The sequence below is a fragment of the Oryzias latipes genome, chromosome 14, assembly GCF_053564925.1.
Source record: "Oryzias latipes strain Hd-rR chromosome 14, Olatipes_Hd-rR_3.1".
NCBI classification, from domain to species: domain Eukaryota; kingdom Metazoa; phylum Chordata; class Actinopteri; order Beloniformes; family Adrianichthyidae; genus Oryzias; species Oryzias latipes.
This window is the reverse complement of record NC_136250.1, coordinates 3,926,764-4,033,607: the sequence shown is the minus strand read 5'-3', so window position 1 is coordinate 4,033,607 and position 106,844 is coordinate 3,926,764. Positions and strand designations below refer to the sequence as shown.

The window sequence follows — 106,844 nt, the reverse complement described above, 5'->3', positions numbered from 1 at the left end:
AACAGACTCAAATGTTGTTCAGCGGCAGCAGCCCATTCACCGTGTCTGGTGAGGCTGGTGAAATGTAAAGCTCTCTGGCATTGTCCAGCACAGCGGTGCTTTTTAGCAAGGCGATCGCCAGTGAAACGGCAACGAGCCACCGGGATGAAAACACGGATCAGCAGCTGGTCAGCAAATCACAGCTGAAAGCCTTTAAATGGTGGATTTGCCTTGTAAGCAAGATGAGTCTGGGGGGCTTTTGTGCAGCCGATTTGTGGAGTCAGAGTGAGATTTTCAGAACTATTTAAAGCGGTCCAGCTAATGGTTTCTCACTGTTTTCTGACCTTTAATTTAACTTTGACTCAAACTGCCAAAATGACAAAAACTCTTTTTTTTTCCAGACACAACGTTATGAATAGAAACAAATATAAAACAGGAAATTATCCAAAAAATGAACATTCAGGATCGTCTTAATAGCTGATTTTTTTTATTAGTCATTGAGTTATAATTAAAAAAAAAACTTTGATGTTTCAGAATTTCATTAGATGCAGAGTTTATCTCTGTTTCTTTGAGTCAGGGGAGGGGGTCTTTCCTGGACTAAATAACCAGCCTGTTCCTTTGTGATTCAAAGTCAAGTGGATTTACATTTATTTTGAAAATCACAATCGCAAAGTCTGGAGAAAAGCACGAGACATGATCCCATGTTTCAGCCCTGATATCTGCAGTAGTTCTTCATGATTGATTTCTTCAGCTGTCTAATGCTCCATGCAGCAAACATGCTTGGATTTGCACATATTTTGCACTAAACAGACACGTTTGTATTATATTTTGTTAAATTGTTATTTGATTTTTACGCTGAGATTGAGAGTGCTTCAATTTTTTTGTAGACACTGACAATAAAGGGAAATCTATCCATCTATCCATCCATCTATCCATCCATCCATCTTTCCATCCGTCCCTCCGTCCATCCATGCATCCGTCCATCCATCCATCTAACCATCTATCCGTCCGTCCATCCATCCATCCATCTATCCATCCATCCATCCATCCATCTAACCATCCATCCGTCCCTCCGTCCATCCATGCATCCATCCATCCATCTAACCATCTATCCGTCCGTCCATCCATCCATCCATCTATCCATCCATCCATCCATCCATCTAACCATCCATCCGTCCCTCCGTCCATCCATCCATCCATCCATCCATCCATCCGTCCATCCATCCATCCATCCATCCATCCATCCATCCATCTTTCCATCCGTCCCTCCGTCCATCCATGCATCCGTCCATCCATCCATCTAACCATCTATCCGTCCGTCCATCCATCCATCCATCTATCCATCCATCCATCCATCCATCTAACCATCCATCCGTCCCTCCGTCCATCCATGCATCCATCCATCCATCTAACCATCTATCCGTCCGTCCATCCATCCATCCATCTATCCATCCATCCATCCATCCATCTAACCATCCATCCGTCCCTCCGTCCATCCATGCATCCATCCATCCATCTAACCATCTATCCGTCCGTCCATCCATCCATCCATCTATCCATCCATCCATCCATCCATCTAACCATCCATCCGTCCCTCCGTCCATCCATCCATCCATCCATCCATCCATCCGTCCATCCATCCATCCATCCATCCATCCATCCATCCATCTTTCCATCCGTCCCTCCGTCCATCCATGCATCCGTCCATCCATCCATCTAACCATCTATCCGTCCGTCCATCCATCCATCCATCTATCCATCCATCCATCCATCCATCTAACCATCCATCCGTCCCTCCGTCCATCCATCCATCCATCCATCCATCCATCCATCCGTCCATCCATCCATCCATCCATCCATCCATCCATCTTTCCATCCGTCCCTCCGTCCATCCATGCATCCGTCCATCCATCCATCTAACCATCTATCCGTCCATCCATCCATCCATCCATCCATCCATCCATCCATCCATCTAACCATCCATCCGTCCCTCCGTCCATCCATCCATCCATCCATCCATCCATCCATCCATCCATCCATCCATCCATCCATCCATCCATCCATCCATCCATCCATCCATCCATCCATCTAACCATCTATCCGTCCGTCCATCCATCCATCCATCTTTCCATCCATCCATCCATCCGTCCATCCATCCATCCATCCATCCATCTAACCATCTATCCGTCCGTCCATCCATCCATCCATCCATCTTTCCATCCATCCATCCATCCGTCCATCCATCCATCCATCCATCCATCCGTCCATCCATCCATCCATCCATCCATCCATCCATCCATCCGTCCGTCCATCCATCCATCCATCCATCCATCTTTCCATCCATCCATCCATCCATCCATCTTTCCATCCATCCGTCCCTCCGTCCATTTTTGTTTAGTATTTCATTTTCATTTCTTTAAAAGTGTCCAAATCATCTTTTTAAAAAATTTTCTTGGCTCAGACTTAATTAAAGTGCCAAAAAGATGTCTTTTGACTTATTTATTGTTATTATTTGAAGTAATAAAAACATGCCTTGTAGAAATCAGTTAAAAGGTGTCTAATAAAAACTTTCCTGTCAGAGTCACAATACTTATTCTTTTAAATCTTTAATAAGTCACTTCTAAAGTTCCCGTCCTTCAATATTAATCAAAGTAAAAGGATCTATGCTGTTTGTCCTTTAGTTAATTGAAATATTACAGCATTTAAAGTGTCAATCAAAGGTTTCTACAGTCTGTTTGCTGCTGATTGGACTGCAGGAAACCCCAGAACAATGAGAACCTTCAAAGAGCCCCACAGTTCCAGCAACATGCACTATCATGCCAAGTATTTGCACGTTTGAGGCAATAGGTGTCCTGAACCATCACACACACACACACACACACGCACACACACACACAGAAAACTGTGTACTAAGATTGCTTACAGTGACGTGAGACACAATGAAGGTGTGATTAACTCCTGTCTCTGAATGAGAGCCACTGTTTCTGAACATGCGTGAGGCTGCAGTTCATTTACATCTGTTTGCTAAAGCAGGCGCTGAATGAGTGAATTGACTCTATTGTTCGATGCTTTACAACACCATCAGAATGCCAGAGTGCTTCACAGCAATGAAAACATTAATGAAAATCCAGTAAAATGATCAAGAAAATCAAATTAAGCAACATAATCAGAGCAGCAAGGAGTGAAATTCACAAGATACACACTAATAAGTGAACACAAATAAAAAAGAATTCCACTAACTACTGACTTTAAAAGGCAGTCTAAAGAAGTTTGTTGTTTTTTTTACTAAAAATTGCTCAGGTTGTCATCTTTGGTGGAGACGGTTCAAGGTTTTTAGAGTAAGAGGCTACTCAGGATAAAAGGAGGGCTAATAAAGAAGCCGAATTTAGCTCAAACATTTGCAAACATTTGATGTTTTATTCATCAAACAGTTACAAGTGTTAGTTCTGGACCTATGCACACACTGATTAGTTACTCTGCTGTATTGAAAATGTTGTTCTTCATCGGCCTGTGGACAACTCAGATTATAACAATTCAAAGTTCTGTGTTTTGAAATGGGGTTTTTGGTGTTTTAACACGTTCTTCTGGAATATTTCTGATGATGGAGGACATTTATTAAGAAAATTAAGCTTTCAATTCAGTTTCAGAGTATTTCTTTATTCAAATTGTTGTGAATTAGAAGCAGATGAAATTTTTTTTAAAAGATTACATTTGTGACGTAGAAAAAACGCTGGGTGGGCCATAAGCTCTCTGCTCTGCTCCATTCTGATGAATCCGTTCGCAGACAAACAGATCCATGTGGATCCATCTTTGTTTCCTCGTCTGAGCTGGTCTCTTGCTCAAAAATGCACGGCTCCAACGATACTTGCCGTTTTTGTTGAACTGGAAATGTCAGGTAGGGGGTGTGAGGGGCTGTACGTTAGAGGGGAGAGCGTAACAGATAGCTCAGTTACAGGTAACGGGAAGGGGGGTGGGGTTGCTTACTGCCAACAATTCTGCCCACAACTCATAAACTACATCATTTTTTTTGTTTGTTTTTAATTTTGGCTAAAAATGGCGTAATCATATTTCATATAATCATATACGTTTACATTTTATTAAAAGAAGATTGGAATGGGACTGTAATTGTGCTATCCTAGGCACTTTAACGTTGGGAGTTGGGTCATCTAGACCAGTGTTTTTCAACCTTTTTTGAGCCACGGCACACTTTAACCTTGACAAAAATCCCGCGGCACACCAGCATCAAAAAAAAAATAAAGCAGAAATTCATGGTCTGTATTGATCGACAGCACCCCCCCCCACCCCCCACCCCCCACCCCCGGCCGCAATCTCACTTGGATTTTTGTGATAATTGTGGCAGAAAAAGCAGGAAGTTGCGGATGTTTTTTCTATGAGATGAAATAAAAGTTAAATTAGAAAATTTAGAGACTGTTTGTTGTGGTTTCATGGGAGATGTAGTGTGAAAAGGGCAGAAAAAGGGCAGAAAGACTCCCGTCTCTGAGCTTCATTGTTTTGTTCACTTGTTCCACGGTCTGGTACCGGATTATGTGGAAAGCTACACCGCTAAAGACGAGCTTTAGCTGGTATTTTTGTTAGAACTGAGCGACTTTATCAGCAGAATTAAGAACAAGGAAGTGAAAACTTTAAGCACTTCTGATTGGTCAGACTGATGACATGTGATTAAGCCTCCAAGAATGATTGGCGGAGACAGGTAAAGGGGCGGGGACTGCAGGTAAATCGCAGTACCGTCATAATTATCAAAATGTCTTTAATAGAATTAAATAAACATAAAGAAAAAGTAATTTTAAGATCTTTTATATTCCTAATTACTCAGTGTTTTATCAGGGCCTGTTTGGATGAACAAAGAGCTGAAATCCTGGAGATGGGAAATCTTAGTGCAGTTAATGAGGGCAATTTCCCACGGCACACTTGACCATCTCCCACGGCACACTAGTGTGCCGCGGCACACTGGTTGAAAAACACTGATCTAGACCCACTAGACAGTGCTCTGAACCTTTTTTCTTCAATGATTTGTGATCTTCACTGGTGTCCATGGATTACATGAAATCTTTCCACCTTTATCCACCTTTGTCATGGTAGGGAGAACACGTCAATGTAAGGGGGGGGTCATCTAAGATAGCACAAGGGGTGTTCATGAATTTAACGACAAGGCAGCCGCTTCGTGCAGCTCTTTGTCTCCATCTAGTGGCAGCCAAATGCCACTGCAGTTTGTCAGAGGGACCCTGGTCTAAAGGATTCTTTTCTGGAGCCCCTGTAAAAACGACGGAACGGTTTAAGGCTACGTTCACACTGCAGGGCTTAATGCTCAATTCGGATTTTTTGAAAAAATCCGAATTGTTTGCTAGACCGTTCACATTTCCAAGTAAATCCGAACTTTTGTGATCTCCAGTGTGACCGTGACACGACCCAAACGAAAACCGCATGATGCGCAGAAGCCAGAAGAATACTCAACGGTGAACGACGTCACTAGTTGTTTGCGGAGCCAACGTTAACAATGGATGTCAACAACAGTGTTGTCAAAAGCGGAGCTCTTTTTGTAATATTAAATTTATTTTCACGAAGGAGCAGCACAATTACAATCTTCTCATTTTAAGAAGGCAATGGAGTCGGGATCGTCTGTACCCACTGTAGTGGAAGAGGAATGTGTATGTGTTGGAGCCGCTCGCCCGCGTGTGTGCAAGCGCGTGCCGCGATAGAGAATGGGGGGGGGGGGGGCAGTGTGTGCGCGCATTCATGTTGTGTGTTACGGAGGACGGTAATAAAAGAAGGTTTCCCCCAGAATAAATGCTATGGACTCTTTATTAACCCGTTCTGGAGAATCTAAGGATCAGAACAGGGAGGAGGAGGAGGATCGCCCGGGACCCCCGCGCTTGAGCACGGTCAAAGGGGAGAAAGAAAAAAAAGTTATCGCGGTAAAGGTTCAACACCACGCTCTGCCATTTAGCTGGAATTTTTTTCAAAAACCGCCCAGTTGCGATAAGAACCCTGGAGTTTGGCCTGAAAAGAGCGATCAGCCCAAATATTAATCCAATCAGTGACCTCCCTTCCCTTCCACTGACTGATCTCAGCAGCATCGTCCACCATGGTTGATGTTTACGTTCTCGTTCCCGCCTACTTTAACGCAAAATGATGACGTTTGTTGCGTGTCGATGACGTACAGTTCGGAATCAAGTCGCCTGGCCGGTCAGACGGCGGTCGCAATAGAAAAGAAAGGCTACAATTCGGAATCAGGACGGCAAACCCACGGGGCCTGGGTCGCAATTGAAAAGATCGGATCTGTGTCATTCAGACTGTCATGAAAAGATCGGAATTGGGCCGCTTAGGGGCAAAAAATTCGGAATTGGGTCGTTTCAGCCTGCAGTGTGAACGTAGCCTAAGATTCAACAAATACGCGAACGACTGAATGAATCCGACATCACAAGTCTCATTTGACGTTCATACATGTTTGTTGCATAGTAAGCAATGGATAATTAAACTTTGACAAATATATGTCCCAAAGTGACATATAGTTTTTATTTAGTTTTTATTTTGAGAAACCATTTTTCCTTTTTAGGATTAGTTTCTTTTCTTGCTCTTCCCCTTATATATACATATTTGTTTTTACTGTAATTTCCTCTTATCTGCTGACCCTGATAAACAATCAGTACAGTGAGGGACAAACATACTTTGCCCTCTTTTCCCTCATGAACTTGAACGCACACAAAAACAAGTGTTTGCTGTGTGGCTCCTCAGATCCGGCATGCTGGGACCCGCACTGCAGGGTGTGACCGGGTGGTGACAAACGTCTCTCCGTGAAACTTTCACTTCCTGCAGAATCTGACGGGACCTCGTCGGCTTCTGGAAATGGCTCTGACCGGCAAAAGCGCGGTGGTGACCGGGGCGGCGATGGGCATCGGTAAAGCGCTCAGCGAGCTTCTCCTGGAGAACGGCGCCAAGGTAACCGTCTGCGGCTGCAGCAGTTTGTTCTGGACACGGAAAGAAAGATGAAGAGAGAAAAGAAAGACAAAGATGCGGACTGTAGTGTACTTTCTATTTGATTCATTCTTGTAAGTAAAAGTCAAAAGGAGCACGCGCAAATTACGCACTCAAGGTTTTCCTTTTTTCCACAATATAATTAACCTGAAATTGACTTTAACATTTCTGTAAGATGCGTTTTTTAAGCTAAACTTGAAACTTGAAACCTGAAAGCAGAACACATTGAACACAAAACAGATGGCCTTTATTCTCATTGGTGGAATATTTCCACTCTGTTTATTTTGCTGCTTTCTTTTTCAGAAACCATTTTAAACCAAATTTTACAGAAACAACAAACCTTTGTTCCTAAATAAGACAATTAAAAATCATCTTTGTCCAACTTTGAGACCAACATTTATGTGGAAAATTATCATGGGGTGTGGTTTTTGCAGCTTCCTGCAGAAATTATTGTTTTTATATATGAAATTGTTTTTAAGCTTTTCTTTTAAAGGTTATCACAAGTTTAAGATCAAATGAAAACGAAAACTGTCATTCATTCAAAGTCATTCCATCAAAGTAGAAGATAAAAAAACCGGAATTGGTTTATCCTGTTCTGGGGGGGATGGGGGGGGGGGGGGTAGGTTTCTAAACTATGGAACAAACTGCCACCAGCAATTAGAGAAGCCGCCCTCTTGAAGAGTTTTCACGGCAAACTGTTAATTCATCTCTGTATCTGCCTATAGCTGACCTTTATTAGGATTTCAAATCATTAATTTTGATCCTATTTATGTTTTATTTGTATTATTTATTGGTTGGACTTTATGTACAGCACTTTGGTCCTCCAGATGGTGGTGGAAGGTGCTTTAGAAATGAATAAAGTGAATAAACGAATGAAAGGAATTTTTTGTTATAGAAGACATTTCTCCTCTTTATCATCTGGAATATAGCCACTTAGACCAGATTCAAGTCGCTAAACATTCACAGCTGTCTTTCTTTTACTATCCTGTGGATCTACGTCTCAGGTTTCAGTTCTTCATTATCCAGTCATCTGCACTGTCACCCTTCTTGTTTCTTCCTCTCTCTCTTGGTTTTGTCACAGTTTGAGTTTATTTATGCTCAGTTTCCTGCATTTTGAGTTCTTCACCAGCGGTCCCTGACATAAGAGAGCTGATTACTGATCAACTATAGTTAACATAAACTTACAGTAGATCATCTGTCTGAGACCAATTCCTCTACACTTTACTCTTTAACTTAAAAGATGTAAATACACTTGGCTAATGAGGAAAAATACAGGAAAGTAATTGTTAAATCAGCTGTGGGCCCCAGGTAGAGCCTTGAAGTACGCCAACCAACCACCCAACCAACCAACCAACCAACCAACCGACTCTCTGGGATTAACGATGTTAGTTATTAAAAGGAAATACATTTGATATGATTTTTGATTATTTTCATTTATTTTAGTGTCAAGCACCAAAGGTGCCCAGCCCCCAGCCAAAGGAATTGCCTCCTCCACCTGCTGTTTTCAATACGGGTTTTGGAGATTTTAATATCTGACTGTAGAATTTTTTTTAATCTTATTGGTTTATCAGGACACATTGAATGATTTCCCCACAATTCATAGCCAGAATCCAGGCTTTGACTGGGGCTCATCCTCTTTCTTTCAGTGTGTTTGTTGCTGAGTTTGAACACTGAGTGGGTCTGGAGGTTTATGATGGAGGAAATTCTCCTTCAGCATTCTTTTGATGGGAGCAGATTCCTTATTTGCCCATTTCCAGACCGTCACACTACTAGCACCACGTTTGACTGTGACTTGTGTTTTTTAATGCCATTACTTTGACTTTAAAAATAAAAAAGAATTATAATCTAGGTTTCATCTCTGAACTCCCTATTTAACGCATTTTGTTTCTTTTTTAACCCTTGTGCTATCTTAGATGACCCCCCCCCTTACATTGACGTGTTCTCCCTACCATGACAAAGGTGGATAAAGGTGGAAAGATTTCATGTAATCCATGGACACCAGTGAAGATCACAAATCATTGAAGAAAAAAGGTTCAGAGCACTGTCTAGTGGGTCTAGATGACCCAACTCCCAATTGGTAAAGTGCCTAGGATAGCACAAGGGTTACATTATATTTCTGAGTCATTGAATCAACTTCACCGAGTCCTTGTTTGGTTCTTGGGGTAATTGGTGTACCTGGAGTACAATGTAGTCCTAAAGTATTTGTTACTTGATCTAGATAGATGTTGGTTTGGGATCTTTTTTCACATATATCTTATCTTTCTTTTTGTCCACAACAGAGAGGGTGTTTTCTTTATCTTTTACTGGATTTTATTCTTATACACAAACATTGAAACGAGCTGTATGAATTACACTCTTAACAGAAATTATGGTTGTACTAATTTCAATATTTTGATCAATACAAACGAAAGTCAAACACATGAACACATATTTTCCAAATTCCCCCAAACAAAATAAAAAGTCTTCTTATTCTTTTTAGGCTCTTTAGTCCCTCTTCCAGTGTTCAAATAGGAATCGCAATGTCCAAAAAAGGGTCCCCCTTGGCCCCGTAGGGTCCCTTGTAACCCCGCAGGGTCCCTTGTAACCCCGCAGGGTCCCTTGTAGCACCGCAGGGTCCTCGTAGCTCCGATCTTTTTCCTTTTTGTCTCCTCTCACAGCGGCCGACACCCCAAACTTTTCTCTTTTGATTCCTTTGCTGGTGACTCCACCCACTTCTTCCAGAATTGACACGATCCAACATCAGCAACATTTATACAAACAAAGAAACAGTTTTGTCTTTTCAATCAAATCTGTAGTTCAGTTACGTTTTTGTTTTGTTTTGTACACTGGATACCTTTGTGGTGAAGCTACAACCTTCTTTTTTTCAACAGGTCTGAAAGTGTTCAGGTCTTAAGGCCTGTTCACACCGGGACGAATTTCGCCGGCGATTTTCGCCGACGTTTAACGCCTCGTGACTAAACAAAGGGCACCAATGTGAGTGTGCACACCGAGGCGAAAAAACGCCAAGCGCCAAAGCGTCAAAAAAAAAACCCGCCTCGGGTTCGTTTTTTTTTTTCGACGCGTAGCGTCGAAATCTATTCGACCAATGAGAATGGCGCTTTTGCACACGTGTCTGGAGCTTCTGAAGTTACAGTAAAACACAACTTGGGGGCGCTCAAACACAAAACTGCCTTGCTGAGCACACATACCAGCGAAGAAGATGGACGCCGAGTAGCGTCTACGCTGCCGCGAAGAAACAATGACGGACATTCTAAAATATCCCCGAACCAAGCACCAGTTGGAGCTACTGGTGCTTGAAATATTCATGTTTTCTTTGTATGATTCTGACAAGCGCGTAAATACTTGCTCTCTTCTTCTGAGTGAAAAGCGACTTTAAGAAGCGTAAAGTTGCGCAGCGCCACCTTGTGTACAGGAGTATTTCTGTTTACATTAAGCGCCATCTAATGTCAGGGAATGAAATTGCATGTTCGCTCGGCTCATCGTCAGCGAAAATCGCCTGGGTGTGAACACAGAAAACGTGGCGAAAAACGCTGGCGAATAACGCCTGGCGAATATTCGTCCCGGTGTGTACGGGCCTTTAAGGCCTGTTCACACCTGGACGAATTTCGCCGGCGATTTTCGCCGACGTTTAACGCCTCGTGACTAAACAAAGGGCACAAATGAGAGTGTGCACACCGACGCGAAAAAATGCCACGCGTCAGAGCGTCAAAAAAAAAAAAAACGCCTCGGGTTCGGTTTTTTTTTCCGACGCGTCGCGTCGAAATCTATTCGACCAATGAGAATGGCGCTTTTGCACACGTGTCTGGAGCTTCTGAAGTTACAGTAAAACACAACTTGGGGGCGCTCAAACACAAAACTGCCTTGCTGAGCACACATACCAGCGAAGAAGATGGACGCCGAGTAGCGTCTACGCTGCCGCGAAGAAACAATGACGGACATTCTAAAATATCCCCGAACCAAGCACCAGTTGGAGCTACTGGTGCTTGAAATATTCATGTTTTCTTTGTATGATTCTGACAAGCGCGTAAATACTTGCTCTCTTCTTCTGAGTGAAAAGCGACTTTAAGAAGCGTAAAGTTGCGCAGCGCCACCTTGTGTACAGGAGTATTTCTGTTTACATTAAGCGCCATCTAATGTCAGGGAATGAAATTGCATGTTCGCTCGGCTCATCGTCAGCGAAAATCGCCTGGGTGTGAACACAGAAAACGTGGCGAAAAACGCTGGCGAATAACGCCTGGCGAATATTCGTCCCGGTGTGTACGGGCCTTTAAGGCCTGTTCACACCTGGACGAATTTCGCCGGCGATTTTCGCCGACGTTTAACGCCTCGTGACTAAACAAAGGGCACCAATGAGAGTGTGCACACCGACGCGAAAAAATGCCACGCGTCAGAGCGTCAAAAAAAAAAAAAACGCCTCGGGTTCGTTTTTTTTTTCCGACGCGTCGCGTCGAAATCTATTCGACCAATGAGAATGGCGCTTTTGCACACGTGTCTGGAGCTTCTGAAGTTACAGTAAAACACAACTTGGGGGCGCTCAAACACAAAACTGCCTTGCTGAGCACACATACCAGCGAAGAAGATGGACGCCGAGTAGCGTCTACGCTGCCGCGAAGAAACAATGACGGACATTCTAAAATATCCCCGAACCAAGCACCAGTTGGAGCTACTGGTGCTTGAAATATTTATGTTTTCTTTGTATGATTCTGACAAGCGCGTAAATACTTGCTCTCTTCTTCTGAGTGAAAAGCGACTTTAGGAAGCGTAAAGTTGCGCAGCGCCACCTTGTGTACAGGAGTATTTCTGTTTACATTAAGCGCCATCTAATGTCAGGGAATGAAATTGCATGTTCGCTCGGCTCATCGTCAGCGAAAATCGCCTGGGTGTGAACACAAAAAACGTGGCGAAAAACGCTGGCGAATAACGCCTGGCGAATATTCGTCCCGGTGTGTACGGGCCTTTAGTTTGACACTTGGTTTTCCAAGAAATGTAGAAAATCCAAGTTTTGTCATTTATTTCAAGTCAGGATGAATTTTTGGTTAATTTTGCTTACATTACATTGATGATCTAATTCAATCAATTGTGACAAATATGCTCATTTAAATAGCACAAATTGAAAAAATCTGGATGTAAAGTACAAACCTGAGTTTTTATTTAAAAAGAAAACTCAGCATAATTAAAACATGAGTGTGTTCTTCATCTGTGCAGGTCGCCCTCCTGGATGTGAATGATTCTGCTGGACAGAGTTTAATGGAGTCCCTGAATCAGCAGCACGGAGCAGGAAGTGCCTTATTCCTGAAATGTGATGTGGAATCAGAGGAGCAGCTCAAAGGTAAAACACAGCAAAAATCAGAAAAACAAAAACAAATTACAAATCAAATTTGAACAAAAATGTAAAATAAGTGCACCCCAAAGTACAAATAGTCCTATCAGGCGACGGGTAGAGGAACATCTCTCTCAACATTTTCTTTCAGGTTTGTAGCTTCTTGAATGACAGTGAAAGTTTGGATGGATGAATGAGACTGAAAGAGAAGCAAAATAATTCAAACTGGAAAGGGATAAAAGCGGGTTAAGAAGATGGATGGATGGATGGACGGACGGATGGACGAATGGATGGATTTATTCAGGACACTTTAAACGGAATGAATTTCCTCAATTTTGCCTATGAGTCTTGAATACTTTCTAAGAATTACAAAATAAAAGATCAGGTCAGTAATCGCACGATTTCTTTTCTTTTTTTTTAGCTGCCTTTCAGAAAACAGTAGAAACTTTCGGAGGAATCGACATCTTGTGCAACAATGCCGGTATTATGAATGAGGGCACGTGGGAAAAAACTGTGTCCATCAACCTGGTAAGAAAGACTGACTTGTAACAGCCACACGTTTCCACAGTTCATTAAAGCATTCCTTTTTTTCTTTATTGCACACAATATGTTTCTAACTTTATCTGAAAGCCCAACAGTTGATGCACAAACTTGTCACTCATGAACAGACATTTGTTTTACACGTTGGGAAACTATACAACTATATAACTGCTGGAAAACTCTGTTCTAGATGGGCGTCATTAGAGCAACTTACATCGCTCTGGAGTACATGAACAAGTTAAACGGCGGTAAAGGAGGAGTTATCGTCATGACAGCTTCCATGGCAGGTAAATTTAAATCGGCTTTCTGAAGAATGTCACAAAAAAGTGTGATGGGGCAGCAGAAAAAATAATCACAACAGTTTATTCTAACAAAAACGACTGACATCCGGTTTGAAACCAGAGACATAAGATCAAACCTTATAGAAAGCAGAAAAAATGTGTAAAGAAATTCACGAGGTAAAGTAAAGGAATAAAATCTGGAAGAAGCAATAAGATATATCACTGAAACACTAAAGTGCACAAACCTCACAGCCCTATTTTGAACTTTAAAAAGTGAGCAGAGCTGTTCTGTCAATCAGATGGGGTTCTGTTTTTTTAAATTATTTTTTGATCCAGCAGAGATTTAATTAATGCTTTTGATCAGCTTAGATTTTCTAACACGAACTTGTTAGGAGTTAATGAGGACCCAAGGTAAGGCACACACAGGGTGTTATTAAAGTATATTTGGAGTGTTCCATAAATCCAAAAAACGTCCAGACTCCAAAGGATGGATGCTGTTATGACGGCTGAACTTGTGAGGCAGCGTGACGTCACAGACGAGGGGGGGGAATCCCGTTAGAGGGGAAAACAGCCAGGTCCATGCAGACAGCAGGTTCCATGTGTGTAACTCAGATGAGCAGAGAAGAAGACAACCTTCGTGAGTGTCGGGAGTTGGGAGGGGCAGGCTCCTTACGTGAAAGTTGCGAGAGGACAGAAGCAGGCTCTGTGTGAGCGTCGAGGGTTGAGAGACACAGAATCCCAGCGTGTGGAGCCAGAAGAGACAGAAACGCACTCCTTGACCTGAAACTTGAGATTCTACTGGCAGAGAATGAGCGGACACACCCACCTCATATGCCCCGGGACACAGTTGAAGCCATTCATTGAGCATGGATCAGGTGAGTGGCAGAACGGCGGAAATGGTGAGACAGGACCAAATCCTGACAGTGTCCCCCACTCAAGGGCCGTCACCAGACGGACCACCCGGTTGCCCAGGGTGGTCTCGATGGAACTGATCAATCAGGGCAGGGTCCAAAATGAACCTGGAGGGGACCCAAGAACGCTCCTCCGGATCGTAGCCCTCCCAGTCGACCAAATACTGATTGCCTCATCCCCTGCGGCGAGACTTGAGGAGAGCCTTGACAGTGTAGGCAGGACCCCCATCTATAAACCAAGGGGGTCTGTGAGGGGGAACCAGGTCCGATTCCTGGACAGGCTTGATCTTGGACACATGGAAGGTGGGGTGAACCCGCATGGGTCGGGGCAACCGTAACCTCACAGCTGCAGGGTTGATGACTTTGGTTATGGGGAAGGGGTCCGATGAAACGGGGTGCCAGTTTCCTATGGGTCACACGCAGAGGAAGGTCAGATGGGGACAGCCATACCTGTTGGGCCTGTCTGTACACTCCTGTATTTGTCTGCCTGGAGTTTGTAGGAGTCCACAGTCCTGAGCAGTGTCCGACGAGCCCTGCTCCAGACACGATTGGATTTGGAAAAGACCAGAATGTCATCCAGATAGACAAAAACAAAATCATTAATCATGTCCCCCAACACCTCATTTACCATGTTGTGGAAAACGGCTGGTGCATTACAGTGTCCCAAAGGCATAAACAGATATTCGTGGTGGCTGCTGGGGGTATTGACAGCGTTTTCCATTTGTCGCCCTCTTTGATCCGAATTAGGTTATATGCATTGCGTAGGTCAAGTTTGGTGAAAATTGTGGCTCCCTGGAGTAACTCAAAAGCTGAGCTCATCAGAGGAAGAGGATAGCGATTCTTAATTGTTATTTGGTTTAACCCTCTGTAATCGATACATGGCCTTAAACCCCCATCCTTCTTTTTGACAAAGAAAAAGCCAGCACCAGCGGGTGAGGAGGAGGGACGAATGAGACCGGATTTAATCGATGCATCAATGTAATCCTGCATGGCTTGTCGCTCAGGGCCAGACAGAGGATAGAGATGACCCCTAGGGGGCATAGTACCAGGAAGGAGTTCCATACTACAATCAAAAGGCCGGTGGGGGGGCAATGAACATGCTTTGATTTTATTGAAGACCTCCTTCAGTTCAAGGTATTCAGAGGGTACTTTGGACAAATCAGGATACATCTATAGTCACAACTGACACCTCACGAGGCTGCATGGAACCTGTTGTAGCTTGTAGGAATGAAAGACAAGATCGGGGTGCTCTTCAAGTGTAACTTTATTCTCCAACCATTGGCCGGCTCGCGCCGTGTACAAACTGCCGACAGCTCCCCGTCCAGCTTTTTGTTGAACCCCAGCGTAGCTCAATACTGCCCCCTAGCGGCCTGAACGGCAACATCTCCTGTGGCTATACAACATCTCTCCCCCCTTAGACTAAAAATACACCTCATAAAAGGACCACTTCAACTTAAGCAAACCAGGCCCAAAAACATACAATAACATCAATAAGAACGCCGTTACATTCACATTCTTTTTTTAATTTTTTTTATATAAACTCCAAAACAAATAACCCCAAAAACAAAAACAAAAAAAATTCACGTTACATAATCTTTCATATACGCTGGGGGCTTCCTGGGTCTCTGTGAACGTCTCACGTCTAGGTCGTGGCTCTGTTCTGACTCGCTGCGTCCTCCACTCTCAGTGACTTCCCCCTCACCCTCTGAACTTTTTTCCACACTGAAACCTTCCCCTTCACTTGATGGAAGCAATTCCTCATCCTGTATCTCAGCTTCTGTCACCACCCCAGGACTTTCTGACTCCATCCGCCGGAACAACTGATCCACATGGCGTCTGACCACCTGTCTATTGCCCAGAACAACTCTGCAGGACACAGGTCCTGTCATCTCCTCAATCAAACCAGGAATCCACCGTGGACCACTGGCATAGTTTCTTGTGTACACCAGATCTCCAGCTTCAAAGGTGCGCTGTCTGCAATGTTTATCATGGTGTTCTTTCTGTTTTGCTTGCCGTCTGGCCACTCTATCTTTCAAATCTGGATGTACAAAATCCAGCAGACACCTCAATTTTCTGCCCATCATCAGCTCTGCTGGAGACCTCCCCGTAGTAGTTTGAGGTGTGATGCGATAAGAAAACAGAGCCCTGTTTACTTTTGTCTCCAACGTCTCTCCTTTGCTTTTCTTCATGAGTTCTTTAAATGTCTGTACTGCTCTTTCAGCCAACCCGTTGGATGAAGGGTGATCAGGAGCTGCTGTCACATGAGTGATGCCATTGCGACTAACAAACTCTTGAAACCGTTCACTCACAAAACATTGAGCATTGTCCGATACGATCATCTCCGGGATGCCATGGGTACTAAAACTGCTTCTCAAACTCTCCACTGTAGCTGCAGCGGTAGCGGTTGCCACAGGATGCACATCTAACCACTTGGAATGTGCATCCACAATGATCAAAAACATTTTTCCCATGAATGGACCCGCATAATCAATGTGAAGTCTCCTCCAGGGTTTATCAGGCCACTCCCAAGGATGGAGTGGAGCGTGTTCAGGTGCCTTCCTTTGTTCCTGACACACCGTGCACGTTTTAACTTTATTTTCTATGTCCAAGTCCATATGAGGCCACCATACATAACTCCTAGCCAATGCTTTCATCCGGCTCATCCCAGGATGAGCTTGATGTAGCTGCTCTAACATGTAAGGTTGGGCCCTGGCAGGCATTACAGTTCTTGCTCCCCACAAAACACAACCGTCCTGCACACTCAACTCCTCTTTTCGAACTTCAAAAGGCTTCAACTCACTGTTTTTGTGGTTGGGCCATCCCCTCTGAATGTATTCTCGTACTTTAGCAAGGGTTGGGTCTTTGGTTGTCCACTTTTTTATTTGCTCTGACCTTAATACCGGCCCTTGCATTTCCTCCATCATCAATACATGTTCTTCAGGTGATTCTTTGTCTGACTCTTCTGATATGGGGAGGCGACTCAACCCATCTGCATTAGCATTTTTCTTACCTTCTCGGTACAATATGACATACTCATATGCCCTCAGCAGAACTGCCCATCTCATTATCCTCTGTGAGGCCATCTGAGGGACCGCTTTCATCTCATTTAACAGACTGACCAAGGGCTTATGATCTGTGCAAATAATAAATTTCCTCCCGTACAGATACTTGTGGAAATACTGTACTCCGAAAATCACAGGCAAACCTTCCTTATCCAGCTGTGAATAATTTCGTTCAGCTGCCCCAAGGGTGCGAGACGCAAACCCAATAGGTTTTTCCTGCCCATCAGGCATGCGGTGAGCTAATACAGCCCCCACCCCATATGGAGACGCATCACAAGACAGAATCAGCTCTTTCCTTTCATCATAATGCACCAAAACACGATCTGACTGCAGCAGTTCTTTGGATAGTTTGAACACTCGTTCTTGGTCAGGAGCCCACACCCACTTTTCATCTTTCCTGAGCAGCTTATGTAGAGGTGCCAACAGAGTAGACAGATTAGGTAAAAACCGATTGTAAAAATTTAGCAATCCCAAATAAGCTTTTAGCTCTGTCACTGACGTGGGTGAAGGAGCTTCTTGAACTGCTTTCACTTTAGCTGGGAGAGGGTGAAGCCCTGTTTTATCTACTTTGTGACCCAGAAAAATGACTTCCTTCTCCAAGAACTGACACTTGCTCCTTTTTAAACGCAGACCTGACTCCTCCAGTCTTTGGAGCACTTGATCCAAAATCTGAATATGTTCTTTTTCACTTCTACCTGTCAAAATAATATCATCCAGATATACGGCTACATTTGGAATGCCCTGTAACACATTCTCCATGGTCCTCTGAAAAATGGCAGGGCTAGAACTCACTCCAAAAGGAAGCCTTGTATAAGTGAACAAACCTTTAGGTGTGTTCACTGTAACATACTTCCTGGCCTCCTCATCTAACACGATCTGCTGATATGCATGACTCATGTCTAACTTGGTGTATTTTTCTCCTCCTGACAGGCATGCAATCAAGTCCTCCATCCTAGGAATAGGGTACTGTTCTAATGCAGATACTTTGTTCACTGTTAACTTATAGTCCCCACAAATCCTCACAGTACCATCAGGCTTTAAAATGGGAACGATAGGTGCAGCCCAATCAGAAAATTTCACTGGCTCAATTATCTTATCCTTTAAGAGCCTCTCTAATTCTTGCTCCACCTTGTGTCTCATAGCAAATGGAACAGAGCGTGGTTTGTAGAACTGAGGATTTGCTTCCTTTTTCACACATATTTTTGCTGAAAACCCTTTCAACTTCCCAAGCTCCTCTTTGAAAACTGTTTCATGTTTTACCAACACTTCCTGAAGTGCCTCCTCCCCCTCCTGCACACTGTTCACCTTTTCCCAATCTATCTTGAGAGCTTTAATCCAGCCCCTGCCCAACAGACTAGTCCCTGAGCCTTTGACCACCACCACCGCCAGATTTTGCACGCTGCCTCCATGTTGCACCTTCACCTTGGCAGCCCCTAACACTGGTACTGCATGGCCCCCATAAGTTTTTAACTTCAAACCACACGCCAACAACTTTGGTCTCTTACTGTCTTTAAACAACCCATCAAAAGATTTTTTTTACATTATGGTATAACCACAGCCGGTGTCTACTTAATAGGTCACCACTTTACCAATTACAAGCAACTGAGTCCTTATAGGATCTTCCTTTGGTATACGAATCTCATCTCTCATGTTGTACATTGTTTTAACACTCTCTGTCAGGTGAAACATGTCATCCCCTTCACTGTCACTCCGGCTGATCTCCCCCTGCATATAATGCGTCTGTTTCATTTGTCTCCCACTCCCACCTTTGAGTTGCTTGTTTTTTTCTCTGTCCCCCAGTCTCATCCTACAGACCCTTCTGATGTGTCCCATCTTACCACAGTTGTGACATTTCTCTGAGGCAAACCTGCAGTCATTTGCTAGATGATTAGTCCCTCCGCATCTGAAGCACTTTTTAGAGTCCCCCGGCGGCCCCTGCTGACTGCCGCTCACAGCCAACACCGGAGCTGCTGTCAGACCTCCTCTTCTGTGATCCCCACTGCTCCGCAGATCCTCCATGTCCCGGCTAGCAGCCTCCATGGCCACAGCAATCTTGAACGCCCTGTCGAAGGTCAATCCTTCTTCAGCCAGTAGCTTCCGCTGAATCCTGTCGTCATTGATGCCGCAGACCAGCCGATCCCTCAACATCACGGTCAAGGTGTCTCCAAAGTTACAGTCCTGCGCCAGCTTCCTCAGTTCAGCCACGTAATCCCCCACACTTTCGACGTGCTTTCTGTCCCTCGTATTAAATTTCCACCTCTGGGTTATCTCGCTCGGTTTGGGGTGAAAATGGTCCTTCAACAGGCTCACCAACTCCTGGTAGGATCGCTCTCCGGGCTTCACCGGGCTAAGCAGGTTCCTCATCAACGCGTAGGTCTGCGCTCCCACGCTGCTCAGCAACACCGCCCGCTTTTCATCCGCATCGTCAATCCCATTTGCGATGAAAAAATGGTCCATAATTTCGCAGTACTCTTCCCAGGACTGCTCCTTGCTGTCAAACTGGACCAACGAACCCACTGTGGCTGCCATCGTCTCCCCCAGTGTCCACACCAACCTCTCTGCTAGCTTGATAACCACATGTTTTCTTGCCTCTCCGCCGCCACCTGGTTAACTGTAGCAGTTACCACCCCTTGGACACGTCGACGCCCTGATTGTTCACTTTTATCCTAAGAGGGAATAGGAATAGAAATGAGATCGAAACACATCTCCTCAAAGTGATTCTTGATCTGGACAGTCACAGGTTCAGTGATGCGGGAGCTACGATTAATCAAATGGTTGTTGATTGCATGCACACTTAGGCGTTCAGTTAAGGGTTGAAAACTGATTCTCAGTTTAGAAGCCAGGCTGTGATCAATGAAGTTGCCATCAGAACCTGAATCGTTTAAAGCAGTCACTTTGACGGGTCCTAATTTAACATGAAACATAGCAGCCATAGATGCACCTGAATCTGAGGAAGTTATTTGGTTACGGCTCAAACATGTCCCCCTCACTGATGTTGAGCCCTCTTTTAACGGACAGCGGGCCACTGAATGTCCTGGAATTCCACAGTAAAAACCCAAATGCTTCCTGGATCTGCATTCTCTCACTCCTCCGGTGTGATCCTTGTACGACCCAGCTGCATGGGTTCAGATGACCCCAGCTCCTCTCCTCCTCTGATGACTGGGGCGGGCAAGGTGGGCAAGGTGGGCAAGGTGGGAATCGAACCCGCAAACTTACAATATCCGTCTCCTTTCTCCTGGGGAGCGGGTGGCAGGTCTCCATGGTATTTAGATCCAGGGAAATCCCAGTAGACGTGAAAAATGATTCCACTTGGTGTTCCACAGACTCTCCATCACTCCCCGTTTCAGAAGAACTGCTAGCAATGCTAGCGCCATTAGCATTAGCAATGCTAGCGCGTTTAGCTTTGCCCGAGGTTTGATCTGTACTCCAGTGAGAATGACATTATTCATCCTTGCTTTTTGTTCCACATCGTCCAGTCTTTTCTCCAGAATGTCGACCAGGTTTCCCTTTGCTGGTTTTGAGCTTGGAGTCTTCGGCGCTCGTCCATTAGCTCCATAAGAGGAGTGATCTTAGCGTTCACTTGCTCCATGAAAGCAACAACATAGCTTGGATCTCATCAAGAATCTTTTTAATGTCATCGTAGTCACCTGTTGCTTGTTTTTTCTTAGGGCCCATTGTCAGTTCTCTTTTTTTGGAGAAAACAAACTTTTAAGTCACTTGAAGATCATTGTATAGCCAACGTGAGCCACACGCGTCCGTGCTCATCAATGGAAAATCTTCACCAAGCAGCAGTTTTTCAAAGGAGAATACGTTTGGATAAGCTAATTTATCCATATACCAAATGCTCTGGCTCCACCACTGGGTATTAAAATATAAAGATATTGTGTTTTCAGAGCTAAATCTGTCCATTTTCTTAAAAAAAAATGTAGTACTGTAACATAGTTTTGTAAAACAGAACACCAGAGATTCTGAATGTCATGGATCTGCTAAAAGTGGTTGCACCTTGATTGAATCCAGGTCTGGGTCCGTTCATCACCTGTCCCGTCTACACGGCCACAAAGAGCGGAGTGGTGGGCTTCACACGAGCGATGGCGGTAAGAAAATCTTTCAACGATCTGAAGTGCAGGCTTTGATTAATAAAAAAATACAATTTTTTACAGAAAGAAATCATTTTAAGTGACTCGTAAATTAAACTTGGATGATTTTTGTCATAAACTGGTCAGTGTACGTTCTGTGAAATTATTCATTTTTGTTTTGAGGATTTTTTCTTGTACTTATGGTTTTTATTTGCATCTATAAATGTGTCCAACTTCAGAACAGGCATGAATTCTTCTATTTTTAAAAACAAGATCATTTCTGTTCTTTAAATTGGAATATAGCAGTTTAGATTCTAGATTCTGCCCTGGATCTTTTCACACCCCGGCTGAGACTTTTTATTTGGTTTCAGTTGAGTGAGCTAACATGACGTTTGTGTCTGAATGTCTTCTACCAGGGTGCCTCTGAGGTGTCGGGGTACGGCATTCGCTTCAACGCTCTTTGTCCAGCTTTTGTCCAAACTGACCTGATAGCCAACGCTTCTGCAAACCTGGGGCCGTTCTCTCACCTGGCTGAAGTGGCCGGGCAGATCAAAGAAAAACTGGGAGTCATAAGGTCAGAGTTTTCTTCTTTTTTTCATGCAATAGTGTTTGACCCTAACATCACCCCAACTTTACAGCGTGTCCGAGGTGGCCGAGGGTCTCATGGAGCTGGTGACGGATGAGACGAAGAATGGGGAGGCGCTCATGATTCTCACCAAAGGAAAGACTTACATGCAGTTTCCATCACTCTCTAAGTAGTCTGTCATGCTGGAGACATGTATGTGATGCTGCTGCTCCGTCAAATATCCAAGGTATTTCTAACTTAGTCTTATATTTGAAAAATACATTCTTTTCAGAGGATGCTTTTCACTAAATCTTGTTACATCTTCTTCACACTTCCTTCACAGATGCAAAGTTTCGTTTATCTGTCATTTAATGATCTACACACTTAAAGGACACAAATAAAAAGTAATTAATGAAAGATTTTTTGAGTCTGTGAAAGTTATGTTGCTGCTCACAAACACCGATTAGACTCGCTCATCGCTGACAAATGAAACCTGATCCACATTTTTGCTTCACATTTGTGAATTTGGTTTAGTTTCCATCGTCGATTTTTCTGGAAATGGTTCTTTTTTTCTTCCAACTTTCCAAGCGACATGTTTTTAGTTTATCTTCATGATGGCAATTCTGTGTTTTAAGACACTTGATTCATTAGAACAACTTTGAGTTGTTCAAAGTTTCTGTTAAGGATGCAAAAGTTCAGAGTTTGTTACCATAAAATCCTTCTTGTCGGGCTGGAAAAGGGCACATGATCATCATGATCTGTCCACAGTTTTATTTAGTTAAGACGAGACAGAATTTACTTTTATTTAAAAACAAGAAGAAAAGAGAGAATGTTATTGGAGAAATCAGCTGCAGAGACAGACAGAATTAACCCATCAGCTCCAGTGTTTATATTCTGTCGACTACCATAACTTTTCAACCGTTTACGCAATTAATGTAATTCCAGCAGATTCTGGAACAGAGAAAGGCAGCTTTGCGCTGATATGCAACACTTTACATTTGTAATCTGTTGCATATTGGTGGACTGCAGATATACAAAGCTGCTTTTCTTCCCGTCAGAATCAGCTGATTCACATTAATCGCATAACGGTTAAAGAGTAGTGGTAGGTGAAAGAGCGTGTGTTGTTTAGGCGTCAACGCCAGCATCTCTGGTGTTAAAGGGTTGAGACAGAAACTAGCTTGAAACCAAACTGGTCACATCAAGATCAGAGCAAAACTCAAAGGTCTCAAGTCCAGATGACAATTCTGTCTGAATGCTGCAGCTCATTTGATACCGAGGAGAAAGGAGAAAGGAACAGAGAAAAACCGGCTAGTCCCAATTGTCCTCCATCGTGTTGTGGTGCCAGAGGCTACTGAAGATTTTGGGGAAAAGTCAAGTATTTTCTCCCGCTTTGGCTCAGTAAGACGGTCTCTCCGTTCTTCACCTCATCCGTCACCAGGTCGAGGACGCACTCAGCGACCTCAGATGGACTGAAACAAAACAGAAAACAACGGTTTTATGAGAATATAACCAGAAACCTTTAAGCAACAGAGGTGAAGTACAGACTTCTGTGCTGATTTTGAAGGAATTTGAACCCAGGACTGTTCTGCTACTGCAGTGGATGTGATGAATTACCACCACACAACTTTTTGGTCAACATCTAGATGTCTCCTCAGTAGACCTTTGAGCTGATCTAAACAGATTCCTGAGGTGATGGTAAAAATATATATTTTTTCCCCATTCAATAAAGTATTTTCTTGGGAATGAAGGGGCAAATGAACCAAAAAGCAACCAGAAGAAAATGCTCTTGAAGAGATTAATGAAAGGATCAGGTAAAGACCTACTCCAAAGCTCGCTCTGCCGATTTCTGCAGGGCACCAAGCAGGTGGGAGAACTGTCCAAAGTTTTGAGAAACTGAGGAGAAGAAGTCTGTTTGGACCCGGACAGGGCAGACAACGTTGAAGCGGATTCCATATTCCGACGCTCTGGAGGCCGCCTGGTCGAAAAAAAAGAGAAAAATGTATTAATAGTCACATGATTTTATATAATTTTTTATTTGCGAAGAGGAAGGGACATCTATACTTACTGCCATTGCTCGTGTAAAGGCGACCACTCCATGCTTGGTGGCTGAATAAGCAGGACAGCTTGGGAGGGGGTCAAGACCTTGAGGGCATAAATCTTTTATCCAAATCAGAGTCAGATTTGAGAGATTAGTCAGTTTTATTGTCCTAAAACAGACATGTCAGAGGAACTCAGTACCTGCCACAGATGATGTGTTGACCACGACCCCTCCCTGACCGCCGCTGAGCTTGTTCATGTGTTCCAGAGCTGCATAGGTCATCCGAATAACACCTCCCTGCATAAAGAAACATGCAAATACATAGCTATTTTGTGAAGTATTGTGTTTTTTCTTAGAAATAATGCATTTGATTTAAAAAAAAATCCCTACAAGGTTTATGGAGATGGTTTTCTCCCAGTCGCCTTCTCTCAGGATTCCAGCATTGTTGCATAAAATGTTGATGGATCCAAAGGTATCTATGGTGCTTTGGAGCGCAGCTTGAAAAGCAAAAAAGAGTTAGTTTTAGACCATTTTCCTGTGCTTGTAACTGCAGCTCTGCACACACCAAAACCTTGTAGTTCACTGACCTTTTATGTCCTCGTCTGACTCAACGCTGCACTTCATAAACAAAGATCTCTCCTCTCCAAACTGCTGGTCAAGGCCGTTCTTCAACCTCTTCCCTGTGGGTTCATCAACATCAAGCAGGACTACCTGTACAGGTAAAGGTTGATGAGTAACCTGCAACCTGAACGTCTTCATGTCTTTATGATCTTTTACAGCCACATGACCAGCTCAGTGGCCCTGAAGCTGGAAGGTTGTGAGTTTTGATTCACGGTTGAGTCGATACTAGTAGATACTAAACCCCCCCTTGAACCCATTGGGGGGTTAAACCACCAAGTGGTTCCCGACCGCGGTGTTCTCTGCAGCTGACCGCTCCCCTAAGGGATGGGTCAAATGCAGAGAACAAGTTGGCGTGTGACAACTAATGAGATTTTAACTTTGAAAGATCTCCTTCACTTCAGGCTTTTTAAATAAGAACAAGAAACTACTAATATATTGTGAATGTTTCTTCTAAACTAGAATAGTTTTCATGCAAAAAAAGAGTAAAAGTTTTTAATAATAAAAACACATTTTACCTTTGCGCCATTTTGAAGAAATATCTCTGCGATGGCTTTTCCAATCCCCTTTGCCGCTCCCGTCACCACGGCCACTTTCCCGCCTAAACTCATCTCTGGAAGCTTCAGACAGTGAAGAAGTCTGGCTGGCTGTGAATACTATCTAAAAATGAGATGAATAAAGTCCTCAGTGGGAGGGTTATAACGCATCATGGTAATCAGAGAACCTGCCTTTTATTGGGTGTGGTGAGAGTGGGAGGCAACTCTTTGATTTCCTGTTTGGATCTTGAGTGGATAAAGAGGGAGTAGGTGGAGTCAGATCAGGTGGACAAGTTATCATGTGGCTAACGTAACCCTTGTGCTATCCTGGGCACTTTACCATTGGGAGTTGGGTCATCTAGACCCACTAGACAGTGCTCTGAACCTTTTTTCTTCAATGATTTGTGATCTTCACTGGTGTCCATGGATTACATGTAATCTTTCCACCTTTATCCACCTTTGCCATGGTAGGGAGAACACGTCAATGTAAGGGTGGGGTCATCTAAGATAGCACAAGGGTTAAACTCCATCATCAGAACCCACTGTGTCCCTTTGGGGTCACGGGGCTGCTGGAGCCAACCCAGCTACTATTTGGTGAAGGCAGGGGACACCCTGAAGAAGTCACCAGTCCGTTGTAGGGTCACACACTCACACCCACATCTAGGGGATATTTAGAGTCACCAATTAGCCCATGAACCATGCATTTGAACATGCAAACTCCACACAGAAAGGTCCAAGCTGGAGTTTGAACCATGACTTCTCTCTGTGGTGAGAGTGCTAACCACTGCACCACAGTGCAGTTCTAGCTGAGTTTAAAAGGGAATAAAATGTTTTCTAACTAAGAACGTGTCGACCCCATTAAATGTATTACGTGGTTGCACAGACTTTTATGTAGCCCTGCAGGAGGTTCTTCTCCTGTTGGCAGGAAGACCAGGAGACCCTGGAAGAATTTTCTCTCGCCCCAATTGGCCTCATGACTTCTGTTGAGGAGTACACAGCGATCGGTGTCAGAGGATCCTGCTAAAAACAAAGCAGGTCAGCCAACTGCTGTAGTTAAAAGGATTCCAGCAGGAGGGGGAATGGAACCTCTATAAGTCACGCTCACTAGCTGAAATAAAAAAAGTTGGCTGAAGGTGACTGGTTATCCTGAGGCTGGGCCTCCTGGAGCGCAAACTAACCCCACAGCCTGGACAACTCTCAACTGGAACCCTTACTTGCATTCATATGATTTGAATTCATTAACTTATTTCTGGCTCTTCTCTCTTGGATAATTCTGCAGGAAGATTTCGGCTTTATAGGTTTGTTTCTCTACCTCAGTGCGACTTTCTTGATTTCTTGTTAAACTATACAACACATTACAAAATAGAAACATGTCTCTGTCTGATGTGAATCTGCATCTGCCTTACAGCTTGTGGCTCTAAACTGGTTAAATCTCTGCTGGTAGATCTGAGAATTAAAGTTTCCTTAAGATAAATCACGGTTTTAATAATTTCCTGTTCTGTTTTACGTCTGTGGACTGTTTTGGTTTTCTCGCTTGTTTAAACTGTGAGAACTTAAATCAACCTTTTTTTGCTTTTGAGGAGCTGTTTAGATGAAGTTTGAAGGACAGAACACTTCTTTATGGGCTCTTTAGCAAATAGTAGATAAAAAGAAATAAATATTACTCAGTAGAAAATGGTCAAAATAGCTCAGATTTTCTAATACAAACAAAACATTGAAAAACATTAAAATCACAAAATATTCAAGAGTTATATTTTTGGAAGTCTTTGAAAAACTTCACCAACTAGCTGTTTTTCAAATAAGAAATTAATTAGATAAGCTAATTTTCTTTTATTATTCACTACTAAGATGGTTCCTTTTTTTCTAACCAGGATTTTTAAAAACATTTTAGTTGTAGTGGCGCCATCCTGCCACTAGTTGAAGGTGTGGTGCACCAGCAGCAACTCCTCATCTAAATTTAAGCACCAGAGGGGGGGGGTCATAAACAAAGTTACAGGATTGCTTTGATATTTTCATATTTACAAACGTGAACACAAAACTAAGTGCTAATACAACCCTTAACATCATCCAAAATCCCTTTTTTGTGTGTCTGGTGTTTGTGTCCACGATGGAAGCAAAGTAATGATAGAAAATGATAATTAAAAATCCACTTTAAAAAATGAAAATTGAATAAAAGGCAGACACAAACAGTCTCCGCAACCCTTGTGCTATCCTAGGCACTTTACCATTGGGAGTTGGGTCATCTAGACCCACTAGACAGAGCTCTGAACCTTTTTTCTTCAATGATTTGTGATCTTCACTGGTGTCCATGGATTACATGAAATCTTTCCACCTTTATCCACCTTTGTCATGGTAGGGAGAACACGTCAATGTAAGGGGGGGGTCATAGGATAACACAAGGGTTAATTCTAATGAATTCATTAAAAAAAATTGGTTTCCCTCATTTTGTATGACAACCATGCAAAAATCTAGTCTGTAATAACTCAGTAGGGGTGGGATTACATACATTCGCTACTTTCGTCTCCTTTTCAAGCAATAAATCAAACTTGACTTTAGTTAATACTCACTATGAATCTAATGTGACCCAAATGAGTATCGTATGCATCACTGCAAAAATATCTGTTTATGATTGTGAGACAATGATTTTCTTCCTACATTTATGTTAATTCTTCTTTATGTTTTTTTTTAATTAATGCATTTCATTATTTCTATAATAAGTTTGATATGTCCAAGTAATTTTGTTGTATTGCGTACAATCATTGCTTTATAAAAAAAACATAAATCAAATCAAACATTCGGCCATGCAGTCTGTTGGTCTATTAAGATTAATAAAATATGGTAATACTGACATGTATTTATTTTTTAACAATCTTAAGTGAAACTCTGACATATTTTCAGTTTCAATTCCTAGTTTTTTGGGCTGCAGTCACATTTCCCCACACTGCTTTGGTCCAGAAGCTGTTCAACTTGCCTCTTGCTGCCACTGAAAATCCATTTTTCTCCTTTAACCCTTGCGCTATCTTTGATGACCCCCCCCCCCCCCTACATTGACGTGTTCTCCCTACCATGACAAAGGTGGATAAAGGTGGAAAGATTTCATGTAATCCATGGACACCAGTGAGGTTCACAAATCATTGAAGAAAAAAGGTTCAGAGCACTGTCTAGTGGGTCTAGATGACCCAACTCCCAATGTTAAAGTGTCAAAGCTCTCCTCCACCTCCTGCTGGGCTTGGAAGGCATCCTTGTTTGGATCTGGACCTCCTTCCAGAGTCTTGATATTTGAAATCCATATAACTTTCAATGTTTCATTGTTGAAATAAATCTCATTTTCATTCCTTTTAGATCTCTCCTTATGGCAGCAACCTTTAAAGGGATCATTCTTTGCTTCCAATGTGGATAAATTTCAACAAAATGTTTTTGTTTTTTTTACAAAAACCAACCATATTAAAGTTCTGGACTCTCTGGATGTTAAACTCAACGACCTTCTGCATGTAATGCAGATGTGAAAGTTAAAATCAACCCAACTGAACAAACAGTTTACTCCTCTCTCTGAAAATGGGTCAAATATCTGAGAGAAGAAACATCAGTTCCGACTTATAGTTTATCTATTTATCGTTATAGTTTATTCTCACACATCAAAAACAGGGAATGGCTGCCGATCAGGCGCTGTGTGAACATTTAGAAGGACTTTGGTCCAATAAATGTAATTGAAAATGGGGAAATATTTCCAAATGAGGTTTGGTCTGAAATGTTGCCATCTCATTTTTGTGCCAAAGCATCAGTTTTACTGAGAACTGAACCCAAAACTTCAAGCAGATATGGCAGACATGCTTGTTAAGACACCACAGATCCACATTTCCACTGGCATTTTGTTTGGTCTGGTAGCAAAGAATCATGGGACGGGACAGAGTGAGCCCACAGAACCTTATAAAAAGTATTTTCATATGTGGAGGTCGGCTGGAGGTGAAATGACTCCGGATGCAGGCATCTTATGTGACATAAATGTGACCATACGTAATTCTGAGATCACTTTGATCAGATTGCTAATCAAAAAGTTCTACCTTTGATTGTGACCTAAACATTTAACAGCAAAAACTTTATTGATCTCTCTTCATGACTTTCAACAAACAGAGACTTTGCCTTTAGATGCGATTAGAAAACATTTGAAATGAATAGAAGACCACAGGGATTTTCAGGGAGATTTATCTCCTGAAAAACTCATTTTAATAAAGTCAGACTGGCTGTTTCTCCTTGGCAGGAGCAGCTAGAAAACAGCGGGGAAAGTCATGTATTTCTTCCCACTGTGGTCCACCACCAGCACCTCTCCGTTCTTCACCTCCTCGGTCACCAGCTCCAGAACACACTGAGCCACGTCTGACGGCCTGAAGTTAGAAAATCAGAAGAATTAAGAGATAAAGACATAAAACGTACATTTACATCGGTTTAGTGAAAGAATCTGCCTCAATGATTTTATCAGAGACCCCCGCCGATGTAAACTGGTGTTTATGACACGTTCTTGTTCCGCTTTTCTCACAGTGGAACAGATTTATAAAAGAAAAAAAACTCAAAATTGCACCTCATTTTTTTTTACTAAAACTGTTGTGAATCAAGAGCAGACAAAAAAATTTAAAAAGCTGTTTAAAAAATATCTTATAAGTGACGTAGAAAATACGCTGGGAGGGGTACAAGCTCCAGTCCATTCTGATCATCCACTGTCAGACAAATAGATCCATGAACGTCTTTGTTTTCCTCGTCTGAGCTGGAATCTGGATCTAAACTGTACGGATGGATAGATACAAGACTGATCCCCCTTTTTAAAGCATTGCTAATGTTAGGTTGGGGGTGTGAGGGGCTGTAAGCTAGCGGGAGTGTGTAAACAGAGAGCTCTCAGCAACGCAGAAGGAAAGGGGTTGAGTTGCTCCACACCAATGGTCCCGCCCACAACCTATGGGGGGAATTTCTGATGAACTGCTGCCACTTTGCAGAAAGAAAACGACACAGGTTTTCTGATTTTGGCTAAAAACTGTATCATCGTATTAAAACGATCACTGGGAACACTTTGAAAATAGATTAAAAGATATTCAGAGAGGGTCTTTAACACTAAGAGCAAAAAGTAAATTGTTTTGAACAGATGATTTGTGCCATAGTTGACTTATAATCTGCAAAAAGTGAAGCCTCCATGGATGCACATCAGCAGGCAGCAGCTGACAAAAACCTCACAAGAACTTCTTTACAGGCATCCACGTCTTGTCAGCAGCATTTGAATAGACCTGAATAGACAAACATTTCTTCAGAGTCAAACCCTGCTCTGGTTTGCCGTGGAAAAACTACTGGGTGATATTTTAAAAGCAAAAAAATCCCCTTCAATCAGTGCATTCTGTTAAAACAGAACAGCTGGCAGAGAAAGTGAAAAGTTCTGAACACTTGTAAAGCCAAGCGTTTGACAAAAGGGGTCGTCAAATTCCCACAATGCTCAGAGGAGGTGGCGTGTGCAGCAGGGGGAGAACCTCAGGGCATCTGCAGAGAGCTCAAAGAATGAAACTTTCCCACCAAATATGACGGATCGTGGTTTTCTCACCGCCGGGGAGGAAAATGATACAAGTCTTGCCTTGTGTGAACCGGCCTCTTTTGCCTGAGCTTTTGGTATAAAACGCTGATCCTTCAAGGCTACACAACAGAGCAAGGAAAGCAGACAGCGGCATTGAAGATGCAGCCAATAATCTACTTTTTAAATGCTTTTCTGCAACATGTACTTTCATTTGCTGAAGCCTAAGTTAGCAGCAGATTTGTCTCCAGAATGACGTCAGAGGAAAAGTTTTATGTGTTTCTCTTTGCTTCAGCTGTGCTGTTCAATCTTTGTTTAGCATGTTTGTCAAAAGAGAGTCAATAAAATGTCAAACTCTCTGGTTTTATGAGCACCACAAAGACAGCAAAGGAGGTTGTCTCCAAAACCGTATCAGGTAGCATCTCCAACTGCAGTTTAAGCGGTTGAATTGTGTACAAATTTCTGCACTCAATAAAACAAAAAGTTTAACTTATCAGTTAAAGGAAATAAAAATATTCTAAATATCTGAAGGTTAATAAATCTACTATGCAACAAATGTTACATTTTTTGGTTCAACAGAACTGTGGAGACACGAATGGATCAAACATTCATCAATGCATCAACTATGTTTTATCATTTTAAGATTTTGTAACACAAGACTTAAACATTTTGTGAAAAAAATGATTTGCTAAGTTTCCACACTAAAATTTACACAAAAAAACAACAAAATTAATACCAGTTTCAAATGAGAAGGAGAATAATGACTCACTGTAGCACCCCGTCTGCTGCAAATTTCTCGAATAAATGAGCAAGGTGAGAAAATGGACCCAAACAGTTTGTAACGGAGGCGAAGAGGTCTGTTTGGACAGCACCGGGGCAAATGGCGTTGAAGCGTATCCCATAATTAGAGGCGGTGGAAGCAGCCTGGCAGAAAAACAGTAACCATTCAGGAAAGAAGAGAAAAAAAACAAAATCAAAAGTTGCATTGTTTAAAAATATGGATTTCAGGAATGGTTTGCTGACTTTTGACCAGACCGTCCGCTTCAAATGCCAAACGGAAAAGCTCATCCGAGATCTAGTGCGGATGTTTTTTATGTAGAGTCAGAAAACATCGTAAAGATCGTAAAAACTTGGGTAGCTACGCGTAAATGCCAGAGTCTTGAACAGGGGAGCCCTAAACGTGCATTTATGCGCGTTTGAATTTTCACTGAAAGTGGCAGCTTGAACGTGCGTTGCCGAGGGCCGTGTGCAAAAACATATGAATACATTCTTACCGCCATGGCTCGAGTAAAGCCGATCACACCGTGCTTAGTGGCCGAATAGACAGGACAACTGGCTAGAGGTCCGAGACCTGTAGAAGAGAGACTTTGGATTGGAACATCTCATCCTCAAAGAGTATTTTTTGGCATTGCTGGATCCTCTTTCTCCAGTTCTATGAAGAACTGGGGTGTGCGTGTCGGGTGGTCTTTACCCCCCACTGAGGCTGTGTTGACCACGACTCCTCCTCGCCCACCAGACTGCTGGCTCATCTTCTCCAGAGCAGCGTAGGTCATCCGGATGACGCCCCCCTGCATCACAGAGGGAATACATGCAGGTCTGCTGATGTACAGAGAGGAACCAGCTGAGGTTTCTTCACACATACATTTAAAAGCGTCACTTTAACTTTTACAAATAAAATCAAGGAGTGTAAACGCACAGATGAACCTCTGCTGCAGAAAAGGCAGAACATGTGTTCTGGCGTCAGTGAAAAACAAGAAATCATGTTCAAAGAAATCATTTTAATCTATTTACCGTATTTTCACGACTATAAGGTGCACCTAAAAGTCTGAGATGTTCTCCATAATGTACGGAGCGCCCTATGGTGCGGTGCGCCTATTGTGTTGTTGTGTGACTTCGGTAAAGAAGATGTAGGAGAGGACAGCATGAGGACGTGAAAGAAGACACCCCCGAATAGTAAAAAGGGCAGGTCTGTGAATGATACAGAACAACATCGTTTTAGCGACCCTGAAAATACAAAGAGACATGCTTATGGAGCACAGTTTCCGTGGAAACAAGGCGAGGTGACCCGATTTGGAAGAGCGACTGGAGCGATGTTTTAACGATCAGAGAACAGCTGGGAGGAGCGTCTCTCCATCACCTTCCACTGAGGGCAGAAACGCTTGCAGAGGAAATGAAAAAAGAACATTTTCATGGCGGTCCGTCTTGGTTCTTTCGTTTTATGAAACGCTGCCATCTTTCCGTCCGAGCGAGAACCACAGTTGCGCAGCGATGCAGCGACTACAATGAAAAGCTGTCCATCTTCCGCTCCTTTTACTAAGTCTTAGTCTTTCACTAAGACTGGGAGGCAGCGCCGGGCGAGTGACGCCACACTTTGTGAATGGATTGTAGAAGATGGGGCTAACGTGTCTGCTAGCACCGTTCTTCAAACTTTCCCAAAAGCCAGCATCATTCATGAGGAGCCGCACGGCAAAGAGACGGACTCTGACGATGACGGAAGGGAAGCTGGCATGTTTGATAGAAATTTAGTCCGGCTGTTCATTCCAGATACAGAAGATGAGGACTTTGATGGATATTTGGATGCTGTTTTATGACTGAAAAAATAACAAATAAATCACAACCAACTAAGTTTTGTTCCTGCTGCCGTTTTAAAACACACACTAGCATGCATGTTTTACCGCCTGCGCCTTAAAACCCGCTGCGCCTCTTGTATGTGTTAAATAAAGAAAAAGCCATAAATGAAACTGCGCCCTATAACCCAGTGCGCCATATGGTTGTGAAAACATGGTAAGCTTATCTAGTAATCATAGATCTATTCTTCCAAAGTCTAGAAATATCTCCAATCTGGGATCAATAATCCTCCAGAATGAGGGACTCATCAGTAATCCAATCCTAAAGTCTTAAATCTTACGAGGTTTACAGACACAGCTCGTTCCCACTGGTCCTCACTCAAGATGCCAGCGTTGTTGCACAGAATGTCCATACATCCAAAAGTGGCCATAGTTGCCTCAAAGGCGGCTGGAAAACAAGAAAAACAGATTTAAAGGCTCCTCACAATTCTCTGCACCTTTAACCTTTGTTTAGCTGATTATGCATAAATCAATTTCCAGAGGCTTTGGACATGTGAGTGCCATCATGCAGTCCCGTGTCAGACAGGAACCTTTTATTAGTTTATTCTGCAAAATTCCAAAGTTTAATATTTAAATCATTTGAAGGTCCCACTAACATTATTCAGCTTAATGAAACCGGCATCTGTCACACAGGTGGTGCGTTTAGCTAAAGTAGAAACAGCATCATCACTCTTGAAATAATAAAATCAAAAACATTTTCTGTTGATTTCAGCTGGTGGGTATAAATAATATTAAGTTAAAGGTTGAGGGTTGGAAACCATCAAAATTCATTCATTTTGCTCACCTTTAATGTCCTCCTCTGACTCAACGTTACATCTGATGAACAAAGTTTTCTCCTCTCCAAACTTCTGATCAAGGACTTTCTTCAAACCCTTCGCTGTGGTTTCATCCACATCCAACAGGACCACCTGCTCAGGTGACCAACGACACAAACGTTTCCACACCATCAAAGCAGCCAAAGCAGTAAAGCCATGGCATTATCTAAACAAGTGAAACAGATTTCTGCAAAGTCTTCTTTGCTTCTGTAACTTCCTCCCTCGTCGGATTCGGGGCACCAGAAGCGCGCAGCAGAATCCAAAAACGCGCACGTTTTACCTTTGCGCCATTCTGCAGAAAGTTCTCCGCTATTGCTTTCCCAATCCCCTTCGCTGCTCCTGTCACCACGGCGACCTTCCCGCCTAGGCTCATCGTGGAGGCTCGGGAGTCTGTGGAGCTGGAGCTCCTCTGCCTGGGATCCAATCTGAAGGTAGACGTCACTGAGCGCGTGCGCAAAATAGAAAAAAAAAAAAGAACCCTCGGAGGAAAGGTGGCGCAGTCCTGGTAGGGGGGCAGCTGATAAGAAGCAGACCTGCAGAGCAGGTTATGGAAATGAAAAAAGCCTGGATCAGTAATTTGGTAATGCGGGTATTTTCCATAACTTTAAACTTATAAAAACGTTAAAATAATAAAATAAAAACATGTCTAAAGTTTATGAGAAAAAGGAAGGGGAAAAATATTTTTAAGATGTGAATTTAATTGGGGTGTATTTTTTGCTACTTTTTGCAGCAATGGCCTTCCTTTTTTTGTTATTGCGGTCTTATTTTTAACTCAATGTATGTTTCCCCCGACTTATTGTTTTCCTGTTTCTCTTTTTTTTTAAAAATATTTTCTCATATATCTTCCACCGTTTTTCGGCACATAACTGTTCTAAAATTTTTCACCAATTTTAACAATTTCACTCAATGTTCAGCTCCTTTAGCTTATTCCTGCTATGACTTTTGGTCCTTCAAATCACTGAACTTCTCGAAATATTCCAGCTTGATTTACTCCGTAGAAACACACAGGGAAGTCTTGGTGCAGAAGGTCGCCGGTTCAAGACCCGGCTCAGACATTTTTCACAAACACATTTTTAGCAGTTTAGCCATTTCTTCAGCAAATTCAGCTTTCATTCAGCAATACAGCATTCTACCCTGCATTTTCTTTTGGAAATGCATTGCAGCCCATTCTAGTTATTATTATTATTTATATTATAATATTGCTTTCTTCAATTAAAATAATTTAATGTGAACATTGCTCATATCAGACAAGCTAGGGCCCTTCCACATTATTTACCTGGATAAATACAGCTTCAGAATTATCGGAAGTTCCAGGAATTTTTGTATTTCGTGGCCGGAAGTGTTCATTAAAATGAATTTTGGGGTGGTACACATTTTATTATTTTACTTTTATTTATATCATAAATTCAGTCTTTTTAGTTACTGTAAAAACACAACTCTACTCTGAAACATGTCAGTCCAGACAAAACATTTGAGGGAAATTAAAGTCCCACCTCAACTGTATTTTTATCTATTATAAAATCAGTCCCAGTTTTTCATTTAAAATGTTTTTGATTATGCTGTTTTTAGCCAAAACAAACAAACAAAAACTTTTGCTCTTTATGACAGAGTTTGTACAATGTGGTAGGAGCTCATCATAAACTCACCTCTGAGTTGTGGGCGGGACCGTTGGTGAAGAAAACTGTTTAGTTGGTGTGGGTCATCGATCATATTAGGTGGGGTGCACATTCAAACACTGAACTCCCAAATCTCCACAGGCATCTTATTTATTTGGATTGAGCTGATGAGTTGTAGATGATTTTGCCTGTAATTAAATGCAGAAACAAATGAATACAATGATACATCATCCATTGTTGGTTGAAGATAATAATAAAACATACGTCTATGATGCATCCACTTAGCTGGACATGGACTGATCTGTGGTTGCATTTGGCTGGGACTGCATCTTCTCCTGGTAGAAGTTGGAGGGGGAAGGGAATGCAATCTGACTGAGTTAAGTAAGTTCCTGGCTGAGTCTCACAGGTGCTCACTTTTGAGCTGATAGTGGGTGTGGCCTGCTGGTGGTGCTGGATGACAACTAGTATTTTCAACAGTTGGTTTGGAAGTAAGCCTCCACTGATGTCCCATCATCCTTTTGTTTACATTCTCTCTTGTTAGTTTACAGTCCTGGCCTTTTCTAGATTATGTTCTGGACACGCAAGTCTTAATTACCGGATTTAACAAACAGTAAGCATGTAATTGGAAATTAATGTCAGGATGTTGAAACTGTAGAGCGTGTCGTATTAAAATGTTAATTCTTCAGATATTAGTTTTATTAAAATTTTACAGTAAAGTTACAGTTTTAAACTCATGAAACAGGCTAGCACTGAGACCGAAAAGTATTTAAAACTGTAAAGTAGTACAAAAAGTAGTAAACAACATTAAAACATGAATAAATTTACCTGAAAACATCTCTCAATTACACAGAATCAACGCACGTTTTAAAAACATCCAACATTGCATAGCTCCAACAGCTGCAGATTTAAAATGTCAGCATCATTTCTATGGAGTATTTTAAACATTAACTACAGTTTGATTAAAAAAATCTGTGTAATCCGTGGAGATTTGTAGTTTTGTAAAGCTGATCATGTGAATTGAATACAAACCAGAAAACTTTATGGAAGGAAATTTATTAAACGAGACAAACAAAACGAAACATGTTCTCTTTTTTTATTATCTTTTTATTTCATGAATTATTTTCATCTATAAATGCCTCCACTCAAGGCGTTTGTAGATCCTTTAATAAAGAAGCTGTTGATCTAGTCGTATTTTTAAGTAATGCTCGATGAACGTGATGCATGATCCGTGCACGTTGGTGCTGCTCACTTGGGATTGTTGGTAAACACGTTGGTCCTGTCATCTTCTTCACTAATGTCTCTGCTCTTTAGTCAAATAAATAAGAAAACAGGTTGGAATCAGAAGTAGTAATTAACACTCAGTGTGTACTTGTGTGTGATTTAGTTTTACCTTGTAAAGGGAGGAGTTTGAATGGAGAGACAGAAAGCATAATTCTCTCCAACTTTTCATCATCTTCCATCTCTAAAGAAGACACTGAAAAGATGGGAAACATCATTACTACCATGTTTCCTAACGTCAGCATGAACACAGTCTGCCACAGACCTGGAGGACTAGAAAAAGGTTTAGGAAGAGGAACTCTGAGTCTGAGCCTCTTTCTTCTTCAGGTACTGCTGGAGCAGGAACGTTTTGCTGCCTGAAACACACTGTTTCCTGAGGATAAATGATGCATATCCATCTTCTCTTTTCTCCCAGACATCCCTCCAGGTCTTCTTAGAATGCACACAAAATCCAACCAGCTGGTTGTCCTCACTACTTGACGGTGGCTCCACTGATCTTTCAGCTGAATAGTTTCTCAGGTCTCTAATTTTGCATATTCCTGCAATACAATGTACATGCATATATGTCATCCATTAAGTCAGGGGTCGGGAACCTATGGCTCGCGAGCCATATATGGCTCTTTTGATGGTCACATGTGGCTCGCAGACAAATCTTTAATTCAAATTTTTTTTCTTCATTAGACCAGTCCTTCTCGTGCGCGATGCGATGGCAGAGGCGCGCAGTAGTAGCGGTGCTTAGAGAGACAAATCTGCGCCAGCACTAGTATAAGTTTAAAATTGTCTATTAATTCACAGAGTTTGTACCACCCGGAAACCTGTGAATTGCCGTGCGTAAAACTGCGCGCTCCCGTCTCTGAGAAAGAGCGCGCAGTTGCGGGGACGGGATGTGTGAGGGAGAAAGCAGAGGGGGGGGCTGAGGTGTTGTGGGGACCGGCAGCAGGTGAATCGCGCAGGGATTGTAAATAGGTAAAACCCACTGCCTGTCACTCACTGCAGCGTGTGAATGTGTGTTTGGCTCCAGGTCCGCATGTGAGCAGTCTGTCTCACATCTACAAAACATTCATACCAACCTAAGATCACGTTTAAAGTCTCAACGCCTGCATGAAGCAGAAACTCACCACGTAAACCAGACTAGACCATCAGCAAAACTACCACGAGAAATACTCATCATTTATTAGAAACAGCATAACAATGTTATTAAAAAGAATCCACAGACTTATTGTACTTTAAAAATGTTGAAATTACATCAAATGCACACATTCACTTGTATTTTAGTTTTAAACATATTGTCGCGGACTGAGTTGGATGGCTGTTGGGCCGCGTTAAAAGTTCTGGAGTTCATGGAACGCATCGATCATGCAGAGATCTGATTGGCCCTCAGTTCTGTCGCTCAGCCTGTTGTTAGGTAGTTTGGACCAATGGGGTTCAGCTATGGGCCGAATAAGGGAAAGGGGAGGGCTGCAGCGGGAGCAGGGGAATATAAAGTTGGGAGACGCGCTCTCGTCTCGTCTCGGCGGGAGAGATTCAGGAGCTGCTGAATTAATTGTACGGCGTTTGTTGTGGTCTGCAGTAACCAGAATTAAGAACCTTAAAAGAGGTTAAGTCTCCGTGCCTCAGTGTGGGAAAGGGACACTACATTATTGTATGGCTCTTTCGAAATTACATTTCAAAATATGTGGCGTTTATGGCTCTCTTGGCCAAAAAGGTTCCCGACCCCTGCATTAAGTGCATAGTAAAATACCGTAACCCCTGTTATGCATAATAATATCATAGAAAAATGTAATGTAGCCCCTGTTCACCTCCACACTCACTACCTTTGGTGAGATGAAAAAGGTTTTGAAAACACACACACACACACACACACACACAGTTTCTAGTTTGAAGACGTTCCTCTCATCCCAGCTGTTATCCTCACCGCTGGACTTTCAGTCCTCAGGTTCAACAATGACGGGAAGAGAAATGTCTTCAAATCGGAAACTTTGTGCTTTTTTTTCTCCACTCACATCAGACTTTAACTTGTTGTGCTCTTGTGTTTTAAAAGCGATCGGGTCCAATCAGGCCGCAAGATTGTTGTGGTTTTTCTTCCTGTAAAATCCTCACCACTAAGACGATGTGGAAACAGCGCCCCCAAAATCTCGCTAGTGGTGGAAAAGTATTTTACATCCGCAGTATTAAGAACTACCATAGAGAATGAATGAGAAAAGTTAAGGTTCGGGCCTGACATAAATACCTGTGACACGGAACAGCCAATCAGATTGCAGCTGCTGTGACACAGGCAGCCAATCAAATTGTAGCTTGTGTAGCGCTGTCCAAGGCGACAAAATCCCTTGGTGGCGAGTTCGAATCTCGGTTAGAGTGAAGTCAGTCAGAAGTTATGGTATAATAAATGTTATTTTTGTTAAGATGAAAGTGGCATTTCATAATTATAGTTTTCTGCTTCAATCTTTGCTTGTGCCAAACAACGGTCATGATCTGTTGCTCATTTCAATTTCAACCATGCTTTATTAAGATATTAACATGTAATAAATAAATAAAGTTCAACCATGTATTTACAATTAAAGGGCATAAGGATTTAAACAAGCAAAAATTAATACAAGTACTTTAAAGGTGTAAAATGAATTGAGGAAGTAGTAAATATGTTTGCTTTTTCTATCAAAACTAAACAATTCAAGAATAAATATGTAAGAGAACTGTATTCACAAACTAAATTACAAATATTTTCATATTGAAGGATATCTCATCATAATCAGTGCGTGTGACCATGAATGCAGCCTTTAACTCTCTGTCAAAAAATGGCCTGACAGCAAAGTCTGCAAATGGCATCCTGGGGTTGGTAAGGCCTTCTGCTGCACAGATCTAGTGTACTTTTTTAGGGCAGTAGAAGTATTTAAGTAAGTAAATAAATAAATGAAAATACAAAAAAATAATAAAACAAATGATTAATCAATTATTGAAAATGGTCAAATTGATTATGTTACTTCACTTGTTTCAAAAAACAATTGATAAGCTGACCATAGAGAATGAATGGGAAAAGTTAAAGAGTCAAACCCAACCACGGAGAGGTCCCCGGTCTGGCCGGACGAGATTAAGGCCAAGTGGTTGGATGCTGCCGCCCTACAGTTTCCGTAGTGTAGTGGTTATCACGTTCGCCTAACACGCGAAAGGTCCCCGGTTCGAAACCGGGCGGAAACACTTATATTTTCTTTTTTTTATTTTTGAAAAGACAATAAAAAAAACACGACGGGATGAATCAAGTTCTGATTTACTTAAGACCATTTTGTTGATTGAAAAAAACAAAACAAATATAGATACTACAGGCTGAAACATATTCGTCTTTTTTGTTTTATAATACTCATCTTGAAATCTCGCTAGTGGTGAAAATTTATATTACATCCGTAGTGTTAAGAACTACCATAAAGAATGAATGGGAAAAGTTAAGAGAATTAAGCTTAACCAAAGAAAGGTCCCCAGTTTGGCTAGACGGCTGTTGAGCGCAAGACGTTAAGGAGTGATGCCCATCGGTTTCCGTAGTGTAGTGGTTATCACGTTCGCCTAACACGCGAAAGGTCCCCGGTTCGAAACCGGGCGGAAACATACATATATTTTCTTTTTTTTTAACAGACAATAAAAAACACGACTGGATGAGTAAAGTTTTGATTTTCTTAAAAAGACACTTTTGTTGACTAAAAAAACCAAAAACAAAAAAAACAAATAAAAAATACAAATATAGATACTACAGGCTGAAACATTTTAGTCTTTTTTGTTTTATAATATTCATCTTAAGAAAGAATTCAACCAAAAAGTTAGGGATCAAGTGGCGTTTGTTTTATGTTAATAAAAAAAAGTTGTTTCCGCCCGGTTTCGAACCGGGGACCTTTCGCGCGGGAGCCGAAAATGGTTAAGCTTAACTCTCTTAACTTTTCTCATTCATTCTCTATGGTAGTTCTTAACACTACGGATGTAATATACTTTTTCACCACTAGCGAGATTTTGGGGGCGCTGTTTCCACATCGTCTTAGTAGTAAGGTTTTCACAGGAAGAGCCTTTAGGAAGACAAAACAACAATAATCCTGCGGCCAGATTTGATCCGATCGCTGTTAAAACACAAGAGCACAACAAGTTAAAGTCAAGTTAAAGTCTGATGTAAGTAAAAAGTTAAAAAAAAAACTGTTCCTAGTTTGAAGACATTTCTCTTCCCGTTATTTTTTGTTGAGCATGAAAGGTCTGAAACTCCAGCGGTGAGGATACGGCTACTCGTAAGAGATGAAAAACCTCTTCAAACTTAGTCATGATAGTTTGTGTGTGTTTTCAAAAGCTTTTGAATTTTACCAAAGGTAGATAACTTTAATAATATCTATATGTGCATTTACACACACACACACACACACATATATATATATATATATATATATATATATATATATATATATATATATATATATATATATATATATATATATATATATATATATATATATATATATTTGTATGTTGTTGTTTTTTTTTAACTATTTTTGAGTTACAGTAGACCTGGGCTACTTCACCCACTAACGACAATAAATGTATCTTTGGTTATAGATCTCCAGAATGAAGAGGAAATTAATTTTTCCTGGAAAAATCTGCGTGAGCTTCAGACGAGGCCCAACTGGGTTTCTCAGGCAGGACCCTTCAGATGAAGCCAAGAGGATCAAAAAAAATCCTGAGCTCCAGGACAAGTCTGCTCCCCAGAGAGAGGAAAAAGTGAAGGAAAACGCCCTGTCAAAAGTCTTCATTAGGGGTGGAGATACATCTGACAGGCAGGAGGTGTTGGGGGAGTATGTTCTTCAATTTGGCAAATACAAGGGGAAGTCCTTTCGGTGGCTGCTAGAAAATGATATTGGCTACACCATTTATTTAATTAACAAGGTTGAGGAAGAGGAGAGAGCTGGACTCTTTAATGCCGAGGGACCAAAGAAGGAGAGTCTCTTTTCATTTCTGGATTATACCCGACACTTTCACGAAATCAGAGATCTGAGAAACTGTTTAGCTGAAAGATCAGTGGAGCCACCTTCAAGTAGTGAGGACAACCAGCTGGTTGGATTTGGTGTGCATTCTAAGAAGACCTGGAAGGATGTCTGGGAGAAAAGAGAAGATGGATATGCATCATTTATCCTCAGGAAACAGTGTGTTTCAGGCAGCAAAATGTTCCTGCTCCAGCAGTACCTGAAGAAGAAAGAGGCTCAGACTCAGAGCTCTTCAGAACCTGCTCTTACTAAACCTTCTTCTAGTCCTCCAGGTCTGTGGCAGACTAGACGTTAATGCTGATGTTAGGAAAGATGGTAGAAATGATGTTTCCCATCTTTTCAGTATCTTCGTTAGAGATGGAAGATGATGAAGAGTTGGAGAGAATGATGCTTTCTGTCTCTCCATCCAAACTCCTCCCTTTACAAGGTAAAACTAAATCACACACAAGTACACACTGAGTGTTAATTACTACTTCTAATTCAAACCTGTTTTCTTATTTTTTTTACTAAAGAGCAGAGACATTTAGTGAAGAAGATGACAGGCCCAACATGTTTAGAAACAATCCCAACCCAACCAAGTGAGCAGCACCAACGTGCACACATCATGCATCACGTGTTATGTTTCTGTATGTGGAGTAGTAGTACTGGTAGTTGAAAAACTGATATTAGACTACATGTTAGTCTTAGATCAGTCCTTTCTTTACACTCAGCACTTTTAAATGTGTCTGTTCAAAAAGAAGAATATTCATTGGTTTATTTTCTTTCAGGTTCACTGAGTAAAGGTCTAGATGCTGCTGCTGCCACTGCCACCGCCGCCGCTGGTACCTGATGGTTCTGTCGTAAACCAGGATCACCTTTTCCTTTCCTCTGTTTGCTGGTTGGCCACGTTCAGGCCTGTTCTAATGCAGGTGTTTTGTTTGACTGCTTTTATGATGCTGAAGGTATTCATTGTTCGTCGTCGAGGGTAAGTACAGACTTATGTTATTTGCATGGGTTTGGTTATAGGTTTGGTATGAAAATGATTGAAGGAAACCAGTCTTAAAAAGCAGAATTACAACAAAAGTACATGTCTTAACACGTCAGAGTAAAGTGGTTACACATGGATTATTACATCATAATGGAACCTTTCCTGGTCAATCAAAAGATAAAAAGATGAAACTAATAGTTAATTTATTGATTTTCATACCACACCTGTTCTATTGAGCATGTTTTCTTGCATGGTTTTGAGTGTTTTGCACAGTTACTACCAAAGAACTGTCAATGATTTGGCCATTACTGATGGATATTTCTGTTGATCTGAATCCAGACCAGCCTGAGAGGTCCAGCTGTCCTGCTGCCACACATGCAGGTGAGTGTTGAGGATCATTTGTCAGCTTTACTCTGCTGCAGCTTCCTGTCTGTTTCTGACTGTCTTTTTCACCAGTTACTTCAGCTCCAGTGAAGACTCCTCTGCCAGTACCACCAGAGTTGCTCGCTTTGGAACTGCCTCAACGTGTCCAGGATAAAACCTACAGTCAGTGCATTAACTTTGACAAAAATGCAAAGTACTGTATTCATTTGGACTTTGAGATAATATTTTATTCAACAACAACTCAAGGTATTTTTTTATTTTTGCAGCAGTCGTTGGAAGACCCTCAGCTCAGTCTGCAGCTCCTTCTCCTGCTCACTTTCAGCCAACGCCTGCTGCTTCACCACTTCCATCTTATGACCAGGATGTTAGCAGCTGGAACTGCTCTCCCCAGCAGAGGATCTGGATGAAAACAGAGATGGAAGCCTTAGGACTGTGGCCTGGGTCTCCACCTGTAAGACATGCCATGAATATGATCTCCTTGTGGCGTAACCCACCTCAGCCGGAACTCATTGACTCAATTTATGAGCTACCATCCCCAAAGTACTTTCACCTCCATCCTTTTTTTATCTGGAAACCAGACCATGCAATAATGGAAAGAGTGCGTAACAACTACCCCCTCCCGTGTCTGCATGGCTGCCCAAAACCCCTCGTGGTCTCCTCTGGAACAGGTCGGCCCCGTGTCATAATTGGCACAAGTGGTCAGTACTACATACTTGCTTCTCGGCTGACCTGTAAAGTCTGCAAGAAGCACTGGTTTGCAGACAAACCTTCATGGATGGACATGCTGCCTCGTCGTTTTCAGGAGATTTTTCCAGCCTTCCTGACCCACAAAAAGGCAGTATGCAAGACTGTGATGGATGAGCTGCGGCGTACAGCAAAGTCTCCAGGTGATATGGCCAATCAGCTAAATGAAGCTCTTCACCTAAGATACGAGCGTGCACACGTGGCTTATCTGGGGACAGTGAAGAATGTTCTGGATGGAGAGAGCGGACTATATGGCCAGCAGACAATCACGGGGGCAATGAGGAAAACATCCACACCAGATCCTTTTGGTGGGTATACAGACATAGATGGCTGGTGTGGGGTAACAGTGACTTCACACTACCTGGTGGACTGCCTCATTCAGGAGTACCATAGGGAGGAGGGCACGCTCAATCTGCTCCTTCAAGGCACTTTTGGTGAGGTCTTGAGGGCTGACCACACCCGAAAGGTGGCACGGAAGGTTGTCCTGGCATCAGGCACAATGTCATCTTATGCAGTTATGAATGAAAACTGGATGATTTTGTCCTGGGTGATGCTGCAGTCAGAAAGCGACAAGTCTCTGGAGCCAATGTACGACGGGCTGTCCCGGCGTTACATTTCTGCAGCGCTGCCAAAAGCAAAGTACCAGTGGGTTGACAGGTGAGACAAAACTTTGTTCATTTTACTTCTAATTTAATGGTTTCAACAGTAAAAACGTGAAAAACATAAGTAAATATTGTTTTAAAAACAATCCCTTTATTTGCACAATAAACAATTAAAAGGTGCTTTACCTGTGTGCATGGACAGGGATTGCTGCTCTCCATTCAGGATCCCAAACTCCCAGCCTCAGGAGCATCTTCTCTGGGATTCCTGGAAGACCACAGAGGCTATAGTGGGTGAAGCAACATCTGGAGACTTCACCAATAGATGTGCATCCCGTACCAAATACAACAGAGAAATAAGCATCAAGCTGGACTTGTTTCACTGCATGCGGCGGTTCACCAGGGAGTGCATCTCAGAGCATCATCCACTTCACAGCTCCTTCTGCAAGTTCCTTTCGGCAGCTTTTTGTGTGGTGGACCAAACCGATCTTCAGAGGCTGAAGGAGGCCTACACCTTCTGTGGGATCCAGCCAGCTAACCCCACAAAGCAGCACATCAGGGAGCACTGCCGCACCAAGATCCCAGAACCCAGAGAGCTGCTGGTGCGGGTGGAGAGTGTTCTGAAGAGGTTCTTTTTGGAATCGGATCCAGATGGCATACCACTGTTTAAGGCAACAATGCTGAAAGTGTGGAGGATTCAGCGCGTTCACATCCTCAGGGGCTGTCTGAGCGACCCGGAGGTGGGAGACGGGATCCTCTACAGACACGGTGGCACGTTACAGCTGAACCACATCAAGGGGGAAGCGGCAGCGGTACCGATCTGGATCCCGGTGCGAGGAACATCCCAGCAGGAGGGATTTCATTTCCACCAGTCCAAATGGGTGACAGGAAATCAGGTCTCGACAGAACTTTTCCAGGCCCAAGGCATGACTGGAGTAGCTCGGTGGAACTTCCAGCGCCTTGTGAGCCTGAAGCAACCTGGTCTGAAGCTTCCTTCAGTTTTTAATCCAGCTCTGATTGTACAGCTGAACAAACTGTCAAAGGAAGTGACAGGACAAGCTAAGTACCCTGCCTTAGTCTTGTCACAGGCCGACACTGGGGAAAGGTTTGGACTGCAGTATGTGGAGCCTGGCTGCCGTCCGGTTCCTCTTCACTGGGACAAACACAAGTCTCAGAGAGACCCGGTTGTTGAGGAAGAAGAGCGTTTGTCTCCAGAACCACCTCCTTCCAATGAAACAGTCATCGACCTGCCTGAAGAACATGGAGAAGAACACTCTGCTCATGTAAGTTTGTTGTAACAAACATCCTCACTCTATTACAATAAAACTGCAGCTACATAACAAGTTTAAACTAACTGAATGGTCCAATGTTTCAGGATAATGTCTTAGGTGTGGTTGCTGATGACTCACTAGCAATGACCCAAGCCCCTGAAGTGAAAGGTAATTTAGTTCAAATTTTCAGCCTTTTTTAATTTATTTGTGCATTGCATTCAAGGAAAGAGAAGTGAGAAGGGTTAACTTTTCTCTTTTTTCCTCTCCATCAGATGTCTCAACGACACCACCACCACTGCCTTTTGCTGCCTCTCCACGCGCAGCTCGCACTGGTCCTATCAAAGCAGGGGGTCTGCTTTTTGTCCTGGACCATTCTCGTTGGACAAATCCAATGAGAGATGCCATTGATGTCCTTCTGGCAAAGCACCATGGACAAAAGGACTTTCTGAGCAAGGTAGACGCAGAGTATGCCGCCCTTGTTCAAACTGCCTCCAGGAATCCCAACAGCCTCCTCCACCCCACCACTAAACAGCACATCTCCCGCTACGTGAAGCACATGGCGAAGATGATTAACAGAAGTTCGTCTATGAACACTAGTCCCGAAAAACTTTTGGAAACCCAGCAGCTGTGGCATAAACTCACTGAAGGCAGTGAAACTGTCACTGTGCCAGTTGTGACTCTCCCTCCTGCTCCAGTGAACCCCCCCAGCTCTAAACCAGATGAAGCTCCTTTAACGAAGACTGACGTTGAAAAAATGGTGAAGGAGATTGTAGGTCTGCAGCAACAACAGCAGAAACCTGAAAAAAAAATGACAAGGAACTGTCTTGCTTGTGGGCAGCCAAAGTCTCGTTACCTTGGTGATGGATCTTCTGTTCATTTCTTTTATCAGTCTGGGGATGTGAGATACTTCTACTGCTCCAAAAAAGTACTCCAGATCTATGCAGCAGAAGGCCTTACAAACCCCAGGATGCCATTTGCAGACTTTGCTGCCACGCCATTTTTTGAGAGAGAGTTAAAGGCTGCAAAGCAGAGGTCTGCACAATGCAGAAAGGTTTTGGAGGACCGACAGAAAAGAAAGGCAAGGGAGCAGCATCCCAGTGGGCGTCTGTGCAGGTTCTGCCACAAACCACTGAAACAAGGTCCAGAGAGTCCACACATACACACCGGGTTCCCTGGTGTTGTGGGGAAGTATGTTTACTGTCCTGCCAGAGTCTTGTCCCTCCACCGGGCAAATGGGATGACTCAAGAAATGACCTGGGAGGAGTTCTCTCAGTCTCCTTTTTATGAGGCTGAAAAGATGAGGTGGGCTGCTGGCCGGCAAGCAGAAGAGGGAAAGAGATAGCTTTTATGTCTGTTCTATTTGTTATCAAAAGATGTTGCTGTTTTGACCACTTTTGTCTCATTTTACCTCAGCTTGTCATATTGGATGAGAAATAAGTGTAAAACGTCAAAATCTCTGCTAAACCTGTCTATATGTTTGCCTGTATTAAGTTCTCTTCTGATAACACACTGATTATGATAGAACTCGTGGTGTTATCTATCAATGTGAAAATATTTGTAATTTAGTTTGTGAAATCTATTTTGTGAATACAATTTTCTTACATATTTATTATTAGTGTTTAGTTTTGATAGAAAAAGCAAACATATTTACTACTTCCTCAATTCATTTTACACCTTTAAAATACTTGTATTAAAGTTTTGCCTGTTTAAACCCTTCTGCCCTTCAATTGTAAATCCATGGTTGAACATTTTGGTACATTTTGTGTTAAATACTGTGTTTTATTTATTTTCATGTTGATTTCTTAATAAAACATAGTTGAAATTGAAATGAGCAACAGATCATGACTGTTATTTGGAACAAGGAGAGACAGAAGTAGAAAACAATAATTATGAAATGTCATATTCAGTTTAACAAAAACATTTATTATACCACAACTTCTGACTGACATCACTCTAACCGGGGTTCGAACTCGGGACCAAAGGATTTCATCAGCTTGGACAGCGCTACACAAGCCACAGTTTGATTGGCTGACTATGCTGCAGTAGCTGCAATTTGATTGGCTGTTCCGTGTTACAGGTATATACGGCTGGCCCCCGCGTGTGAGGCGAACGTGATAACCACTACACTACGGAAACACATAGGCCGCCATCTTGAAAACCTCGCCAAGTCACTCTCCATGTCAGTTCACAATACAACGGGTGTGAAATATTGCTTGACCAAAAGCGACATTAGGGGGGGCTGTTTCCATATCGTTGTAGTAGTCAAGATATTGTGGCGATCCGGATTTACAGGATGAGGAGGAACAGACCACTATTTAAACACAAGAGTACATGTCAAAGTTTGACGTAAGTAAAAAAAAGTCCAACTGGATGAAGTTTCTACTTTGGAGACCTTTTCCTTTTCCATCATTGTTGGACATCAATGGCCTGAAACATCAGCTGTGAGGATATCAGCTTTTCGGATGAGAGTTGAAACACTGTTTTTTTTCCAAACCTTTTTTTATTTTACCAAAGGCAGATTATGTATTAACATTTTTTTTATTTTGCAGTACACCTGGATTATTTCACCCACTAACCACAATAAATGCATCTTTTATTACAGATCTTCAGAATGAAGAAGAAATGAATTTTTCCTGGGAACGTCAGCTTGAGCTTCAGACAAGGCCCAGCTGGGTTTCTGAGGCAGGACCTTTCAGATGAAGCCAAGAGGATCAAAGGTAACCCTGAGCTCCAGGACAAGCTCATCAGAGAGGACAAAGTTTAGGATAACAGCTTATCATTAATCTGGATTGACTCCACCATTTATTTAATTAACAACGTTGAAGAGAGAGAGATCCATTGTTTAATGTTGATATCCCTAAAAGGAGAGTCTGCTTTCATTTCTGGAGATGTGAGGAGCTATTTAGCTGAAAGACCAGTAGAGCCACCTTTAGGTAGTGACTTGAGGACAACCAGATAACCGGTTTTATCTGCGCTTATAGTATGTCCATCATTATTGTAGCCACAGCTGCCCTGATGCAGACTGATAGAGTTCGCATCTACAGCCACTCTGACCATCATGCACATGCACAGGCAGGCAGTGGCATTAACTGGGTGATGTTAAGTGCTCACCATTGATATGGTAATGTCTCCATTGTTAATTCTGCCCGAGAATCGATCCCTGGTTTCCTGTGTGGCCATCCTTTACCTTTCCAACCGAGCAATCCAGCCGTGAACTGGTATGCATTCTAAGAAGACCTGGAGAAAAGAGGATGGATATGTGTCATTTCTCCTCAGCCATAAGTTCCACTATCTGTCACACACCTAGGTGTGCGAAGTTTGTTCTCCGCATTTGACCCGTCCCACGGGGGGGGGAGCAGAAAGAGTTGTGCTCAGGAACCATTTGGTGGCTTACCCCCCCAATCCAACTCCTTAATGCTGGGTGTCAAGCAGGGAGGCATTGGGTCCCAATTTTAAAGTCTTCGGTATGACTGGGCCTAGGTTTGAACCCACGACCTTCCAGTTACAGGGCGGGCACTAACCACAAGGCCACTGAGCTGGTTAACAAAGCTATATCACAGACAAGTCTAAGTGTTAATTACTGCTTCTGATTCCAACCAGTTTTATTTATTTAAAGAGCAGGGAAACGTAGGACCCGCGCGTTTACCAACAATCCCAACCAACCAAGTGAGCAGCACCAATGTGCATGCATCACGTGTTGATTATTTTTCTGTATGTGGAGTCTAGTACTGGAGTCTCGGCTGAATCTCCTCATGACCACGGCTGAAAAATGACTCGTCAGCCTGGACTGGTCAACCAAAACTGATATTTGACCTCGTGTTAGTCTTGGATTAGTCCTTTACACCGAGCACTTTTGAATATCTTGGTCCAAATAGAAGCATCTTCATATGTTTGCTTTATTTCTTTCAGGTTCACGGAGTAAAGGTTTAGCAGCTGCTGCTGGTACCTGATGGTTCTGTCGTAAACCAGCATCATCGATACACAAAGAACAGTAACCGATTTGGGCTTTAGTGATGGATATTTCTGTTCATGTGAATCCAGACCCGCCTGAGAGGTCCAGCTGTCCTGCTGCTACACATGCAGGTGAGTGTTGAGGATCATTTGTCAGCTTTACTCTGCTGCAGCGTCCTGTCAGTTTGTTTTTTCACCAGTTTCTTCTGCTCCAGTGAAGACTCCTCTGCCAGTACCACCAGAGTTGCTCGCTTTGGAACGGTCTCAAAATAGAATGGTGTCATCTTTAAGAAGAGTGTTGGATAAAACCTACAGTAAGTGCAATAAGTCTTGACGAAAATGCAAAGTTCTGTATTCATTTGGACTTTGTGATAATGCTGTTTATTGAACAACAACTCCTGATGTTATTTTTGCAGCAGTTGTTGGAAGAACTTCAGCTCAGACTGCAACTTCTCCTGCTCACTTTCAGCCACGGCCTGCTGCTCCACCACTTCCATGCTATGACCAAGATGTTAGCAGCTGGAACTGTTCTCCACAGCAGAGGATCTGGATGAAAACAGAGATGGAAGCCTTGGGACTGTGGCCTGGGTCTCCACCTGTGACCATGAATATGATCTCCTTCCAGACCACACAATAGCGGAAAGAGTGCGGAACAACTATTCTCTCCCGTGTCTGCATAGCTGCTGAAAACCCCTGGTGGTCTCCTCTGTAAACAGGTCGGCCCGCATCATCATTGGTACAAGTCGTTAGTACCACATACTTCCTTCTCAGCTAACTAGTAAAGTCTGAGAGAAGCACTGGTTTTCAGACAAACCTTCATGGATGGACATGCTGCCTCATCGTTTTTCAGAACATTTTTTCAGCCTTCCTGACCCACATGAAGGCCGTGTGCAATACTGTGATGGATGAGCTGCAGCGGACAGCAAAGTCTCCAGGTGATACAGCTAATCATCTGAATGAAGCTCTTCACCTTAAATAAGAGCGTGACACATGGCTCATCTGTGTGCACAGTGAAGAATGTCCTGGATGGAGAGAGTGGATTACATGGCCAGCAGACAATCACAGGGGCAGTAAGGAAAACATCTACACCAGATCCTGTTGGTGGGTATCCAGACGTAGATGGTTTGTGTGGGGTAGCAGTGACTTCACACTACCTGGTGGACTGTCTCATTCAAGATTACCAATAAGGTCAATCTGCTCCTCCAAGGCACATTTGGTGAGGTCTTGAGGGCTGACCACACCCGAAAGATGGCGCAGAAGGTGGTACTGGCATCAGGCACGATGTCATCCTATGCAGTGATGAACGAAAACTGGAGGATTTTGTCCTGGGTGATGCTGCAGTCGGAAGGCGACAAAATCCCTGGAGCCAATGAACGAGGGGCGTTTCTACAGCCCTGCCAAAAGCCAAGTACCAGTGGGTTGACAGGTGAGACTCAACTTAGTTTGTTTTCCTTCCAAGTTGCTGGTTTCAAAAGTAAAAATGTGGAAAATAAGTGAATATTATTTTAAAAACATTCCCTATTTGCACAATAAACAATTTCCACATGCTTTTCCTGTGTGCATGGACAGGGATTGCTGCTCTGCATTCAGGATCCCAAATTCCAAGCCTCGGGAGCATCTTCTCTGGGATTCCTGGAAGACCACAGAAGCTATAGTGGCTGAAGCAACATCTGGAGACTTCGCCAAAACTTTTGCATGTCGTACAAAATACGACAGGGAAATTAGTATCAAGCTGGACTTGTTTCACTCTCTGAACATCATCCACTTCACAGTTCCTTCAGCACTTTTGTGTCGTGGACCAAACTGACCTTTGACAGGCTGGAGGAGGCCTCCACCTTCTGTGGGATCCTGCCAGCAAACCCCACAAAGCAGCACATCAGGGAGCACTGCTGCACCAAAATCCCAGAACCCAGAGAGCTGCTGGTGCAAATGTAGTATTCTGAAGAGGTTCCTTTTTGAATCGGATCCAGATGGCGTACCACTGTTTAAAACAACAATGCTGAAGGATTCAGCTGGAGGTGGGAGACGGGATCCTCTACAGACACGGTGGCACATCACAGCTGAACCACATCAAGGGGGAAGCGGCAGCGGTACCGATCTTGGTCCCGGTGCGAGGCACATCACAGCAGGAGGGATTTCATTTCCACCAGTCCAAATAGGTGACTGGAAATCAGCTCTCCACAAAACTTTTCCAGGCCCAAGGCATGACTGGAGTAGCTGGGTGGAACTTCCAGCGCCTTGGGAGCCTGAAGCGACCTGGTCTGAAGCTTCCTTCAGTTTTTAATCCAGCTCTGATTGCAGAGCTGAACAAGCTGTCAAAGGAAGTGACAGGACAAGCCAAGTATCCTGCCTTAGTGTTGTCACAGGCCGACACTGGGGAAAGGTTTGGACTGCAGTATGTGGAGCCTGGCTGCCATCCTGGTTCTCTTCACAGGAACACACACAAGTCTCAGAGAGACCTGGTTGTTGAAGAAGAAGAGTGTTCCTCTTCAGAGCCGCCTCCTTTCACTGAAACAGTGGACCTGCATGAAGAACAGAGAAGATTGTTTGTTGTAATAACAAATATCCTCACTCTGACAATAAAACTGCAGCTACTTAACACAATATGGATTTTTTTCCCCTAACTTGTCCTGTCCAACAGCTGAGGCAAGCAGATCAGACATGAAGGTCTCTCGTGTCGGACAGATTTGACTGTTACAATAATGGTTTATGGGTCTCAGACAAATGGGAGTGCATTTGTATAAACCCCTTTTGCACTGGAGGTTTAGCTTTATTTATAATAATTATTTTTACATGCAGTCTTTGTTGGACCGGACAGACAAAAAGAAGAGAGAGCAGGATGTTAGAGATGGAAGATAAGGGGTGAGCACACGATAATACAATCATAACATAAGAGCGTCATGAGTAAATTGAATGACTTAGTTCTCCCATACACACCAACAAATAGTCAGCACACAGCTATTTACAGGTTTTAAGTAAATTCCTACATAGATTTATCTCCGAGGGCACATTTAAATTAAGGTATGCAGACAGACTGGTACCGGTACACAACATTTGTATATCCAATATTCTGTGAGAAGGGTGTAAAAGCAATACCTAGACCCATATTTGTGCAAAAATGAATAAGCAGGAGAGTTAAACAGCTAGTTTTCTATGGAGTGATATTTCTACCACACAAAACATTCTAAGTTGCAAATGAAAATATTAAATATTTGCTTTCACTTTTTTTTCGCATTCAAAAACTTTTGCATTTGCAAACACGTTTTCGCATGCGTTGTGTCAAATTTAGCTTTTTTCCTATCTCTGATTTTGCTGACTACTCTGAGCGCTACTCAGCGTGATCAAACGGCCACTATTGCCACCACCAGAAAAGTTTTTGAAGGTTGATAACGGCAGAACCCCGTTCAAACAGAACCGACAAAGTCCAAAGTCCAAGAACCGTCAATATGAGCCAGAGACACCTGATTGGTCCAGATTCTAACCAATCAGGAGCTGTTTGATGGCAGCTTTGTCACGTCAAACTGACACTTAACTCAGCAAAATCAAAGATAAGTAAAAAGTGAGACACAACGCATCGAAAACATGTTTTGCAAACGCAAAAAAGGTTTTTGAATTTTGAATGGAAAAAAAATTTAAAAGCAAAATCAAAAATTATTGAAAAGCAAATATTTAATATTTTCATTTGCAACTTAGAAAATTTTGTGTGCAACGTAGTGGCAGAAATATCACTCCAAAGTTTTCCAGGTATATTTTACATCCCTCGTTAATTAACTCTCATGAAAAAACACCCTGAATCACTGAACGGGCATAAGATTGATCATGTAAAGGTCTTTGGTCTTCCCCTGTCCTTCTGCAGCAATGGTATATTCCAGTCAACAGCAAGTCCAGAGACTCCAAGTTAGTAAACAGAAGCAGCATTACCAGACTGGGCAGTTTCCAGCTCAATATGGTGTTTTTTATTCTGACTTTTGTGCATTTGTGTTTCTCTATGACAGAGTTCGAAGGCTTGCTGTCCTGCATGAACCACAGGCCGACCCCAGCCCGCATCCCCCTCCCCGGACCCAGACTAGACCACCGCATCCCCCATCAACAGGCCCTGGAGAGAAGCACATAGGCCACCCACCCCCACTAGGTGGCAGTGTTAATTACAGGGGACCAGAGGGACTAAAGTTCTTCTGTATTGTTTTTGTTCACTGTTGATGTTCACTCCAAGCTGATATAATAAGTAGGTTATGGAATTGATTATAACTTATTCTGGTTTTACTCCAAGATAGTTTTTTTAGCGATGCAAAGAGCAGTCATGACAGATTTTGATCTTTCCTCTACTGAAGGCATTCATATCACCAAGTATTCAGAGAGATGGAGAAGCTGTCATAGGGATGTCAAACCATGTTGACAGATCTACACACCTTCTGCCAAAACCAGAAGACCGACATGCAGAGCCACAGTGCATGCAGACAATTATCCAGGGTATTGCTGTTACAAAACCCACAAGTGTCTGATACTCTGAGACCCATCTTGAACATCCTATTAGGGTTGTGCCGATGGACGATATCATCGTCCATCGTGATGGGTGACTGACATCCCGATGGAGAGACCACCATCGTGATGCCACGCCCCCGCCACGTTGCGAGTAGACACCATAAGCCGCGGTTACATGTGCAAAATATCTTGATGGGATCAATGGTCGGATTAGAATCCAACCGTGTACATGGGCCCAGAAAAATGTTTTCAGAATATAAAAACGTTCACTAAGGTCACAATTTCGGTCGGAATAAATCATTTGCACATGCGCAGTTTGAAAACCGGAAGGGGATACAACTTCCGCCGAGCGGCTTTTTTTCCAAACTTTATTGAATGTAACAATTCAATACAAAACAATGTTAAACAGCGCCGAGCGGCTATATACATTGACATGTCAGCTCGGTAAAATACGAGATGATCTTCTAAACGTGCTTTTAATAATGTTACGGTTATTATGAAACACCTGTTCGCTCATCATTTGAATTTTAATCCGTGTGGTCAGTGCTTTTTCTGAACGAAACCAGGATTAGCAGTATGCTAACACGGGCTAACAACATTAGCTTTGGGTGGCGCTGCACGTAAACGTGTAAGAATAACATCAGCCTTTATTTAGTCGGGACACGACTGGAAACACAAATCCGCGTGATTGTTTGAATGTTTTCTAAGGACTGAGCGACATTTCTGCTTTGAAGCTCAAACCGCTGTGTGTGCTGACGATCCGAGCTGTGCTCAGACACACATTTAGACCCGGTTCTGAGTTCGGTTGCTTGTACCCCTAGAGCTGCGGGACGGATCGCAGTCTTAGATCTCCCACACATACCGCTATTGTACCCCCCCCCCCCATCTAAACACAAAGCCTTTACGTCCACGCTCCGCCGGTCCACTTCACTAATTAAGTGCGGGAGCGACTACACTTCTTTTCTATCTTGCTTGTTACTTTTTCTGTTAAAGTCACTTCCCTCAGTTTATACTGGATCATCGGGGATTAGTCATTAGTTGGGAAATAAAATGAAAAAAGCAAAATAACGAATAGCAGTTATATAAGAACGAAAAATGTAAAAATGTGTGGCTCCACTGGTGTGTGAATGTGTATGAATGTCCCGGTGATGGTCAGAGGGGCTGTAGGCGCTAACTGGCAGCCACGCCTCTGTCAGTCTGCCCCAGGACAGCTGTGGCTACAACAGTAGTTACCATCACCAAGTATGAATGAATAATGGACACACTGTAAGCGCTTTGAGCGTCTGGAAAAAGCGCAGATAAATCTAATCCATTATTATTATTATTATGATATTCTTAAAAAAAAAAAAAAAAAAAAACTTAATCTATGCCCTCCTTTGAAGTTTTCATAAGATGCAAACATTTTTATCATGAATCACATGTTTCCAGATCTTTAATTCCGTTAGCCTTCCAGGTCAGAAAGTGAAGCATTTTCTTGCTTATCGTGAGGTCAGGATTGTTCCACATGGGTGTCAGTTTGCTCGTGTGACGGAGGAGTTATTCATCGTAAGGAGATCCCACCAAACCACCAACCAAATTTTGAACAGTTTTTGTTTAAATAATGCTCTTTATGATGCTAAGAGTAATCTAAACTCAAATGCAAGGAATTTCTCATGGATACATTCAAATGGCAACAACAAATCAAGAACAGATTTGTCTGGTTTCTCAAATTGTCCTAAATCACATCTCAAATGCAGATATTTCTGCATTCACTGATCATTGTGTTGCGTCTATAGACCTAATTCCTAAGATCATAAATACTGAAAGAAAAAGTCACTGGATATTTAATGAGGAATATTTGAAAGATTATCCATATTGTAGTTTGGTTAAAAAACTCAGCTGGGGAAATAAGAGGAATTTTAGAAGGCAAAAAATATTACATTGAACATGGGAAAGAAAAAAAAGAAAAAATAATAAAGAAGCAATTGAAAACAATTAATGAGAGACCAAAATGAGATCTTTTATACGCTCCAGAGCCAAAAGGATAGCGGAGAAAAGAACAGTTCATATTTTAGTAGAGAAAAAAGAAAAGAAAAAAAAAATACTTTTAATTTGTTAAATGCAGATGGTGATCCTATAACTGAGCCAAAACAGTTACCTTTAAAAAATATTTAGGATTATTACAAATTTTATCCAAGGATAAAATCAAAAACTAACATTGTATTAATATTAGACAAAACAAAAGGTTCTAAACAGTTATTTACAAAGAAACATTTCAATTTTTGGTAGAATCCTACGAACAAAAATTAAGAGCCTTTCCATACTAATGTATGCTATGCTGTGGCTATCACTGACACTTGTATTTAGAAAATCAATCAAATCAAATAGGATTTTATTTGGAATAATAAACAATACCAATTAGGGGAAAAAATGACAATTAAACCACTTGAGGAGGGAGGGATAAGTGTTATTGAATTTGAATTGAATTGCAATGGCTAAAAGTCTTTTTAAAACACCAACATTCAGTCTGATTTTCCGTAACCTTCTTATCTATTTTGTAAAGTTGGAGGCAGTGACTTTATATTAAAATCTGATTGATCCATTGAAACTTATTTGTGAAATTCAGAAAAGTTGGACTGGAAGTTTTACTCTATTGGAAATTAATGTACACCCCAAATCTCAGTCCTCATACTTCATCAAATCTTCAATAACAGGTTTGTTCTGTACAAACGCAAATCTTTGATAAAACTTGGATGGATAAAGGAGTATGGGCCATTGTTCAGCTGAAAGCGATGGCACATTTCTTAATCACACAGAATTTAAAACCAGGAATATTTGGAGTCCACATCTATAGAATATTCTAGAGTCACTAAGGCCATTTCTCCACATTTAATTCAAATGATAAAGCAACAGTAAAACATTCTTGATTTGACATCAACTCTCATCCTTTTTAGTGATAATGTCCGTTTCTTAGATCTAAAGTGCAATAATAGATTTTTAAGAACATTGCTGACATCTAAAGTACCTATTAAAAGAAAAACAAACAGTCTCCAGTTTTCTCTAAAAGAGATACTTGTAATATTAGAGGCATTTGTGTTCATTTCCTCTTCAGACAAAAAAAGAAACAATTTTTATCCATGTAAAGAATTTCTGCATTTAAGGTTAACTATTCAAGAAAAAGCATGTCAAATATGTGGAAATTACATCGAAACTGTCATTGAAGCATATGTTTTATGATTGCAATCTAATTTTTGGAAGTAGATTAATCTCAACAAAAAATATGCACACTAATATTCAGTTTGTTTGCATTGACCAAGAAAAGAAAATTGTTTTTTGTAATTTTTTAATTCACAATGGTAGATTTTTTTTAAGGTGAGTCCCAGTTTAATTTAATGTGGGTTTAATCTTTTTGTAAATCTCTTAAAAAGATAAAAGTAAAAATGCAGCCAAACTTTTACATCGCTTTTCAGTTTACCTAAAAAAAAAAAAAGAAAAATGCCATAAATCCCCCCCCAAGTTTATGGATACTCACTCTTTATTATAATTTGCCTTGGTCCGTGTCCACGTGGAATTTAATTAAATTTTTATCTTTTAGTGCTTTCTTGGTGCATTATAATCCCCCCCCCCCCCCCCATTTCTTCTTCATATTTTTACACATATATAATAACATGTCTCTGTAATACTGTCTAATTAGTCAATTAAACACACACGTGCGAATAACAGCCAGTTCAGCACCAAACTAGCATGCTACTTGCTAGCAGCTGTTCCCGTTTCCGGCCTGATGATTTCTCTGAAAATGTGATCACTAACCTGAGAAAGGTGATTCCTCTCCATCGGATCACTTTTGCAGTTCATTGAAAAACTTTGCGTCCGCTTTTGTGATTCTTTGCGCGCCTGTTGGCCCTCCTCATGACTCCAGTCGGAAAGACTCAATGCTTGGTATTGGCGCAGGTGTGTCACGTCGTACGTCACGTGACGGCCACTCCAGCAACGGTCCGCATTTATATAGGGGGGAAGGGGGGTCAGAGTTACAGAGCTGCGTGATTGGACCATTTCTTCACGATTCCATAGGGGGAAAAGAAAAGCTCTTTTGAGACGAGATCGCCATTCAAATCCGAAAAATACACACGACACATCAAGCGATCATAGTTCTCACACCCCCGCATGCTGCTGTCTTTCCTTACGCGTGCAAAGTGTTGCACGCGCCGCGTGCCCCAGGTTGCCGTCCACTGGTCGAGACAGAAGCATTCTTTTTACTGTAGAGTAGAAAGGTCTTAGTTCATTTTCTTCAATTTGACAAACACTAAAAGTGTAAACTGACCTGACAGCGAGGCTGCTCACCTGGTAACTTCCAAAGATTTCCAATGAAAACCACAAAGCAGGAAGTGGAGAACAGGAGATGTGGATCTGCTGCTGACTCTGCTTTGCCTAGTTTAACAATTTCGTGCAGATCCTGTAAATAATTTTATAATGAAACTTTTCTTCAATATGTTATTTCTTTTTTTCCTTTTTATTGCATTTTCAGATTGAACAACGGAAAAAAAAATAAAGAAAATAGACAGGAACATACAACAGAGTTTTAGGGACAGTTTAAAATTTTTTTTTAATTACGAGATTTACTTTACGAGTTTTATACTCGTAAATTAACGAGTATAAATTTACGCGTTTTTTTTCTCGCAAATGTACGATCTCCTAAACTTATGAGAAAAAAGACCAGACACCGGAGTTTTCCGTTTATTGGAGCCAAGCTTGAAGATGAAAGATGTGGAGCCTTTTGTGAAGCTTTATTTCCAGATAGGTTTAAAAAACATACATACGTCCCCTCCTCCAAATGAAACGTCCCTTTTCAACATAAAACAACAAAGATGAATGAAAACAGTCTATTATATTAGCAGAAGAATGTTGAAAATGCCAGAAAGTGCTCCTCCTCAAATGGAAGTGTCACACAGACGTAGAGATTGTCTTTAGGAAGAAAGGATTGAAGTGGACATCTGCAGGGACCCCAACGTCTTCATCAACGTCTGCAGAGATCTTGCAAACCACCCAACAATAAATAAAATATTAATAAATCGTAAATCAAACAAAGGAGCTTCGAAAGATTTGTAAAGTTATCAATAAACATTCAGCCACCTGTTGAATTAAGTTTAGTTGGTCTGCTCTGCTGCTGCGCGGCGTTCACTCTTTACTCTGTATGCTCCCTCCCACTGTAATCTCATAAATTTATGACTTCATATCTCGTAATTTTCCCTTTTTTATTTTAGTTTTTGGTGGCCCTAAAACTGTGTCTAGGAACAGGCTCAGACTCTCAACAAGCTGAACAAATACTTTGAAGAAACTAAACTAAGTGAATGAATAAAATAAAACAGCATGGCAATCTGGATCAGAAACCCCCCCTTAACAAAATGGTAGCAACTTTAGGTTCTACATATCTAAAATAGGGACTCCAAGTAGAAATAAAATAATCTGTCTTTTCATGTTATAGGCATGTTAAGGACTCCAGTTTCCATCCATTAACTGTTGGCCCTTTTTCACTGATCCACTGTAGTTTGTTCTTTCTTGCAGCAAAAATCAACTCATGGTACAATCTTTTCCTTTCTTTAGACATTGCATTTGGGAGTCCCAAAATGAAAGACAAGGGATCCAGATCCAGGTTCAGTCCCAAAATCTTCTGTACTTCACAAAGATTATCAACCCAATAGTTTTGGAACTTGGAGCGAGACCAAAGCAACGTGTCAGAGTTCCAATTTCCATTTGTCACGTCAAGCATAAGGAAGAGAGATTAGATCTGAAGCTTTGTCTGCGATTTGGTGAGATCCTGTGAACATTTTTAGGTTGTATGGATCAAATTTTGTTACATACTGAAATTTCGTAGTGTGTTTCCAAATATTTTTCTAATCATCATCACTAATAACAACAGACAGTTCCTTCTCAGATGTACTTCTAAGTTCAAACAGTAAGGATGGGGAAACAGATGACAATGTTTTTACAATATGCTCATGGACGGGTTTCCGCGTCTTTGGAATAGTACTTTTTCAACCACAGATGTTTGAAAATTTGCAGTTGATGTAGTGCTGCATTGAATATAATGTCTCACCTGCAGGTATTTTAGGAAATCCTACTTAGGGATGCTGTGTTAATCAGATAATTGTTCAAATAACATGAGGGTGTTGTAGGATCACGCATCTTTGAGCATTTTAACCCCTTTGTTAAACCACATTTTGAAAACGTTGTCTGTCAAGCTAGGCGTGAAGTCAGGACTCTTTGAGGACTCCAACACCGCCCCCCCAGCACCAGACTCCCCATCCCACCTGGCGAAGAGCCTTTCAGCGTGACGCCCGCGGAGGTGAGGAGGGCCCTCCAGAGGATCAACCCTCACAAAGCTGCTGGACCCGACAACATCCCTGGACGGGTGCTGAAGGACTGTGCAGACCAGCTCACAGAGGTGCTGACAGACACATTCAACACCTCCCTGAAGCAGTCAGTGGCCCCCACCTGCCTGAAGACTGCCATCATCATTCCAATCCCCCAAACCTCCTCAGTGACGGGTCTGAACGACTGTCAGCCGGTGGCCCTGACACCGATAGTCATGAAATGCTTTGAAAAACTGGTCATGACCCGCATCACAGAATCCATGGATGTCACCAAGGACCTGCACCAACATGCTTACAGGTCAAACCCATCCACAGAGGACCCAAGAGAACCCTCAGCACGGGCTCCCCCCAGGGCTGTGTGCTAAGCCCCCTCCTGTTCACCCTGCTCACGCACGACTGCACAGCGAGTCACCCCAGCTGTCTGATTGTGAAGTTTGCGGATGACACAGCTGTGGTTGGATGCATCACCAACAACGATGAGTCAGACTTCAGGCAGGAGGTGGAACATCTGGAGGGCTGGTGCAGAGACAACAACCTCTGCATCAACATGAAGAAAACCAAGCAGATAATCGTGGACTTCAGGAAGGACAGACACCCCCCTCCTCCCATTCACATCAGAGGGGCCGTGGTGGAAGTGGTTTCCAGCTTCAGGTATCTGGGCGTGCACATCTACAACGACCTTACCTGGAGCACCAACACCTCCTGCCTGCTCAAAAAGGCACACCAGCGCCTCTATTTCCTGAGGAGGCTCAGGCGTGCTGGGATGGGGATCCCAGTCCTGACCCCCTTCTACAGGTGTGTGGTGGAGAGCGTCCTGTCCTCCTTCTATTAAACAAGTCAATAACCTGTAACCCTTGTGCAATCCTAGGCACTTTACCATTTGTTGGGTTGGGTCATCTAGACCCACTAAACAGTCCTCTGAACCTTTTTTCTTCAATGATTTTTGATCTTCACTGGTGTCCATGGATTACATGAAACCTTTGCACCTTTATCCACCTTTGTCATGGTAGGGAGAACACGTCAATGGAAGGGGGGGTCATCTAAGATAGCACAAGGGTTAATAAGGCCAAAACAGATGTCTGAGGGAGTGAGAGAAAAATTAAAACACCATCAGCATTCAAGGATATTTTATGATGTGTGCTTTTGAGATGAAAACCTTGGATAGAGTGCGTGGCCCTTACTGCCTCAGTGAGTTTTGTCTGGGTTCCTCTCTGTAAGGCAGGGGGGTCAAACTCATTTTCACTGAGGGCCACATCAGCATAGTGGCTGTCCTCAAAGGGCCAGATATAACTTATACATGTAACTAAATGTAATGAAAAATAAATGTAACTACTCCTTAATGTTAAATAACTCATTTATTTATTTATTATAACTTTTTAAAGTGACAATTACAGTTGCATAGAAAACACGTGTTTGCTTGTTACTCTAGCATAAATCCTTTGAAATTGTATCCGTTTATTAAAACCCACATAAATGAATGATCAAACTGTCCAAGTGAATAAAGAAAAATAACATAAAACTGAGCTGCAAAGAACACGTCTTACACGTGTAACATTTTACAAAGAAAGGCTGCACACAGCCGTGCATCCAGCTGATGGTTTATGACAACAATTTGTCTGCATACACACATAAGACCTGCAAACATTGAATATTTGGAACAGTAGCTAAACATAAGTAATAATCAACTAACCAAATATTTTATTTCAAGAAATTAAAAACGTTTATTCTCTGCAAGCCACATAAAATGACATGGAGGGCCACATTGAGTTTGACACACGTGCTGTAAGGAAAACATATCTGATCTGAGACCATTGGTTAAAACAGAAGATTGAGGACTGCTGTACCTTGTTTCACTTAATAAAATTATCCCCAAGACCAAATTTGTTCAAAGACTAAAACAAATAAGACAACTCCACACAATCGAAGGCTTTTTCAGCATCCAAAGAAAGTACCCACTTCATTATGATGCTTGAAAGCCTGGATAATATTTTTTCAAAATGAGAGAGATGTTTGCTTCTCTCGTTGTCTGATTTAATGTGTTTTGTGTAGAAGAGTCTTCAAACATGCTATGCAAAGGATCAACTAATGAGTCGACAAATTATTTGTACAAATTATCAGAAAACCCATCCTGTCCAGGGGCTTTCCCATTCTTTAATTTTTCAATAGCACTAATAATTTCTTCTCTAGAAATTGGTTAAAAAGAGCAGATTGCTGCTCCAACAGTAAAGTGGGCAAGGTGATGTGTGAGAAAAAAACATTTTATCAGGTCATAAGCATTTTCAGGATTTTCTGACATATAAAGAAAGGAATTCAATTATTTTAAAGTGTCACTAATTGGGTTATTGTCATGAACTCTAACTTTTTTAGTTTGACACATTGCTGCAATTGAATGAGAATCTGCTGTTTTCTTTGTTAGATAGGCCAGATAGCCCTGGCTTATCTCTGTGTTCCAATAATCTCTGCCTTGCAAAACCAAATGTTATTTCCTGTTGTTGTGTAAGTAAGTTGTTCAAGGTGAGTCTGACAGCTGTTATTTCTTTCAATAGAGTCAGAGAAGCGGCTTCAACACATGCTCCCTCTGTCAATTAAAGCCAAGAGCTAAGCAATTGTTGTCTTTTGAGTTTCTGACCATTTTTGCTTATATGGTTGTAACTTATTTTTTAATTACAAATATAGAAAAAAATGTTTTGTTTTGTGCTTTCTTTTTCAAAGTTAAAATATTCTGAAATGTGTCTTAGGCACATGCGTAAATTACAGGAACCTTACTGAAACAAAACAAGAACAAAAGCATTTTCTGTTTATGGTATGATTGAACGTGTTTCTGACCTGTCATTCTTTTTCAACAGTATTATAATTGTGTCCAATTTGAACTTTCATTTTGTTTTACAAGGTAGAGTTATTTTATTCATTTTGGAAGAATCTTTTCATTTAGAAAATAAGTTGTCTCCATCATTGCTTATTAATAATAACTGATGGTTGGATGGATGGATGGATGGTTGGATGGATGGATGGATGGATGGATGGATGGATGGATGGATGGATGGATGGATGGATGGGCGGACGGACGGACGGACGGACGGACGGACGGACGGACGGACGGACGGACGGACGGATGGATGGATGGATGGATGGACGGACGGACGGATGGACGGACGGACGGATGGATGGATGGATGGATGCATGGATGGATGGATGGATGGATGGATGGATGGATGGATGGTTGGATGGATGGATGGATGGATGGATGGTTGGATGGATGGATGGATGGATGGATGCATGGATGGATGGATGGATGGATGGATGGATGGATGGTTGGATGGATGGATGGATGGATGGATGGATGGATGGATGGATGGATGGTTGGATGGATGGATGGATGGATGGATGGATGGATGGATGCATGGATGGATGGATGGATGGATGGATGCATGGATGGATGGATGGATGGATGGATGGATGGATGGATGGATGGATGGATGGACGGACGGACGGATGGATGGATGGATGGATGGATGGATGGACGGACGGTTTGACACAGTTTAATGGCACTGGAGCATTCAAACCGGAGTATCAGTGTTGCACCAGTCAGACAGATATCACGTTGGGGACATTTTAAAGCAGCTCAGTTGAAGAAGCAACATGTTTTTTTTTAAAACTAGTTTGTGTCATAAAGTTTTATGTCTGTCTTTAAAGCTGCAACTTAATGTTCCAGTTTCATTTCACAAAGGACGCGTGATTGTAGTTTTTGGACTTGCATTATTTTCTGCTGTGAGACTAACTTAGAACTTTATCTGTGTCAGAAGAAAAGTCTAGTTTTGTGGGACTTTTCTTCTGAATCAGCACTCAATAGTTGCAGAAAACCTGTCTTTTTCCCATAAAGAATCACAGCTCTGGTCGAGGTTAAACCTCTGACTGCAGCAAAAGAGCCTCATAAAATATCTCATGAATCTGAAATGTGGAGCTGAAGTTACTCTGAGTAACTACTCTTAGGACAGTAACTGAGTAGTTTGGTGCTTTCATTTAGAACAAATTCATGAAGGTTTTTACGCTGCAGCAACATAAGACTGTGATCCGACCTGCCGACCCTGTCTGACTAGTTACATCACACACAGAGCCTGGGCGTCCTGCCAGTAGGAAGCTCCATAAAAGGCTTGCAGGAAGTCCGCTGCAGCAACAGGAAAGACCATATTTGGACTGACTCGTGTTGATTTTCCAGCAGGGAGCAGGCTGAGCCGATGGTGACAAAACCTGATCCTATTGGTTGTTTGACACACAAACACACTCACACAGAACACTCACACAAACATGCAGCAGATTAAGAGCCGAGTGAGGAACACAGATGGCATAAATGCTCTTTAAAACTGTTGCTGCAGAATTGTCAGATAAAATCATTTTTGATTTTCAGCTAAACGTTTTTGGGTTTTTTCACCATCCTCATTATAAACATTTAACTGCAATGTTGTGGGTCTCCTGCCTGCAAAAACCAGCTGGTTTCTGCAGCTTCGCATAAATGTGTCACAGAAAACTCACGCTAAACTCTTGAGGGTCTAAAGACCTGAGTCCAGGTGAGTCCGGGCGGGTGGAGGCATTAAGGTGGTGTTATAAATAAAACCAGCAGAAGTCAGATAAATGTTTTAATCCCGAAAGCTCTCTGAGCTCCATGTAAACATACAAACATCTCAGAACCTACACAGTAGGCAAAAACAAAGTGCACGTGTGTGCACAGTCACTTATGTACAGCATCTACACCAGTACAAAGTCCACCTCCTTTCCTGACCTTTGGCCTTTTAAAATAAAAGTCTGATCCCTGTGTGGGTCGCAGCTTTGGTCAGCAGAGGTTGGAGCTGTGGGGGGAGGGTAGCTCTGACAGGGAACTCCCCAACGGAGAGGAGCAGGAGGACGAGTAGAAGTGGTGTGACGGCGAGGAGGGGAACACCTGTGATAGTGAGGAACAGGCAGAGGAGGAGGTGAAGCAGGGGGAGGAGGCCTGGATGCCAATGGCCGGGCAGCTATGAGCCGGGGAGGAGTAGGATGAATCTGGGGAGGCGGGGGCCTCTGGGATGGTAGCAGTGGCCCCGTCGGGCTTGCGGTCGCGCTGCCTCTGGTGGATCTTGGCGTGCCTTTTGCGCTCGTCACTGCGAGCAAATTTCCGACCGCACTCGCTGCAGGGGAACGGCTTCTCCCCGGTGTGCGTGCGGATGTGCGTGGTCAGGTGGTCGCTGCGGCTGAAGCTGCGCATGCAGATGCGACACTGGAACGGCTTCTGGCCTGTGTGCACGCGCACGTGACGGGTGAGCTCGTCAGAGCGGGAGAAGCGGCGCTCACAGCCATCGGCGGGGCACACGTGTGGACGCTCGTGAGGCGGCGTCCTGCACTGCCGGCCCCCGGGGGACTTCTTGGACTGGCAGGACTTGGCGAGCAAGCCGCCGGGCCCCTGAGGCTGAATCTGCGCAGAGAAGGCCTTGATGGTGGAGAGCGGCGTGAACGGCGGCTGGAGCGGCTTCTGGTCCGGGCTCGGGCTGAGCTCGCCGTCTGGCGCTTGCTGAGGCAGGGTGTAGTCTGGCAACATCGCCATCACAGGCTGGAGGCCCAACCTGGAGGCAGAGGATGGATAGGCAGGTGGGGGGGCCTGCGATTGGTAGAGTTGCGGGGCCAAAAAGGCATCAGTGGGAGGGTGGGCGGAGTCAGAGCCTGCAGCAGATGTGTATGATGGTGTTGCCGATAAAATGGAAGAGACGTCTATGGTGCTGCAGCCCAAACTCGGCTGGGACGGTGTTGATGATGCCACAGATGGGGTGGAGGTGGTAAGGCTGCCGGCGGCAGAGGGCGGGGCTGTGATGCTCCCTAACCCCAACAGACCCAACAGAGGCTCCGCCCACAGATTGCTGCAGCCAGAAGAGCTGGGATCAAAGATAAAACGCCCACTGTAGGCCAGAGGTTGGAGGCGTGGCGTGAGAGGGGGGAAGTTCTGGAGGTCCAGGATGTCCAACAGAGATTCTGAGAAGAGAAAAAGATCAGGTCAGGGAGGGGGCACCTCAGAAACAGTGGTCTAAAAAACCTTTTGTCAACAATAAATCTGGGTTCTATTCAAATGTGACATATTATTCCCAATGAAATGCTGACTGTAAACGTCTACATTTGAATTAGAACAAAAACATCACAAACACAAACAAATCTGCTCTTCTGTTTGACCCTGAATTCTATGATACAGGTTGTTGCCACACGTTTACAACGGCTTGGAACGCAAATCCATATTTGAACATGGGCCGGACTTTGGACGTGCATGATTTGGAGTTTCTTAGTTAAAAGTGCACATGTGTTTTTCTGCAGTAAAAGTTTAACTTCCTCTCTGCTCTTTTCAAACTTCTTTATGACTTTAGCAGTTTTGTCAAAAGGTCACCATAACAGGTCTTGAGGAACTCTCTGACTTTCTTTTTCTGTCTCGTTCAGGTCATCCTCTTACCTCCGTAGTCCCCGGACTCCCCGCTCAGCAGCCCTGCCGCATCCGCCGCAGAAGCGGCCAGCAGCGAGCCTCCGGCCGCGGCGTTCTGCAGCAGCATCTGCAGCTCCTCCAGCTTCGAGTATCCGTCCAGCGGGGACGCCGGCGGCTCCGAGATTTGCAGGCTGGGCAGCAGCAGCTCCGCTTTGGTCGCTGCCATGTCTTTGTCCGGGGATGGGGCGTCAGAGGCAGCGGAGGAGCTCCGTTTCTGCACGGAGACCGGCGCTGGCTTGTGTTCCGGGCACCGGCCGGGCTGCTGCTGCTGCTGCTGCTGTTGCGGGTGGCGGCGCTCAAGGGAAGCCAACGCTGACACCTGGGGAGCTGCGGGGCAGACTGCTGTAGAGCTGCGGGGCAGACGGCTGTAGAGCTGCGGGACAGACGGCTGAAGAGCTGCGGGACAGACGGCTGTTTCTTCGTGTTTGTGGATGCAAGGGAAACGTAAACAATAACAATGCTTATTTCCGGTCCGTGGACCGGTGCCTTCGCGGGTTCACACTGGTAGAAGTCGATTTCTGTCAGATCCTGCGCGAGGATTCCCGGCTTTATAAAGACTCCTGCGTGACGTATGTTCCCAAAGATGGAATGGCGGAAGCCCATATTTGGGCAGAGCCGGCAGCGCGCTCTTTTCCAGCCTTCCAGGTGCCTCTGCAGTCTTTGTGTGGGGCCTTTTGGAGCGTGAATGATCCGGTTCTGCTCGGAGTTCGCTCCGGGCCCTCGCGTGCGGCCGAAGCGCTGGACTGTAACCGACCACCGGCCGACCACCACGGCCGGAAACCCCGCCGACAGGTCCAAACTCGAGTGTTCGAGCTCTACGTCACACGGAGACCTTCCAGGAACGTCACCACTTCCCCTTTGCCTTATTTGGGTGTTTTCCTGTCAGACCGTTGATCTTACAGCGAGTCTCGTCCTGCACATGAACCTGAGCCAGGACGTTTGATTCGGTTTCGTTTTGGGTGTTGCTCTGCTGGAAGCAAGTCCCAAGATTATTTGGTTTGAATGGCTGCACACAAACATGTCTTCAGTGTTTTTAAAACCATCCAGGCAAACTTTTCAGAAGGCGTTTGTTCAAATAAAAACAATAATAACGTGTCTCCCACATCTGATAAAAAAAAGCAAATTCATGGTGCTTTTGAATGCAGAGAGCTGAAGCTCTGAAGATGACGAGTTTGAGGTTAAACTTTTACTTTATTGAGACCAAAACAGTTGACCAACCAAAAAAAAAAAAAAAAAAAAAAGGTGGAGGAAGAAGAAAAAAGCTAAATGCTTTCCTCAGGTCAGAAACACCACAGATCTCAGTTTAGGCTGTAATGATGATTTGCTGCATAAACATTTAAATGATTAACAGTCTATTCAAGTCTATTCAATAGGGACTTGACTCAAAAAGGAAACGTATTTTCCGCATTGGTTTAACATCCGCGTTCTATAACCTCCAGCAACATTGTGGTGGAACCAGAAACTAAACTTACCTCAGAAAGTGAAAGCACCGAGGCTTTCTGCAGCCTGCTCACTTTATCTTTTTGTTTTGACATCCTTCCTGGAGGATGTATTCTGCTCTGATTTTGACAAGTCAAGCTAAAGTGGAAATGAAACTTGTCAGATGACCAAACTCAATTGTAGAAATCCGATGAAAATGGTGATTTTTTAACATGCTCTTGTAGCATTTCTTTTGATGATAGAGCACATTTATGAAGAAAATTAGGCTAAAAGCTTGTTTCTGAGTATTTCTTTATTCAAATCTTTGTGAATCGGGAGCAGATGAAAAAAAACCTCACAGTAGTGACGTACAAACTACAACCAATGGGCCACAGTTTTCCTGCTCTGCTCCATTCTGATTCATCCACTTTTAGACAAATAGATCCACGAACATCTTTGTGTTCCTCCGTTGAGCTAGAATCTGGATCTAAACTTTACAGCTGGATAGCTCCAATTTGCTTCACCTTCTTTGTTTTTATTTTTTTTAACTTGTCCTGTCCAACAGCTGGGCAAACAGATGAGAGCTTAAGGCCTCTTGTGTTGGACATATTTTACTTTAACAACAGGGGTTATGAAACTTCAGACAAACCAGAGGTATGTCTGAATAAACCCCTTTTGTAATCGAGGCCAAACTTTATTCATTTTAATTTGAAACTCTTTTATGTTGGACCGGACGGATAAGGAAAGGAAGGAAGAACAGAGAGGGATGTTAGGGGGTGGGGGGGTGGAAGGGTGATTATAGAAAGGGGGTGGGGGGGGTCTAAAACCATGAAGCAGCATAAAGCAACAAGTTGCTGGATGGTTATACTCATTACAGTGAGGTTCAGATGTAATACAAGTCTATAAGGGCGGGGCCTGTCCACACACACACTCAAATGTTATAAACATACCTGTTGGCTCCAAAAATGTTCACATGTCAACATGTACACAATACAAATATTGTTCACACATGCATACTTATGCCTTCAAACCAGCTAGTGTGAAAAATTGAAGTATTAGTGCAAAGGTGAGCTAACACCTGTGCTCAAGTGATTGTTTATGTTCTTCTAAAATAGATGATGGAATGTGAAAAGAAGGAGGGAGAGTGCCAATAACCCCACACCAAGAACCCCGCCGCAGCAGCAGCTAGAACCCCCCCAACGCATGCACGGTAGCAGATAGAGAACAACCGCCCTCCGGGCGATCAGATCTGCCACCCGGGCCAGGGCCAGCAGGACCGTCACGGGGTCCCCAGAGCCAGAGAGCAGGGAGGCATGGGGGGACAGAGAGTGCAGCTCCAGCCCAACCAGGAGAGCAGGGGCCAGCCGTCACCGCCCAGGAGGAGGACCCCCATGGGAAGAGGGGATTCACAAGAAGTGTTGTGAACATGGCCCGACCAGGCCCGCCCACAATTGGAGATTTGGCAAGGCCCAGCGCTCAGGGGCAAGGACCAGAACCCACACCACAGGGACACAGACACCCCCAGGCTCAGGTGAGATGTGATCACCGGCTCCTGGCATTGCCAGAGAACTCAGGGATCCCTCTCCCTGCGTGGAGAGAGGGCTGCCGGAAGACAGCTCCCAAGGGACACAGCCGTTGCCAAGGGCCCAGTACCCCCTACCAGGGATGTGGTAGACGACAGATGGTCCGAGGTCCCACCTTCCTTGCAAGATGCATGTGTGTGTGTTTGTGAGGGTGTGTGTTCATGTATGTGTGTTTATATTGGAGTGTATAATTTGAGGGGTAAAGGGTGTGTGTACTAAGGGGATGCAGTTAAAATTGGCGGGTAGGGCACTGAGAGGACATCTGTTGCTTGCTGGCAGTAATGTCCAAGCACCCTCCTACCTAGGGTCCTGCATGTCTGAAGGCCTGTTCACACCGGGACGAATTTCGCCGGCGATTTTCGCCGACGTTTAACGCCTCGTGACAAAACAAAGGGCACCAATGTGAGTGTGCACACCGAGGCGAAAAAACGCCACGCGCCAAAGCGTCAAAAAAAAAAACGCCTCGGGTTCGTTTTTTTTTTCTCGACGCGTCGCGTCGAAATCTATTCGACCAATGAGAACGGCGCTTTTGCACACGTGTCTGGAGCTTCTGAAGTTACAGTAAAACACAACTTGGGGGCGCTCAAACACAAAACTGCCTTGCTGAGCACATATACCAGCGAAGAAGACAGACGCCGAGTAGCGTCTACACTGCCGCGAAGAAATAATGACGGACATTCTTAAATATCCCTGAACCAAGCACCAGTTGGAGCTACTGGTGCTTGAAATATTCATGTTTTCTTTGTATGATTCTGACAAGCGCGTAAATACTTGCTCTCTTCTTCTGAGTGAAAAGCGACTTTAAGAATCGTAAAGTTGCGCAGCGCCACCTTGTGTACAGGAGTATTTCTGTTTACATTAAGCGCCATCTAATGTCAGGGAAGGAAATTGCATGTTCGCTCGGCTCATCGTCAGCGAAAATCGCCTGGGTGTGAACACAAAAGACGTGGCCAAAAACGCTGGCAAATAACGCCTGGCGAATATTCGTCCCGGTGTGTACGGGCCTTGAGGTGAAAATAAAACCGAGAGGGGGGGGGGGGGGGGGGGGGGGCGCTATTCCATACGGCAACCATGGGAGGGGGACCACTGCCAAGTTGCTCCTCCCCTGAAATTGCATTGCAGGCTGATACCCCCCCCCCCCCACCTCCCCATCACCCTGATAAGAGATTACATAAGGAAGAGGGTAAGTCGGGGACAGCTGGTTGACTGTCCCCCGATGGTCAAACAGCCCCCCCCCAGCATAGGGCCCAGGTCCCCTCAGCCCAGGGGTCCCATCCCCTGAAGTGCCGACCCCCAGGCCCCAAACCACCCACCCCCACACAGAGAGGGAGGAGCCAGATAGCGCCAACCCCCCCGGAGCTAGGCATGCCCCCAGGCGCTGCCCCTAGGAGAGTTCTGGTCAGGCCTCGATGGGACCGAGTCAGCCAACCAGTTGGGGCGACTGCCGATTGCCTCAGCGGAGACCCCGACCCGTCAAACCTCCAAGGTCCCGTACCGATAGTAGACCCTCCCCCAGACAGCCCCCCACAAGACAGGGACAACAAGCCCCACCCTTCCCGCCACATCCCCCCAGACCCGGCAGCCCGGGTGGATGTCACCCAGAGCGACTGCAGGCCGTAACAGGGTTGCCCTGCCCCGTCCCACTGCCAGGGAAGAAGTGATCCCAGCTCCAGGTGCTGGATCCTCCCCCGAGCAGGGTCCCCCGCCAACCACCCCCAGCACAGGCAAAAAGACCACCCCCCAAGCCAAGCCAGACCACCACTCAACCTCCCCAACCACACACACCCACACCCGAGCCCGGAAGACCGCGCAGCATCCAAGCCCGCCCCACCCAGGCACCGGCCCCGACCCCCTGTTACCACGGCAGACAGACAAGGAGCATGAATCCTAAATGTGAGAGAAGACATGCCTTAAGATTCAGGATGCAAATAAAATTGAAAAGAAATGAGGAGAGGAAAGGGAGCTGAAGGGTCGAAAACACGTCACCAGTATTTCAGTAAAAAAAGGTGGGTTTGTGACAATTCAGATGAAAGTCATGTTAGCAAGAACGCTGGACCTTATTGGTGATTTTGCACGCGAGAAGGCTCGATGTTGGGTTTTGGGTGAACAAAGTTAAGCAAGTACCAGGTTAAAAGGTTAGAAAAAGAAGCTTGATTTACCCATTCACTATTCATTCATTAAGTGTATTTAAACGATGACAAATCATATATGGCCAATTTGTATTTTGATGGTGGTTTTATTAGCTGCGTTTTTTTTTAATCTCCACTGATTATCATTTTTTTTCATGGAAAAGTTTATTTCTTATTTCAGAATCAGTTCTGCCATCAATATATGAAACCATATAAATTATATTGTGTTTGGAGTGCTCAGTTCTTCCCATACATGTCAGTTGTCATGTTATTTTGTCACAAAGATGATAGTGAAAAATACAACCATAATGCATAACTGTAGGAAAAACAGCCTAAAAAATTGCTGCTGTGTTAGGGGACTGGTAAAAATTCTTTTCATGGGGCCCCAAACCCCCAGCGGCGCCCTTGGTGGTACAACAAAAATGGTGAGCAATATCAGAGCTATCCAGATTATAGCTCAGATGAGGAAAACAAAGACTTTCATGGATCTGACTGCGATTTTAATTTTTTTATAAACGTCCTCCAGCATGAGAAAGATGCTACAAGAACACATTGAAAACACCATTTGGGCCTTTAAGGGTCAACCATCTTTTGTATACATACTTATGATCTTATTTTAACATTTTTCATAATTCTGTCCTGTTTATTAATTTTAATGACTAACTCACTCTTATGACAAACTGACGGAAGTCAGCGTTTTTCCGACATCAACCTTCATTCCTAACATTGTTTTTATTCCCTTGGTTTCATTCTGAATCAGGCTTTGATGCTGCAGGACCATGAATGAGAAGAATTCACAGAACGTCAGGCGTGTTGTGACCTGCAGTCAGGTGGAAAATGTCTCCTTCAGCAGGCCGCTGAGCTTCTCTTCATCTTTTAGACCTTCCAAGAATGATCAAATGTTTTCGGTTTATTACAAACAGCTTTCTTGAATGAATAACCTGAAGAGTCTTCATTTTAAAGGCTCGGTCTTTTCAACAGTCTATAGGTGAATCAGCACGTGACCAGTTTAGCAGGAAGATGGAGAGCCTGAACTTCAGACACCGAACATTTCTGACGTTAAAACATTTGCTGCAAAGCTTTGATCACATGCAGACGTTTATTGTCGTTTTAGGTGAATCCGCGGCTTTTCCAGAGCAGAGGGCGGCGTGATTTCTGCAGAAATCAGCGGCTGACCGCCTTTGCTAAACGTTTAGAGGGATTATTAGAGAATGAAAAACGAGACTCCCACATGCCAGAAAAAGACATGCGCGCATGCGCACTGCCATAGAACGAGAGCTCGCGGAACGTCTCCGAAGCTGTTGCTATGGAGACGGAGTTCAAACACTGCGTGAAGCTCGAGTCTGACCGTGGGTTCAGGCGCTGAAGGGGAAAGTTTTCTTCCCATTTTCGAACCGAGGCCGGAACCAGAAGCACCTACAGAACCGGTGAGCTCTTTGCTGTGACGTCACCAATGGGGGTTTGAGTGGATGATGATGATGATGATGAAAAGTAGATGCATTTCGGGCCTAGTTTAACTCACTGGAGGATGAAGCTAGAGAACCTGCTGAAGGTTTCCTAACAGATCCCATCTTTTTGATGTGTTTGGGTCTATACCATTGACTGGATATGAAAACTGGACTGAGTAACCCCTCTCCCTACGTTTCAAACAGGAAGTACTAACTGGCTCCAAGAAGCCAAAATCCAATGAACTTCTTGCTCTGATATATATATATTTTTTTTACATGTGCCTCGTGATGTTTTTTCTGTTGTGTTGTTATTCAAGTTATAAACTGACCCATCAGGTGCAAGAAAAAGTAGGTGGTCTTGTGTCAAACATTTGAAATATTTGATTGACAAATGTTGGGGGTGTGGACTTCCAACAAGCTTATTCCTGATTGGCGAGAGTGGTTGCCATAGAAACGACGACTCAGACCAACTTGGACCAATCACTGTGTACTGATGTTGTTAGGCTTCAAAGCGGAGATGTCTGTATTCCTGCGCTGCCATGGGCGAATCAGAAGATTCCGCAGGCTTGTGACATACAACCTACAAAGGAACTGTACTCAAAAGCATCCATTTGATTTTCAAAATAACTCTTGACTCTTTCCAAGAAATCTGTGGAATTGACAGGTTTTGTCAGATAAACAGACGCTTTAACCAATATGACTTTAAAGGGAACCAAACTGCTATTCATGTGTTCCTTACAGTCGTTAATGTGTCGGAGCCTGTAGGATTTAATTCTGTACACCGGTAAGGGTACGTTTCTGCTCTCCAGACAGCTTCCTCCGTTTTCTAACCTTCAGCACACCTCTGCTTCTACAGGTACACCTTCACAAAGAGCTTTTTAATGGGTTACATCTATGCAAACAGGTGGAAGAGGTGTCATGCCGAAGAAAGCGAAGAAAAGTTTGGGGAGGACAGAAGGGGAGCGTTTGGTGCAGCTGCATCACAGAGCTCAGGCTGAGGAGGAGATGTCCAAGAAGAAGGAGGAGATGCTGGCACTCTTCCTGAAGGTAAAGCGTCTACTTCTAAAGAGCTTTCAATCTTCTTCAGGGCAGAGCGGAACAGTCTCTGAACGTGCAATCAGAGGCTGACCGCTCGACCTCTGCTCCACAGCCATCCAATCACAGGATTTGAGGGTCTGATAGACCAGTACTTTACTGGACTCTTCCAGAACGCTGCAGCTCGAAGGCAGTACGAGCATCTCTGGCCTGTCCTCAGGTCTTTGCACAAACTTCCTGTTGCTCAGAGAACAGACATTGAAACAGCTGTATTTATGCGTAAGTCCCTCAATGGTTCAACACCACTGGACATCTCTTACATGTTGGTCACAAATGAACCAGCTGGAACTCTGAGGAGCTAAGGGACAGACCTTCTGCTGATGCTCCCTAAAAACTCCATGGTTAAAAAAGACCCAAGTTGGGCTGTTTTTAACCCAAATCCTAACGTTAAAAAGGGGCAGACATTTTTCTGGGTTATTTTAAGTCAGGAAGAAATATATAAATGTGGTTCAGATGAAACCACTATAATATAAAGAATTAGTATTACTTCAAAAACTAAATATGCTGTTCAAAAAATTAAAGGGGGCACTTAAATAACTCAGTGTTGCTCCAAGTCAGTCACACTTCTGTGTAATCGAACTGTCCAATTAGGAAGCAACACTGACTGATAATCAATGTCACATGTTTTTGTGTAAGTGGAATAGACAACAGGTGGAAATAATGAGCGATCAGCAAAAGCCCTCCAATAAAGGAGTGGTTCTGCAAGACCATAGACGACTTCTCCAGTTTTATGGTTTCTGGCTGATATTCTGGCGACTTTGTTGTCACTCAAGCGCTACCATGAAACGGCGTCGCCAACCCAAACAAGTGCCCCAGGTAGTGCAACTCATCCAGGATGGCACATCAATGTGAGCTGCAGCAAGAAGGTTTGCTGTCTGTCAGTGTAGGGTACAGAGCATGGAGGCGCTACCAGGAGACAGGTCAGTACATCGGGAGAGGTGGAGGAGGCCGTGGGCAGGCAAAAACACTGCATCAGGACCACCATCTCCTCCTTGGTGCAAAGAGAGACAGGAGGAGCACTGCCAGAGCCTTACAAAATGACCTCCAGCAGGCCACAAATGTGAACATGTCTGCTTAAACTGTTAGACACGGACTCCATGAAGGTGGTATGAGGGCCCCGACTTCCACAGGTGGGAGAACACTGTGCGAGACGTCCGCCACTGATGTCCTGTGCACTGCTCACATGAAAGCAGGTTCACACTGAGCACATGTGACAGACGTGACGGAGTCTGGAGTTGCCGGGAAGAACATTCTGCTGCCTGAAACATCGTCCAACATGAGCAGTTGGGCAGTGGGTCAGTAATTGTTTGGGGTGGCATTTCCTTGGAGGCCCGCACAGCTCTCCATGTGCTCAACAGAGGTAGCCTGACTGCCATTAGGTACCCATGAGATTCTCAGACCCTCTGTGAGGCCGTATGCTGGTGCGATTGGTCCTGGGTTCCTCTCAATGCAAGACAATGCTAGACCTCATGTGGCTGGAGTGTGTCAGCAGTTTCTGCTCGATGAAGGTATTGATGTAAAGGACTGACCCGCCTGCTACCCAGACTTGAGTCCAATTGAGCACATCTGGGACATCATGTCTCGGTCATCCACCAACACTGACTGTCCAAGAGTTAGCGGAGGCTTTGGTTCAGGTTTGGGAGGAGACCCCCAGGAGACCATCCGCTGCCTCACCAGAATCTTACAGTCATCTCAGTCATGCAGGCACCTAGAGGCCACGCCCACTACTGAGCCTGATTTTGACTAATTTTTAATATTTCATTTATTCAGGGATATGTGTGATGTTTGTAGTGTTCCCTTTATTTTTTTGCACAGTGTATGTATATCCATCCATCCATCCATCCATCCATCCATTTTCTTAATCCACCATATCCCTTTCGGGGTCACGGGGTTTCTGGAGCACATCCTGGACAGGTCTCCAGTCTGTCACAGGGCCAATTCAATTCAGTTCAATTCAATTTTATTTGTATAGCCCAAAATCACAACAACAGTCGTCTCGATGGGCTTCGAAGTAAAACATGAACTCAAAAGGATCACGAATACAAAGAGTTCAATAGGAAAATACTAAAATGAACTAACAAACTGACTAAGCTATACTGGCATCCCTGCCCTTAGACCCCCCTTCACGGTAAGGAAAAACTCCCCAAAAAACCGGATTCCGGAAAAAACGAAGAAACCTCAGGGGTGTCCACATGAAGGAGGGATCCTCCCCCAGGACGGACAGGCGATTTACCAGAACTCTTAGAGAAGAATTAACTTATCTAAATCTACAACTACATATATAAAAGTCCAGCAGACGAGCTTCATCCAGCCGTGGTTGTGGGGACAGTCAAAGGCGCGAGTCGAGCCGGAGACAGGAACCACAGCCAGGTGTAGGAGCAGGAGCAGAGACGAAGTAAACGGTCAGGAACTGGAGCACGGATGAACCAACTGGAATCTGGAAGCACTCCCACTCCCCAGGAGGGGAGAGGAAAAGAGGGACAATACATGAATCGCACTGTACCAAACAGAGGCATGGAGAACTAAATGATAAATTATGATCAAGAATAGAGAAGAGAGGAAGCGTAGAAGTAGAAAAGAAAAGAGGACAGAACCCCAGTGCACCATAGTTACCCCAGCTTTAACTTCTAGCAGCCTTTTAAAGGAAAAAGTTATTAAGTTTAATTTAAACAAATTAACATTAAGTTAAATAATCTCTGAATATTAACTAGTCTGATAATAAGCCTGTCCAAAGAGGAATGTTTTCAGTCTAACTTTGAATGTAGAAACTGAGTCGGCCTCTCTTACATGAGCTGGGAGTTTATTCCATAAGACAGGCCACACAATGTCCTCCCAATAGGAATGAACAAAGAAATGGGTCCCAAATACCCAAAGTGTTTTAACCCTAGAGCACTATCACCGGGGGAATTTTAACCAAGCAAAACTATTTACATGGATTTCAATGTCGCGTGTCGAGGAGTCTGTGCCTTCACCAGGGAAGTCTCACGTGTCCCAGGAATGGGTGGACCAAAGTTTCTAGTATCGTTTTTTTTTTTTTTTAGGAATCGTTTTGTTCTGAAATTCTTATTTTTTCAATCATTTTTGAGCATGTTTTTAGGAACTTCCTATGTTTTTCATTTTATTACACATACCACCGTTGAAAATAAAAACCACTTTAATTTGTGTTGTCATGTTTGGATCTATATTTATGACAAGTGCTTTTGTTGGGTAGATTATAACGTGTAAAAATCACCCGGCAAGAGGGATGGTGTAACTTTTTAGAGTGAACGTGTTCTAGGGTTGGGAGAGTACCCCATGAGATCCGAGCTTTGCTGTTTTCAGAAGCCTCCTTGTTTGTGTAACGCAGGACAAGCTGCAGAAGGAGCAGAGGAACACAGCGGTGAACCTGCTGAAGGTGACCGATCGCTGGAGGTCCATCCAGCGTCAGGCTCGGGTCACTGAGCTGCGAGGGAACATAGTGGTGTCCCGGCAGATGTTTGAGAGGGAGGTGGATGAGCTGAACTTTGTCATTGAGGTGAATGCTCTCACAGTCCCTCAGCTCCTCGCGGCGTTTGGTCTCTGACTGTAAGTGAACTCGTGTTGCAGAAACTGATGGGGGACCTGCAGGGGGCGGAGCGTCAGACTGCACATGTGCAGGCCAGCCACCTGCAGCAGCTGGACCACCTTCTGGCTCAGGACCTCAAGCGAATGGGGTGTCTGCACCAGGATTGGGGAGGAGGCCTGCAAGACCTGTGTTCCTCGTACAGCTCTGAGAAGTAGGTCCTTGAAGGTGTGCGACTTCTGCACCAAACTCAGGGTTGTTCCTTCCTGCAATGTGAGTTTACAGTTAATGATGTCTTTCTGTGGAAGGGGAATGAAGCCTACAGCGCCACCTGCTGATCAAGCCTCTCATTCTTGTTCAGGGAGTGAGCAGCTCGGGCGAACACATGATTGTAGATTTGACATGCAGGCGATGTTTGCAGGCAACAAATGTTTGCGCAGTTTGAGGAGCAGCGGGACAAACTCCAGAGCAAAGTGTTCTCTGCAGATCAGCACCACAAAGACGCCATGCAGGAGATAAAGAAGACATCCACAGACAGAGAGAGCTGGTTCTCCAGCCATTCTGACCCAAAGGTATTTGAGTCGTCTCACCTGATTCATCCTCCCAGGTCCGTCTCTGCCCTGCAAGTCTTTGTTTCTGTGGACAGAACGTTCAAATGGGGTTAAGAGACAATCTGCACGAGAGCATCTCCAACATCCTGGGATCTTGGAAGCACAACATCAACAATGTGAAGAAGAAGGAGGAGGAGGTGGCTCTTCTGCTGGATTATGTCACCCAACAACTGAAGATCACGATGAGACTGAAGGTATGGACGCAGGTTTACAGAGGGGAGAGAGAGCAGGAGGACCTGCTGATGTCAGGCACACATGCAGGTTGAAGGTTGAACTCTGTTAGCTTGAAGGCAGCTGGACACCTGCAGTCACAGAGTTCTTGTCCATAACAGCAAAACATCTGTCAGCTCTTCATTTGGTTCAGACGTTCCCATCAGCAAAATATCAGTCATGAATCCACAAAGATCTCCAAAGGCAGGTTTGTTAAAATAACTGTGTCCCAGTGGAATCATCACAACACAAGAATACTCCCCCCCCCCCAACCACACACCTCCTGCACACGCCCCCGACAATCTGAAAATCTCTCTATGTTGATCTCAGATATTTTTGATGGTAATCTTGTAAACCAGACATGTTGTTTGTTTCATCTACGTCATTCAGAGGTTTTCTTGATCCCAACTTCAGCCATAAAAAGAAGCAAACACTCGTCTCCATCTGAAATCATAAAACCAACCACACTGGAGCCACCTGACTTCAGCAGGTAACCACTAGGGGGCAATCAAGTTCCTCTTCATCCACTCTAATGGAAGGTGATCCAACTTCACAATCCAACTTCAAAATCAAAGAGGAATACAATCAAACATAATTTTACTGTAAGCAGGAAGTTCCCTTAAAGTTCCACTCCAATCATTTTTATGATCTATTTTCAAAATGTTCCCAGTGGTCATTTTCTAGGACATAGTTTCTGCAGAGCGGCAGGAGCTCATCTGAAATTTATCTCTGAGCTGTGGATGGGACTGTTGGTGCACAGTAAGCCTGTCTCCATTTCCCATCAACCATCTGTTTACACTTACCCCCACTAGCTTACAGTCCCTCACACCCCCGACCTAACATTACCGGTGCAACAAAACTGGCAGCAATGTTGTATCTATCCAGTCGTACAGTTTAGATCCAGATTCCAGCTCAGACGAGGTAAACAAAGACGCTCATGGATCTACTTGTCTGACAGCGGATGATCAGAATAGAGCAGAGCGGGGAGCCTGTGAGCTGCTGATTGTAGTTTGCATGTCACGCCTACAAGCTTTTTCAAACAGGATTTTTTTTAATCTGCCCCTGATGCCCAATAATTTGAATAAAAAAATTCTCAGAAATCTTAATATTCTTAATACTTGTCCTCCACTATCAGAAAATTACCAGAAGAACATGTTAAAAACACCCATTTACATCCGAGTGGGTTTCTTTCCTCGTTCCAGAACAAGGCCGAGCAGCTGAGAGACAGGGTGAAAGCCACTGAGTGGGAGAAGGAGTTTATGGAGGAGAATCTGACCGCCTACAGGAACGAGATGAACCTCAGGTTTTACCAGGCCCAGGGCCAGGTGGCATCGGGTCGCCAAGCAACAAGGAAGCAGCTCACCCAGCTTGCAGTGCAGGGGGATGCTGCCGCTGAGAAGCAGCAGGCCGCCATCGCTCAGGTGAAACACGGCTCACCTGTCTGTATGTCCGCTACCAAAGCCGCCATGCTCCCCACTCATCCCTGACTCTGCTGTTTCAGGGAGAGAAGGTGCTGCGAGCCGCTAAAATGTGCCTCAAGTTGAAGCTCCAGCATGAGGATTTACCACCACTGTTTGCCCCTCTACACCTCCCCCCTGAGGAGGACACACAGGTAAGGAGCAGGACATGACTTCTAGGGAAACAACCACTCTCACCCAGACTACAGCTGAATGTAAACCAGTACTGTTTGCTCCTTTTGCCTCAACCAAACAGTGGACACTACCTGCTGTAGGTTATGCCCCGCCCCTTTTTATAGCCAGCTAGAGATGCGGGAATTTTGGATCATTCACTAATAATTGAGGCAGAAAAGAAAGATCTGCATTTTCAGAGCTGGAAGCAGATTGACTCAGGTCTGCAGAATCCCCTTCATCCTCACAGGTAAAGAGAACCGCTTTAACCTCCCAACAGCTGGAGATGATCAGGAATAACAGCTTCAGAAATCTTGTTGAAGACCGTTTAGATCTCCTCTTAACCTCTCCTGAACGTCAACATCGGGTAATGATCTCTGACAGTAATGTTCAGAACCGTTAATTGATGAAACTAGAACATATCATTGACTGGGACTGCTTTAACCTGCTGTAGGTCATTTTTATCAGACAGTTTGTCTGTTTGCTTTCAGTTTGTTCATGTTAATGATTCTCACAGCAGAGTCAGTCATGGTGTGCCTCAGGGTTCTATGCTTGGTCCAGCCGTGTTTGGTTCAAACATGCATCCAACATGTCAGCAATTCTCAACTAGTCTCATCATAAAACCCGCTGTTCTCAGTGGTCATGAGGTTCTGACTTAGTTGTTCAGAAGTAAAGCTAAGCAAACTGTCCCAGGTGACCCCCCCCCCCCCCTTTGCCCAACAGCAGCTGGGTAGGCTCCCTCTTCTCTTTGATCTGCATGTGCAGATCCATAGATGGTTGCAAAGACTGTTGCATGGACTAATGCATAGACGGCATGTACAATACTTGTGCTCCACTTTCTCCTGAGTGTCTAAGGTTAACCCTTGTGCTATCTTAGATGACCCCACCCTTCCATTGACGTGTTCTCCCTACCATGACAAAGGTGGATAAAGGTGGAAAGATTTCATGTAATCCATGGACACCAGTAAAGATCACAAATCATTGAAGAAAAGAGGTTCAGAGCTCTGTCTAGTGGGTCTAGATGACCCAACTCCCAAGGGTAAAGTGCCTAGGATAGCACAAGGGTTAAAGGTTTTAGTTGATGCCTGCTGACCCAGTCATATTTCTTTAACTCTTGTCAAAGTAACGTGTGACCTGACCTACATTTGGGTTTGAACCCACCAGTTGAGCATCCCTGCATCATGAAGCATCATTATTCAGCACACATTTCCATGGTTTTGCTGATGATCCTTTGGGTCAGCGTGCTGCTCTCTCCTGTCTTGTTCTGCAGGGGTCTGAGGATGTTCAGCACCTGCAGCAGCGTCTGACCAAAGCTGTGCTGCAGCGGGACGCACTGAGGAAACACAAATCAGACTTAAGCCAAGAAAACGTGCAACTCCAGCTGCTGCTGGGTCAGCACTCATTTGGACTCCATGAAGACTGCTGTCCTCTGCCCACGTCTCAGGCTCCCATCATCTCTGCACCAGCTGCTGGGCAACAGCGCCACACTGTGATCGAAGCCGCACACATAGCAAAATATTGCCTGTGAAAAAGTAGGAACACAAGTTTTGGATCTGAATGGACAGACATCCTTTTATTCTCAACAAACATTCTGGATAATAAAATTCTGGAAGTGTTGAGATTCCTGTAATTCCCCTGTTGGTAAAATAAAGACACCTCCTCCAACTTGACTGCGTCTCTGTTTAGGTGGCTTTGTCACTGAGAAGGAAAACAGCGCCTCCCTGTGGTCGATGCAGATCTGATTTTTTTCTTTTTTGTTTACAAAAGAATAAAGGAAATGAAGAAAACGGGGAGATAACAAGCAATTTTGCCATATGCCATATTGTCATCAAGGTTTCAAGTGTTTTTAATCCCATTTATCAAAAAAGTACAACTAAATAAAACCTTTAAACACAGAATCATCAGGATCACACTAGCTCTTTATAAACGATCAAAATGCTAGAACGAATTTGGAAGATGCGGGCATCGAACCCGCTACCTCTTGCGCATACCGAGCGAACGCCCTTTTTAACAAGCTTTCGAGTGTTTTTAGCCCCAAATACTTAGAAACAGCACTAGATAAAACTTTTACACACCAATTCATCAGTATCATAAAAGCTCTTCATGAACAATCACTAGAAAAACACTAGAAAAAAACACTAGAAAAAAAAGAAAATTCGGAGGAAACGGGCATCGATCCCGCCACCTCTCGCATCCCAAGCGAACGCTCTCTTTAACAAGTTTTCAAATATTTATATACCTAACTATTTAGAAAATAACAGATAAAACCAAATAAAACCTTTACATACTGAATAATTGGTATCATGTAACAAAAAAAAAAAGAAATGAGAAAACGTTTGGAGGATGCGGGCATCGATCCCGCTACCTCTCGCATGCTAAGCGAGCGCTCTACCATCTGAGCTAATCCCCCACATGAGCCAGTGCAGAGCAAGTGACCAATTTGACAACGATGAGTCTGATGTTGGGAACTGGCGCTGAATCTGTTAGCCATTGAACACCTAAAGTGAGCCCACAGTAGCCAATCACGTTTGACCTCTGTGGCTAACTTTTGACCAATTGTGTGCGCGTTTGGCTGCTGAGGTTTACATTCAAATAGCCGTGTTCTGAGTCCCGATTCTTCACTTTTACGGATCACTCCTGTGGGTTGTTTTTTTTAAAAGCTGGCATTTTTTCTGGGATTTAAACTAAGCGTTAACTTTTTCGGATCCTGTTTCTGTGCTCGTGTTTACGTTTGATCGATCACCACCCGCCATTGTTCTCTTCTGTGGAACAGGTAAGGTGGTTTCTCTCTTTGTTGATTAGACACTGTTTGTCTATATTCGGTCTGTATTTGTTAGAAAATGGGAAACATCGATGGCTAACATCTGTAGTTCACTTTTTATTAGTTTTTATTTTAAAAACATTAAACCTTGAATTGTGATCAGTGCTGCTCAAAAACAAATGTCGTGTAGATCCTCCAATGTAAGGAGGATGTTTTGAGCAGATTTTCTAACAATAGCAGTAATAAAAACGCTAAAGATAAGGTAATAAAGAGGTAGAGAGGTCAGTTTGCTCTCTGTATGATTGAAGGAATTGTAAATATAAGAAATAGTTGGGTCAAACTTTATTTTTGTCAAAAGTACAGTGAGCAGCTTTCTAGCACGTGGTTTAGCCGTTACTGTGTTAGAGCTGGACTGAGTGACTCCTCCCCCCCGGTGTTCCAAACAGGAAGTACCTGCTGGCTCCTAGCAGCCAAAATCTCCCATCAGAAAACAGCTGTTACTCAGTCATTCTATTGGTCAGAAGAATCGTTCTTGCTCTCATACATTTTCCTTAACATGTTCTTCATAGTCCTCATTGTTTTCATATATTTTTTCTGTTCCTTCTAGAAGCCTGTGCAGCTGGAGACCAGGTCTGCTTGATGGTTGAGTTTGGCGACTTCCAGGACCGGTCCATGAAGGAGGTTCACGAGGACAAGAGCAAGCTGGCTAAAAAACTCCCATCCCCAGCTAAGCACAGTGAGTATAAGTGCATGTTTATTTGCTCTCAGAGCAGTTCCACATGCATCCATTTAACAATGTGCTAAAAATGTCCATTTGCTCTTTTTTAGATCCCATACTGCCTCCTCCCAGAGGAGGAGAACCTCCAGCCAAACATTTGGCCCAAAGGCAGCTTTTCACTGCTGGTAATTAGGCGCTAATTTACATAAGTTTGTCTTTGTGTATCAATGCACATACATTATTACATTCCTGACTTAACTGAGCCTTATTTTCTTTACTCTTTACCACTTGCTCCTCTTTCTGCTCTTCATTGTTTAAATACAACCATAGTTGGTAACAGTACTTGTACTAAAGTGCTGCTTCACAGGCTTTGTTGACCACATTTATCAGCTGGTAGAGTCATTCTTCTGTTTGTTCCTGTTCCCTCAGAGGCCTGCCCTGGGCCCTCTCCATCTGTGGCAGCAGCAAAGTCAGCGCTGGAGCTTCCAGTCCACTGGAAAGAACAACTGCCACGCTTCCAGCACGAGTGGATTGCAAAGACGCTTTTCAAAGCCAACCCACGAACCGGCAAGGCAGAACTTGTGTCTCAGCTAAAGCTTTGGTGGCATCCTCCTCAGCCCGCTCTGGTTCACACTCAGCCTCCCGCCTCACCAGACATCTTCTTCTGCCGGCCCCTGTTCCTGTGGATGCCACAGAAAATGTGGTCATTTCTTTTTGTCTGCGGTCGTCCACAATGTGGTCAGCACAGACTTACGGCGGCAGGACTTTACAGGACTGTTCGTAAAGTCCTGGACACTGATGGGTGGTATGACCTCGCCACGGAGTATCTGGAATGTAAACGCTGCAAGACAACATACCCATCCTGGTCCGAGGACATTTTGGGGCAGATGGACATGGGTCATCGCAGCCATTTCCCAGCTCTGCTGACATACAGGTGATTGATAATGATGCACGTTCATAATGAGCTGACTTTGTGTTTTCATTTTTGCCTAACCTAAGGTTTGCATGCCTATCCTATGCTGTTGTTTCCTTAGGTACTCATGTGACAAGCGGGTGCTGAGAATGATGAGGGAGAGGACACTGGGCAACAGCGTGACACAACTTTATGGACAGTTATTGGAACAGCACAGTGAGGCATGGACACGGCGCGTCCTACAGTACCTCAGTGTGTGAACCGTTCACAAGGGCCTCTCTTCAGCGACCAGTGTTTGCTGAGCCCCCCCCCATGCCTGCCTTGCCTAAGCCAAAGTGGCTGTTAGCTGTTTATGCAAGGGATGTTCTGGGGCGGATCAACGAAGTGAAGACCAAAATCACATCTGTGTTTGGATGTGTTTTGAAGATGGACTCCACATAAAAGGTACTTTTTTTAAAAACTTTTTTAAACAGATATTAATATGCTTACATAAATAATAAACAATTTTAACTTTTTTTGTCAATAGGTCACAAAGAAGCTTGCGGGGGCTGCTTCAGGAACAGCTGCCTGGTGCACAAATGTCGGTAATGAACATGGCGAGGTTCTGGTCTCTGTTCTGACAGCCGTTGAAGGACATGGACTGGACGCCATGGCGGCTGGCCTGATGAGGCGCTACAGGGAGGCAGGAGAGGCACCCCCAAAAGTGATGTACGTGGACAGAGACTGCTGCAGCAGACACGGCCGGTCTCTGGTGAAGACCCTGTTTTCAGAGTGGGATGAGCTTGAGGTGCGCCTGGACATCTGGCATTTCATGCGGCGATTCGCTGCAGGTGTCACGACAGAGGCTCATCCGCTCTACGGGATCTTCATGGCACGTCTGTCTGCGTGCATTTTTGAGTGGGATCCAGAGGATGTGGCTGCTCTTCGCTGCGCCAAGGAGGCTGAGCTGGCAGCAAAGAAAAGTGGCCATGTTTCCAGAAGGACGGTCAGTGCTCAGATTAGTCGCAGGGAGTTGGCACTCCACTGTCGGAGGAGGACCAGGGGAGTGGAGGAGACTGCAGCATTATTAGGAGCACTCATCCATCAGTTCGACAGTGCAGATGGGAAGGACACCCTTGGAGTTCCACTGTTGGACCACGAACGCATCCAACAGATTTGGAAGGAACAGCAAAAGCATCTGCTGTGCATCCAAGACCCCGAGAACTTCCCACTGTACATGAAGACGGGAACACTAAAGAAAGGCGGCGTGGAGCTGTCTTGCTACAGGTGTGCCCGTGGGTCGACCTCCTTGGAGTCCTTCCACCTCCACCTGAACCGTTTTATACCAGGTGTGTTCACTGAACATCTGGGTTCCTAACCTTTCTGAAAACATTTCTAACATTTCCTTTCATGTGGTTCACATCTTTTAAACAGAGACTTATCAAACCCTGTTTGTTCACTCAGGAACCAGTGCCAGTGACGCGCATTTCCAGGCATATCTCCTTGAGGGCTTGATGCGCTGGAATGATGACCGGTTGGAGGATGCTGTCAAAGGAAATTCCTCCATCCGGTTATTTGGAAGAACAATGAGAGAGGCATTGGAGCAACTCAGCCAAGCAGTGCTTGGGAAGCCCTGGGATGAGCGTTATTGCCCTCCTGGAGCATATACAGGTAAGAAATGTATACATTTGTTATTTTGCGATTGATCTATTTAGATCGTAATGTCACTATACAGTGTTTACAGCTCTCTTTTTCTTTTAATTTGTGTAGGGGAATTGCTTGGAATAGAATACCTCTATAGTCAGACTGGCAAGACATCTACTGCCATGCTCCAGACCCCTGAAGAGGAGGAGGACCGGCTGCTGGAGAGAGTCGATGACCAGGACTTCCAAGACGAGGGGTTTGGGGAAGACACCATGGAGGACATCACTGTTCCAGTGTTCTATGACCCCCACTGTGATGTTGTTGCCAGCCCCTCATCTTCACCTCAGCCTCAACTCTCAGTATCACCAGGTGAACCTAAATCCTCTGCTCTGCGTCTTTCCTCTGTGGTGAAAACTGAGGATGAAGACATGAAGTACCCCATCACACCTGCCACCAGTGCACCTGGAACTATTCCACCTGTGTCAGCACCTGGAATTAATTCAGCACCTGGGTTACTGACCATTATTCTTAACCCAGGTATGACTGCGCCCACCACTATCTCATTTTCTAGAGCCACAACGTACAATGTAGGCTTCGTTCCCCTTGTGTCTGCACCTGCTGTCCCTGTGTCACGCTCCACACAAAAGAACAGAAAAAGAAGAGCCTTGGAGGAAGAGCGCGGTGTCCAGAAAAGGAAATACACACGAGGAGTGAACTACAACACCTGCAGCAAATGTGGACAGCCCAAAACAAAAGAATACGGTCATAGTCGATACAAAGACGCCACATTTTGCTCACGGGCTTCAAATGGACGATCACTGGACGACTGGTTGGCAGAACAGCGCCAGCGTCACAGAAGCTGATCTCCTCCTCATCCTCAATAAGTACTCTTCAATAATAATACCATCATACTTAATCCACTGATCATGTAAATATTAACTTATTGTTGTATGTACATATATTCTTTTGTTATATTTTCTAAACTCAAGCGTGGGATTCACGTGAATTCTGTGTCTTCATTTTAATAAAACATTTGAAGTATTCGTTTTTTTCTGGTCAATCAAAGCAACAAAACTAGCTTACAGTTTCCCAGAAATAGGCCCCTCCACACCCCAATCAAGAAAACAGAGAAAATACATTTTTTTAATGTGTTATGTTCAATGGTGTAAACATGTCAAAGGCTTTATGACACGTCACAAACAAGTAAACATTCTTAGTGGTAAAATAAATGAATAATATAAAACAATATTTATTATACAGTTATAGATTACAATAAAGATGCAGAAATGTCCTGCACACAAGTGACAACACAAAGAAACATTCATTTTTCACTTGTGGTGCAGGCTCACTGTGCTAGACTCCTCCGATGTCCAGTCAGAAAACCTTTTCATACTTTCCACACCTGGTGTCACTCCAGAGCGCTTTGGTCCCTTAAAACTTTGCTCCCCAACCCCTGCAGACAAAACCCCCCCCGGCATTGTTTGGGATTCCTGCCGGGAGCCTGGAAAAGCTTCAGCATATCCAAAACTGCGCTGCTAGGGTCCTGATGAGGAGACGCAAATTTGACATCACTCCTGTTTTTCAGCCAAACGCCATTGGCTGATGACAGCCTCCTATGGCTCACGAGGCGGGAGACATCATCAGTGCTGTTTCATTATTTCACTCAGTTTTTGAAGTGAATTTATTTACTATCTGTCATCAACCTTTTTCCTTCAGCAGGTGATGCTCATTCAGGTCTGAAAAATCAGATTGAGTTCATCTCTGAGAGCGTCGATCCCTTTTCTGATTTTTGTTGTTTGATTTTATTGCTTTTATTTTTATATCTGAGAGAAAACAGCTAGATTCTTTTGATGCACCTGTTGCCATGGTGAACGGTTGAATCGTTCACCAAATGATGGTTTATTCTACATGCATGGCAAACCGAACTAAGCCTGACCATTCTGGGACCAGAATCTCCTTCTCTCAGGGGGAAGAAACAGAGATCTGACTAAACTTGCTTTCTGGAGCAAAAGCTGCTGATGGGTTCCTGTGACAGATCCGAGTCATTGATTCAGAAAAGACCAAAGCTACGTCACAGACACGTAAACAAAGATTTGAAACAGTTGCGTGATTAAGAAAAGCTTCAATGACACTAGCCGACCTTTCGGATCGGAACAGCTCAAATGACCCCCCCCCCCCCCCCCAAGAAGCTAAATTTAGAGGATGCGTCTTTTTTAAGGAACACAGCGGAAGTGACGCGACTTCATAGTTTTTAAGACAAGTCAAGTTTCTGTGGAATAATGAACAAATATTCATATTTGTTTATTCAAATAAAGTCATCGAACACAATCTAAATAAATTCAGTGATTTAAATCCAATCTGTGCTCTAAGTAAAACCTATTATTTGAATAAAAGACTCAAATATGAATAATATATATAATCTAATTAAACTTTGCCATCTCAATAAAGTCTCTAACTGAATAAAGTTGTTTGAGTTGATGTGATTAAAATCAGGCAGACCTGTAGGAACACAGACGGAGGAGCTTCTGTACTTGTAGGATATTTGGTGATTTAAATCTCTCCTGCGTTGTGGGAGGCGGTTTCTAAGGGTTTGGTCAGGATGGGGCCTTGGTTGAGGAGGGGTCACTGGCCAGGGAATGTGTTATGTGAGTGACGACCCTCACAAAGACAGGAACACACGTGTGTGTGTGTGTGTGTGTGTGCAGCCGCCACATGCAGACACGTCTCAGCTTTGTTCTATTTCTGCTGCAGGCTGCAGTCACGCTCTTGATAGAGCAGATGAACTCACACACTCACAGGAATGCTGCTGGAACTTTCCGGTGTGGGGGGGGGGTCGGTGTACATAAGCAGCAGGGGCGAGACTTCGGACACAGAGAGGAGCTCCAGACTGAAGCAGCTCATCAAAATAGACCCCCGTCCAGACCAGGATGTTGTCTCCCAGTCTCTTCCAGCCGCCCCCCCTGGCCATGAGGCCTTTCCTGGACCGGCACTGGCCCATCCGCAGCCTGTGGCCTGAGACCCGGCCCCTCTTCTACCAGATGGAGCAGGAGATGTTCCGCCACATGCAGGAGATGAGGCAGAACATGGAGTACATGGAGAAGCTGCACCAGAAGATCTTCGAGGAGATCGACCACTCCCCCACAGGAGTCTTCAGGCCCATTGCCTTCCAGGAGCTGGGGGGGGACAGCAGCAGCTTCGCCCTCAGCCTGGACACCGCAGATTTCTCCCCGGAGGAGCTGTCAGTCAAACAGGTGGGCAGGAAGCTGAGGGTGAGCGGAAAGACGGAGAAGAAGCAGGAGGACGGGAGGGGCTCGTACTCCTACCGGTGTCAGGAGTTCAGGCAGGAGTTTGACCTGCCGGACGGCGTCGATCCCGAAACCGTCACCTGCTCGTTGGTGGGGGGCCGACTGCAGATCCAGGCTCCCCGGGAGAGAGCCGCGAAAGACGGGGTGGAGAGGATCGTCCCGATCGACTTCACCTCCGTCCCAGCTGTCACCTCCAGCGGGGGGGCTGAGGGCGGCAGCAGCAACCCTCCAGAGAGCAACCCAGTTGAAAAGAAGTGAACAGAGTGGGACCTCCTCCACTAGCCCATCTTTGTTTTCTCAGTTTGTCCACGGAGATCCAGACAGAGTGAACATCTGCTCGCCCAGCAAACTCTCTACTTCAGCCGCCTTTTGACACAAACATCTGTTTGTTTAGTCATTTGTGATGCTTTTCCTCATTAATGTTTGGTTTTTCACTTTTGTTCTAGTGGTGTGATCAAATATTACATGATTTTAGTAAAAGCTTTTGATTTTGTTTCATAAATAATGTTCTGTCTTTTAAACTCATGCAAGATAGTTAACTCTGATATATTTAAGGCTTTAACAATAGTTTCCAGATTGTTTTGAATGACAAAACAAAAGCAACATTTTTAAACCATCAAACAATTTTGTCCTGAACAAAAATTTTCTTTTACTTCTAAATACTCTGTCGGTTTGCTACTGTCATCTTAAAGAATTAAAGTTTTTTCTACATTCTTGACAAAAGTTGCATTTACCTTCAGTTTCTAGAAATAGGAACAATTGTGGAATCCACAGGTAGAAACCAGTAATACAGGTTTGCTGTCTATGCAGCTGGATGGGAAACTGCATCACCACTTAGCTGTGGTGGAGCGGTCCGCGCCTGTGATGCTGCATTTGGCTGTCTAAGAGTCTGTTCACAGAGAGGGAGGCTCCAATTATCAGCGTTCCAACATCTTGTTTTCGTGCTCAGCCTATTTCTCATAACTCATTGTCTTCCCCCATCAGTTAGGGGGTGGAATGTATGAGAGGAGTGGGGAGCTGTGTGTAGGTATGGGGAGGGGGGCCCTATTTTTTTTTATTTTTATGCTCGTTTATTTTAATTTTAATGCTTGTTTTTATATTATTTTGTTTTGATGGAAAGCACTTTGTGTTATGCTTTTTATATGGAAAGTGCTTTATAAATAAAGTTTGATTGATTGAAAATCGGGCCGGTGTAAGAACGTGATCAAGTACCGCCCTCTAGTGGCGTGAGCTCTAAATGCAGGGCGTGAAAACAACAGATTTTCTTCCAGGTCAGGTGGAGTCACTACTCTGCAGGAGCTGGAATGTCATGAAAGAAGCAAACACAGGATTCCACTTTTTAAATTTCCTTGTGAAACAATTCTCCATAAACTTAACTTATTTGCTGTGTGGTCATTTTTGAAACCCACACAATAATCAAAACTAAATCCAAAAGAGATGTCAGACTGTTCACCACCAACCCTGTACACGTCGGTTCTTCCATATCCAGAACAACAGCAGGAAGTGGAGGACAGGTGGAGCCTCTGCATCCAACACTTCCTTCCAACTTTTACCACTTCATTTCCTTCAGTCATCGCTTTACAGAGCCATCAGTTCCAGCTGGTGGGGGAGTTGCATTGGCCAACAGGAACCAACAAGACAGAAGGTCGGTGGTGGTGGTGGTGGGGGGGCGTCAGTAACTGTATGTGTGATGGGGGTGTACTTTGGACAAACTCACTTAAACGGTCTGGACCCGTCAGTCTGAGCCCAGAGTCTCAGCGTAGAACCAGAAGGTAACAGAACTGCAGACAGCATCGTGCTCTGATCATATAAAACACACTTTCTGCTCTAGAACCACCAGCACCCGTTCTTCAGGTCAGCTTTCACATCTGCTGAACCAGGAGGACAATCGGGGGAAACCAAACCCGGATGACACCAGAATCAAAACAGATCAGGATCAAAACTGGATCAGACCAGGACTAAACCCAGATCTGATTGGGACTAAACTCACATCAGACCAATGCTAGACCTGGATTAGATGAGAACTAAACCAGATAAAGACTAGGACCAAACCGGAATCAAAACAGAACCAATACTGGATCAGACCAGGTTTAAACCTAGATTTTACCTGGAATGGACTTTGATTAGACCACTAAAACAGATTCAGACCAGCACCAAACCTGAACTAAACCCCGATCAGATCCAAACTAAACCTTAATTAGGACAGAACCAATCCCGGATCAGATGACAACCCAAATGTGTGAGTGTGGAGACGAAGACAAACCGTCAGCTGTTTCCTTCTGTGGCATTTGAGGGTCCAGCGTTCCTCTTCTCATCACACTGCAGATCAGTCGGATTTCATTTCAGATGTTTACAGAGGAGCTTTAGGGGTTTTCTGGGAGAACTGCCACCGTGTGGGACTCGTCTTTTACAGGAACCATGGGTCCACGCGTTTCATTTTCAAACGTCTGGAATTTCCCAACAGGAGAAAGAACCCAAATAATGACTCATCACAGGAGGAATGATGGAACATTTTGATTTCATTCTGTCTTTGAGTTGACTCTCTGTTTGAAGCAGGAAACCCAAAAACCGATCGATGTAGAAATCTGGGCAGGAAGTGGCGTCCACTGTACAGCTGCTCATGTGATTGGTCACGACCTTTCTGAACTTCAACGGCTTTAAGCGGACGCCACACCTGTCTCACTGATGCTGAACCACGGCATTAAGTCTTGACTTGGTTGCTACTGGAAGACCTGCTGGTTCTGCGTAGATCAGACCAGCGTGTTCGCTTTCCAGCTCTCCACACCAAACATGAGGCTTTTAAAAAACATAAAGATTTTGTGGAACTATTAAAAAAATACTTGATGAATAAAACTGACTCGAGCCTGGGCAATACTGCCCCCAGAGGAGGTCAGCTGAAACTGCAGGCACTTTGTCTTTCCTTGAACAAAGAAACCGTGAGTCAAACTCTTAACCTGTGAAAGTATTTCACACAAATCTGTGACACTGATGAAACTGTAGCTTTTAATTGTACAAAAACAGTCTGCAAAATAACGTTCTGTTAAATGTAAACTCATGAGACATTGATGATGTTCAGACTCAGGAAGTGCAAACTGGTTTCGGCTTTCATCAGAAACCTTCCTCGTCTACTTTTACCATTTTGACGTTGGGTGACCAGATTTGGTTTTGTCCATACATGAAGCGGTTCTTCTTCTGTCTTGTGGGACCGGATGGTTGAACACACGCAGTCCGCTGGTTTCAGGTCTTGATCGGCGGAAAAATCCAAGGCGGGAAAGTCTAACAGTAAAACAGCCGCAGTGAAATGCAGAGAATCAGCGGAGCTGGAACCTGTGTGCCTCCCTCTGAGATGATCAACTCAACATTTACTCTTTAAAGATGGTGACTTGATTGTCTTTTCTCATAATTTTGATGGTTTTCCGCATTTGAAGGACTCCTACGTCCTTTAATGGGAATAGGGAAAAAAGCGTCTCAACAGCGGCCGTCACCAAACATCGACCTGTTTGAACCGATGGGCTGAAGACGTCAGCCTGAATCCTCAAAGACGCCTTTGGGTGGAGGTTTGGGGAAACACCTTCAGACCTTTCATTTTTGGAAGAAAAAAAAGCAAAGGAAGGACGGATGGACAGCTGTTTTTACACGAGCAATCAAGCCGAGACTGAATCCAGATCAGACATATCAGTGTCTAGGGATGTGGAAAACCTTGGAGCCCCTGGAGCTCCAAAGCAGCCTTCTGCTTCCACTCAGTTAAGAAGAAGTGAAGTTTTCTGTCGCGGCTTGTCAGGAGGAAACTATAGAGATATCTGTGTGCTAAAATGTTTTTCTGCTTTTTGAACGTTTCATTATTTTCTACCTACTTTGTTTTTCCTCCAAGCTGTCGTGTGTTTCGCTAAGTTTTGTATTTTGGACTTTTGAACCAAGCTATTTATATTGGGAAGGTTGTCATATTGACAGGATGTGACATCATCCACATGGAAGGAGAGGCTATCAGTTAATGGGACCCACCCCGCCTGCACGTTGTGTGAAACTTTTATCTTTAATATACATGCGATCTTTGGAAAATTACATTTCAGAACTGTTGGATACTAAACCTAACGAATGTGAACAAAAGGCAGCTTTGGAACCGGACTGCATGTCTCTAAGACAGTAGTTGGACAATTTTACATTCAAATGAATACGTTTGAACTTTACTGAGTATTACGCCCCCCAGTGGTTATCTGGTGATTCAAGTCTTATTTTTTGCATGGAAAGGTTTTCCTCTTGCCTTGGTTTAGTTCTGCTCACTCTCTACACATTAAAGTTAAATGAACAGGAAATGTTTCTATGCTAATGATACCCTGCTCTATTTATAAAACATCAATGTTAACGTTACTGCACGCTTACCTAAAACACACACGGACACCTGGAATAACTTCAAAACCAAACATCAAGGCTTCAGCACCACCAGTGGGAAGAGTCAGCGTCTCTCAAACGGGATTTGTTACTAAAATCACACATGAAACTCTCCTAAAAGTAGATTTTCGTCCACATCATTTAACAAAATCCACAGATCTCCTCCCAAAGTGCTGCTGAAATACAGTAACCCTATTTATCTGTGCAAATTCACTCCAGCTGATGTTCGGTTCTTTCAGAGCTGGAACATCTGTGTGCCTTTGTGCTGGTACTCTGTTAATCAGCAGAAACCCAGGAAACTTAAGTAAATTCTGACCTAAATGACTTTAGCTTCGACTGCAGGGTTCATGTGGTTCAGGTGGGATCATGTTTATCAGAGTTTGATGATCGTCTTCATTTTGGGCAGAGGTTGTATCACAAAACCCTGTAGGTCACATGATCAGTTGGCCAGCAAGCAGAAGGACGACGTTTGAGGACAACTTGCTGCTTTTGGGGGGTGGGGGTGGGCTGTCTGCCTGGATTCAGTCTGGACAGGTCACATGATCACAAAGTGTGATGTCAGAGCCAACAGTGCACGTGCACAGACGGTGTTGGTTATGTTTTCAGTGAACACTCAGGAGGACGACGGCATCAGCGGCAGCTCGCCCTGAGGGGAGACCGACAGGCGGCGCCGCGGACCAGCAGGAACCTGAACGCATCACCATCTGCTTCGTTTTTTAGTTCAGCGCTGCAGATGGAACTCGCCTGGAGTCCAAGGGTTCTGCAGTGATGTGGTTCAGGTCGCACTGCCGCGGCGTACACGCCGTTATCCCCTGTCAGGTGGTTGCAGCGACTCTGCAGCTGCCTGTTGGAAGATGCCTGTCTGGACGCCGGCCCCGCCTCTTGAGTGGAGGTAACCGGCGGCAGCGAGAGCCGCGGGGGCTGCAGCCGCATCATCGCCGTCGTCAATAAGCTCGACCAATGAGAGAAGGTGTTGTTCCTGAGAGTGTTGCTGATTGGAGGCAGGGAGGTGCCAGGTTATGATTAGGGGGTGTTAGGAGGAAGGGGCGGAGTCAAATCTTAAGAAAAAAAAAAGACTCAGTTAGAAAAAAGAAACCAAGTAGCTTTCATTTACAGACAAGTCAGTTTTCTTCTATTAAGTTCAAGTCCAATTCTGTACAATCCCGCTCAAAAACCGCCTGCTGCGCTGCCTCCCGTTCATCTGCCTCCTCCTCTTCATCTTCCTCATGGCACTCCTCATCGCTCTCGCTCAGCGGCCCGATGCTCGTCCTGCCCAGGCACTCGGCCGGTGAGCAGGAGCCCCGGAAGTCGCCCATGAATGGCTCCAAGCCCATGCAAATGTCGCTGCCACAGACCAGCCTGCCGCCGGCGCGCTCCAGGCACTGCGGGTCCATGCTGCGGGTCTGCAGGACGACAAAAGATTTCCCAAGCTATAAACAAGACAATGAGCAATGTGCAAGAGATAATATTGACTGCAAATCTACAAAGACCCGACCGTCTGTCTAAACTTTCAGCTCAAACAAGGAGAAGACTGATCAGAGAGACAGCCAAGAGAACCATGATGACTCTGGATGAACTGCAGAGATCTACAGCTGAGGGGGGACAGTCTGTCCACAGGACAACAATCAGTCGTATAACTGCACAAATCTGGGCTTCATGGAAGAGTGGCAAGAAGAAAACCATTTCTAAAGTAAACCATAAAAGTGTTGTTTAAAGTTTGCCACAAACCACCTGGGAGACACACCAAACATGTGGAAGACGGAGCTCTGGTCACATGAAACCAAAATCCAATCTGTTTGTTGTGAAAGCAACAACAGCTCTTCACCCTGAACACACCATCCCCACTGTCAAACATGGTGGTGGCAGCATCATGGTCTGGGTCTGCTTTTCTTCAGCAGGGACAGGGAGGATGGTTAGAATTGATGGGAAGATGGATGGAGTTAAATCCAGGAGCATTCTGGAAGAAAACCTGATGGAGTCTGCAAAAGACCTGAGACTGGGACAGAGATTTGTCTTCCAACAAGACAATGATCCAAAACATAAAGAAAACATACAATGGAATGTTTCACAAATCAACATATCCAGGTGTTAGAATGGCCAAGTCAAAGTCCAGACCTGAATCCATCAAGAATCTGTGGAAAGAAGCTCACTGAGCTACAACTGTTTTCAAGGAGGAATGGGCAAAAATGTATTGATGTGCAAAACTGATAGAGACAAACCCCAAGAGACTTACAGCTGTGATCACAGCAAAAGGTGGTGCTACAAAGTTTTAACTTGAGGGGGCTGAATGATTTGGCACACCCAATTTTTCTGTTTTTTATTTTTTAAAGTTTGAAATCTCCAATAAATTTCGTTCCACTTTATAATTGTGTCCCACTTATTGATTCTTCACAAAAAACTACAGTTTTATATCTTTATGTTTGCAGCCTGAAACATGGCAAAAGGTTGAAAAGTTCAAAGGGGGGGCAATACTTTTACAAGGCACTGTAGGTGTATAATTGTATAAACCCCTTTTGTATTTGAGGCTTTTATGTTGGTATGCATTTCTTATTGGACCAGACAGAAAAAAAAGAGGAGAGAAGGAGAGAGTGTGATGTCTGAATTCGAGGATAAGGTACAAAAGAAAGAGGGGAAAACAGGGGATTGAAGAAGTTGGAGGATGATATTTCTGATCCTCTATGCAAAATATGAGTCCGTTTTTCCCAAATGACTGGTTTTGGGGAAAGGCTAAAAAAAGGATCAGAAAACTTTATAAATCATGTTGCCATGGTTACCATGACAGGGGTACCCGAGGGCAACCATTACCTGTGTCATCTTGACAAAGTCGAGAACGGGGCGGGCGCAGGGCCGGTCGGGGTCACGGCGCCTCTTCAGACCCGGTTTGAACAGCAGCAGGTCACATGGCTGCGAATGACAGCGGGGCAGCTGGGGGGGGAGGCTGCGCCGCAGAGAGGACGGGGTGCTGCAGGCTGAAGACGGTGAGGCGGGAACCGCCCCCCCAGGAGGGCCGGCAGCAGCAGCGCCGCTGCCTGGCGGGGGTGCCGATGATTGGCTCGGCACTGGTGGTGGGGGGAGGAAAGTGGAGGCTGCTGAGTCTCTGATGAGCACAGGGGAGAGGGAGAAACGTCGCTGAGGAGGGGGAGGCGGATGCAGTGGGGAGGGAGAAGACGAGCAGGAGGAGGGGGAGGGGAAGAAGCAGCAGCAGGCTCCTCCCCCTGCTGCTGCCTCACTGGGGTCCCAGGGAAAGCTCCAGGGCAGGGGGGAGTCCGGAGACAGCGCCAGGCTGAAGAAGGTGGGGCTGGACGACGAGTGCAGGGACGAGTTCAGAGAGGAGCTGGGGGCACGGAGAGGACAGGCTCCTCCCCCTGCCACCCCCACCGCTATACCCCCTCCTGCCAGTGCCACTCCAGCACCTGTGGCCCCTCCCACAGCTCCTCCATGGCACTGCTGGCGACTGACGGGGGTCCAGACCCGCGAGGCGCTGGGCCGCCACGTATAGCGGCAGCGAGACAGGTCCTCGGGCACCGACAGCGAACGGCAGTGCCGCTTCGAGGGTGGGGGAGGAGGCGGAGGGGGTCCAGGCCCTGAGGGGTCGGTTGAAAGTCCAGGGACAGAAAGCTCAGATGCGGAGGTGCTGGGCACCAGTGGCTGCTGCTGAGAGGGACCCCCATCCAGGAGGTCGCCCCCATCCTGCAAGTGAGCATCTGGGGGCACAAGGGGGACAGGGCCAGGGGGGAAACTAGAGCTCAGTAACCCCCCCTGCACGCTGGACTTGGAGGGAGGGCAGAGCTGCCAGTAACTGCTCTCTGAGAGGAGACACACACAAACACACAACCTTGAAACAGAGCATCGCCTCGAGTTCATCTCGTCTATTGACAGGAGGGTGTCCAAGTCGTCCCTTAATGTTTCTGATATAGTACACTTTATCTGGCATTATCCCTTACATATCAACCATAAAAATATTTAAATGCCATGTTCTGATTGTAGCTCCCAGCGACCTTTACCATATGAACAAACACTCACCAGGCATCAAGCCATCTGGGGGCCAGCACTCTGCAAGAGTTTTCGGGTCCAGCAGGGACTGTGAAAACACAAATAAATACACTATTTCAGAAATTATAAAGAAAATACAATTTTGTTTATTTTCTACTAGCCTGCTGACATACCTTGCAGCCATTTTTAAACAAATCTTTAATGCCAATAATGTAAATAAAGGTAACTGGACCCTGAAGGCATTAATTTAGGTTTGCCCCAGCAGAGCAGGGCTCCAATACTAAAGGTAGATATTAGCATAAAAAGGCAGGTGTGAAGGTGAAAGTGCAGGTGTGAAGGTGAAAGTGCAGGTGTGAAGGTGAAAGTGCAGGTGTGAAGGTGAAAGTGCAGGTGTGAAGGTGAAGTTGCAGTTGTAATGGTGAAGTTGCAGGTATGAAGGTTGCAGGTGTGAAAATGAAGTTGCAGTTGTGATGGTGAAACCACAGGTGTGAAGGTTGCAGGTGTGAAGATGAAGTTGCAGGTGTGACGGTGAAACTGCAGGCGTGACGGTAAAGTTGCAGGTGTGATGGTGAAAGTGCAGGTGTGAAGGTTGCAGGTGTGAAGATGAAGTTGCAGGTGTGACGGTGAAACTGCAGGCGTGACGGTAAAGTTGCAGGTGTGATGGTGAAAGTGCAGGTGTGAAGGTTGCAGGTGTGAAGATGAAGTTGCAGGTGTGACGGTAAAACTGCAGGCGTGACGGTAAAGTTGCAGGTGTGATGGTGAAAGTGCAGGTGAGAAGGTTGCAGGTGTGAAGATGAAGTTGCAGGTGTGACGGTGAAACTGCAGGCATGACGGTAAAGTTGCAGGTGTGATGGTGAAACCGCAGGTGTGAAGGTTGCAGGTGTGTAGAGGAAGTTGCAGGTGTGAAGGTTGCAGGTGTGAAGATGAAGTTGCAGTTGTGATGGTGAAGTTGCAGGTGTGACGGTGAAACTGCAGGTGTGACGGTAAAGTTGCAGGTGTGATGGTGAAAGTGCAGGTGTCAGGGTTGCAGGTGTGAAGATGAAGTTGCAGGTGTAACGGTGAAACTGCAGGTGTGACGGTAAAGTTGCAGGTGTGATGGTGAAAGTGCAGGTGTGAAGGTTGCAGGTGTGAATATGAAGTTGCAGGTGTGACGGTGAAACTGCAGGCGTGACGGTAAAGTTGCAGGTGTGATGGTGAAAGTGCAGGTGTGAAGGTTGCAGGTGTGAAGATGAAGTTGCAGTTGTGATGGTGAAGTTGCAGGTGTGATGGTGAAAGTGCAGGTGTGAAGGTTGCAGGTGTGAAGATGAAGTTGCAGTTGTGATGGTGAAGTTGCAGGTGTGACGGTGAAGTTTCAGGTGTGACGGTGAATGTGCAGGTGTGAAGGTGAAACTGTAGGTGTGAAGTTGAAGTTGCAGGTGTGAAGTTGAAGTTGCACGTGTGAAGGTGAAGTTGCAGGTGTGAAAGTGAAGCTACAGGTGTGAAGGTGAAGTTGCAGGTGTGAAAGTAAAGTTGCAAGAGAGAAGATGAAGCTGTGAGAAGGTGTCATGTTTACCAGGGAAATGTCCCTCGGCTGAGCGGCGTCACCTTCCAGAGTCTGCTTCCTCAGACTCTCCACCAACAGTACAACCACAGCATGGTGGCAGAGGAGGAGGGGGGTGATGGGGGAAGGAACAAGGGGACAGGTGGGGATGGGGGGTAGAAAGGATGGGGAGGGAAAGGGGGAAAAGGAGGGACAGGGGTGCTGAGGCTGTCTGAGTGTCAGTGGGACAAGTTAGGGTTAGGGAGGGGCTAAGGGCTGAGACTCCTCCTCCTTACTGCCTCAGGGCCACGTAGCCCCGCCCACTTTCACAAGGACATCATTGGTTAGTTGTTGTTCTGGCAACACACCTGGAGATTACAAAATCCTTTTTAATAGCAGAATAAAAAAATGAAATTAAAAAATAACTTTAAAAAATATTAGCACAATTAAAAACCAATTTTTACACGTTTCCTGATTTCCAGAAGTATTTTTGATGTTTTCAAATGTGAATGAAATTTCCGCATGTGGATAGTCAACAGACTGAGATACCAAACTACCATTAATCTAACGCTCTCCTCTTTATCCTCTTTCTCACATCAACCACACTCATGCCCTCCTCCTCTTCATCCGTGAACCCTGTTCCTTCTCTCAATGTATCCATACCTTCTCAGTCTGAATTTATTTCCAAACATTTACCATGATCTGTTCCTCTGATGGATTCAGTCCGGATTCTATCAATTCTCATTACTCTTTGGTCACACATCACATCTGAAACCTTCCTCCATCTGTTCCAACCTGCTTGAACACCCCTCCTCATCTTTTTTCCTAATCTCTGTTGTTCTGGACTGTTGATCCTAAGGACTTAAAGTGCTCCACCCTCCTCACCTTTGCTCCCTGTAGCCTTACTGTTCCATTTCTGTTCTTCTCTTCTCGTCTTACTGCAGCTGACCTTCTTTGCTCTCCTTTCCAGAGCAAACTTCCACCTCTCTAGATGTTCCTCCACCTGCTCCCTGCTCTCACAACAGATCACATTATCATCTGCAAACATCACGATCCAGAGAGATTCCTGTCTAACCTCATCTCTTAGTCTGTCCATCACCACAGCAAACAAGAAGGAGCTTAAAGCTGATCCTTGGTGTAGTCACACCTCCACCTTGATATCCTGTCACACCTAAAGAAGATCTCACCACTGTCTTCTATCTAGTTATCATTTATGTCCTAAACAACTCCAATGTTTTTCCCTGTCACTCCAGACTTCCTCATCCAAACCACAGCTTCTCTCTCTGGATCCTGTCATTGACTTTCTCTAGCTCTACAAAGACCTGATGTAGATCCTTCTGATCTTCTCGGTTATTCTTCAGAAACATCCTCAAAGCAGATATAAAACATTTGAATATTTCTCTGCATGAAACCATAGTGTTCTTCACAAATGTTTACTTCTGACTTCAGTCTAGCTTCCACTCCTCTGTCCCAAAACTTCACTGTGACTCATCAGTTTTATTCGTCTGTAGTAGGGCTGGGCGATAAATCAGTTTTAGGGATAAATAATTTCCAGTTTCCAGTTTGTTGTTTTAGACGATTTATTTTAGGGAAAATCAAGATTTTATTTTCCCAGCTCTCTGCTTTTTTGGGCTTCCGCTGTTCAGAATAAAGTCGGTCTACCTCTCGCAACGAGCAGACACGAAAACGCTAACTCAAAGCCAAGAAAAAAAAGAAGAAGCTTGTTGTGCAATATTCACAGGCACACACAACGCGTAAAGCCCCCCGCCTCCACCCCCACCCCGTAACTTCTTCGTAGCGTTTAGTTTAAGCTGATGAATCAGCAGAACATGTGAGGATTTTACCAGGATCCAAAAAGAACTAGAGGATAAACCTGTTGGACTCACAGCAGCAACAGAATTTTTATTAAAAAGGGTTGATTTGGAGACAGCGGTGTCATAACACACTGATGCCACAATGCTAAGATGCTACGACGCTATCGTGCTATGACGTTAACAGCTACAATGCTAAATGCTACCATGCTATCATACTACCATGCTATCATGCTACACTGCTAAATTCTACGATGCTATCAAGCTACAATGCTAAAGTCTATGATGCTATCATGCTACAATGCTATTATGCTACAATGCTAAATGCTAGGATGCTATCATGATATGCTAAGCAGCTGTTCCGCGTGTCGCCAGTTTCCAACCACAAACTGGCTATAATCTCACAAAATGAACTTTAAGATGTGGCAGATAAATAAACAAAATTAATTCATATAACATATATAAAAATGTATTTTATAAATATAATAACAGAAAAAGTTACATTCCCTTTGAATGAAACTTTATCAACATAACATAGGGGTGTGCCAAAATATCGATATGGTGATACATCGCGATATTTAGTCCTGTGATTGATTCTTGATGCGTCTTCATCAAGTATTGACCTTTAATTTAGGCTTGAAGACCCTGTAAAACGTTATATTAATCGTCCTTTGGTAAGACAATTCTTTGGAGGGTAGATAGGGGGCACTCGTTGCGAGATTGGCTGTCGTGGGCGGACGAAGAAGAAAACATATTCAAACAGAAATGGCGGAGGGGAAAACAAGGAAAATAGCGAGAGCAGCAAGTTAAAAGACGCGCTGGCTGCATTGAAGCTTCATCACCCGGAGTTGTGTGAGAAAGCCATGGTTGTTAGACCCCCCTTCTCCACAAAAGGTAGACGAGCGGCGTCTTGACGCTAAAAAGCCTGAGGTTGTCAAGAAAAACATGAAGATCTAAACATACATCATATGCAGCTGTTCCCCAAAGGTTTTGTTCACATGTTAACTTTTAGATGCACTTTAAGTTCATGTATTTTATCCCTGGTAATTTATTTTGAAAGCAGTTCATGTCTTAAATAACTTAAAGGAAAGTTCCTAGCTACTTGATTTTTTTTTTCTGGGAGATTTTTGTTTTGTTTACACCACATTTGCACTAATTTGTGTCATTTATTTTTAACAAAGACACTATAATTTGTTCACAGAATTAATATCTGATTTACAGATATTTAAAAAAAAATAATGTAAAAATAATGTATAACTATTTGTTTTTCTAAAGTTACTACCATAACATTACATAGCCAACATTTATGTGAAAACAGCCCCCCCTCATGAGAGCGCTGCATCTTTGCTTTCAATAGCAACAATCTAAAACTTGATCCTTTTTAGGCTATTTTGTTCTGATTTCATGTAGAATTAGGAAATAAAAAGTGTTTTTTCTGTCAGTCTGCTCCCCTTTAGTAAATCTGTCCTTGTTTTCTCAGCACCTTTACATTTTTAGATTACTTTAAAGATGTGTTCATTCTATTTATAAATTACTTTAAAGCAATTTTATTTTCTTGAATGAAAATAAAGAAAAATCTTCAGCTGGTTCAGATTACAGGTAATTGACTGACACCCGTCTCCCCATGGGGGTACAGGGGGACTTTTTATCTGTGTTAAACAGAAGAAACAAGTCATTGGTGATTAAAAATAATAAAACACCTCAAAGGTGGCGTAAAAATGGCAAAAACAGAGAGCAAAGATTGATTTGAAATCAATACAGGAGTTCCTTAGAAAAAAGAAACGTTTTTTTTTAATCGGATGTTTTCATGATGTTGTGACTTTGTCTCTCTATGGGTTCAACATAATGTCATTTTTTAAAATAACACCTTTTCTTTGTGAAATAATGGAATCATTTGTCGGGTAAAAACTGAGCCTGGCTGGTGGATTTTTTTATCTACTGGTCAACTCGGCTGGTGAGTCAAAAATGAGATTTTGGTCTCTGAGGTTGTGACCTTTAAACTTGGAGCATCAAAACGCAAAGCTAAAGCTCCGGTCTTAGACGGTTCTGTTGTAAACATGATGATAAAAGGTTTAAATGCTATTCAGCAGTCATGCTGCAGGTGTCGCTGTCAACAAAACAGAAATCAGCTCTTCTGCTTTGTTCTGACCCGAAACCTTTAACCCACAAGCTCAATGAAGCTTTTTGTTTTCTGTCGGTATCTTCAGATTTTTTTAAAATAAAAAATAAACTGGATTCTTCCCAAACTAATGTCTCAGTTTTACACTGGATTAAATAAGTCTCATTGCAGATTTCTTTTAACAATTAGTGTATATATGTTTGTTTCAGAAACGTTTTTTTTTATATTTAAGTTGAATTTTAAAGAAATTGTGTTAAAGTCCCACTCCAATCATCATTTAATCTATTGGAAAAGTGTTCCCAGTGGACCAGAGCAAGCCTGTGCCAACTGTTCGTCACTCATCCCTTTATACTCTCTCCTGCTAGCTTACAGCCCCTTACAACTCAACCTAAAATTACCCAGAACAACAAAAACGGCGAGGAAAATCAGACGATGAAAACAAAGACATGTGGATGCATCAGAATGGAGCGGAGCTGGGAGCTTGTGGCTCACCCAGAGGATTTTCTACGTCACAAGAAAACTCTTTTAATCGTTTATCTGTCTGCTCCTGATTCACTAAAGTCTGAATAAAGAAACACTGAGAAATGCAATTTCAAACCTAACTTTCTTTATATGTGTCCTCCATCATCTCAAAAATGCCACAAGAATACTTTTTTTTAATCAGAGTGGGTCTTTAAAACAGATTAGTGTCTAATTTGCATTCCTGAAGAGTGTATTTTATGACCTAAAATTGGTCGTGTGACTAGAAGGTGTGAATGCTGCATTCTTGGTCAAATATAAAGTGGATGCAGAGAAGAGTTTGGTTTCTTCATGCAGATCCTGCTTATGGTTCAAAAATAACTGCTGTTGGTCTTTAAACACTCACTGAAAATCCTTTTTGGAAAAGCTGTTGCTGACATTTACATTTACAACTGAGAAGAAGACTTGGTAACTTTAAATGTTACCTGCTTATAGATGAAGATAAATCCAGACACCAACTAATGAACTTCATAACATCAGTTTGATTCATGGCCATTATTTGGTTGACACTACAGAAGCAGCATCAAAACATTTTTTTCTTTGGTTCCGATAAGTGAGTTCTTCCAAGCATCCAGGTGTTTGTTTGGCGGCCATGTTTAGTGAGTCCAAACTGCAGGATGTTTCCATCCCTTTTCTTTAAGGACAGAAAATACATTTTACTCTCCTGGCTATTTTAATCAATAGGTAATAATAATAATAATAATAATAATAAAACATTAAAGCTTTCTACCTAAAATGACATCAGATCTCCAGGTAAACAGACGGACTCCATCGTTTTAGGGAGGCTCACTTTACAACAGCCAGAGTTTTAAGCGGTTTCGGTGTTATTGTTTGTTCACTCGGAACCACATCAGCCAAGTTATTAGTGAGGTCAGGTCAGGACCCAAAGACCGGTTCCGGTCCAGACCAGGCCCTGCTGAGCTGAGACCCCACGGACCGGGTGCTGGGCGGGAAGAGCTGCCTCTTTTCGGGCTCTGAGGCCGCAGCCCCCCCTCCAGCTGCTGCTAGCTCCTGGCTAACGACTCCCACAACTTTCAATGGAGGATGCTAGCACGCGTCTGTGCACGCCCCCCGGGCCGAACCCCACTCAATTCCACGTATTTCTTAGCGTGTCGCTGTAGAACCCGAGCAGAACATAGAGTTTTACGATTTTGGACAGTTTCACACATGCGGTTCGGTCCGACCAGCTCACCTGTGCTACTAGCTAGCTGCCGTAAACTAAAAGCGGCCGTTTTTCAAGGTCGGTGCTGAAAATTCAGACATTTATTTTAATGAAACATATAACTGCAGCACGAACGTGCATTTCTGCGGCGCAGCTCGCAGAACCCGCAGGTTTGGGCTGGTCCGGTACGCGGACTTAGCAGGAAGCCCCGCTGCCGCCTCGCAGCATCCCGGCCGGAGAGCACCGGCTAACCGCGGCTAGCTCCGTCCGTTAGCTGCTGTGATTTGACGATCGCGGGATGCACCGGTCTGCATCCAGCCCGGAACCGCTACCTCTGCTCAGCCCGGAATCCCTCACAGGCCGCTCTGGGCTCAGAACCAGCGCGGGGGGGCACACGGAGGCTCCACGGGGCTTTTGTCAGCGTGTGGCCGGCCTGTGAGCTGCACGGCCGGCCAGTGAGAGGAGGGAAACACTGCGGGATGCTGCGGATGGAGCTCGGACTCCCGAACCGCATGCGGTCATTTCCACCGCGCTCTGCCCGAACGCGCTGCTTACCTTGTCGGGTGTTGAGGTGAGGCTTTCCCGGGTTGCGGCGTCTCTCGGTGTATTGACCCAGTGTTATCAAAGAGCAGAACTCCACCCGCCGCCGCTCACAGAACCGAGCCGATCACAAAGAACCGAAGCGCGGGTTCAACCGCACACAGCGGACACCGCAGCTGCGGGATAGACCCGCACATCGGCCGGAATTTCTGTCCGATGTCTTCTAATTATAACAGCGTAGTGATGGAGAGCCTGCGCGCACACGCCCGTGAGCGGCAGGCATTCATAAATAACATTTACGGTGCCAGGATGAAGAGGATGAAGAAGAGGAGGCGGCAGAGCAGAGGGGCGAAGCTTCACCTCCTCACGGCACCTGCCCGGCTCTGTCCAGGTTCGAGCTCCTCACGTCGCCCCGCAATCCCACTCAGAACCGAACCAGAGCTCAAGAATCCGGCAGCGACAAAAATAATCCAACAAGGGACACAGCGAGCCCGCGACGCGCAGGATGATGGGAGATGTAGTTTGTTGAGTGACAGCAGCTTGTTTACAGCACCGCGTTTGGGTGGAGGGGGGAGGCAGCTAAAGGGCGATCCGGCGCGCGGCACAGCGGTGGGCGAGAAATGTAGTTATTTTGTAAAATAACAACAAATATTATAAATATATATATATATATATATACAAATATATAAAAATATAAATAGGTTTGTATTAGTCTACCAAATGTGTACTGTGGGAAACATACAAAGTAATGGTCGTTGTGCTTT

At 44.0% G+C, this 106,844-nt stretch overlaps 9 protein-coding genes, 2 long non-coding RNA genes and 3 other non-coding genes across 22 annotated transcripts; 7 read left to right on the top strand and 7 right to left on the bottom strand.

Moving 5' to 3' along the window:
- The first annotated feature begins 6,720 nt into the window (after positions 1-6,720).
- Positions 6,721-22,144, top strand: LOC101169963 (15-hydroxyprostaglandin dehydrogenase [NAD(+)]). Its single transcript, XM_011483121.4, has 8 exons — positions 6,721-6,936; positions 12,178-12,301; positions 12,714-12,820; positions 13,023-13,119; positions 21,104-21,180; positions 21,579-21,736; positions 21,801-21,974; positions 22,071-22,144. Exons 1-7 carry the CDS (start codon positions 6,844-6,846, stop codon positions 21,919-21,921), a joined length of 777 nt encoding a protein of 258 aa, XP_011481423.1. The 5' UTR covers positions 6,721-6,843; the 3' UTR covers positions 21,922-21,974; positions 22,071-22,144.
- Positions 22,145-22,483: 339 nt separating this feature from the next.
- Positions 22,484-25,102, bottom strand: LOC111946292 (15-hydroxyprostaglandin dehydrogenase [NAD(+)]-like). 2 transcript variants are annotated; one of them, XM_078931192.1, is made up of 7 exons: positions 24,902-25,102; positions 24,353-24,476; positions 24,156-24,262; positions 23,966-24,062; positions 23,793-23,884; positions 23,551-23,702; positions 22,484-23,196 (listed from the first exon to the last, which is right to left on the bottom strand). In XM_078931192.1, exons 1-7 carry the CDS (start codon positions 24,992-24,994, stop codon positions 23,076-23,078), a joined length of 786 nt encoding a protein of 261 aa, XP_078787318.1. In that variant the 5' UTR covers positions 24,995-25,102; the 3' UTR covers positions 22,484-23,075. The 2 variants fall into 2 exon arrangements, with proteins under 2 accessions (XP_078787318.1, XP_023818316.1); XM_023962548.2 differs by having other exon boundaries at positions 23,793-23,869.
- A 4,006-nt stretch (positions 25,103-29,108) lies between these two features.
- Positions 29,109-35,908, bottom strand: LOC101160831 (15-hydroxyprostaglandin dehydrogenase [NAD(+)]). Its single transcript, XM_023962547.2, has 9 exons — positions 35,787-35,908; positions 35,553-35,710; positions 34,187-34,439; positions 33,876-33,999; positions 33,373-33,479; positions 31,936-32,032; positions 31,739-31,815; positions 31,234-31,388; positions 29,109-29,301 (listed from the first exon to the last, which is right to left on the bottom strand). Exons 3-9 carry the CDS (start codon positions 34,277-34,279, stop codon positions 29,184-29,186), a joined length of 771 nt encoding a protein of 256 aa, XP_023818315.1. The 5' UTR covers positions 34,280-34,439; positions 35,553-35,710; positions 35,787-35,908; the 3' UTR covers positions 29,109-29,183.
- Positions 35,909-36,601: 693 nt separating this feature from the next.
- Positions 36,602-39,530, bottom strand: LOC110016359 (uncharacterized). Its single transcript, XR_002291634.3, has 4 exons — positions 38,716-39,530; positions 37,066-37,339; positions 36,913-36,996; positions 36,602-36,827 (listed from the first exon to the last, which is right to left on the bottom strand). It is a non-coding gene; the product is annotated as an uncharacterized LOC110016359 (long non-coding RNA).
- A 389-nt stretch (positions 39,531-39,919) lies between these two features.
- trnav-aac (transfer RNA valine (anticodon AAC)) lies at positions 39,920-39,992 on the top strand. Its single transcript has one exon. It is a non-coding gene; the product is annotated as a tRNA-Val (tRNA).
- A 329-nt stretch (positions 39,993-40,321) lies between these two features.
- Positions 40,322-40,394, top strand: trnav-aac (transfer RNA valine (anticodon AAC)). Its single transcript has one exon. It is a non-coding gene; the product is annotated as a tRNA-Val (tRNA).
- Positions 40,395-40,762: 368 nt separating this feature from the next.
- Positions 40,763-47,600, top strand: LOC111948658 (uncharacterized). 2 transcript variants are annotated; one of them, XM_023962600.2, is made up of 10 exons: positions 40,763-40,943; positions 41,379-42,075; positions 42,147-42,230; positions 42,316-42,381; positions 42,571-43,151; positions 43,227-43,316; positions 43,421-44,555; positions 44,703-45,780; positions 45,873-45,936; positions 46,041-47,600. In XM_023962600.2, exons 5-10 carry the CDS (start codon positions 43,064-43,066, stop codon positions 47,108-47,110), a joined length of 3,525 nt encoding a protein of 1,174 aa, XP_023818368.2. In that variant the 5' UTR covers positions 40,763-40,943; positions 41,379-42,075; positions 42,147-42,230; positions 42,316-42,381; positions 42,571-43,063; the 3' UTR covers positions 47,111-47,600. The 2 variants fall into 2 exon arrangements, with proteins under 2 accessions (XP_023818368.2, XP_078787317.1); XM_078931191.1 differs by having other exon boundaries at positions 40,764-40,943; positions 43,424-44,555.
- On the bottom strand, positions 43,360-58,674 carry LOC111948698 (uncharacterized). Of its 5 annotated transcripts, none has more exons than XR_013647623.1 (5): positions 58,337-58,652; positions 57,991-58,235; positions 44,687-52,241; positions 44,260-44,523; positions 43,360-43,553 (listed from the first exon to the last, which is right to left on the bottom strand). It is a non-coding gene; the product is annotated as an uncharacterized LOC111948698 (long non-coding RNA). The 5 variants fall into 5 exon arrangements; XR_013647621.1 differs by having other exon boundaries at positions 43,360-44,523; positions 44,687-50,265; positions 51,528-52,241; positions 58,337-58,647; XR_013647620.1 differs by having other exon boundaries at positions 43,360-44,523; positions 58,337-58,436; positions 58,522-58,644.
- Positions 58,675-65,172: 6,498 nt separating this feature from the next.
- LOC101160576 (early growth response protein 1-A) lies at positions 65,173-67,569 on the bottom strand. The gene is made up of 2 exons (XM_011483120.4): positions 67,015-67,569; positions 65,173-66,548 (listed from the first exon to the last, which is right to left on the bottom strand). Exons 1-2 carry the CDS (start codon positions 67,208-67,210, stop codon positions 65,380-65,382), a joined length of 1,365 nt encoding a protein of 454 aa, XP_011481422.1. The 5' UTR covers positions 67,211-67,569; the 3' UTR covers positions 65,173-65,379.
- Positions 67,570-73,458: 5,889 nt separating this feature from the next.
- drc2 (dynein regulatory complex subunit 2) lies at positions 73,459-82,378 on the top strand. The gene is made up of 9 exons (XM_004076044.5): positions 73,459-73,602; positions 74,528-74,670; positions 78,065-78,232; positions 78,304-78,473; positions 78,681-78,831; positions 78,906-79,064; positions 80,283-80,501; positions 80,582-80,692; positions 81,979-82,378. The coding sequence occupies exons 2-9, from the start codon at positions 74,542-74,544 to the stop codon at positions 82,234-82,236; spliced, it is 1,365 nt and encodes a 454-aa protein (XP_004076092.1). The 5' UTR covers positions 73,459-73,602; positions 74,528-74,541; the 3' UTR covers positions 82,237-82,378.
- A 667-nt stretch (positions 82,379-83,045) lies between these two features.
- trnaa-agc (transfer RNA alanine (anticodon AGC)) lies at positions 83,046-83,118 on the bottom strand. Its single transcript has one exon. It is a non-coding gene; the product is annotated as a tRNA-Ala (tRNA).
- Positions 83,119-83,247: 129 nt separating this feature from the next.
- On the top strand, positions 83,248-87,766 carry LOC101160338 (uncharacterized). 2 transcript variants are annotated; one of them, XM_078931204.1, is made up of 9 exons: positions 83,248-83,481; positions 84,077-84,205; positions 84,298-84,372; positions 84,617-85,121; positions 85,222-85,544; positions 85,627-86,428; positions 86,544-86,750; positions 86,850-87,260; positions 87,371-87,766. In XM_078931204.1, exons 6-9 carry the CDS (start codon positions 85,750-85,752, stop codon positions 87,490-87,492), a joined length of 1,419 nt encoding a protein of 472 aa, XP_078787330.1. In that variant the 5' UTR covers positions 83,248-83,481; positions 84,077-84,205; positions 84,298-84,372; positions 84,617-85,121; positions 85,222-85,544; positions 85,627-85,749; the 3' UTR covers positions 87,493-87,766. The 2 variants fall into 2 exon arrangements, with proteins under 2 accessions (XP_078787330.1, XP_023818558.1); XM_023962790.2 differs by having other exon boundaries at positions 86,850-87,766.
- Positions 87,767-89,575: 1,809 nt separating this feature from the next.
- Positions 89,576-91,210, top strand: LOC101169225 (heat shock protein beta-11). The gene has a single exon (XM_004076043.5). It carries the CDS (start codon positions 89,651-89,653, stop codon positions 90,284-90,286), a length of 636 nt encoding a protein of 211 aa, XP_004076091.1. The 5' UTR covers positions 89,576-89,650; the 3' UTR covers positions 90,287-91,210.
- A 1,801-nt stretch (positions 91,211-93,011) lies between these two features.
- On the bottom strand, positions 93,012-106,609 carry fam53c (family with sequence similarity 53 member C). Of its 2 annotated transcripts, XM_023962442.2 has the most exons (5): positions 106,096-106,609; positions 99,963-100,297; positions 98,441-98,498; positions 97,223-98,223; positions 93,012-95,820 (listed from the first exon to the last, which is right to left on the bottom strand). In XM_023962442.2, exons 3-5 carry the CDS (start codon positions 98,445-98,447, stop codon positions 95,539-95,541), a joined length of 1,290 nt encoding a protein of 429 aa, XP_023818210.1. In that variant the 5' UTR covers positions 98,448-98,498; positions 99,963-100,297; positions 106,096-106,609; the 3' UTR covers positions 93,012-95,538. The 2 variants fall into 2 exon arrangements, with proteins under 2 accessions (XP_023818210.1, XP_078787331.1); XM_078931205.1 differs by lacking the exon at positions 99,963-100,297 and having other exon boundaries at positions 106,096-106,541.
- Positions 106,610-106,844: the final 235 nt, after the last annotated feature.

Coding starts and splice junctions, on each gene's coding strand:
- LOC101169963 (XM_011483121.4), top strand. CDS start 6,844: ATGGCTCTGACCGGCAAAAGCGCGGTGGTGACCGGGGCGGCGATGGGC. Junction 6,937..12,177: donor TCCTGGAGAACGGCGCCAAG/GTAACCGTCTGC, acceptor TCATCTGTGCAG/GTCGCCCTCCTGGATGTGAA. Junction 12,821..13,022: donor AAACTGTGTCCATCAACCTG/GTAAGAAAGACT, acceptor ACTCTGTTCTAG/ATGGGCGTCATTAGAGCAAC.
- LOC111946292 (XM_078931192.1), bottom strand. CDS start 24,994: ATGAGTTTAGGCGGGAAAGTGGCCGTGGTGACGGGAGCGGCAAAGGGG. Junction 24,477..24,901: donor TTCTTCAAAATGGCGCAAAG/GTAAAATGTGTT, acceptor TTACCTGTACAG/GTAGTCCTGCTTGATGTTGA. Junction 24,063..24,155: donor AAACCATCTCCATAAACCTT/GTAGGGATTTTT, acceptor TTCTTTATGCAG/GGAGGTGTTATTCGGATGAC.
- LOC101160831 (XM_023962547.2), bottom strand. CDS start 34,279: ATGAGCCTAGGCGGGAAGGTCGCCGTGGTGACAGGAGCAGCGAAGGGG. Junction 34,000..34,186: donor TTCTGCAGAATGGCGCAAAG/GTAAAACGTGCG, acceptor TCACCTGAGCAG/GTGGTCCTGTTGGATGTGGA. Junction 31,389..31,738: donor GCTTTACTCGAGCCATGGCG/GTAAGAATGTAT, acceptor TTTTTCTGCCAG/GCTGCTTCCACCGCCTCTAA.
- LOC111948658 (XM_023962600.2), top strand. CDS start 43,064: ATGATTTGGCCATTACTGATGGATATTTCTGTTGATCTGAATCCAGAC. Junction 45,781..45,872: donor GAGAAGAACACTCTGCTCAT/GTAAGTTTGTTG, acceptor CCAATGTTTCAG/GATAATGTCTTAGGTGTGGT. Junction 45,937..46,040: donor CCAAGCCCCTGAAGTGAAAG/GTAATTTAGTTC, acceptor CCTCTCCATCAG/ATGTCTCAACGACACCACCA.
- LOC101160576 (XM_011483120.4), bottom strand. CDS start 67,210: ATGGCAGCGACCAAAGCGGAGCTGCTGCTGCCCAGCCTGCAAATCTCG. Junction 66,549..67,014: donor GGAGTCCGGGGACTACGGAG/GTAAGAGGATGA, acceptor TTCTCTTCTCAG/AATCTCTGTTGGACATCCTG.
- drc2 (XM_004076044.5), top strand. CDS start 74,542: ATGCCGAAGAAAGCGAAGAAAAGTTTGGGGAGGACAGAAGGGGAGCGT. Junction 74,671..78,064: donor TGCTGGCACTCTTCCTGAAG/GTAAAGCGTCTA, acceptor TGTGTAACGCAG/GACAAGCTGCAGAAGGAGCA. Junction 80,502..80,581: donor AGCAGGCCGCCATCGCTCAG/GTGAAACACGGC, acceptor CTGCTGTTTCAG/GGAGAGAAGGTGCTGCGAGC.
- LOC101160338 (XM_023962790.2), top strand. CDS start 85,750: ATGGCGGCTGGCCTGATGAGGCGCTACAGGGAGGCAGGAGAGGCACCC. Junction 86,429..86,543: donor CCTGAACCGTTTTATACCAG/GTGTGTTCACTG, acceptor TTGTTCACTCAG/GAACCAGTGCCAGTGACGCG. Junction 86,751..86,849: donor CCCTCCTGGAGCATATACAG/GTAAGAAATGTA, acceptor TAATTTGTGTAG/GGGAATTGCTTGGAATAGAA.
- LOC101169225 (XM_004076043.5), top strand. CDS start 89,651: ATGTTGTCTCCCAGTCTCTTCCAGCCGCCCCCCCTGGCCATGAGGCCT.
- fam53c (XM_023962442.2), bottom strand. Junction 95,821..97,222: donor ACTTTGTCAAGATGACACAG/GTAATGGTTGCC, acceptor GTCGTCCTGCAG/ACCCGCAGCATGGACCCGCA.